The sequence below is a fragment of the Leopardus geoffroyi genome, chromosome A2, assembly GCF_018350155.1.
Source record: "Leopardus geoffroyi isolate Oge1 chromosome A2, O.geoffroyi_Oge1_pat1.0, whole genome shotgun sequence".
Taxonomy (NCBI): domain Eukaryota; kingdom Metazoa; phylum Chordata; class Mammalia; order Carnivora; family Felidae; genus Leopardus; species Leopardus geoffroyi.
In genome coordinates this window covers 136,619,509-136,758,643 of record NC_059331.1, presented here as the reverse complement: position 1 = coordinate 136,758,643, position 139,135 = coordinate 136,619,509, and the positions used below count along the sequence as shown (strand labels likewise).

The following is a 139,135-nucleotide window of genomic DNA, read 5'->3' as shown; positions in this document are numbered from 1 at the left end:
TTAAATAAAGCAAAAACAAAGAAATAACTAATGTATAAAAATGTATAAAAAAATAAAAAAATAATGTATAAAAATATAAAAATGTATAATGTATAAAAATAATAAAAAAAAATAATGTCTAAAAATAGAGGAAATTGAAGCTGTAGAGGAAGAAATGATAAATAATCCTGTGTAAATGGAAATTCTCTCCTATTTACAAGTACTTTCACTAACAAAACCTTTTTTTTTTAATTTTTGAGAAATACTGCAATAATACATATCATGAAAATTTGGGTATTACACAAAAGAAAATAAGAAAATGAATCACCCGTAGTGTCATCACCCAAACAAAATATCTGTTCATTTTTGGCATGTTTTGTAGTCTTTTAAAATCTGCTTGACTTTTTTTTTTTCCTCAAAGGGAGTTGACAGTTTTACCTTTTTCTTTTTAAAAACAATACCTACTACATAGTTTTCACTGTGTTCTGTTTCCTACCTCCAACACATCCATCACGGTGTAGCTTCAGGGTTCTTCCCTGGAAGACTCTTCCTTGAGTTGTCTGCTGGGATGCTTCCTCACCTCATATGGGACATCAATGAAGTCTTCTCTGGCTGCCTGGCCATTCTGTCACTTACAATGTTTTAGTGTCTATTCCTCTCCCCCTTGCCTTTTGGATTGCAAGATCTGTGAGACCTTGAACTTTTGGTTCATAGTAAATCCTCACCACTTGTAAAATGTCTGGTGATAGGAAATATTCAGTTGCCAAATACAGGCATACCTCATTTTATTGCACATTGCACTTTGGAAATATTTTTTTGCAACTAGAAGGTTTGTGGTAACCCTGCATCAAACAAGTCTGTCAGCACCATTTTTCCTGCAGAGTTTGCCTACTTCATGTCTCTGTGTCACATTTTGGTAATTTTCATATTTCAAACTTTTTCGTTATTATTATATTTGTTATGGTGATGCAATCAGTAATTTTTTTTTTTTCAACCTTTATTTATTTTTGGGACAGAGAGAGACAGAGCATGAACGGGGGAGGGGCAGAGAGAGAGGGAGACACAGAATCGGAAACAGGCTCCAGGCTCTGAGCCATCAGCCCAGAGCCTCACGCGGGGCTCAAACTCACGGACCGCGAGATCGTGACCTGGCTGAAGTCGGACGCTTAACCGACTACGCCACCCAGGCGCCCCAGTAATTTTTGATGTTACTATTATAACTGGCTTGTGCCACAAGCCACACCCACATCAGACAGCAAACTTAATCGATAAACATGTATTTTGACCACTCCACCAAACCTCCTGTTCCCCTTCTCTCTCCCTCTCCTCAGGCCTCCTTATTCTCAGAGACACAACAGCATTGGCATTAGAACAATTAATAACTGTATAATGGACTCTTAAGTGTTCAAGTGAAAGGAAGAGTCTCAAGTCAGTCACTTTAAATCAGAGGCAGAAATGATTATGCTTAGTGAGGAAGGCATGGTGAAAGCTGAAATAGGCCAAAAGCTAGGCCTCTTGTGCCAAATAGCTAACCAAGTTGTGAATGCAAAGGAAAAGTCCTTGAAGGAAATTGAAAGTGTTAATCAAGTTAACTTAATATGAATTAAGAAAACAAAACGGCCTTACTGCTGATGTGGGGAAAATTTTGGCGGTCTGGAGACATCACCAGACACAACGTTCCTTTAAGTCAAAGCCTAATCCAGAGAAGGCCCTATCTCTCTTCAATTCTATGAAGGCTGAGAAAGGTGAGGAAGCTGCAGAAGGTAAGTTTGAAGCCAGCAGAGGTCGCCATGAGATTTAGAGCAAGAAGCCATTGTCATAACATAAAAGTGCAAGGTGAAGCAGCAAGTGCTGATGTAGAAGCTCCAACAAGTTCTCCTGAAGATCTAGCTAATAATAATTAATAATAATTGGATGATTCATGAAGGTGGCTATACTAAAAAACAGATTTTCAATGTAGAAAGAACAGCCTTGTATTGGAAGAAGATGCCATCTAGAATGTTCATAGCTAGAGACAAGTCAATGCCTGGCTTCAAAGCTTCAAAGCCAGGCTGACTTTCTTGTTCTGGGCTAATGCTGGTGACTTTAAGAGGAAGCCATTGCTCACTTACCATTCCAAAAATTTTAGGGCCCCTAAGAAATATACTATGTCTACTCTGCCTGTGCTCTATACATGGAATAACAAAGCCAGAACATTTCTTTACCACACGGTTTACTCAAAATTATAAGCCCACTGTTGACACCTACTGCTCAGACAAAAAGATTCCATCAAGATATGACTGCTCTTTGAAAATGCACCCAGTCATCCAAGAGTTCTCATGGAAATGTGCAAGGAGAATAGTGCCTGTTTTCATGCTACCATAGAATCCATTCTGCAGCCCATGGATCAAGGAGTAATTTTGACTTCCAAGTCTTATTTTTTAAGAAATACATTTTTGTACACTTTTGTGAGGCTAGAGCTGCCATAAGTAGTGATTCATCTCATGCGTCTAAGCAAAGTAAATTGAAAACCTTCTAGAAAAGATTCGTCATTTTAGATGCCATTAGAACATTCATGATTCATAGGAAGAAGACAAAATATCAACATTAAGAGAAGTTTGGAAGAAGTTGATTCCAACCCTCATGGATGACTTGGAAGGGAAGGGTTCAAGACTTTAGTGAAGGAAGTAACTGCCGATGTGATAGAAACAGCAAGAGAACTAGAATGAGAAGTGGAGCCTGAAGATATGACTGAATTGCTGTAATCTCATGATAATTCTTTAATGGATGAGTTGTTGCTTCTTATGGATGAGCAAAGAAAGTGAGTCTTTGAAGTGAAATTTACCCCTGGTGAAGATGCTATGAAGATTGCTGAAATGACAGCAAAGGATTTAGAATATGGTGTAAACTTAGTTGATAAAGCAGCAGCATGTTTTGAAAGGATTGATTCTAATTTTAAAAGAAGTTCTATTGTGGGTAAAATGCTATGAAACGGTATCACATGCTACAGGGAAATCATTTGCAAAGTCCATCGATGTGGCAAACTTCACTGCATTATTTTAAGAAAGTGCCATTGCCATCCCAGCCTTCAGCAACCTCCACCCTAGTCAGTCAGCAGTCATCAGCACTGAGGCAAGACCCTCCACCAGCAAAAAGATTATGACTCCCTGAACGCCCAGATAATGGTTAGCATTTTTTAGTAAGAAAGTATTTTTTTTTTAATTTTTTTTTCAACGTTTATTTATTTTTGGGACAGAGAGAGACAGAGCATGAACGGGGGAGGTGCAGAGAGAGAGGGAGACACAGAATCGGAAACAGGCTCCAGGCTCCGAGCCATCAGCCCAGAGCCCGACGCGGGGCTCGAACTCACGGACCGCGAGATCGTGACCTGGCTGAAGTCGGACGCTTAACCGACTGCGCCACCCAGGCGCCCCAGAAAGTATTTTTAATTAAGGTATGTGCATTATATCTTTAGACACATGCTATTGTACACTTAATAGACTACAGTGTAGTATAAACATAACCTTGATATGAACTAGGAAACCAAAACATTCATCTTAGTTTATTACCAAGCTGAGAATAAATAGCCTAGGAACTCAACATGAAGTTGAGCATAATTCAGACCCAGTGGTGACTTTCTGTGTTAGCAGGGATTCAACAAGCCACTAAAAGCAAGGCACAAGAAGTCTCCAAGGGAACTGCACCCAGCTGAAATCAGGATCTGCAGTGATAGGTGATGTAAATCAAGTCTTGCCAGGTGGTCTAAGGAAACTGTGGAAATAAAGATAACCCAAATGAGAATAAATAGAAGCTATTCATTCAGAGATTATAGTAAGGGAGTCAGCCATCATCACTTACATTTGATGGAGACTCAAAGGAAAGTAGGAAAATGAGAAAGCTCTAATATTGAAAACAATGGAAGACTTCAAGTATGCTGTGATTGGGAGTGGTTGGCATGGGGAAGCTAGAGATTGGTTAATTAGAAATGTTGCATTTTATGTGATTAATTTGAAGAGCATATTTGGCTTTCTCTGGTTGGTGCTGAGTTGGAAGCAGAAGGAGGGAGGAGTGAAATACTGGGAAATTGGCAGTTATTGACAAGGTTTTGACCATTCTGGGATGATTACTGCAGAGTACTGTTTTCATATACAATCTGGCTATTGTCCATCTGTGTATTTACTCTTTCACATGTATTCTAATATTAATTTCTTTGCCTCCTTCTGACTTCTGAGTATTAAGTCTTGAGAAAATGTAAGTACTTAATCAGCAAGTTACTATTAAGATGTTTAAGTTATTTTTCTGCCTTCTACAATCATTACAAGAGAAAAATTTGCCAACTTCTACACTTCCTATATATATTCACTATTTCCATTGATGTTTCAGTAGCACAGTGGAAAAGATACGGTAGAATCAAAAGTCTACCTAGCCCCTCAAATGCAGAAGAATTTTCAAGGTTCTTAACTATAGCTTCAGTTCCTTCAATGTAATATAAGGATGGTACACTAACCACTTCCCAAGATCGTTCTCATGAGGCAGATCTTTTCTCCTTTATCCTATGGTTATACTACACTTTAGCATCCTTAGAATCATGGATCTTTGATATAAATTGTATTGATTGGCTAAATGATTCAGATATTCCCTTACTGTGAAGTATTACGTTTTTGTCTCCCCCCCCCCCCTTTGAGGCTGAAAAGCTTCTCTTGCTATCCATGATTTTCTTCTTTGGGATTATGTCCATTGGAGACATACTTCTACACTGAGATTACTAGTTTAAAGTATAAAAGTATGTATGCTTCATAAAATACACTACCAATATTTTCCCAAGGTCTTTCAGTGTTTTTTTAATTATTTTTTTAATATTTATTTATTTTTTGACAGAGAGAGAGTGGGGGGAGGGACAGAGAGAGAGAGAGAGAGAGGGAAACACAGAATTCGAGGCAGGCTCTGGGCTTTGAGCTATCAGCACAGAGCCCGATGCGAGGCTCAAACCCATGAAATATGAGATCATGACCTGAACCTAAATCGGATGCTTAACTGAGTCCCCCAGGCACCCCAGAAGTCTCTCAGGGTGTTAAGATCCACTGGAATCAAAAGTTGGCTGAAACAAAAGATTTGACTATACTGAAAAAAAAAAAAATGGAAGACCAGAAACCACAGTGACAGAAACCAATTTCTTCTTTGGCCATCTTGTCATATTTTATAAGAGGAGGAGGAGAGAAACACATGAAACAGATTTATATGAAGGATTTGTTTTGAATAATAAATTTTAAAATGAAAATCCTTAACACAAAAACATTTTGCATGTAATTAAGCTATTTGCAAACAGAGAGTTGATGATGTTAACAATTCTCTAAAGTTGTGTGAGGAGAAATTTCTTTAAATCTTGACAGTGCCATCTCTATGATCAAATTCATGAAACTTGGCATCAGGGATAAAGTTTAAAGGTAAGGTTTTATTGAGTGAGGCAGAGCTGGAAGAGGAGGGGAGGAGAGATGACGAAATGCCTTTTTTCTTTTCATCTGGACAGGGTACTTCCCTTTTTCCTCATAGGTTTCCCCTTGGGCACATGTGCTGTCACACTCTGAAACCATGGCAGGGACGGGGGTTGCTGCATGGGCTCCCAAATTATAATCGCCACTACCTTCCAGATGTGGGAGTGGAATCAGCTCCAGGAAGGAAGCTTCGGCCATTAGAATCAGTAAGTAGAAGAAAAACAAGTGCAAGGTGCCAGGGGAAGTTTTCTGGGTGCAAACCACAATGTCACAGGCTATTACCATTACTGTCCACAGGCTGTAGTGCCCTCCTGAACACCTCCCCAACCACTCCTCTAAGTACAACCATATCTAGCGAATGACACAGAAGGGCCAGTTCAGCACCTGCTCACTGTGTGCCTGTGGCTAGAACAAATGCACTTGCCCAGAGCTGCTGCCTTACAGTTAGGTTTAGTTTCAAAGGGTTTAGCTTTGTTCCTTTCCCTGGAAGTACGAGGTTATAAGGAACAGAGCATTGATGCTGTGGGTTGCCGCTGCAGGAACTGCTTCTGTGACTTCATGCTTCTGGGTGGGGGTTGGGGGGGGGGGATCAGGTGGCAGCAAGAAACAGGAAACTAGGAGAGCATCAGGATTCCTTTAGGCGATCCTCAACCCACTCCCCTAGACAATGAAATAGGTTGTGTTCTTCCTTGGAAAGGAAGGGCAAGTGACACATCAGGTCCTCCACCCAGAGAAGAGACTGCAGGGCCATGGGCAGGAATGGTGACGAGCCTGAGTCCCACTAACAGAGCTCAGGAAATCCACAGGGGTGCTGTGTGGGGAACATGAGGAAAGTGCCCTGTAGCCTTTTGATAGGGATCAATAGCTTCACCTACAAGTCATAAAAGAGCAGGTAATAGGGACAGTGTGACAGGAGACCAATGGGGCGTGGCCAGGAAGAAGTGGAGACATTCTGGGAAAAGACTGTGTGTCTTCCCTGACTCCAGCCCCCGGAGTAGATGGACACTATCTGCAACCCCTGTGAGGCATTGTTTAGGCATTGTTTCCCCTTCGAAGGTTTCTTAGCAGCTGGGACATAGTAGCACTTAAAACAGTAACTTCGGGGGGCACCTGGGTGGCTCAGTTGGTTGAGCGTCCGACTTCGCCTGGGGTCACGATCTCACAGTTTGTGAGTTCGAGCCCGGCGTCGGGCTCTGTGCTGACAGCTCAGAGCCTGGAGCCTGCTTCAGATTCTGTGTCTCCCTCTCTCTCTGCCCCTTCCCCGCTCATACTCTGTCTCTCCCTGTCTCTCAAAAATGAATAAACGTTAAAAATTAAAACAAAACAAAAAAACCCCAGTAACTTCAGGGGGGACCTGTGTGGCTCAGTTGGTTAAACATTGGGCTCTTGATTTTGGCTCACGTCATGATCTCAGGGTTGGTGGATCGAGCTCCACTTGGGGCTCTGCTTGTGAAGCCTTCTGGGGATTCTCTCTCCTCTCTCTCTGCCCCTCCCCCTCCTTGCATGCATATGCTCTCTCTCTCAAAAATAAATAAACATTAAAAAAATATCGTAACCTCACATAGGATCCAAGACACTGTGTGTCTGTCAGCCATTTATCAAAATTTTAACATCAACAACAGAACTAAAAACTTTTAGCTGGATCCTGATCTTTTCATAATGCATTATAGGACACATTATTGACAATTTTAAAGAGGTTTAACTAAGCTTAAATAGTAATAGAAAGTACATAAACCACCATGTCCTTTTTTAATATATACATTTTATTTATTTTTTTAATTTTTTAAAATGTTTGTTTTTGAGAGCAAAAGACAGAGCGCGAGCAGGGGACGGGCAGAGAGAGAGGGAGACACAGAATCCAAAGCAGGCTCCAGGCTCTGAGGTGTCAGCACAGAGCCTGATGTGAGGCTTGAACTCACAGACTGAGATCATGACCTGAGCAGAAGTCGGATGCTCTACTGACTAAGCCACCTGGGCACCCCTACACATTTTAAATTATCAAATATTAGCATATTATAGATAAGTCTGTCATGAGAGAAAAAAAACTCTTATAGGAACTTGTGAACTAAAAATACTTTTGATAAAATCATGTTTTTAAAATAGACTTTATATTTTAGAGCACTTTGTGGTTCACAACAAAATTGAGCAGAAGGTACATTTCTCATATGCCTCTGTCACAAATGCACTGCCTCCCACACTATCAATTTCACTCACTGAAACTGCACTGGTTACCAAGGATGAACCTACATTGACACATCATAATCACCCCAAATCCATAGGTTACATTTACTCTTGGTCTTGTATGTTCGCCGCCCATTCATTCCACACTCCCTCCAGCCCTTGACAACCTCTTTTTCCTGTCTCCATAGTTTTGCCTTTTCCAGGATGTCATTATGGCTGGAATCATACAGTATGTAGCCTTTTCACATTGGCTTCTTTCACTTAATAACATGCATTTAAGTTTCCTCTATGCCTTGTCATGACTCAGTAGTGCATTTCTTTTTTTCTTTTTATCTTTTCTTTTCTTTTTTGAGAGAGTGCGAGCGAGTGGGGGAGAGGGGGAGAGGGAGAAAGAAAGAAACTTAAAAGAAAGAATCCCTTAAAAGAAAGCCCTAATGAAGGGCTCAATCCCACGACCCTGGAATCATGACCTGAGCCAAAATCAAGAGTCAGATGCTCAACTGACTGAGCCATCAAGGAACTCCAGTGCATTTCTTTCTAGCATTAAACAATATTCTATTGTCAGGATGTACCACAGTATCCGTTCACCCCCTGAAGGAAATTTTGGTCACTCCCGAGTTTTGGCAATTATAGATAAAGCTGCTATAAATGTTCATGTGCAAGATTTTTCGTGGCCATAAATTTTCAGCTCCTTTAGGTAAATACCAAGGGGTGTGATTGCTGGATTGTCTGCTAAGAACATGTTTAGTTTTGTGAGAAACTGACAAACTGTCTTCCAAAATGGGTGTACCATTTTGTCTTCCCACTAGCAATGACTGAGAGTTTCTTTTGTTCCATATCTTCACCAGCATCTGATATTGTCAGTCTTCTAGGTTTGGGCTGTTGTGATAGGTGTGTAGATCTCTTAGTAGTTTGAATCAACATAGTTGTTTTAATCATAGGTATGTAGGTAGGTAGAGAGGTATAAACTATATGCTTTACTAAGACATCTTAGAAAAACCTTTGGAGTGGAGAGGTCCTCCATGTTCTTGAACAAAAAGACTCATTCATCTAAAATATGTAAACTTTTCTCTTATTATTTTAGTAATTTTCTATAAACCAAATCAAATATCAAGATTTTAAAAATTAGAATCATTTGTGATGCTATTCTCGTATACCATTATGATGATATTAAGAAAAGTTTTGGGAAAAGATAAAGATATTTATAAATTTCCACTAATTAAAATATTGTTTTACTGACAGAAGAATAGGTGGACAAATGAATGGAATAGAAGAGAAAGTCTAGAAACATACCCAAATATATATGAGAATCAATACTTGATCATTATGAAAATTCAAATTAGTAGGGAAAGGTTAATTCATAAGTGCTGGCCCAGATTTTTAGTACTGAACTGCACTTGGAGTCTTAGAGTACAGCTCTTTTAGTGCACACTGAAGTGCTCAGGCATTGTTTCCGAAGCATTCCCTCATGTCAGTTAGAATTTTATGTGGAGCCCAGATCATCACCCAGACTCTCTGCTAGGTTCCCTTTTGAGCCCTTTGTTGTTCTTGCCAAGAAATCAGGGCTGGGACTAGGATGAGGAAAGTGGGACACTTAGTGTGTAAATCCAAGGAGTGCTAATAGGGACCAGCTTAAGCCATCAAATTCAAAGAGTATTGCAAAAAGGGATCAGTCTCCTTTCTTTGCTCCTAGATGGTCTCCGAAGACCTATGTCTGATGTAGCTGCCTGTGTCAGATTGTGAAAATTCCTATGTCATCTTCCTCCAGAGCAGTGGGGGACCACTTACTTTCAATTCCAACTACTAAGGTCAACTACTCAAGTCCTAAGTTTGATATAGTAATGAAAACCTCCTATGTGGCTGTACCTTAGTTTTAGGAGATGCTATCATAATTTTCAAGGTTCAGCAGAATTCTCTAAATCTAGGGAACCTAAGTCTCTCAGGGAAAGTTCATTCAAACCCATCCATATATGACAATCCAAATATAAAGGTTAATGTTCATCTTCTAAAACAATTGGGGATCAACATGGAGATTGAGCATTATTCTCACTAAGATCAGTTGGTTTGGAATGTTTGTGGATAGAGTGGGAACAGTATTCTAAATCAGTCTTGACCTCTGTTAGCTGTCTCCCATTAGCATGATTAGCCACTGTTAAAATAGAGACCCTAAAATTTTTATATGCAATCACAAATGTGTTATCTAATGACTTATAATATATGTAACTTTAGTTACAAATGATGCAGTAGCTGGGAGCAAGTCATGAAATTACAAGCCACAAGGAATAAGCCACCTAATAAGTAATATTGGGATTTAAAATATTTTATGAAAACTGAAGAACTTGGAAACTGTAGCAACTATATGAAAACAGACAGTGGGGGGCGCCTGGGTGGCTCAGGTCATGATCTCATGGTCCGTGAGTTCGAGCCCCGTGTCGGGCTCTGTGCTGACAGCTCAGAGCCTGGAGCCTGCTTCGGATTCTGTGTCTCCCTCTCTCTCTCTCTGCTCCTCTGCCATTCATGCTCTATCTCTCTCTGTCTCAGAAATAAATAAACATTAAAAACAAAAAAAAAGAAAGAAAACAGACAGTGGAATTTATTTAAGGATCCAGAATAGGATAGTAACTACGTTAATGAGCAATTTCTTCTGTTGCTTCACTATCTCACAATCATTAAAGCCCCACAACAACACTTAGGGATTAGGAAAGTCAGGCAAGATTCACATCTTAGAGAAGACAGTGGAGCCTAAGAGAAAGTACTTGACCAAGAAAAAATAGTTATGTGTCCAAACTGGGAGAAGAGCTAATCTTCAGAACTTTAAAATCTTCCCATCATATCATGCAACTTCTGGTTAATTTAATGAAATGTACTGCCCTCAATTCAGGACTACTCAATGATAATTTTTTTACTGAAATGCTAATATAAAGTTAGTATAGCTCAGAAATTTGAAGTATATAGAAATTATATACCAATTTTATATAATTATTTGTAGTTATAAGCTTCTGTTCTATTATGAGTATTATGTAGTATGGTTGGTACATTATATCAGTATTAAAATAGCAATGTTATTTATGACTTCTTTCTATATAATAGTCACCATGTGATTTTCCAGAAAAAATAATAAGGGAGATCCAAATATTCTGTATCCAAACATAGCTATCTACTTAAAACTCGTGATAATGAATTTTCTCTTGGTGGTCCTGCCAAATATACAGAAAGTAGGATTATGACAGTTTTGATAATAAAAGAGCTATTTAAAAATCAGTGTGTAAGTTTTATTGTTTTCCTTTCTTAAAATTCTACAATTTTTAAAAAATGTTTATTTACTTTTGAGAGAGAGAGAGACAGACCATGAGTGGGGGAGGGGCAGATAGAGAGGGAGACACAGAATCCGAAGCAGGCTCCAGGCTCTGAGCTGTCAGCACAGAGCCCCTCTCGAGGCTCAAACCCACGAACTGTGAGATCATGACCTGAGCCGAAGTCAGACACTTAACAGACTGAGCCACCCAGGCGCCCCTTAAAATTCTACAATTTAAAACTAAGATGTTAATTGTGAGATTCTGAAATCATAGTGTAACATTTTTTTCTGAAGAGAAATGTAGTTTCAAAAGTTTACTAAGTTCATTAAATACATATGGTACCTTTGTATAAATTAGAAAATAATTGTTATTTGTTTCTATACAGTTACAAACTGGATTTGTTATAAAATGGATTTATTATTTTTACAAGTTATTTCTAATAAATTATTAAGTAATAATTATTTATAATAAATGACATGTAATAATCATTTATAAGAAATGATAGCAACTTATTCATAATAAAAGTACCTGTGTATTTAAACTGGGACTGTAAATAAACACAAAGCAATAAGAAATTTCAGGTTATATTTTTAATTTACTTTTGCAGATCAGTATGGAAGTTGGAAAAGCAATTCCTTATTGAGGATCACAAGTTCTTTTATATGTTGTTACATTAACAATCTATTAACCTTTCTCTTTAATAGGTTGAAGAGAATGAGTTGTTACCATTAGAACAAAATATTTTTCTTCCATTGGTTGGCTAATTGTCATGTTTCACTGTCTTAATCTATTCAAGTTGGTATAACAAATTACTATAGATTAGGTTGCTTAAACAACAAATATTTATTACCCACAATTCTGGAGGCTGGAAGTATGAGATTAGAGTGCTAGCATGATCTGGTTCTTGGTGAGGGCCCTCTCTGTTGACTTTCTGTGTCCTCAGATGGCTGAAAGACCATCTCTGGCTTCTTAAGAGGCACTAATCCCATTCATGAGGGTTCCCGTGACTTAATTACCTCCTAAAGGCCCCCTTCTCCAAATACCATCACACTGGAATTAGAATCTGAACATAGGACTTTTGGGGGGACATAAACATTTACTTGGTAACATTTACTAATTTTGTTAGAACAAGATATTTTATTACCATCAGCCAGATTTATTGTTGTATAATAAATATACATCCAGCCCATCTCTGGACTTAAAGTTTCAATAGAAGTACAAAAATGTGTCACAAAAACAAAAATGCTATGATGTAAGTTGTACCCTTAGATGTGGTGACTTGTGCAATGCAGATTTAATAAACTGTGTGAAGCCATCTTAGTTTGGTCTAAGTTCGTTAGACATTCTTTGAATCTGGCATTTTACTTCAGATCAGAAATACAAAAATGAAATAGATGTAGTTCTCATCTTCAAGGTACTCACGTTAGAGCAGAATTAATTTCCATGGTTCTAATCTTTTCTAAGGAAAATATTGTTTTCATCCATTCATTTATTCACTCAACAGATAATTGTTTTAGTTGTATTAGTATTTCTTCTTAGTATTGGGGAATGGAAAGTATTTTTCTTACCTCAGTATACATTAAAGATTATTTGCTTTGTGTGTTTCCATATGCTTTTGAGGGTAATATCTATATTGTCTTACTTTGATCTTTATATTTGATTTTCTAGGCAGCTAAACCATGCTATAACATACTATAATAGAAGGGTCAGCGGATGGCTTTTAAATGGTTAGAAAACAAAAACACCAAGCTAATGAAAAAGATTTTTCTTGTCCTTTGACATAGGGCTTGTCATAAGAAAATGACATCACTCTTTGGACCATCCTACTGTATGAGAGTCCAGATTCTCTAGCACTAAAAGAGAATCTCAAGTGGCCACCACTTAAAACTAGAATCACAGACTTTTCCACAACCATCTCCTTATTGGAAACAGAGTCAATACAGAATATAAATGCTGTTTCAAAGGCTCCTCATTGATCCTCTTCCCTTGAGGGACAAATCTGAAAACAGCCTGTACCACACAATATGGCTTAATTTCTACTAGTTTTTCTGTCATGAAAAGTACTTTTAAAAGATGGCACTGTTTTGGCTTACATGTTATAAACGAGAGTTCTCCCACTAGAGAGAGGGCTCCCTAATGTCACACTCTGGGAGCTTGACTGTGTTGATGTAAATTATTAATTAAATATCCGCCAGGATCCACTCTGGAAAATTGCCACCACCTGCTCAGTGGTTCATCTTGGAGTTAATAAGTATAAACTCCAAGTAGTTCAGACCTTTTCCATTTATTCTTTCAAAAGAGAAGTAGATATGTTTGCAGGGTACATAAAGTGGCTAGAATTAAATGAGTTACTGCCATCTCTCAGAGAACAGGAAGTAAATACACTTGTCTATTTTGTACTCCTCTCCTCTGGCTACTGGAAAGTTTATGCAAGAATCATTGTCTCTTACCTGTTTTCTAACATTGCATTGTATAGTCCCTCTAGACCTTATAATGGGTTCTTCATGCTAAACTGAACAGTTTCTACCTACATCTCCTCTTTGAACTAAAGAATTAGCAAAGTATGCTGTCACCTGACTGCCCCCAATGGAAGAGATCTAGAAAAATTGTGCTACTTAAATTTGTTGTTCAGTTGTAGTACCAATTCCATTCATGATGCCATTTTGTGTTGATTTGTTAGGTTTAGGTTACGATTATAACTATACCTGTATCAAATTTTGATAAATCACATTGCCCTTTGCATCTAATGATTTGTGATAGTGGGGAAGATTTTAATGTATCAACTACCTACCAATAATATACTTAATACTCATTCTGGAATATTCTCCAGGGGTGTTCCAAAGGGATACTTTGTGGAAAAGCATAAGAGTATTATATAAATAATATTATTTTCCTTTTGCTGATTCAAATTCATTTTATTTTTTAGTTATGGATGAAAGTTCTGAAGAAGACTTACTAGCAGGTAGGATTTTTGTAGATTCATTTATTACCTTTTAAATAAGGGAATGAAGAGAAATGGAACTAACATTCATTCAGTGTTTGACTCTGGGCTAGACAGGACATTATGTGCTTGATGTATGTTCTCTGTATAATAATCATAATTGCTCTGCAAAGTTGTCATGCTGTCATTTTCTTTTTATTAATTACAAAATTGTGGTTTAGGGAGCTTGATTAATTGGCCCAAGATCCCTTAGGTAATACATTCAGCCCCATAACTTAACTCCAAGCCTACCAGGCTTTCAAACAAATTCCTCTCCCCATGGGTACCTTTGCACCCATAGCAGTAAGAGACAGGATCCAGTTAAGATCCACCTCAAGGGATGCCTGGGTGACTCAGTGGGTTAAGTGTCCAATTTCAGCTCAGGTCATGATCTCGTGGTCCGTGGGTTTGAGCCCCGCGGTCAGGCTCTGTACTGACAGCTCAGAGCCTGGAGCCTGCTTTGGATTCTGTCTTTCCCTCTCTCTCTTCCTCCCCCACTCTCACTCTGTCTCTCTCAAAAATAAACATTAAAAATTAAAAAAAAAAAAAAAAAAAAGTCTACTTCAAGAAGTCAGATTTTAACTGCTTTGGTTTTATTTTCTGAGAAGCCTAATTAGGCCTAGAACGTGTTTGTTCTAATGTGTTTGATAGTTAAAGTAGTAATCAATACCTTGTTTTTGCCATAAGGGTTTGAGGGCAGATCTCAGCTGTGGCCTTAAGACTATAGATTATTTTCTCTCTGCCCCTCCCCCGTTCATGCTCTGTCTCTCTCTGTCCCAAAAATAAATAAACGTTGAAAAAAAAAAAATAAAAGACTATAGATTATTTGATTGCCTTCTCAGATTAAGATCAGCAAATGAAAAAGATACTTAGGGTGAAATCCAAAAAAAAAAAAAAAAAAAAACCAAAAAACAAACAAAAAAAACCCCAACCAGTTACAAGCTTCCAATAGTCCTCTCCCAGTGGAGTTGCAGATAGCCTCTAATTTTCCCAACAATGTCTGACGACATGTGCCAAGTGTTGCTAATCTGAGCAGCTCACCCAAGCCTTGGCGTTCAGGGTTTTTATCAGGAGTTCAGTGAACACTGTTTATAGATATATAGAGATAGATAGATACATAGACACATAGATAGATATGCAGCTCCCACCCCCTTAAGTTAAACTGAAACCAGCATGGCCCAGGACTTCAAGTATATGAAAGCTCTCTTATCAGGAAGGATATTCCAAGGACTCCGAGGTTACCTCCCCAGAAGACAGAGGGTCAGGCCAAGTCCTTTCTTTGGAGTGTGCAGGATTGGAGCTTTTCCTGCACAGATACATCAGTCTATTCCTTATTACTCAAGGAATTATTACACATCTTGCTCATTCTGGCCTTTGTGTCTACCAATGCTGAAAGCTGTCTCAACCATTATGCAAAGCCTTACTATCCCTAAGGACCCAGCACAAATCTGTTTCCATGAATTCTCCTCCGTGCTCTCCCACATCTCTGCACATGGAAGCATTTGCAAACTCTGCCATACATCGGGCACATTTACGTATTGCCCTCAAATAATCACTTTGTCATCTTTCAGTGAAGATTCTCATATAGCACATTCTCAGGAAGTAAAGTTGTATTGACAAATTGCTTGGGTTTATTATTCATTCTTTAATGTAGAATTTTATTTGCCCTAAACGGTTTATTAGAAGATAAACTTCCAATCTTTGTAAGATGGTTTTAATATACAAAATTAACTGTGCAAGTTCTTATCATTCTTAATTTCAGACTTCTAACACATTCCCATTTCCCATCTATCTTTTCATGCTAGAGAGATCTAATCTTTTTAGGACTTCTAATCATTTTGACTTTAATTGCTTTTCTCTGTACTTTCTCTACCTCCAGCATTTAAAAAAAGTGGTGATCAAAACTTATCACCTTTAAGGGAAAGATACTTTTACTTCGTTAACTTACAGCTCTGTACAGAATCTTAGTAGTATTTTTTCCATCAAAGAGCTTTATCATGAAATGCTCTTACTTTTGAGTACTTTTCCTACCTCACAATAGACAAAGTCCTTCATTCAATATTAGGATGTATGTTAGGTGTTATTAACATTGACACATTACTTTGTTCCAGGCAGTGTTCTAAGTGTTTACTATCTTAATCTTCATTTAACAACTCAAGGAGGGTTATCCCATTTTTATTAGAGCATCTAAGACATGGGAAGATTAATTTGCTACAAAAGCTAAGTCTGATTCCCTTCACTGACATACTACACTGGCCTCACCTGACTCTAATTTAAAAATCCCTAAAAATTACACCTCCTACTTATCTTCAGTGTCTCTGGTCCTTTTCTACATAATTACAGTAGAGTTTACCCAAGTCGGGCTGAGATCTCTAAATACGTTTTGAAATAAAATTTTAACTTATAAGAAAAATTAAAAACTTTTTAGCTATCATTATGTCATTAACATCATTATTTTTAAAATGTTATATAAGCCATAATGCAGTGCTTTCTGGCAACTTGTATCAGCTTACAAACTTACCCTTTGTAGAGTGCAATTTATTATAATCTATGATTTTCCTGGTATAGGACAAATTAAGTGAAACAAAAGATATATTGTGCATATTTTAAGACATCAAACAGAATGTTATTTTCGCCTGCTCCCCAATACACACATACACACGCACACGTTTGTCACACACGAATTAAGTTATGTATCCCCCAAAGATATGCCCCCCCCATACCCCTGCTCCTGAATTCTTTTCCTTTTAATATATTTCAAATGAAACAATTTGGTACCATTTTCATTATTTGGTATTTTGAAGACAGTATACAGGGAAAAGAAAACAAAAACCAAAGGTTTACAGTATAATTGAAAATTACCCTAATGAGAAAAGAGAAGCCATATCATATATTTGAAAGAACACTGGGGTAGAAATAATAGGATGGGAGTTGGATCTTAATTGTAGCAATACTTTACCTGGGCCACTTCTGGCAAGTAATACATCTAGAAGATAAAAGGATGTTTAAAAAAGAAACATGTACACAAAAGACGGAAGTAAAAGGTATAACAAAAAAATCAATACAGAAAGTGGAGGTTTAAACATTTTTAATGCTGCACCTAAGATCTGAAAGATGTCTTGCAGAATATTCTCAACTCCTCCATTCACCAAATAAAGATCGTGGGCAGCAGATGGTATTCTGTTAACTAAGGAGAGAAAATGGCTGCTGAAGTCCTCTTTTGCCTTTATTCTTACTGTTACACAACTACAGAGACTCTGCAATCTTAAAACATGAAAAAAATTAGAACCACTTAAAAAGACAGTTTCTAGTTGCTTTAAGAGTATAAGCCCTGTAAGTTACTTCCTAAGGTACTGAAGGAATTTAACAAAATAACTCATGACCTTGGACAGTAAACCTTTGAGTCAAGATGATTTGGTTGAGGTGCTAACAAGCTTCACAAGGACAAAAACTTGTTAATGTCATTCCCTGGTATATCCACAGTTTAAAGCATGGTACCTAGTGTGCCTTAATGGCTTTACAAATGTCTCTGATAAAATTCCAAAGTACTGAATATTTTTCAGTTTGTGGAAAAATAGAAAAGGAAGCACTGATCACTAGGAGGCAGCGTTGATTCACGAAGACTGAATATGCCCATGTCACATAGTTTCTCTGCTAAAAGAGAAATGAAGATCACAGCAAAGCATTTGACCAAATTTCACATAAATAGTCCCTATAAGCAAGATGGAGAAAAAAGACTAAATATCTTATAATTAAACAAATTTGTAGCTGGTTGAATGGGAACACTGTGTTGTTTAATGGATCAGTATCAACTTGAGTGGAGAGTTCTCACTTGTCAACATTGTTTTTCAGTCTTAAACATAAACAGAATTTTTACCAAATTTGACAATGACTTAAAAACTGAGAATAACAGCCCAAGGTAAAAAAACAAAACAAAATGCCAGATCAGTAAGCAAGAATATTAAAATGAATACATTTATAAACTGAGGTATATAACTACACAAGTTCAGAATGGATATCCTAGTTTATATGTGAAAAACTTATGTTTTCATTTAAACCCCATCAATCAAGTGTATATGATTGCCATAAAACAAATTTATTTATACTGTATATTTGTTAAATAATATAAACTTACTACAAATACCTTCCACTTCACCTTAAATCATCATAGTATAAATACTCCAGTCTCTTACATAGAGATATGGTAGCCAGTGGGACTCTGAAAACCGAAGGTGCAAGACCACCATTTCCAGTTTGGCCTTTGAATACCTAGAATAGGCTGTTTACTGTAAAATCCCATAAATCAAATCAAATTTTGTAAAGGGAATCTAATTTTATTTGTCACAATGCCCAAAGATCCATATTGTTACCCATGTCTTAAAGGTAAGGATTTTGAAGCATAATTAGGGACTCATCAAGGCATATAATAGGTCTTTTAATAATTCTACCACACTTTCCTTACTTAGTTATTTATTATTACTTTTTGCATCATTTCAGATCTACTGAACCGTATCAGTGAGTGGGACCTGATAATATTTAAAGCAATTCAGGTAATTTGAAAATGACCCATAACACAGCTTTGCAAATTGCCTTAGATCATCTAAATATTTCTTTCAGTCAGGCCTCAGGAATTTGATATTATACTTTCTACTCATAGGCAGTTTATAAAAATACGAAGACCTGATCAAATTCAAGCCCTGTTACTCATAAGTGTGACCTCTCATAAGGCACTTAACCCTGCTGAGCATCAAATTACCCATGTGTAAAATGGTCTCTGTTGTAAGCATTTAGCATCATGCCCAACACATGATATGCACTTAACCTACTAAATTTTGAAGGTGAAGGCCTAAATTACACTGTATGGCCGGTTAAAGATTGCTCTATAATTCTGGGTGTTACCCAAGCAGGTTGACATGCCATTGTGAAGACATTATACTTGCTCATCCACATGGTGAATCCTTTGTTTCATGTCTGAGAAACATGTTGACATGGAGAGCCTACATTTATTATTAAATACTACTTAAAAAGTTTTTATCATATCTCACATCAGGTTAAAAATTCTGAATGATTTTATAAAGGTGTTAAACAATATATTTAAGTAAAGCATATATTAATAAAGCTTATCTTTATCTCTTATTCTTCTGGTATCAAGATTTGTAATATTGAAGGTAAAACTGTCAGCATGTAAGGCCATTTGATTTAGCAAAGTACATTAGCCTAAAAGCAGTGTTTTAAACTATTGCTTTAGCTGATTTTTCAGTTAAAAAGAAACAAATTAAGTCCTTTTGCAGTTAATTGCCCTTTACAAAAAAGTTTAGTGAAATATCTTGCCAAGACAAATTTATTTGATTCATTAAGCTGGACTTAGATAGTGCCAGAATCACAGAGCACAGAGCTAATTATACGTTAAAATTTATTTGAGGCTCTTTATAAATAAGAAAAGTGATTGCAGAATAAAAGTCTCATTAAAAAACATAAACACTTGACACTGCGTAAGAATCAAGTTGCCACTCATGGTTGTGGTTCCTTTACAATGCTCATGCAAAAAAAAAAAAAAGAAAAACAAAAAATCCAAATTGAATTGGTTAAGAGCACAAAAAAAACCTACCATGTGCACCCAGAAATAAATTGCTTATACCATTTGTTTGTTTTGTCCTTAAAAAAAATTTTTTTTTAAGGTTTATTTTGAAGGAGAGATAGCGTGAGCAGGGGAGGGGCTTAGAGAGGAGACAGAGAATCTGAGGCAGGCTCCAGGCTCTGAGCTGTCAGCACAGAGCCCAACGCAGGGTTCAAAATCATGAGCCATGAGATCATGACCTGAGCCAAAGTCAGACTGAGCCACCCAGGCACCCCAAGAATTGCTTATATCATTTGGTGTGCATTTCATTTGGTTTGCTTTCCCTACTATTCACAAAAATATCCAAGTCATATTTGGGGAATGATTTTTTTTTGACATCAAGCCCTCATTACTGTGAGGGAGGATGAGGGGGACTACGATTTGTTTACTACTTTGTGTGTGGTTTGTATTATATCAAGTATGTTGACAAAGTATCTGACTTGGACTTCATTTGTACTGTTAGAATACATTTCACTTAGCAAATGAATACCTGTATTCCTTATTTGATTTTTGGAAATAGTTTACCCATTTAAAATACCATTATTTACTTAAATAGCACATTTGGTTTATAGTCCCTAATTAAATTACCTGTTTTACTCACTTTGCATTATTTTCATTTTATTAATTATAAAACTTTATACTACAAAAGCAAAATGTTTTTTTAAGTTTTATTTATTCAAGAGAGAGCGAGCTTGTGGGCACACTCGGGGGAATGGACAGAGAGAGGGAGGGAGAGAGAATCCCAAGCAGGTTCTGCGCTGTCAGAACAGTGCCTGAGGTGGGGCTTGAACTCATGAACTGTGAGATCATGATTGGAGCCGAAATCAAGAATCAGACGCTTACCTGACTGAGCCACTCAGGCACCCCTAAAAGCAAAATACGTATGATAGCCAATACTAGCTAAACTTCCTCTAATCCTGAGGCAGATCAGAACATCAACCAAGATATGCTGGGTGACGGTGCCTTGACGACCAGTAAAGAAAACTATCTCAACAGATCTCCTTATAAGTCTTGTTTCTGTGAAAGAGTGAAGATACTTTCCTCTGAAAAATGTTTTCTTTTTGCACCAAAAAACTATCATATCTGGCAAGTAGAGAGTTAAATATTAAAAGTACAAATGAAATCTACCTCTAAACTCTAAAAGGATCTATTCCAGAAGCTCTTTTCAGATTTTAAACAAATTAGCCCTCATCTTTTCTTATTGAGCTTGTATTATTTTCAGCCAAGGGTCAGCAAACTATGGCCTACAGGCCAAATCCAGCCTGCTACCTATTATTATAAATGAAGTTTACTGGAATACAGCCACAACTCTTCATTTATGTGTTACCTATGGTTGTTTTCATGACAGAACAGAATTGAGGAGTTGTGACGGAGACCATATGGCCCTCAAAGCTTAAAATATTTGCTATCTGCATTTTTACAAAAATGCCAACTGTAACACTTGCCAACCCTTAAACACTCATTTTTTAAAAAAGAAAAACTATTTTAATTTTTTGTTTGAATTACAAGAATGTAAATATTTTTCTATTTTCTACTCACCACAAAGTTACAGACTCTGGCCCTCAGGGAACTGATGAGAACTTCTGTGGACCAGTCAGAGATCTCAACGGTATTTTAACATTGTTTCTATGAATTCTTTAAAAAGTCCACAGTCAACTGGGGTGCCTGGATGGCTTAGCTAGTTGAGTGCCCAACTTCAGCTCAGGTCACGATCTCACAGTTCTTGAGTTTGAGCCCAACACTGGGCTCGCTGCTGTCAGCATGGAGCCTGCTTTGGATCCTCTGTTCCATTCTTTCTCTGTCCCTCCTGCTTGCACACTCTCTCTAAAAAATAAATGTATTTTTTTTAAAAAGTCCAGTCAACTGTACAAGGGGTTTTAGAAAACAGCCTATTTATAGATGAGGGACATTATCTACTTAATTGATTCACTCAAACAATCAACCTATTCTGTTGATTATTGCTCTGAGAAACCAGGTTTACTTCTTTTGAAAATAGGTTTATGGAACCAAGGAGTCATGGAAGTTCTTGACAATAATAGCGAGCACTGCCTCAATACAAACATAAGGTTTATTTACTCACATTTATAAACAACAAAAAACTGTTAATACTGAAAATTCTCCAATTTTTAAGATTAAAAACTAAGATGGCTTTTAAGACTATATGGAATCATTCTTTTTTCAGATAATATCAACTTTGTTAGCATTTTTCCTTTTCTTAACCAAACATATTTTTTACCCAGGCTTCTAAAATGCTAGAGAACAATGAACCACCAGGGCAGTGTGATAAACGGGGATGGTTCAGACAACATGACACATGACTTACCTTTCTGTGACTTTCTTAAAAATTGGAAACGCATGTATCTTGCACCACTGATGGTATTCGGATGCTTGATTTAACATAACACACAAATTTCTCTTTTTAACTAGTTTTCTATAAATATTAAAATATCAAAATATTTTTTCCAAAAGTTCTCACAGTACACATTAGATTTTCATACTATTTAAGAGAAAAATAAAACTAAGCTACCAAACCTGATTTAGGCAAAAAAATAAATAAATAAAAAAAATAAAAAATTTTCAAGGAAATGTAGAAATATTTTAATTTACATATCATACTACAATGAGTCAATATATGGAGTCAAAAGTCCACAATTACACATTCATAAAAATTCCATACATCATCCTCAGAATAATCAGTTTCTATACAAAGATTTACAGATGTCCAATGTATGTAGTTTTTCCTCAGTGTGCTACAGAGTTTAGAGGTTCTGCTCGAATATTCCCCAAATCAAGCGCAGAATCTGTCTCTTCATCAATTTCTCCAATGACTGCACTGTAGTTATTTAAGGAGAAAAAAAAATCAGTTAAAATAATCTCACTTGTAAGTAAAACTGAAAGGACACAGTAAAAACTACTTAAGGTGACAAGCAAATACCGTTTTCATGAAGTAGTGAATTGCAATTTAAGTCACAAAACTCAAGAAGTAATTTGAAGGCAACATTATTGTAGGAACCAATTATTAAGACAGATTGTATACAGTGTGATTGGATCATGAGTCTTCAAAGAAAAAAGGCACATATCAGATAGATATGGTACAAAACCCTAAAACTGGGGAAACTGGGTAGCTCAGTCGGGTAAACATCCGATTTAGGCTCAGGTCATGATTTCACACCTCGTGAATTCAAGCCCCACATCAGGCTCTGTGCTGACAGCTCAGAGCCTAGAGCCTGCTTTGGATTCATTGTCTCCCTCTCTCTGTCCCTCCCCCACTCATGCTTTAGCTCTCTTGCTCTCTCTCAAAAATAAACATTAAAAAAAAAAAAAATCAAAATCCCAAAACTTCCAATCCTATGATTTCAACTCAACCCAGGGACTGTGTTAGGGTTGATCACAAAATCACTACTAAATAAGCAAATAAGTGTCTATTCTTTGAGTAACTTTAATGAACTAAATCCATCAAAGTATACATAATACCCATTAATTTCTGTTTCAACATTTCTCAGTTTACTCAATTTAAATCCAAGACCAAAATGTACAGTTCTTGGGAAGCCTCAGTGGCTCAGTCAGTTAAGTGTCCAACTTCAGCTCAGGTCATAATCTCACAGTCTGTGAGTTTAAGCCTCACGTCAGGCTATGTGCTGACAGCTCAGAGCTTGGAGCCTGCTTCAGATTGTGTGTCTCCCTCTCTCTACCCTTTCCCCACTCGTGCTCTGTCTCTCTCTCTAAAAAATAAACAAACATTAAAAAAAAAAAAGACACAAAGATAAGAGCAGCAAAGGGTACTCAGGTAACTTAACACATGATTTTTTGATGTGATTGGCAAGGGTTAAAGCCAGCAAAACTTTCCTTGATTCAAGGAATCACTACCATAACATCTATAATGAAAACGTTAATACCATGCTAAGCACCAAGCCACGGCTCTCCAGCTGGATACAGTTGTTGTTATATCCAGACCACAGGACATATATGAAACATTATTCCACAAAAAAATTGGTTGTTTAAATTAGTTTGGCTTTAATAAGAGTAGCATCTATTAGTGAATACAAGTAATAGAGAATTTGCCCAATTTTGCTTTAAACTCTATATAGCCTTCAGCTCTCTGATAAATGAGAAGTACCAAACTCTGGTTAAAATAAATATTGTTTTCTCAATATAAAACAAATCAAAGATCTCAATTCCACCTTAAAAATTTTAGTATCATTTGAAATCCTTAAGGAAGACAGTGGAGTACCGGTACAGGTTTTAAAACTGGCTCTCCAGGGGCGCCTGGGTGGCGCAGTCGGTTAAGCGTCCGACTTCAGCCAGGTCACGATCTCACAGTCCGTGAGTTCGAGCCCCGTGTCAGGCTCTGAGCTGATGGCTCAGGGCCTGGAGCCTGTTTCCGATTCTGTGTCCCCCTCTCTCTCTGCCCCTCCCCCGTTCATGCTCTGTCTCTCTCTGTCCCAAAAATAAATAAACGTTGAAAAAAAAAAAAAAAATTTAAAACTGGCTCTCCAAAGGAAAAGAGGGAGGCAGACCTGCAGTGTTTACTCACATCCATAGTGCAAATACTCCCACTTGGTCAATTTCAAGCTACCACCAAGACATCAACCAGCTTGCAAAATTCCTGAAAATATAACAATCTGCCCCCATGAGCCAATCAAGCTGGCTCTAGCACACCACTGAGTCTACACCAAAGTTTAAATTTTTTTAAAAATGAAGTCCAAAAGTTTTATTTTTAATTTTTTTTTTAAATCAAAGTAGGAGAAAGCTTCTTAAAATCAATTATTAGGCAGAGATCCAATATAAAATAATCATTATTATTCTCATCAGGGAACCTGGTCCCCACCAAATACTCTGCCTTTCTCTCGTATTTTATAGCTCATTTTATAACTTCACACCTAAAAGTCACCTCTTTAGAATATTTTGTAAACTCCCCAATTTTGATTAAAGATCAAATAATTTATCCATCCAAAGGTGATTTTCTTAAGATCATTTAAATGAATAAAGTATTCCCTCATCTATATCCTATCGTCTATATTCGATATCCTATTTGTCTTCCAAAATAATGTGTAATATATCTTTTGCTGCCTTCCAACCATGTTTTAATTCTATACTCACTAGAAAATGGATTCAACAATCTTACAGCCTCTATAACTACACTAATACAATAGCTACTAGCCACATGTGACTATTAAAAGTAATTAAATGAAGTAAAATTTAAAATTCAATTCCCATCACACCAGTTTTCAAGTACTCAATGGCCACACCTGACTAGTACCTTAGGACAGTGGACAATGCAGACCTACATTTCCATCACTGACACAAGTTCTACTGCACAGCATTGCTTTATACTGTTGCAGATTTTCTTAAATTGCTACCACTAAAGTGTATTTTCAGTTAACTGACGCTACAGCATAAACATGGGGCATCTTATTGTACTAAAATATTTAAAGAAAAAAATAATGGATAAGTACTTACTCATAAATTCATCAGTTATAGAGCATGAATTATTTAAAACTGTTCACACAAGAGGTTTCAAAGGCACTTTCAAACCCTAGCCTTGGACCCTAGAAGTATATTTATATTTCTCTAAAATTAGGATTATTTTGGAAGAACATTTTAAGAAGGCTCTCTAATGAAGTATTCAGTGTAAGGCAGGGCCCTTTCTGGATCCTATCTAGGCCACTTAACCATCATAAATATGACCAATCTCAGTAGATAAAAACCTCTTCTCCATACAGCAAGGTAGTACACCTATAGCAGATTTGACCTGCCCTTAAAAAGAAGACCTACGTTACTTACACATTGTCACCTCTTACGATGTATAGCCCTAGCACCACCTGTTCTACTCCCTGTGAAGAGCTGAATACTCGTTCATGGCTTTCATCCAAAATCAAATTAATGGTCTGGTCAAAACCTTTCAGTGTTCCCTGTAAAGAAAACATTCAAAAGAAAAAGATAAATATTCTAGTTTACCTGAATATAGACATTAAATGACACAAAAATTTTAGTTCCAGGGACACTAACAGAAGTATTCATTTTAAATAGAAGTCCACTGAAAATAGAACACTTCTTTATAACCAACAGTACCCTGGGGCACAAAACTTACCTCTGGGTTTTTTAAGACAGGAAAAACCACACCACACATGTGACTAGTGTGCCGAGTTGTCCAGAGTTACAAAGAACACCCATGTACCAATAAGGAAGTAGCCTAAAAGCCCATGTAGTGTAGGAGCTAACATTAGACATAGACTATTACAAATAAAATACAAGGGAAAACTATATAAATATATAAGAAGAAGAAGCATATACATAGCAACCATAGCTGGTAACAGAACAGTATCACTTCATTCTATATACTAATAGGAGGCCTGTGCTAAACACACTGTACACAGTATCTCAAATAATTTTAATCCTTTGAGGTACATACCATAGTTTTTCCCACTTTAGAGAAGAAACACTGAGGCACACAGAGGTTAAGTCATCTCTCAAGGTTTCATGGGTAGAAAGCAGCAGAGTTAGGAGTTGAACCACAAAAAGCTACCTTCAGGGCCATGCCACTGAACTACTATATTATACTCCTATGAACGAGCAAATAGAATTTAACATTCTTCAGAGATTCAAATCAGTCCCATAAATATATACAAACTTCAACTGGTGGTGACAGCTAACGCTTAAGGAGTACTTCCTATCTGCCAGTGTTCTATGGGCTTCACATGTATTTACTTATTCTTCCCCAAACCCGGTAAGGTAAATACAAATAGGATTGTAATTAGTAGAAGCAGAACTTGAAGGAAATATTCAGAGAAAATTTTATGGAAGAATCCTGGTTTTGAATAAAGGAAGATACGGATCTAGCACAACACAGTCACTCAGATGCTTTTCCAGTTTCTGAAGAAATGCCAACTTACAGTTGTTTTGGTTGGTTAATTCTCTCAAGCTATTAAACTGTTTCATGTTTTGAAAATCAAAATATGTAAAATCAGAACAAGAGAAAACGATAACCTAGAATTTGGATGAGAAAGAAAATCTGGAGTATTTAGTACACTAATTAGTATATAGTTGTTACCACACCGAGACATAGCCTCTTGACTTCATTTTACATGTAAGCATTCTATCAAGTGAGCAGGGTCAAAAAAATACAAAATTACTAAATTTTGGTATTCAAAATGCTCTTTTAAAATAACTTTCCTCCTTTTTAAAATTTTTTTAGTGTTTGTTTATTTTTTTTTTTGAGAAAGAGAGAGTCAGAGCAAGCGGGATAGAGGCAGAGGGAGAGGGAGACAAAATCTGAAGCAGGCTCTAGGCTCTGAGCTGTCAGCAAAGAGCCCGATGCAGGGCTCAAACCCACCAGCTGCAAGATCATGATCTGAGCCGAAGTTGGAAGCTTAACCAACTGAGCCACCCAGGTGCCCCTAACTTTCCTTCTTCTATAAAATTAAAATATTTCTCAAACTTAGCTATCCCATTAACAAAAATAGGAAAAATTAAACTTGAGGTATTATTGTGTTTTTTTTAAATAAAAAAAACTATTTGCAAATATTTAATAGCAATAGATTTCTTGAAGTGTCAAGATGAGATAAAAATGTTTCAAACTGTCCTTATTGACAACATACAATGAGGTGCCTAAAAAACAAAAAGATTATTTTCTTAAGAAGGAAGCAAGGCAGGGGCGCCTGGGTGGCTCAGTGGGTTAAGCATCTTGACTCTGGATTTCGGCTCAGGTCATGATCTCACAGTTTAGTGAGTTCGAGGCGGGCATCAGGCCGTGTGCTGATGGTGGGGAGCACACGTGAGATTCTCTCTCTCTCCATCTCTGCTCCTCCCTACTCACGCTGACTCTGCCTCTCCCAAAATAAATAAATAAACTTAAAAAAATTTTTTAAAGAAGGAAACAAGGCAAATGGCCTTTTTTTTTAAGAGTCAAATTGAATTTAAATCTCAGTTTGGTTCTGCCACTTATTATCCAAGTGACTCTGGGAAAGTGACTCACTTTTTCTGAACCTGGTTCCTAACCAAGAATTCAGGGATACTTCTACAGAGCTGTATTGAAGATTTAGATGTAAAGTGCCTGGCACATGATATACATTTAAATAAATGGCTAAGTTTAACACTTTGATAAATCACTTAGGGACTCACTTGGAAAAATCACAAGGATTAAAAAGAAAACAAAGACCCAATTGCAAAATGGAAAAATAAGAGATTAAATTACATGAATTAGATACAATTAGAAAACAGAGGGGGCGCCTGGGTGGCTCAGTCAGTTGAGCATCTGACTTCAGCTCGGGTCATGATCTCACAGTCTGTGAGTTCCAGCCCCGCGTCGGGCTCTGTGCTGACAGCTCAGAGCCCGGGGCCTGTTTCAGATTCTGTGTCTCCCTCTCTCTCTGACCCTCCCCCATTCATGCTCTGTCTCTCTCTGTCTCAAAAATAAACGTTAAAAAAAAAAAATTTAAAGGAAACAGAGAAAGTTAGCAGCTTTAAAACTTTTTTTTTAACCAATGTATGAATTATAAGTGAAGAAATAATTAAGTAGCCAAAAATCATGAGATAAATTCTTCAGATCAAGAAACAGATCAAGGAGAGAATCCAAGAATTTTCTGGAATTATAAAGGGGATACTGTGATAAAAGGTCAAATAAAATGATATAAAAGACTCAATTATAATTTATCCTACAGAAAACAGAGGTCATGCAACCTACAAATATTAAAAATATATTAACAACCATACAAGCCTTAAAATGTTCATTATTCTATATATGTAGTATCTACATCATAAAGAAGTTTCTAAGAGGCATACACAAAATTTCAAAAGAAAGCCTATGATTCATGTCGGCGATGTCAGAAGACTATTCTCGAAGCTCTCCGAGGACAGAATCTGTTATTCATCTTGGTTCCTAGAAGCTTTGTATATAAATTACACCCAACGTTTATTAATGAAGAAAATATGGATCAGCAGCTATTTATGATAAAGAGGTGAATCATAACAAAACTGCAATGCAGGTGTACTGTGATGCTTAAGCATTAGAGATCAGAAGTTTGACTTAAAACTTTACAACCAAGGATGTACAACCTTGTACATCCTTACAAGGAAAGGATGAATATGCTAAACACTTACCACAATCATTCTCCCATCAGAAGTAATAACTGCAACAGTTCCTGATAACTGAATCAAGGAAAGCATTCTCAGGGAATGAAAATAAAAATTTTAGAATCTGGTAAAGAAATGGTTTTTTTAATTAGTAGGAAAAAGGTGGATGGAATTAAGATACAACTATTCAACACAACCACTACATTCACAAGATAACTTTAAGTATTTATAACTTCCTCAATTACACAATTAAAACAGGAAAAAAGAGAATCCCTTTCTGTTTGTGATCAGTTGTTTCCCATCTCAAAACAGTTGAGATGTTTGGTACTCTTTTTCACTGGGGAATGTTGCCAGTTGGACTTTGAGCAAGACATTTCCCCCATTCCTCAACCTGTTCCTTGATCTCTAAAAGGAAAATTCAATCAGTGCTAAATTAATCAACGTTGACTCTTTTCAAACGTGTTAAGACACTTTATTCTAGGACCTGGCCTCTGGAACTCAAAAAAGAAGCTATAATCAGTGTCACAAGGTGCCAGTACGCTTGCATTATTAAGGCTTTAGTATTTCACTTTTGTCCCAAATTTGTACAGGAGAGCAATGTAGTGTTTCTGTCCTGAGATTTTAAAATGGTAACACCTATATAGGGTACATTAAGACTTCACATGGGGTTTTAGAAGTTATTTGCCCTTCGTGGAGAGCAATTACAACAACGAGCGTTATTGTCATTCTATCAACAAAGAAGTTAAGTGGTAAAGGGGCAGAAACTCAATCTGCGCACCATCTTTAAAGTTTCTGGTATCTTCGAACAATGAGCAAAGCCAATGAATAAAGTAAATTCAAGGATTTACAAGACCCTTCTCCCCAAATGTGAACGTATAGGCCTCTAGGGAAGTAGCGTGGAGGAACAGATGGCTGATTACTATAGAGACAGGCGTTTCTATAGAGACAGTTAGGAATATTTCGGTTTTAGGTGAAAATTAAAAGGCGCCCTGGGCCCCCAGGACCGGCAGGCTCTAGCCCCAGGAGCGGGATTAGCGGGTCCCAGGTCCTTAAGCCCCTCACCCGCAGCCCAGGCCGCGCAGGGGCCGGACATCCCAACCGCCCGCCGGTCCCGACCCCCGATCTCTCCAGCACCAGCCCTCCTAAGTGCGAACGCGGGCTTCGCCGTGCCCCGGCTGGTAGCTGTGGCAGCCTGCCCGAGGATACGGTTGATGTAGTTCTCCAAGGCGGACGTCATGATACTCGGCCCGGCCGCTCTAAGCAACACAGCAGCAAAGCGGACAAGAGGAGCTAAAAAGGCCCGCCAGGGACCGGCAGCGGCTCCCGCCGAGTGGCGGAAGCAAATATCGCGAGAGTTACAGCCCAGCAGGTTAAGAGGATCGGAAATTTAAAGAAACCGGCCAACCACACTTGAGAGTCAAAGCGGTAGCGAGTTAGTGCGACTGCGTGGTGTGTTCCGCAGTTTTTCCGGTCGGCGATCTCTGGAACCTAGAGTGGCAAAAACGAGCAGCAGGCGGAAGAAAGGAAGGAGTTTCTTGAAGGTGGGGTAGGAGGGAGAAGGTGGGAGAGCGAGTTTTCTAGTGGAGTGAAAGGCAAGTAGTAGAAGTCACTGAGGGAGAATGTTGAGAGAAGACAGGGAAGGCGGGAGAAAACGAAATAAGATGTTTTCATCACAAGTAGAGAGTTGAATGTGTTCTTGTATGAAATGTAGGTGCAGGGAACTGGAACGATCCCTAGTTTTCTGCCACACGGGCCGAAAATTAATCTTTTAGAAGTTCAGTGGCCCAGGACAAAATTGTGCACGTTGTGACCATATAGTATACATCTCTCGAGAACACTACAGTAAAAAGCATGTTCGCGCATTCTACATTTCCCTCTAAAAGTGCTCCAACGTGAAGGCATTGTTACTAATTTATTTAAGAAACCGAATACAAAGATGTGTGAGCCTCCGAAAACCGCCTCCCTATTACCGTGCCACAAGGTCTCTGTGTCCTCAGGGTGAAATTAGTAAATATAAGGCAGATCTGCCACTGCTTGCGAAAAGACGGATTCAGGAAGAGGCTTCCACATAAGCACCGGATTGGGTTTTAGACTTGTCTCTGCTAACGAATTATGCGGTCGTCCTTGCCCAAGTAACAGCGACTTACCTGGATTTGCTTATATCCTGTCACAGGTATTTTGGGTATATCGCCATATATTACTAGAAAACGTCACTACTATTTTACTGTAACTTATAACTTGAGGTTAGAAAGGAATCTATATACAAAATACCGACGAAAGCTATTTTTACAAAATTTCTAAATGGTTTTAGTTAGGCTTGTGATTTCTTAACTGAAGTATTGTGGATTTGAAATCACTTGCAGTTTCAGCCTTTTTCTTCTGAAAAGTGAAGCATCTGTTTTCATTACAGCATACCCACACAATTACCTACAGATCACTCCCAAATGGTTAATATTTTATATACTGAAAGGTATTCTGGCCTGTTTGAAACTCCAGATAGTCAGGAATTAGGTGATGAGTGTCCCATTATTTTTAGGGGGGAAAATGAAAGTATCTTCCATACATGAAAACATGAAGGTATTGTGTGATTTGCAAACGTTAGACATTGAAATAATGAAAAACAGAATGCTGATTAGTGATAAATGAGGTATCATTAGTAAAGAATTAAAAATAATTTTGCTATATTTTTAAAATGAATAATCTGTAAGTTTTTCACCTCTTAGAGTGCTTATGTTTGAAAATGTTTATTAACATTATATAGTAACAATTAATTTTATCATAAATACATTGCAACTTTATGACCCTGTGTGGTTTCCAGTAAATTAATATGCCAGATAAATAGCAGATGTGTAGTGTTTATGTAGCATCACTTTGGTTTGAAACTTTTTTTTACACGGGTCTTAAAAATGCTGTATTTTCTGTAGTCCATAAGGGTCACAAATGCTGAGAGAAAGCCTATGGATAAAAAGTCCAGTTAGTAAGACAAAAAAAAAAAAAAAAAAAAAGAATTATATCCGGATGACCTTGGAATTATATGGAGAGAGTTCAACACCTCATGAAGGAAAATTAAGTCCCATCAGGGGAAAAGGATAAATATAAACATCTGACAACTGAAAAACCAAGGTGTACAATGAGACCTTTAATTTCGATCAAACCTCTCAAAGTGCTACTCATTTAAATGATACTCTATTACTGTTAAAAAGAGTCAACCAAAGTATGCTAGAATAGATACTCGTTTTATTCCATTAGTCCTGAATCTAAACCTTAAGGAGAAAACTACGTTTTGCTTTCATATGTAGTTCATTTAAGACTAGCTTATAGGCACGCCTGGGTGGCTTAGTCAGTTAATCGACCGACTCTTGATTTCGGCTCAGGTCATGATCTCATGGTTCATGAGCCCAAGCCATACATCAGGCTCTGCGCTGATGGTGCAGAACCTGCTTGGGATTTTCTCTCTCCTTCTCTCTCTGCTCTTCTCCCCTCCCACTCATTCTCTCTCCCTCTCTCTCTCTCTCTCTCTCTCTCAAAAATAAATAAATAAACATAAAAAAAAAAAAAAAAAAAAGGCTAACCTAAGATTTTTTATATCTCCCAGCCCAATCATGAGCCTCCCTCTTGTTAGTAATCCAGTCGCCTGTATCCAGAACAACAGATAAGATTAATCATGAACAGGACCAAAAAGAGAAAGGAGTATCCCTAGACATCTGACATCCTGGGAGTTACTTTTTGTTAGTAGAAACCAATGTGTATAAAATGGGTCTCTCTGGAAGCAGAATCAGGACATAACTCATCTCCCTTTGTATTCTGTATTCTTTTGTTAACCTGAAGAATCAGACTCATACTAGGATCTGAGGATACTAAATTTGCACTTTCCTGTGAATGGCCCATGGAAAATACTACTTTTAACCTAATGCGATATGAACTTTTATTTATTTTTATTTTTTATTGATTTACATTCCTGAGTTCCAAAAGTGTCAACTAATTAGTAATATATGTTGAATAGATCATTCTAGGATTTTCCAAGACAGAAAAGGACATAAATCATGGTCTCTCCTTACAAGTAAACTACTGAATAGGTACAGAGCTTTAATTATAAACCTGAAACAATTAGTACATGGAAAAACAATAAATATTCCAAATTTAAGGAAAGACAATTGATGTTGAAGTATTAGCTCATTTAACATTTAATATGGTTACCCTTATTTCTTTTTTTGTCTTCTAAGTTATTAAGACAGACATTTTAAACTCCCATTTGTTAAGGGATGGGGGAAAAAATCATATACAATTGACTTGTTAATTGAGAAGCAGTACAGGATCATGATTAAGAGGACTGACCCAGGAACTAGCCTGTCTAGATTTTGATACTGTGTAACCAAGTGGATTGCATAACTTTACCTCAGTTTCCCCAACTGTAAAATTGAGAAGATGTTACTTACCTCATCACATTGTTGGGGGACTAAAAGTAATTCTTATAAAACTTGGCATAAAATAAAGCACTTAATAAATATTAGTTATTATTACTCAAGGATATACATCACATAACCTTTCAGTCCCGAAGCTTGTTCTCCTACCATAGTTTGTTCACTGCCCTTTTTTCTGATTGGCCAAACTGAAGGGTTACACATTTTAAGTGCTTGAGGAAGAGGGATATGTATTGGAATCTTGGAAGGTTTTTTTTTTTTTTTTATTTTTTAATCTTTATTTATTTTTGAGAGAGAGAAAGTGGGGGAGCAACAGAGAGAGAAGGAGAGAAGGAGCTGTCAGCACAGAGCCCAATGCAGGGCTTGAACTCAAGATCTGCAAGTTCATGACCCCGAGCGAAGTTGGATGCTCAACTGACTGAGCCACCCAGGCACCCTGGAATCTTGGAAGGTTTTTTTTTTTTTAATTTTTTTTTCAACGTTTATTTATTTTTGGGACAGAGAGAGACAGAGCATGAACGGGGGAGGGGCAGAGAGAGAGGGAGACACAGAATCGGAAACAGGCTCCAGGCTCTGAGCCATCAGCCCAGAGCCCGACGCGGGGCTTGAACTCACGGACCGCGAGATCGTGACCTGGCTGAAGTCGGATGCTTAACCGACTGCGCCACCCAGGCGCCCCAGGAATCTTGGAAGGTTTTATGAACAGCATAAGACTTAAACTGGGGCTTGAAGAAAAGTACAAATACACTTTAGGAAAATTAATCTGACATTATTTATTTAGTGGTGGTAGGAACTAAGGATAAGAAGGCTAACAAGAATCCAGGTGTGAATATCTGATTTATAGCAGAAGGAATAGGAAAGCAGAATAAAGATCATTCAGAAATAATGGTTAAGAAAGACATTGGGGCAGACAGCATATCGTGGGCTGCACTGTGACAGTGGTTGGTGAAGTGAAAGGATGGCAAGTGTAAGGAGACCCAGGAAAACACAGGACTGCTAGGTAATAAAGTGGATGGTCCAGTCTGTAAAACTGTGTACATGTAACACTTGTTGCTTACCAGCTAGTGGTGAGGCTACAGAACGTACTGGTCACTCTGAAAATGGCAGTCACTTCACCTTAAAGGTCCAGTGGCGAATCAGTGTATCTCAGGAGGTTCACTATTTGCCTTCATGAAGGATAATATACGTTAATAAAATACTTATGTATGCTTTTATGCATTCTTTACATTATTTTTATTTTGGAAACCCAAATAGTAATAGAAACATTTTAGTTACAGTGTGCTATAATTATATTCCTATAAACACTACATTTTAAATTATAATTATATATATATACATATATATATGTATATATAATAGTTATTATATTCCTGTAAATACTACCTTTTAAAAAATAGCTCACTGGGGGCACCTGGGTGGCTCAGTCAGTTAAGCGTCCAGCTTCTGCTCAGGTCATGATCTCATGATTTGTGAATTCCAGCCCTGCACTGTGCTGTGCTGACAGCTCAGAGCCTGGAGCCTGCTTGGGATTCTGTGTCTCTCCCCCCACTCCTGCCCCTCTCCCAATCGCATGCTGTCTCTTACAAAAGTAAATAAACATGAAAAAAAAATAGTTCTCAATGTAACGGAGCTTAAGGAAAACATAGATCTGGGAAGGACCACTCAAAACTTGACCTGATGAGTAATAGTTCCCTGACTGCTCTCACTGAAATCACCTGGGGATCTTTGAAAACTGATGCCCGGGAACCACCCCCAGACATTCTGAATTAAATGGAATAAAGGGAGAGTCTGGGCATCCAGCCTCTCCCAAAAGCTCCCCAGGTGACTGCAACATGAAGCAAAGTTTGGGAACTACTGAACTGCAGCATTAACAGGGACAATTCCTAACAAATAAAAGCCATCGTTACTTATTTACCTTTTAAAAGAGTTGAAGTTAGCTTGAAAAATGAGTTTGTGGAAGAGTTGATACTGCTGAGTGATTGAAACACGAGCAGGCAATAGTTATCATCAGAGGTTGCAGGTAGAGAAGCAGTTGCAAACTTTGCACAAAATGTAGCAATGCCAGAGATGGCTAGCTCTGATTCATGTCCTCTGTGGCTTTTGCACAAAGATCTAAGAGAACTGCAAACTAAGCACTATCAAAATGGAAAACAGGGTTGAGCTAAGCCAAAGGAAGAATGGGATGCCACACAATGAAAGATGTCATTTGGGTACTGTCTTCCTCCAGGCCTGGCATGATCATGGTGGAGTCAGCTGCGTACTTTGCATTCAGCTGTTGTTTCTTGGTAGCACAAGACATAAAGTGCTAGGAAAAATTAAGTATGAACCAACCCGCCTTCTGTGTCATTCTAACATTTCCCCCCTATTTAATAATCACATGAGCTGATTTGCATTATACAAAACAGCGCTATAGCACAACAGACTGTTACTATTCCACTGAGAATATGGGCTTTAAATGTGGTTAATCTGCCCCTATTCTCCCCTCCTGTGGTTCATCCTCCCTTTTAGTAGCAGGTAGCTTTTTGGGTAGGAAGGTCTACAGCCTCTGACTCTGTCCTAAGAGGATGTTTGAATTTGTACAGTGTGGGGTGACTTTATTTAAATAGCAAGTAAAGAGTAGGACTAATCTAAATGGAACATGCATGCCTGAGCCATTTAATATCTTTTTTTTTTTTTGTATAAATTGCCATCTATGTGTTATCACCATCACAAAGCAAGTTAAGAAACATTATTTTAAGTTGAATGCATCCACTTGCATTTTTACTTTTGCTAATATTTAAAGCTTAGTGTCCTTAGTGGCTTGGATTGCAGTATAGGTAAAATTATATTTTCCTTTTCACTGGGATTTGGCATGACAAAATTGAAAAATCATATTGAAGGCAGACATTACTTTGACTTAGGTGTCTATAATCTTTCACCTGAACTCATTCCTGAATGGCATAATCCACACTGAAGGAATAGATTGATATAGATTTGTTGTGACATTATATTGCAAGAAAGAGCAAATTTAGAGGCTCCTGGCTGGCTCAGTCTATAGAGCATGCCACTCTTGATCTTGGGGTTGTGAGTTTGAGCTACATGTTGGGTGAACAGATTACTTAAAAAAATCTTAAAAAGAGAGATCAAATTTGATGTATTGGTATCCTTGGGGGAAAATACTGAAGTTAGGCTATGAGGGAAGAATAATACGAGAAAGTACAGAAGATAAATGGAGTGGTAGAGGGAAGTATTTGGATTATATTGACAAAAACTAAGCATGAGTAACCTTCAGTTACTTTTGGGAAGCAAATGCTGAAATTACGTTAAAATATGTATTGGGTAGTTAAGCCACACTTAACTGGGTGGCTCAGTTAAGTGTCCAACTTTGGTTTCAGCTCAGGTCATGATCTCATGTTTTGGGAGTTTGAGCTCTGCACTGACAGTGTGGGGCCTGCCTGGGATGCTCTCTCTCCCTCTCTCTCTGCACTTCCCATGCTCGTGTTCTCTCTCACTTGTTCTCTTTCTCAAAAATAAATATTTTTAAAAAGTATGTATTGGGTAGAGGGGTGCCTGGGTTGTTCAGTTGATTAAGCATCCATCTTTGGCTCAGGGCATGATCTTGTGGTTTGTTGGTTCAAGCCCTGCGTCAGGCTCTGTGCAGACAGCTCAGAGCCTGGAGCCTACTTCAGATTCTGTGTCTCCCTCTCTCTCTCTGCCCTCCCCCATTTGCATTCTCTCTCTCTCTCTCTCTCTCTCTCTTTCAAAAATAAATAAACATTAAAAATTTGTTTTAAAAAATATGTATTGCCGGGGCGCCTTGGTAGTTCCATTGGTTAAGCATCCGACTTCAGGTCATGATTGATTTGTGAGTTCAAACCCCGTGTCAGGCTCTGTGCTGACAGTGCAGGCCTGGAACCTGCTTTGGATTCTCTATCTCCCTCTCTCTCTGCCCCTCTCCCACTCAGGCTTTGTCTCTCTCTCTCAAAAATAAATAAACAGTAAAAAAATTTAATACAAAAAATACGTATTGTGTAAAAAAATGAAAAAAGAAATCAATGCTTTCTTACTGTTTTTGAAAAGTTCTCATTATTTTTATATCTAAGCTATATTACTCTCCCACCACCCTCCCCCCACCTTTTTTTCAGAGCATGGATCTAGATTTTTAGAGCTGGAAAGAAATTTAGTAATTTCCAAGTCCATGGTTCTCATCTTATGGATAAGGAAATTGTCCCAAAGAAGCTCAGTGACTCTCTCGGGTTACATAGCAAGGCTTACAGAGCGCTTTCTAGATTCTAGACCAGTAACTTGACAATAATTAGTAATAAGTTGTTTTACTCGCAAGACAAGATTTGAGTCTGTACGTATAAATGATCAGCATATATCCATAAATATGTCATTGTCTGCCTTTGTATGTAGACTTTTTTAAAAATCAGAAGGAACAGATATCCAAGAGTACTCAAAGGCAGTCTGACATTTTTGAGATATCAATACCACTGGGAAGGCTAGGAAAAACAAATAGGATGTTGTGTTAGGCAGAAAAAAACCCCACTCTACCCCAAAGATGTCCACCTCCTAATTTCTGGAACATGTGATAATGTTACCTTGTATGACAAAAGAGTCTTTTCAGATGTGAGTAAGGTTAAGGACCTTGAGATGAGGAGAATATCCTGGATTATCCAGGTGGGCCCACTCTAATCACTTGAGTCCTTAAAAGTGGAAGATGGAGGGAAGGGAGTGGATCTGAGAGATGTATGCAAGGACTGGTTCCACTGCTCATGGTTTTGAAGTTGGAGAAAGGGGGCCATGAACCACGGAATATGGTCATCTTTAGCTGGGCACAGCCCTTAGTTTACAACCAACAGGAAAATAGGGACCTTGGTCCCACAAAGGCAAGAAACTGAAATCTGCCAGCAGGCCTAGTGGGAAGGAAATGGATTCTCCCTCAGAGCCTCCAGCAGGGAACACATTCTGCCAACACCTTGATTCAGTCCAGTCAGACATCTCCATACCAGACTTCTGACCTATAGGTCTGTGAGATGATAGTTCTGTTGTTTAAGTCACTAAGTTTGTGATAATTGTTATATCAGCAATAGAAACTAAGGGAGATATGCAGTGTCTTAGTTTATTATCTTCCTGGATTTTGACTAAACAAAGTTATTAGGAAAAATCAGCTGTACTACACCTTAGAGATTTAGAGCATATTTGATTTTGGAGCACTTATAAACAACTTAGGTACTGTTGTTCATGGCCATCTTTCTCTGTCGTACGAAGTCCTTTTAAATTCTAAACTTCTCCCCAGAATTTCCTCCATAGTGGAATTAAGTAAAACATGGGTTTCTTCAACCCAAATTACTATTTACTCATGTGCGTATTTCTGATTCATCATACTGTCATTATCATAAGGTGGAGGGCGAGGAGTGGTACATACTCAACCTTTACTTCTCGATCAGGCAGTCACAGTCTTCTCAGCTTTCCATCTCTCCTGTGAACATGTTCCATGGTTTTAGTTTCTTTGGGTTTTGTCTTGCCCAAAGTCATTTTGTTAGTAAATCACAGAGCCAGTTTTGGAACCTAGGCAGTCAAGCTCCACTGTACTACACTGCAGTTTTAATGTTGTCTAAAGGAAATGCCCAATAGAATGAAGAAATAGGATATAAACAAAAGGTCATTTAAGGTTAATGGCCCAGATGTGGGCACTTGTGACTCTTCCTTCAAATTTCTGGTTAGGACACTTAAAAAAAATTATTCAACAGTAAGTTCCTCTGCTGCATTAATTATATATATTTTTCTATATTCATCTGTTTCTATTCAATTCATCTGTGTTATTACTATTAAACTTTTCTAACAGTGGCTGGCAAACTATAGCTCTCAGACCAAATATTTTTGTTAATGAAGTTTTATGGAACAGCCACACCTACTGATTTATATGTCTGTGGCTGTTCTTCAGGGACAATGGCAAAGTTGAGTGGTTGTGAAAGAGACCATATAGCCCACAGAGCCCTAAAATATTTGCTGTCTGTCTCTTTTGCAGAAAGTTTGCAGATCTCTGTTCTCTAATGTCAACAAATGAGATTTTTAAAGTTTTTATGTCAATATTACCAAATTGTCCTTTTACAAAATTCGCACACTTCCCAGCAGGAATATGAGATGATTCATCATCCTACCCAGTCTTAGGTATCACCATGATGCCCATTTTGACCAACTTTAAGATATGGTTCCTCCATTTTTTCTGAATTTAATAATTTGTACCATGAATAACAAGAAACAAACAAAACTCAGGTTAGACTTCAGAGGTATGTGTGCATTTTTTCTTCCATTTCTCCCTTCCTTCCTATTGTTAGAGTTTCAGGCCAGAATTGTAAAACATTTTCCAAGTCATTACCCCGTGTGATGACAAAGCATGTAATGGGATTTTTCATGCATAAGAAATAGAAAATAATAGAAAATAAAGAATGACCTTTATTTTTATTTTAACATATGTATTAGAAACTGAATTAAAAACCACACACACATCATAATACAGTGGATTAAAGGAAATTATCAGCAGAGAGTTTTTTTTTTTTTTTTTTTGGAAACAAAAAGTGGTAATTCAAATTAAACACAACTCTGCATTAGGGATATTAATCTTTGTGATTTTGTTTTGTTTTGTTTTGTTTTTTCGCTATTCAACATCAGAAGGTGTTAGATAGAGCTCAGTATATCAGGTACTTTTTTTTTTTCCTGGTCTTTGATTCAACAAGAGAGCCTGAGTCTCTGCTTATAACCACCTCACACTTTGAATTGGGACCTACAGAGAATGCACTCTTGAGATCACATCAGTTGCAGCAGGAGCAAGTTCATAAAGGAGCTATACCATTGATGCTACTGGTAGCATCAGCTTCCGTCTGTAATGTTTGGCAGTGGTGTCAGGATTCTAACTGACCCAGCTTTGCTGTGTCCTTAGGACATGCTGCAAGGCTATGGAATTTCCGACTCTTTCTCCAGCCTGTCTCACAATTATGTTGCTACTGAATATCCTTTAATAACCCTTTGCTGCTTAAACCAGCTTATGTTCATTTCTGGTTTCAAGCTGACAAGAATTCTGACTGTTGAAATGTTCTGGAAGTGTAGTGTTAGCAGTGAGCTACCGAGACCTTCAAACATTCTTTTGCTTATTTCTACCTTTCTTTTAAGGTTATTTACTTATTTATTTATTTTACTAATCTTTACACCCAACATGGGGCTCGAACCCATGACCCCAAGATTAAGAGTCACATACTCCACCAACTGAGCCAGCCAGGTGCCCCTTTTCTACATTTTTTTAAACTAAAAAAATTTAAAACCTGTTTATAGGAGCTTACTTTAAAACTCTAAATTTTTGTATCATAAGTTTATTAATTACAAACAATGTTATTTCTGCCACATGGTATTTTGTGTTTATGCTTTAAATATATTTTCTTATAAACTTTTTAAGTTTATTTTGAGAGAGACAGAGAGGGTGGGGGAGGGGCAGAGAGAGAATCCTAAGCAGGCTCCATACTGTCAGCACAGAGCCTGATGTGGGGCTTGAACCCACAAAACGTGAGATCATGACCTGAGCCAAAACCAAGAATCGGTCGCTCAACCAACTGAGCCACCCAGTGCCCCTAAATATATTTTCATTAAAACCTTGGTGCTGCAGGTTTGACTTGTAAGTTTACAGCAAAGCCCATTACCAGACCCATCAGCTGACTTTCTTTTCAATTTAAATAAATATGTTACCATGAATTCTGTGAGAACTGAACATCCCTGCAGTATGGATATGTTGTGGATCTAAAGTCCTGGTCACTCCACCTGGGCCAATTTTATGTCCTTCTAGCTCAATTTCTGGATACATAGGTATATAATAATCATTTTCCAGTTCTCTCAAAACTATTTCAGTGTGCTCCAGTCACTTTCAGTTGTTGATATGTGCATTTCTGTGTTTGAGGGCTTTTTCTGGAACCCTGTCTGTATGGTGGTAGGTTGGAAATGCTAAGAACTTAGCAACCCCAGGAACCAGTCTTCAGTCCATGACTGACAAAGTGGGTTTCTAATACCTCAGCCCCTTCACCAAGTTGGGATAATTCAGTTGGTATATCTCCTGTCATTCAATACAGTAGCCGGATTAACAGCGCACCTTTCATTGGCTGCCTTCCTTTCCTTGTAATGCTTTTCTATCCCCTTATTGGGGATAGAAGTAGTTTATTCCCTAAATAAACTACTTGCACTTGAATTCATGCCTCAGGGTCTGCATTTGGGAGAACCCAAACTGAAATCATGAATACTTCTTCCTTTCAAAGGGGTCTATATCTTCCTTGAGCTTGAGAATAGCTGTAGCCTAACCATAGTGCTTGTCATCATCTGATTCCACCTGATCGTCTTTTAGATGATGCAAAGGACAGGATGGTCTTCTATGCAGGCATCTTTAAATATCCCTAGGTAAACAATCACTACTGTCGTCAAAGTTGGTCTGAAGTGGGAAGTTTACTCAAAAATGAAATATCTGTGTATGGTACCTTAACTCGGTAGCTGCATTGAAACCTCAGGCTCAGTGCTGTATTAAGAAATGAGTGCAGATGGGGTGCCTGGGTGGCTCATTCGGTTAAGCGTCCAACTTAAGTTCAGGTCATGCTCTTGTGGTTCACAAGTTCAAGTCCCATGTTGGGCTCTGTGCTGACAGCTTGGAGCCTGGAGCCTGCTTCATATTCTGTGTCTCCCTCTCTCTCTGCCCCTCCCCCACTCGTGGTATGTGTGTCTCTGTCTCTCTCAAAACGTTAAAAACATTAAAAAACATAAAAACATTAAAAATTAAAAAAGAAATAAGTGCAGTAATTACTCAATTATCTGACAATGGCTTAGGAAAAATTTATGGTATTAGACTCTTGACTCTTGATGAAGGGATATCCTTCATCAAGCCTGAAATGGAAAAAGAAAAAAAAAAAAAAAGAGGCAGAGAGTGAGTCCACAGTTCAGAGCTGCTCTCTCGCTCATTCCTTCTTTGGGGAGAGTGATATTCCCAAAGCCTGGATATGCCGCCTGATTGCCAGTGACTAGTCTCTGTCCTAATCTCATGTATACCTTTTACTTCTTTTGCTTACTGGTTCAAAGGCAAACCAAAGTGAAAGTACTATTGAAGAGAGCCCAGGTGGCCAGTCGGTTGAGCATCCAACTCTTGATTTTGGCTCAGGTCATGGTCACAGGGTCAGAAGATTGAGTCCCTTGTCAGGCTCCATGCTGAGCAAGGAGCCTGCTTAAGATTCTCTCTCTCTCTGCCCCTTTCTCTCTCTCTCTCTCTCTCTCTCTCATAAATAAAAAAATAAAATAAAAATAAGATAGTAAAAAAACAAAAACAGTGAAAGCACCATTAAGTGAATCCGAGTGGCCATTCTGACCCATCCCCAAACTCTGGCCAGCGTGCAGTCTGGCCATAGGTAGAGTGCTACCAGTAAGCCTGGGTATCTCCCAAACATTGGGCTCTTCAGGTAAACATTTGACAAATCTAAGCTCACCTTCCTCTTCAACACCACAGTGAACAGTTATGACATTGAGAAGCCTGAGCCAAACTTGCAGTTTGGTGATTTAGGTGGTAGAGATGAAGGTTTGAGCCACCTGTGCCTCTTTCCTGAAATAACTGGGTGTGAGATGTTGAGTTTGCAAAAGGCTTCTCAGGTTTTTGTTGGGATGGTGACAGTGATGAGACTGGCCTTGTTATATTCCCCCTCTGAGTCCTGGGATCTCTTTACAGACCTTTCCGTTTAGAAGAATGTCTTAGGATAGAGTCTCCACAAGCACAACTTGAAGGAAGGATTTATTTATATGTCAATGGTTTACTAAGGAAGTGTTCCTAAGAGGAATCCGTAAGGAAGCGAGGAAAGCAGGAGAAGAAGCAGACCCAAGCACAGGTACATTTGCAGGCTAGTTCTCACCAAAGATGGTTTGAGTCTGGCTCACTGGAAAATGTTGATGTGTGAGTTGGCACTGTGCAGTTTTATCCTCATCCGAGGCAAGGGACCTGGGCTTCTCCAACTCCCTGTCTGGTCCTTAGGAAGGGCTGCCTTGAGTGGGGGCAGCAGACTTATAGCTCACTGTAAGTGAAGGCAAAACCCAACTAGCCTAAGGGTAGGCAGTATTCTGGAAAAGAGTACAGGTCCTGACCTCTGGAATAAATGGTTTTGAAGCCAGGAGAGAGGTGCCCAAGTAAGTATAAAAGCAATCCAGGTCAAATCCCTAAAGCTCCCACAGAAGAGCAAGGGAACTTTATTCATAGGACTCCTTATTAAGTCACATTTCATTGGTCAAAATGTGATGCATGTGCCTCCCTGAACCAATCAGTGTGGTTAGGTGCAGGATACTCTGCTGAACTTAACCAACCTGGGGATGGGATATATGCTCAAACCACATGGCTGCTTTGTACTGGGATGGGTGAGTTCTGTGATAGAAAATGTTTGGACAAAAGGAGAAATGAATCCTGAGGAAGCAGCCAACAAATATCCACTTTTCCCTAAGAGCTATTTGAAGCTAATGCAACAAAGCTCCAAAGCTCTAAGCAGCTCATAAATTCAGTTATATCAAGTTGAATCATATTCCCTATATATAATACCTATAGTATCTAAAATGTTACTAAACATTTTTTTTCCTTTTGCATTTGCTTGAAGTTTTTAATATAACCATGAACCTAAGTTTGTAAATAAAGATTTAAACATAAGCATTTGCAATTGCTGTCCCTTTAGTGAGAAGTCCTAAAAATCTGATGGCTCAGAATACATTTGTTTTTTCTAGGGACCCCTGGCCACAAAATTTCTGGACAGAAAGCATAACATAGGGCTTCTGCTAACTCAGGACAGAGACGTTTTTCTGAGGCTTTTCTTTCTGTGTTGTCTGCACATAATCAGCTCCCCTATACATTTTCAAATAGCCTCTGAAGATATACAGGTTGTATCTTTCCCATAATTCCTTATTCTTTAGTTTTCCTTAATAATTACTTTCAAACATTTCCATGCTTACGGTGATACACACATTGAGAATGAGCTGTGCAAAATAAACATTTTGTTGTAGGTCCAAAAGAACTAGACTTTTTTATGTCTGAGAAAATATTTCAAAACTTACCACCTACACAGCAATAAATCATTTAATGATAACCCTTTAAGTGTACCATTAGAACTCGTCTAGAATTTCATGAAAGACCTGCCAGGTTATTTCCATGGCAATTGGTCTAATTTTAGAGATATTATCCTAAGGAGCATTCCATGTTGTTAAAAAAAAAAAAAAATCAAATGAGTAAGTTTGAAGATCTGATTGGCATTATTCGATGATTCCTGAATCAGGCGCATCCCATCTAGCGAACAGAAGAGAGCTCTGAGTTGTATGAAATGGTTAAGTTTTTACAGGCAGGAGGGTAGGACCAGAAAGGCAAAAGAATGGATTATTTCAGGTGGTTACCTTCCCTTAGGGTCTCATCAGGGAGATTACTTCACTAGTGCTGACCAGGAAATTCCAGACCATTAAAATTCCACTTCTGGAAGAGGCTGTAACTATAGGTAGGTTACATATTAAGTTGTGGGGCGTAGCAAGTTGGGCTTGTTGTTTCACTTTGGGCTTGTTGTTTCTTTTTAACAATGTAAACAATTCATATTTACTACAATTTTTTGAAAACAAAATTTTTTTTTTTTTAATGTTGAGCTAGCATTCATATCAGGGTCTGCTGAATGAGAGCAGTGCTGATGTTATGCGTGGGCTATATTAGACCTTACATAAGGTACAAAACTATGTCATATTTTAACAGCTGTGACAGTAAGTGGGGGTATATATAGATGTACTAGTGAAGCAAATTATTGAAGAATATTATTTTTTATTCTTTTATTACTGGTTACTTTTACTTATGTTGAGTAAAGCTTGGGTTGCTAATTAGTGGTAGTAATATAAAATATCTTTTACAAATAAATTTAGGTAACAACATGAGTTTATTTGAAAAAAAATAAAATAATGAAGTTATTTATATGTCTTTAGATGTTATCATATATATATTATATATATACATTTATATATAATATATATATATTATATATATATAATATATATATATAGGTATGTTCTCACCTGTAATAACAATCATTGAAGGTGGTATAAGTATGACTGAAATTTAAGGAATGTGGACTTTGCCCTTCAGTATATGCTAATGGCCTTGTAAATGCAAATGAAAGGTTATCTTCTATATGGAGGTGATCCTAGACTCCTCAGAGAACTCTGAAAGTTTAAACAATAACAAGTGTAGTGCATTCAGTGCAAAGAAGAGCAGAATCAGTTTATAGATATGTATCTGCTCCTCGGCAGAAAGGTATCAACATCGTAAGGAATGGATAAGCACCTTAGAAGCAGGATGTTTAGAAGTAAAGGTACAGGAAAAGGAAATTTGCCAGAGCTGACTTCACCTAGAGAAAGAATGTTCTATGAGGCTGATGTAAGAAGCCACTTGACAAGGATATTGCTATTGTCACATGGAAGCTAGATTTCATGACCCATTCCAGTAATCTAAGTCCTTGTTCAGGCTGATATATCTAGACTGCTTAGCAGTTACACTGCTTATAAGTAAGGGAAGTGGCTCAAACAGCGTTCTATGATGAGCTTTGTTAGTATGGATCAGCTTCTTGAGAAGCTAATTATATTCCCATTGATGAGATTAAGTTTCTAAATCTGAAAGGTTCAAGGCCAACCTTGAACAGGACTGGGTGATTGCATGAACATGCGCCCTCACTTTGTGAGGATCTGGGTGAGCTCCACATCTGGAAAATCCCTACATCTCAAGGCTTACCTGTTTTTAACTTTTTCACTTCTGCTCTTGATGTTATTTGTCATTCGAACCAAGTTCTTAATGTTATTTTATACCATATTAACATATGAGATAATTTGCAGATATTCTCTTAAGGAAAAAAGATTTATTTCTGTTTCTCATTTTTGAAAATGTAAGGACTCAATGTTTTGCAAAAAATGTTGAGTTATTTGAGTATCCACCTGCCTGAAATTGAAGCATCAGACACATTAAATATTTCTCATTCAAACTGCCGTATATCTTTCTCTTTCTTCATTGCCAACTCTTTTGAATGAGCCATTTGCTCTCACTGCCTCCACTTGTTTAGTGCCAAGTTTCCTCTCTCCACCCCCCACCATCTGGTTCCCACCTCCATTATTCTGCTGAAACTCTGCAAGATTTCTGACTGATAGAGCTGCTTAATCCTCATGTCACTTGACTTCTCTGCAGAGTTGGATGGTCTGTTTTATTTTATGCTTTGAAACATACCTCCTTTCCTTTCTGATGTCCAAGACCTACTGTCTCCTCTTAATTTTCCCCCTGACAGCGTATACTCCTTTTCTTCTTTTGGTGTGTTTCACTGTAAGCTTTTTTTGAAAAAGAAATAATACCTGGCAAATGAAGCTCATCTTTTTCCTATTCTCCTCCTCCACTCTATTCTCCTATTCTGAAGTTGTATTATCATTAATATGCTTTCCTACATTAGTGTGTCCACATACAGTATGTGTTAACTTTATGTTTTAAACTTTCACATACACAGAATCATAGCATCCTTTGTAGCTTGCTTTCACTGAACATTATTTGAGATTTACCTGCTTTGATATATCTAGATCAGTTAATTCACTTTAATTTCTCTGTGATCTTTTGTGTATGAATTAATGACAGTTTTAACGACCCTTTAAACACAGACTTTTAAAATTAAGACTTTATTGTTCAGGGCAGTTTTAGGTTCACAGCAAAATTGAGGGGAATGTGCAGAGATTTCCCATATACCCTTTATTCCTACACTTCCATAACCTCCCTCCTATCAACATCCCCCCCAGAGTGTACATTTGTTACAATTGATAAACCAACACTGACACATCGTAATCAACCAAATCCCATAGTTTACATTACTATTCACTTTTGGTGTTGTATGTTCTGTGAGTTTAGACAGTTGTATATTGACATGTATCTACCGTACAGTATCATGTAGAATAGTTTCACTGCCCTAAAAATACTCTGTGTTCTGTCTATTCATCCCTTCCTCCCCGACCAACCCCTGTCAACCCAGTACTGACCTTTTCATTGTCTCCATAGTTTTGTCTTTGCCAGAATGTTATATAGTTGGAATCATACAGAATGTAGCCTTTTCAGATTGGCTTCTTTCACTTAGTAATATACATCTAAGGTTCCTCCATGTCTTTGTTGGTTTAATATCTCATTCTGATTTAGTGCTGAATAATACTCCCATTTCTGGAGTGTGCTAGAATTTGTTTATCCATTCACCTACTGAAGGACATCTAGCTTCCAACTTTTGACAGTTAAAAATAAAGCTGCTGCTGGGGTGCCTGGGTGGCTCAGTCGGTTGGGCGTCCGACTTCGGCTCAGGTCATGATCTCGTGGTCCGTGAGTTTGAGTCCCGCATCGGGCTCTGGGCTGACAGCTCAGAGCCTAGAGCCTGTTTCGGATTCTGTGTCTCCCTCTCTCTCTGACCCTCCCCTGCTCATGCTCTGTCTTTCTCTGTCTCAAAAATAAATAAATGTTAAAAAAAAAATAAAAAAAAAATAAAGCTGCTGTAAATATCTGTGTGCAAATTTTTGTGTGGACATAAGTTTTCAACTGCTGAATTCAAACTTCTAAGAGACTTGGTATTGTTTTACATATTTTTAAGTGATTTCATCTATTCCCATTGTACCAGCTACCAGTTATAGACCAATGACTTCCATGACTCCATGAGCCTCAGAGATCATTTTGGGGATAATTTCAGCAAGCTCCATGTGTATATTTCTTGTAGGTATTCAACTTGTCCAAAAATGACCATTGTTACTATTCCTGAAAGCTTTTACTTCTCTCATCCTTTTTCTCCTACCACAGTTGAGAAAACCAGTACTCTCCCAGTCACCAAAAATAGAAAACGTGCAGTCATTTTTTAAACCTATTTCTGTCATGTTTTTTCTCATTGTTTATCTAATCCTGACTCTTTACACAATATGTCTCCTTTTTTTTTTTTCTTTTCTGTATCTACCTCCATTGGCTTAGACCAAGCCTTTATTACTCTTACTGCACTAATACAATTTCCTTCCAAATATTTCCCATGCATCTAATTTCCCCCATTCTTATTTATCCTTCATCATGCTGCCAGAGTTATCTTTCTAAAAAGAAGCTGGTATATTTTTCTGGAAAGGGATAGTAAATATTTTAGTCATTGTGGGTTATATGGTCTCTGTGTCAACTATTAATCCTACCATTGTAGCATACTAGTCACAAATAGGAATACATAAATGACTACTCCAATAAAACTTACAGAAGCAGTCAATAAGCTAGATTTGGCCCAGGGCTGTAGTCTGCTGACCTCTATCCTACAACATAACTTGGATCATGCATCTCCCCACCAAAACCTTTCCATTTCCTACAGAACATAATATTCACTATCCTTCTGAATCTGGCATTACTAACTTAACCACTTATGATCAGTTGCCTCAAACTCTGAAGTTTCCAGCTATATTCTGATATGTTCCTTGGTATCCTGATCTCATGGCAATGGGAAAAATGGTTCGGAGGCAGTAGGCCTGGGGATTTGGTTATGGGAGGATGAGAATGCTTCTGTCTGACAGTTCTGTATTCTCAATAAATTATGGGCAAGGATACCTGCTAAGAGATAAAGGTGGAAGAGGGAGAGTAGAAGATAAATGAAAGAGAATCCAGATCAATATGACCATCCTGGGGAACAGAAAAATAAAATTATTAGAGAAATCTAGCAAGATTTCTGGGTCATAGTCAAGATTCAAACTGTAGCCTGAGATTACGAATTTAAAGTGAAACTAGTTACATGATTATGTAATCTGTGGTCACTAACATTTCTGTGCAAACAAGGAGAAAGTCTGAAGCCACAAGAGTTCATACATGGATTAGGGTTTTGTAGGGTGAGCTCAGTTGACGGAAAGAAGGAACTAAGAGTTGGAAGTATTTACAAAGGGTCATTATGTTGATAATGGAATCTGTGCTAAACCAGATGGGAAGTGATGACAGGAGGGGGCTGATGGATAATAAAAAAGGGGGGATGAGAGGATCAGACGTCCCCACATCATTGAAGAACTGTGTAATTGTATGGAAGTACTTGTGCCCACTGAATACATAGGAAGCTGCCCTAGGAAAGTTCAGTGTTTGGATAAGAACGTTTTGAAAAGGTTTGTATTTTTTAAGAGATGTAAAGATCCAGGGTATGACTGCATAAAGTGAGTGACTGAAGTGGAAAAGAAAAATGTCAGTGGAATATAGAAATCAGGAACCTGAGAAGTTGGAGCTTTTTGATGGGTCCCCCCCACTTATGTATTGAAATCACCAAATATAAGGAAAGGAAACCAAAATTGGAACATTGCCAGGAACCAAAGGCTGGTGAAAAATGAGGTGTGACTAGGAGATTGAGAAGAGTGTAAGAAGGTATAGGAAACAGTGATACATCCAAATGACAGCATTAAAAGAACAGTGATTCTTGCAGGAGGAAAAGGGTGACATCATTTGGAAGTAGCAAGGGGGAGGAAGAAATACACCTGCCTCAATCAACTCCATATAGTCAGCTTCTGGCCCTGATGTTTGCTCAGGACCTAGGTGGGTTTCAAGTAAGGCAAGGAGGTGAAGGGAACACATATTTGAAGAAAAGGAACGGCTGCTTCAGATTGGGGTCGAAGGAGACACTGGAAGAATTTGTTTGGTAAGAGAGGGAAGTGGAGAGGATATACAGCTTGTGGGTTAAGAATTTTTGAGAAAGAATAACTTAGGCTGAGACTCCTGCTAATTAGTGAAGCATGATGGCATTAGTCCTGAGAGGTTCACCTTGTAATACTCTTGATAGTGTGTTGGCTCAGGACTAGTGGTTATTCTCAGTAACTGAAAGTTCTAGATTCATCTGCTACAATTAGCTCACTTAGCTTGGGCAAGGCTCTAAACCATTCAAAACCGCAGTTTTCCCTCTATGCAGTGAGGAGTTGGTCTAAATAATCTCTTGAACTTCAGGTATTTAATTAATTTATTTGGGTCGGGGGAGACGGGAGAGGGAACACGCAAGGGAGGGAGAGAGAGAGAGAGAGAGAGAGAGAGAGAGGGAAAATCCCAAGCAAGCAGGCTCCATGCTCTGTGTGTGTGTTTGTTTTGTTTGTTTTTTTTTTTTTTTGCATTTATTTATTTTTGAGAGACAGAGAGAGACAGTGTGAGCAGGGGAGGGGCAGAGAGAGAGGGAGACACAGAATCAGAAGCAGGCTGCAGGCTCCGAGCTGTCAGCACAGAGCTGGACCTGGGGCTCGAACCCATGAACCGTGAAGTCATGACCTGAGCCAAAGTCAAACGCTTAACCGACTGAGCCACTCAGGTGCCCCAACCATGCTCTGTGTTTAGACACCAGGTTAAATCTCAGGACCCTGAGATCATATCCCGAGCCAAAATCAAGAGTCGAATGCTTGACTGACTGAGCTACCCAGGTGTCCCAAACTTAAGGCATTTTAAATATCTGAAAGCAAAGAAATCGGGTCATGGCACTCATGAGTTTGCAATATTAGAAATAAATATTTATTCTGCAAATCAGTGATGTATCAAGAGTGAATATTAGGAAGAAAGAAATACCGGAGAGTTTATACATCGGCTACATTTGGCTTCACAGTAAGTTAATGATTTCAACAAACTAGAGATAAGTGACAGAACAGTTCAGAATGTATATTCTAGAGCTATTTGGTAATGCCTTCCTGCTAAAGCAAATACACTTTGTTAACTCATAAATATGAAATAGTGATAGATTTATGATATCTCAAATGCTAGGTAGTAATTAAAGTTGGAACTGAATCGCCAGCCCTTATCTCATCCTCTTCCCATTTTTATTCCCCTCCTTATTCAATTTGTGTTATTAGTTGATCATATTATTGTTATAATAGCATGATGCATGAATGAGACAGTTGAATCATAATTGGTGAAGGCAATGAGTTAGGAGGTTTATTCAATCAAGAATGAAAATGCTTCTTCACAAGTTTTTAATTTTTAGACTAATTTCCTACTAACCTACTTAGTGGAATTGTTGGATCAATTCAGTCAACCCTGTAACCATGCTAATAAGCCTACTGGTTAAACACTGTATTTCAGTCCATATTGGAGAACAGCTTTGGATCCAATTAGATGACGGATCTTATCAGGTGAGGACTTTGTCCTGCTGTCTTGATATTTAGCTGAGTTTGGTGTCCTCGTATGTGTTTTGTTGAATGGCTTAGACTCTTCAAAGAGAGAGGTCTCTAAGAGAAAAACCAGCAAAGTTTGAGCTTGGTTGGGAAAGGACATTGCATAAAATCAAAGGCAGGTAATATGGACATTACATATTCCTTATTTGCAAATAAAAATGATATATATTTGAGCTATAAATCTTATAATGTGAATTAATTTCAAATAGAGGCAAAATGTTAAGAACTGGAATATTTCACTAGTTTAAAAGTGTATATGTATAAAATTGGTATAGAAGTTTCTTATAATATTGAATGTAATTTAAATGTTTGTATTTGAGAAATAGGGCCTATTTGCTTATTTCATACTAGGTATTGCACCTACAGTTTGGGTAATTGGCCACTAGATGGCAGAACTGTGCTGTGCAAGTAGGTCAGAAGACATAAAGGGGCATTCTGAAAATAAAATAAAAAATAAAATTAAAATAAAATAAAATAAAATAAAGGGGGATTCTGTAGGCTTAGATAATTTAAAGAGCCAGCACATGGAATTCCTTGAAATACAGTTTAAATGCACAAGTTAAGCAAATACTGGTAGGATTTTTGTAAATGAATATTATATGATCTAGGTCATCAAAGAGTTGATAGTTCAAGATAGGTGTGAGGTTTTTATGTTTTTTAAAGCACTGTAATAGAATGTGATAAATACCATTACAGATTTTTTTATGTCAGAGTGTAATGGGAACATGGGCACTGTTAGAATTAATTCTACTTGTAATGGTGATGTTGAGACAAGGAGTTCTTGGAAAAGTATAGAGAATGTAAAAGTCAGAGAGGAGCATGTCTTCTAAAAAACAAAACAAAAAACATAATCTAAAACAAAAAGTATAAAAATAACTTATCTTTTATGGATAAAGTGGCAAAATAAAATTTAAAATAAGATGAAAAAACCCAAAAAACTAATTCCTATGTAATCTTTACTTCTGATCCAGTGATCACAACCAGGGACAATTTGCCTCCCATAGCAGATTTAGCAGTGTTTGTAGATATTGTTGATTGTCACAACTGCGGAGGGGGTGCTACTGGAATCAAGTGTATAAAGGTCAGGGATGCTGCTGAGCAGCCTACTCTGCACAGGACAGGCTCCACAAGAAAAATACTACCTGGCCCAAAACATTAACAGTGCCAAGGTATTGTAAATATAGGTAAATAAATCCAGAGGTTTAAAATTGGACAGTAGAACACAGGTGAAATTCAGTATTTAGGAACAAGTTCAGTTTGGAACATGAAAACGAGAATTTTTATTTCAAGAACAAGAGCAGATGAGATCTGGTGTTTGGCATGGGGGAGGCTGGAAACAGCACCTTGGATTAAAGATATTTGGGCAAGACTTCTCAACCACAGTTGGAGCTAGGACAACACAGGCTTGATTTTGCCCTGGCAAATAAGGGCCAGGGGGTGGAGTGGCCAGAGTCAGCTCCGTGGAACATGCACAACAGGGTTCAGATCTAGGCTTTGGCATTTATTAGCTGGGTGACTCATCTAACTTCTAAGGTTCCATTCCTTTAAAAGGGGGAAACTTATTGAAAGGATTAGAAATGTATGTTAAGTACCTACATACATTTAAGTAGGCATAAAGGTGCTGCATAAATGGTATTTAACATTATTGAGATATCGTACCAGTTCTCTCTCATTCCACAGTTGTCTTCGCCCCTTCTGGAAAATTACTCAGGATACAACTATATTTCATAACTTCGAAAATAGAAAAACATATGAATTGTGGGATGGGAAGAAGAAAAGTAAATGACAAAACACGAAACTTTTGCAAGACATCATTGGGAGAAGTACTGAAAGCTGAGTCAGAATCACCAAGCTCTCTGAACAGTATTGTTATCTGTTAGGAAAGAAATAGCTAATATTTCCATGAGGAGGAGAGGGGGTTCAGGGATGGGGGGTGGAGGGAGATGAGGCTGTGATTAGCCAAACACAGCCTGGCTAAATCCAACTGTGCTGTTCCTGCACCTACACATCTGAGTGGAATGAAGCCCACAACAGTGCTGACTGCTGTCACTTGCTGTCACTACCACTGTTCCTAAAGTAGGTGACATTGCCCTGCAGCGATGCCGATACCATATATCCCCAATCCATACTCTTCCTTGTTGATTACTTCATACTTTCTGCACCTCTCCTCAAACCTCCAAGGCCTTCTCCACCGAAATCACTCTTAGCTGATGACCCTGGTTCCTATTTCACTGGCAAAATGGAAACCTTCATAGGAGAACTTTCATGAACTCTCACACCTCATCTACTTACCTCCTGCATCTGTGTGCATTCACTCTGCCTTCCTTTTCTGTTACTAAGCATGCACTTAAATTGTCTGTATTCTTAAATAAGGTCAGTTTCTCACTGTTGTACTATATTCCATCCCTTTTCACCACTAAAGGCATGATTCCAGCAATTCTGACCCATTCTTTTGGATCATAATTATTCCCTCTCTTTTGGGTTGTTACATCACCATACTAACTGCTGTTATATCTCCCATTAATTTTTTTTTTTTTTGCTATGCCAACTTCATTTTGCTTATATATAAAAAAAAAACTTTGGAATTCTCTATATTGACTGCTGACTTTCTCTGCTTCCATTTACTCTTGAACTCAATCCATTAGGCTTTTATCACTGCTTCACAAAAACTGTTTTTCACCAGGACAATTTGTGTTGCTAAATTTGATAATGAGCTCTCACACCTCATCTCCCCTGAACTATTAGCATTTGATATGGTCAGTTATATTTTCCTCCTTAAAACATTTTCTTGGTTTTCTAGCTATCACACCTTGCTGGCTTTCTTTCTGCTTTGCTTGTTGCTTCTCAGTCTCTTGTTTTCCTTCTACATGCTCTCTTTCCCAACTTCTATATCTCGGAATGCCCTGTAGTTAGTCTTGAGACCTCTCCCCTGTCTATCTATGTTCAGTCTCTTCATAATTTTATTCAGTGTCATAGCTTTAAATACCATATGCTGATGACTCCCATATTTATATCTCTGGCTTGAACCTCTATCCTGAATTCAGGCTTATTGCTCAGACTTCTTCCTCAGCGTCTTGAGTTGCAGGTTTAATATCCATCTCAAAGTTAATGTGTCTAACACTGAACTCTATATACAAACTCCCAAACGTCCTCATCTCAGTTAATAGAAATGTAATTCTTCATTTGCTGAGGCCAAAACTTTGGAGTAATGCCTAACACCTTTCTCTTTTATTAAAAACATCTCACATCTGAAGTGTCAGCAGATTCCATTGTCTGACTCTGTTTTCACTTATACCTCAAATCTGTCCAATCGGTCCATTTCTCCCTGTACCCTCACCCTCCCTGCCCCCCATACTGTTACCGTTCTGGTACAAGTCTTTCTTCTCTCACCTGGTATTGCAGTACAGTGATCGGTTGCTTTTCCTGAGTATTCTTTGGTCCTCTTTTCCCAATCTGTTTTTAATACAGAAGCCGGAATCATACTCTTAAGATGTAGTCAGATCATATCACCCCTCTGCTAAAATTCTCCACTCACTTCCAAAAGATTCTGTGTGATCTAGTCCCCTATTAACTTACACCTTTACTATTATTCCCTTGCTCACCCAGCGGTAGCCACAATGGCCTCATCACTGTTTCTTGAATGCTTCAGTAACAGCCTTGCCTCAAGTTTTGTATACTTGCTGTTCTTTCTGCTTTTCTTTTAGATTCCCTTGTGGTTCCCTCTTTTCCTAAGGGACTAAGGGACTTTACTCAAATGCCGTCTTCTCAATGAGGTCATCTTTGGTTACTTAATCTAAAATTTGACACCTGTTTGTAAACATTTTCTCTATTCTTCTTTTCTGCTTTAATTTTTCTCAACTTTTAACACTCTCTAGATACTATATATTTACATTCTATGAATTTATTCTGCTCATTGTCACTCTCCCCTCTCCAAGGGGACAGGGTTTCTTATCTATTTTGTTCATTACTATAATAGTGCCTAGAATAGGGCCTGCCACATGGTAAGTACTCAATAAATATTTGTTCAGTGAATTCCAAATGACTGTTGAGTGAACACCAAATGACTCTGATAACCCTATAACATCCACACTGGGGAGGAAGGTTAGAGTAGGCATGAAAAATTTTCACACAATAATATTCAACGATGTAATTTGGCAAAAAATATCAAAAACATTTCCTCTCAGAATCACTAAAGTTACTCAGAATCCTTCAGAGCCATAACTGATGACATTTCTTCCCAGCATGGTATTGTCCAACGGCATTGGGACAGCATCAGTCATCTGAAGGCTTGACTGGGAGCTCAGCCAGACCTCTCAGTCAGATCTCAGTTCTTTTTTTTTTTTTTTAATTTTATTTTTTATTCTTTAAAATTTACATCCAAATTAGTTAACATATAGTGAGACAATGATTTCAGTAGTAGATTCCTCAGATCTCAGTTCTTTTCACATGGTCCTCTACATTGAGCTTTAAGTTACTGTGACCAGATTCCAAGAGCAAGCATTCTGAGAAGTAAGAAGCAGAAGCTGTGGGGTCAGTTGAAGGCTAGACCCAGAATAGGCACAGAATAAGTTCTGTTTCATCCTATTAGAGCCGTCATAAGCCCAGCCCAGAGACTGTGGAAGGGGGACTGCACAAGATTCATTAACTATCTACCACATTTGGGTACTTTCACTAGACACCTCTGAAACACTGAATCTCATTCCTTGTGCCCACCTTTGATTTTAGCTGAAGCTGAAGTGTGTACTTCTGTGCAAGCTCAGGCTGCCTTTGCACTTCTCACTTCAAGTGAGAGGCAGATTTTTCAGCTTTCTGACCCAAATCTTTCTGTTATACCAGGGAGCCTGAAAATACAGGTGAGTTAACTTCTAGGATAAGCTTATATCAACAGGAGATGGAAGCTCCAGCTTCTTGTCCCTTGGGAAGCATAATGTATGCATCAGGACACTCAGGTGAATTGAGCCCCTTTTGTCCACAGTGGGAATTTGGTTATGGACACTTATATTGGATTTTTCAGTTTTTTTGTTTAATGTTTATTTACTTTTGAGAGAGACAGAGTGGGATTGGGGGTGGGAGGCACAAAGAGAGGAGGAGACAGAGGATCCAAGCAGGCTCTGCGCTGTCCGCATAGAACCTGATGTGGGGCTTGAATTCAAACTGCAAGATCATGACGTGAGCCAAAGTTGGATGCTCAACCAACTGAGCCACCCAGATGCCTGGATTTTTCTATTTTTTGAACTCACTTTCCCTGGGTCCTTTGTCCTATGTCCTAGGATCACCACCCAAATAAACTACCTGACTCTTTTTTGGGAAAACACACTTGGGTATTTTAAGTAATAATGAGAAAAATCCTTGCATCTTTCATTTAAAGAACAAAATTAGGACTTCTGAAAATGGTTGAACTTGTGACTATAAATTCCAGTCTTTCCATTTCTGTAAAAGGGTTTATAGTCTGAGGGCTGGAGATGTGTTTCAGTGTGTAAAGCTAATTGAGGTGATAGGGAAGAGGTTTAGTCCTTTGTCAAATGGAGGACCAATTGGAGAGGATGACTCATTCGGTCTTGGCTGTTCCTGCAAAGAAGTTGGATGTCTCCAGATTTAGAAATAATGCATGTAAATGTGCATGCAACTTTCCTTTTTTTAATATAGATTAAGCCTTATTGGAAGGATAATTCTGTCTCCTTAGGAAAGGTGACAACTGCAAAATTTTCCTGTTTTAGGAAAAGAAAATATTCAGTACAAAGCCTTTAAATGTGGTTCATAAGCTAAGATCTGGCACCTTCATTCAGTAAATAATTCAGTTGAAATGAAAGAAGCTTTTATGCAAACTTTGGAAGAGTCTTAATATGTATATGTTGTATATGTATGTATTTACTAGTTGAATTTATATTTGAAGATGTATATTTGAAGTAATGTACTTAAATTATACTACTTTCACAATTTATTTCTCATCTTCAGAAAAATGATTTACAACTGGCTTTCAATGATACATAAATATGACCAGGTAGGAAGTATTAGAATTAAAACAGAAGAAAGAGTAACAAGGTGGGGCACAAAGCAGATACGCATTCAAATATATGTGCTTCTGTGCCGGCCTTTGTCATGTCTGCTCCGCTTGAGATGAATATAGAAGAATACCTGTGGAAGGCTGACTTTCTCTCCAAAATATAACTTGGATCTGTTCTAGCATACAGTTGAACATAAGATGGAATCCAAAAGTGTAGCATGGCAACTATTAATTTAGCTTGAAAATACTTTAAAACAGCTATAATCAGATACTTGCTTCAGGTGAAAAAACACAAAAACAGAATTCTTAACCACCACCACCACCACCGCCCCCCACCAGCACCTATAGAATACCTGACTTTGAGGAGAGCTATTTCCTCCCACATCCTCCAAGATGTTCTGTTTGTTCAATGTTCACCAAAATAACTGAGATCACTCCTTGTATTGGCTTGTTGTTTATAAATTAGTTAAAAGTTCTGGGACACCCTCCAAAAGCAACTATTTTCACATTTAAAAAGTTAGTCTGTAACTCTTTTCTGACAATAATGAGTTTGCAGAACCTGTTGTTTGTGCAGGCTACTCACGATTTGAGATAATAATATAACTGCATCATTAGCTTATAAAACATTGTTCATCTTTGTGTTCTCTACGGGACTGTGTCCAACTCATCTGAAAGCAGCATCTGATCATTAAGAATCAAGTTATAAAGAGCGGTGGGGGGTAATAACTTTGCTTTACCCTTGTGGAAAATTTCGGCTCTTGTATCAGATATCTATTTTTGATAAATTTAAGGATTATTGTAGGCTGCCTTCTAGTTGAATAACTTTAATTCATTTTATTGTTACATGATTTAATTATTAAATATTAATTATTAATATTATTAATTATTTATTATTAATTATCTGGGCAACCCAGGATGACATTCACAAACCAATAGGACTTTCCAAAATCTCAGTTTATCTAGGTTGAACCCACAATTTCCCTTTGATGCCAACCCAAGAATGTTGATATTGGTTCTTTTTTGTTTTTTCCTTTTGTCTTCTCAGCGCTGCTGCTAACTCCCAAATCATTCCAACTTTAGAACTTTGCTTTTTCTCCAGGCTATGCTATTGTATTAACAGTCTTTAGCTAAATCACTTAACCTTCCCATGTCTCAGATTCCTCAGCTGAAAACACTTACCTCATGGGTTGTGATTAAATGAGTTAATACATACAAACTGTAGGGGATGAAAATATTATTTTTTTTCTTCTAACCCCCGTAGGTTCTCTGGCTGGGGCCCTGTAAATTGGCTGACAAAAAGACAGATTAAGTTGAAAACATTCGCATGTACATTTGCATGTACATTGCATATCTGAGAGCACTCGGCAATGAGGCACTCAAACGAGCGGTTAGAATTTGGGGTCTATATACCTAACTTAGAAGGGGAGGGGATGGCAAAGGGCACTTGGGGAAGAGCAAATGGCTTTTTGGAAGGGTAAATGGATCCTTGGAGGGCTATATGGAAGATATGATGGTTTGTGACAGTGTGTGTCTGGGTGTGGTGCTGACTTCTTGTCTCCCAGAAGCTATTAGAGTGGATCCCGGGAGAGGATTTGTGGCACTTGAGTTCTTTTGGGAGGCCCTGCTTTTAGGCAGATAAGGGATTTTCAAGAACTCAAATGCTTTCCTCTCAAAATAATCCTGTCAAAGTGGCATATTTGGGGATGGCATATTCTTATCCCCTTCAATATGTAAGACCATGTAATGCTCTTAGAACATTCCTGACAAATAGCAAACACTCTCTGAATGCACGTTGCTGTTACTGTGGTGCTCGCTGACTTGATTCTGTTGGAGCATTCGTAAGTGAAGGTTTGAGCTGAGCTGTACTCGAACCAGAGTCTGTGCCCACCCAGTTAAAGGTGAGGGGGATCTAATCCCTCATTTCTGCCTCCTTCAAGATTCTGACCCAGTTAAGAACAGACATAAGACAGTAGTGCTGACGGTCAGTTGGTTAAGCATCTGACTTCAGGTCATGACCTTGCAGTTTGTGAGTTTGAGCCCTGTGTCAGGCTCTGTGCCAAAAGCAGGGAGCCTAGAGCCTGCTCCAGATTCTGTTTCCGCTTCTCTCTCTGCCTCTCTCCTGTTTGTGCTCTGTCTCTCAAAAATAAATAAACATTAAAAAAAAGAAGAAGGCCATAGTGCTGGATGGCGCAGGGACAGTGTGGATAGAAGCAGACCTCCGAGCCTCTGGGGCTGTCTGTAGCAGGGGTTGGGGCATTCGAGACAGCATGGCCTGCCACAAGCCAAGAACTGTGCAAGGTCTGGGCGCCTGAGAGTGTAGATGTTTGCTTCACATTTTAAAAATTAAAGCCTGTTGCCACCATAGAAGCTGGGCTTTTTCTATCCTGCCAACAACTATAGTTCTCTCCTTTGGCTAAGGAAAAATTGGGTGTGAACTGATTTGACTTCCGTGTTACGCTGATACTACTTCCCTATTTACTGTGTGTGAGCTAAATCACACTGCTGAAATATATGTGGCAGAACTGTCCTATGAAGTTGTGACTCATGTTTGCTTTTTCATTTTAAGGTTCCATCTGAATGTCAGTTACTCTGGCTGGTGCAGGGCAAGTGGAAGCAGGCCTCTGGGACCTCGAGTGGGATCCTGCAGGCCTGCCAACCACGGGCAGGTGTGGGCACACACAGATGATCAGCTCCACTAGGGATTCATGGAATTAGTTAAAACACATACATACAGAGCAAAAAAACCATGTGTTGAGAATTTTCACTCTGCTGGGTTTTTTGTTATTGTTGTTCATACATCTTTGATATCCTCTGTGGCATCCTCTGGCTGTGCTGAGCTACCGGCCTGGAGCTGATGCACCATACAAAACCATGTAAAGTTCCCAGCATATAGCAAACATTCAATGAATATCACCTGCTCAATAGAGAAATGCAGCCTACCAGGTACTGGTTTCTCCCAGGTCTATCCACTCGTTCAGTCATGCCTCTTTGCAGAAGAAGTTGCTAGTAATTGAGATTTGCTAAGAATGGAAGATTTTTTCCCTTGGCATTTCTGAGAAGGCAGAAATGTTTGTCTAAGTCTCCAACACTTTGCTTAGAGAAAGGAAATGTTGATGGAAGTTCCTACATTTTGAGCCAAGGCAGAAACACACAGTGCAGATAATGAAGTTTCTATTTATAGCATGGATTCATGTAGATTTCTCCACTGGAAGAACACAGGCAGTTGGACTACAGATCCCACATGTGTCCAAATATATTTTGTGTGACTTAGCTGGTCCCAAGGCCTCCCGGTTCGTCAAATACAAGCAGATGGTCCTGGCAGGGGTGACACCATAGCCTGTTTGCTGAACGCTTCCTCTGGAACCTTATTTTGGGGGAGGGAATGTGCACACTCAGTAGGGTGTCCGTGATCGTGTGTCTGGTTTGTCTAGACTGTCCCGTGTTCTGTTGTACTAGCATCCCAAGTGATGTAGCATTTGTCACTTTCAAAACTGTTCCAGTTTAGGTGATAAATTATATGCTTACTTCAACATGAAGACACATCAGCTTGCCAAGAAACAAGTTCTAAAATCACATAAAAAGATTTCTTTCCTAATGCTTTAGACAATTTTGCAATGGAAGCCATAAAACTGATACAGATCAAGATGATGGATCTATCTGTAGCTTCATAAGAAATGAATAGAGAATTAGGGGCTTAGTTGGTTAAGTGTCCAACTCTTGGTTTCTGCTCAGGTCATGATCTCACGGTTCATGAGTTCGAGCCCCGCATCTGACCCCTCCCTGGCAGCAGGGAGCCTACTTGGGATCCTCTCTATCTCCTTCTGTCCCTTCCCTGCTCACTAGCTCTCTGAAAATAAATAAATAAACTTAAAAAAAAAAAAAAAAGTAATGGTTAGAGAATTAAAAGACCCAAAGGGCCAAATATAGAAAAATTAATGAACAATGCGGAATTCTAACAGGCAATTAACATTAAAAGCCCCCAACCAGCCAAAATGCAGGAGAGGATTCTTGGAGGATGCAGACTGTGCTCCAGGACTCCCACCACTCATTGGTCGTGCTGTGGAGCTCATGGCTCATGGGTTGCTAGAGTGCCATTTCCTGTAGAGCAGTACACTCTACCTCCAGCCAGCTGAGCCCATCTGAGTCAAGAATGGTGGATGAGTCTGCGAAATTTCTGACTGACCATTAATCCCCACTGGATTAGGGGTTGGTGGTAAAATGGCTGGAGTCAGGCAGTGGGTTAGATCTATCGGGAGACAGCTAAGTCCCCTCCCACTTTCTGAAACTTTGCAGTGTGTTAAAGATGGCAGGATATGAGAGGCAGGAAGAAGACAGATTATTTAGTATTGGGGAAGAATCCTTTCAATGGGAAAATCTTTCAGTGCAAGACATAAAGCAGTCAGGCGATTTGGGGCAAAGAGGGCAATTGTCATTATCAGAGTTATCAGTGGCTTAGATCCAAATTTGATAAAATACCCTTTGAGGGACTCTAGTTTTCATAGGATAGCATCCTGTACCCTCTATGAACAAGGAAAAAAGCCTGGAAAAGCCCAGCCCAGCCATAACGCTTTACTTTAAGAATTTGGAGGACTGAAGGGGTTGGGGACAAGGTAATAATCATAGATGGGAGACAAAGATCATGATCAGAAAGTTTGAAAAAAGATACAAAGTATGTAAATATATAATGAATATTAATGTTATATATTGTTAGACACACAGAAAATAAAATTATACAAACATGTATGGGATTGTGTACATGCACTACAGGGAAACCATTATCCTGGGGGAAAGAGGAGAGGACAGAGATGAGCTATGGCAGGACTTTGCCCTTATTCTCCCCAAATTATATTGGAAGTGAATATTTTGAAAGCAGTGACAAGACTCTGACTTCCAGGTCCCAGGACCCCGGTGGGGCCTCTGAGAGCTCCATTACTCTTGGCTTCTCAGAAGGATCTTGGGTGTAAGGTTGGCTCACCTTGCTCTTCCCTCCTGGAATTGCCAAGATGTGCCTAAAACCCAATTATTGTATATTTTAGAAATCATGGATTCTGACTTATATATTTTCTCTTAAGGAGAATGGTGTGGGGTGTGTGTGTGTGTGTGTGTGTGTGTGTGTGTGTGTGTGTGTGTGTGTATTTAGTGTAATATTTTAATAAGTCACCTTGTTGGTCAATTAATGACCCATATACAGGGGAGGGAGGATGGTAATGGCCTTGGGAAAAGTTTATATTGAGCAGGGAGTAGAATGTGTTGGGGAAAATCCAATAAAGCATGTGGGCACATAGTGAAAGTGGGTTAGGATGCATGGGAAGGGTTTTTATTAGTTATAATAAGGACTCTATCCCTATTCACACTTTTCCAGATCAGTGGTTCTCAGAATGTGATCCCCAACTCACAGCATCAGCATCACCCAGGCCCTACCCCAGACCCAATGAATCAAAACCTTAGGGGCTGGTGCCATCAATCTGTGTTTTATAAGCCCTCTCGGTGATTCTAAGACACATTGAAGTTTGGTAGCCACTTCTCTAGACTCACTTCTTGTTTCCTGTAATGAAGACATGTCATTAAAAATCATTACCACCATTCAATTCAACCAAAAAGAAGAAATGGGAGAACAAAGAGGGTCATCCAAACTCAAGTGAAAGACAGGCTTAAACTAGTCCTTGAAGTGTACAATTATAGAATGCTGACAGTTGAAAAAATTAAGCATAATGATTTAAATTTATAGAGAAACCTAAAAGTAAGAAAAAGAACTAAGATAATGCTAAAATTAAAATACAATAAAATAAACTGAAGGTTAAAAATAGAATAAGGGGAAAATAAGTAAAACTTTCTATAAAAATAACATCTGCCCCATATATCCTTCATATCATATCAGACACTATTCTAAGAAAGGTGACTCTTCTAACTCATTTAATTCTCTCAATAATATCGTGAGACAGGACCGTTACTATTTCCATTTTATAGCAAGGAAAGGAAGGCACAGAAAGAGTAGGTACTTTGCCCAGAGTCACACAGCTTGGTAGGTAAAGTGAAGAGCAGAAATCCAGCTAGGAGAGCAATGAAGAACATACCTATTAAGAGAGCCTAGATTAGAAATAAAAATAAAGCCTATGAGTTTAAAATGAAAGGTCAAGAAGTAGGAGAAGGTGGGAAACAGAAGAAGCAAAGACAAACAAGGTCTTTGATGGAGTGTGGAGGTGAGTGCTTTCCCAGCATCAGGGCATCAAGGCAGAGGGCTCTTCTGTGAAGAAGCCGGTGGAGAGCCTGGCCCACCTTCATCGCTTCCCTTTCATTTTACCCCCTCTCAGGACCTCTTCCCTCTCCACCGAAGCTAGAAGCAGATCTTCTCAGACCAACAGATATCCCTACAGTACAAATACCATATCTGTTACAGGGCCAGGACCTCATTTGGTTCTTTTTTAGTAAAAGTAGAAAACCTTTGGTATGTCCTGGTTAATTGGGAGTTAATTTGCTGTATATCAGTTGAAAATTTTGTTTTGTCTGAATCTAGGATATGATGGCTTCAGTATTTCTGAAGACACAGAATTTCCACTAATCATTCAGCAGAGGTAAGAACCCTAAGCTCATTGAAATAACTGCTACTATTATCTGGGTTTAAGGACAATTTAAATGGCTTTTTTTTTAATTATTTTTGAGAGACAGAGTGTGAGTGGGGGAGAGGCAGAGAGAGAGGGGGACACAGAATCCGAAGCAGGCTCTAGGCTCTGAGCTGGCAGCACAGAGCCCGCCACAGGGCTCGAACCCACGAACCGGGAGATCATGACCTGAGCAGAAGTCGTCTGAGCCATCCAGGCATTCCTAAATGGCTTTTTGTATTTTAAGTTTTGTTACCTGTTTTTCCCCCTTCTCCTTTCTTACTCTGATTCTTCAATGAAGAGGACCTATTATGAAATTCCAAGAACAAGGACAGAATATCAGGGCAGCTCACATCCCAGCAATCCACCAGTCTTGGAGAGACTGAATGAGGAGGCATCCAGATGTGTCCTGGGTGCAGACCTAAGATGACCTGCCTAAAGCTATAGCTAATAAGAAGTAGTTGCTTGAAAGCTGGTGGGAAGTTTCATTGTTTGCTCTCCTCTCTAGGAGACCAAAGAGAGGTGAAGTCTTTCCTGAGCACAGATGATCGAAGCTGGGTGAAACACTCAGTCAAATTAGAGGTAAAACTGCAGTTGGGAGCAGCCATATCTTTGGAGTGTAAAACTGGTACTTGTACTACTTTTGAAAAAAAAAATGTTTAGCATTAGTATTCCCTTCTAAGGCAGAAAAAAAGAAATGTTGAGAATCATAAAACTGAAAGGGAAAGATAAATTGCGCAATATTAATATGATTCAGAGTGTATACATTTTAGTTAATGAGTAACACTTTGATTAGATAATATCTATATAGAGTATAAAGAATTTAAAACTACCAACAAATACACTGTTGAGATGAATTTTTCCTCTCGCTCCTATTCTCTGGTCCTCTGGGTTTTTCCACTCAGGAGGCAACCAAATATATATTACTAAATTTTGTTCAAAGATTTTTTTTTTACGATTTTTTAAAATACTTTTTAAATACTTTTTTTAAATGTATGTATGTATGTGTGTATGTGTGTAATCTCTACACTCAACATGAGGCTCAAACTCACCACCCCAAGATCAAGGGTTGCATGCTCTTCCAACTGAGCCAGCCAGGTGCCCCTAGTTCAATGATATTTAAATGTTTTGAGTTGTTGATCGATTATTTTATATTTAATTTTATATTGGGAAAGGGGCTACATTATGGATAGCCTTATGACAAATTTCCTGGGCATTAGCCTATACTTGGCAAATGCCAACAAACAACCTTTCCTCTGCATTAGCACAGGAGGACCAGTGTTTCCTCTGAAATAGAATTTTCTAGATCTTGGGATAGACATATGGGTAGAATCTGGAATGTCTTTTGCTATTACATACAGCTTGTCAAAGGGATTTTTAATAAAATACATTGGAAGTTGCCATAGGATCACCTTTTTTTTTTTTTTTCTTTCTTTCTGGATATGTGTGCTGTTGTGTCTGCAGTTACCAGTGTTGGTTCACCGGGACCTGGATACTCTGAAACTAATTCCTGGACAATTAGGCTTAAGGGTAACAATGTTAGATGTAAGATCCCCAAGCTGACCCTAAGCTTTGTGGTTCCTTTTGGGGCATTTGTGTTAGACTATTCTAATGGTTTGCCAAGAAAAAGACTATAATAGTTATCTCTTGTTGTGTAACTATTTATCCTAAATGTGATGGTTTAAAACAATAACACTCATTATGGTACAGTTACTGTGAGTAAAGGAATCCAGGGGCCTCTGGTTCAGGGTCTTTCACAGGTTTGCAGTTAAGGGGTTGGCTGGGGCTGCAGTCCTCTCCAGGTGTTTCTGTGGGAAGATGTGCTTCCACACTCATTCATGTGGCTGTTGGTTGGACACCTCAGTTCTCAGCCACATGAGACACTTCATAGTGTAGCTCACAGCATGGCAGCCAATTCCCTAAGAACAAGCAAGCAGGAGAACCAGAAGGGGTCCTCAACACAGAGTTTATAATATTTTAGAATTCAGTCTTGGAAATTAAATTACATGCCATCCCCTCTATTCTGTTCTGTTTGGTTCTATTTCTTGAAGACAAATCAATAAATCCAACCCATACTCAAAGGGAGGGGACGACATAAGAGCAGATTAGCAGTATACTGGGATCTTTGGAAGCTATAACAGAGGGCGCCCACCACAAAGACACTATACTATAATTGCCTGCTCATTTAAAACCTGTTTCCTTCTTTGTTCCTTTCTTTAACCTGTATATTCTATAAAAACAAGGGCTGTGTCTCTTTTGTTTACTATCCTAGCAAATGTGTACTCATATATAGTCAATAAATATTTGTTTAATGAACAGGTTAAAGGATAAATTTTAAAAGTAGTTGTGGTCATAATTCTTGTACAAGTTAGTATCTGTCAAATTTTTGTTTAACTCATTAATTAATGAGAAATGAGAGCTCATATATTTATTATCAGGTAAGGAATGCTGAGACGATTTTTACAAATGGATGCAAACTGGCAAAACTGGTCAGTATTCACAGGACAATAATCAATGGCACTCCACTGGACAAAATTTGTGTTCCTATGGACAGAAATTATTCTCATTACTAATAGTTTTCTACAATTAACTTGTATCTTTACTGTGTTGTAAAATAATATAGTCAAAGGCAAAGGCAGAAAAAACCTGTATTAGTGAACGAGATGGTGTGTTCACTAAGTTTCAAAATCTGCCAGAATTGTTTCGTACAAACCAGTGGTACAAGACAGAGAAAATGGCACCCGAAAGAAAGGCCAGGCAAGAAGATAATCTTAGCTCTTTTCTCTTCAAATTCATGTAAGCAGTTATCACACTTAACTGGGGACTTAATGTTCCTTGATTGTTAAGGAATAGGATTTCATAAACACATTAGAGAGTATAAACATAGAGAGTAAAACCAAACCATTTCAATGCTTCAGGGATTGAAGGGGTCGTATAGTAGATTCCAAGGTCTGTGAGATCCAGGGTTCTGTTTGTCCACAATTGCCAAACGTAGGTGGATCAGCTACATAAAAATCTTCTTGGTGGGGGAGTGTGTGTATCAGGGTGCAATGTCTTTGTCAAAAATTTTACTCATGGGCTCTATCCTAGACATACTGAATCTACATGTATTACAATGAAGCCTGAATAATCTTATTTAAAGGTACTCCTCAGATCATTCTATGTGACCGATTTTATTATGCACTGGTATAGATTACTTCTCATTGAAGGCATTCATGGTTCTGTGGCTATGACCAAAATGCATCTTAAGAATTTTGGGAGCCTTTGAATCTACCATAGAGATGTTATAGATGCCTTTCCCTTTGAGTTTCTCCAGGTGAATATGGGAATAAAGATCCTTAGAAAACATTATGCTATCAATTTAGCTGTAAAATCACTACAGGAAAAAAAAAAGAAATGAAAAAGAAAACAACAAGAGGTGCAACTACAAGTCTCTGCCTATATCCTCAAACCATAGACCATGGTATACACTTAACTAATTTTCATAGCCTCAGTAAAAAGCCTTTTGTTGATAGTATCAATCCATGGAAATTTCAATAGATATTTGCAGAATGTCCTCCTAGGTTCTACTGGAATAAGAGAAAGACAATTATTTACATTTTTTTCTACCATGCAGATTTTGCTGAATCATTTCAGTACACTTGAAAAGCTACAACTATTTGAAATTCAAATGAACATTTACCATCTGTGGTATTCATTAACATTATAATGGCATGATTTCAGACATTTCCATTGATGAATATTAGTTTTCTCGAGCTTTATACCCACTAGTTTTAATTTTGTAGTCCATAAAATGTAACAGGTAATCTGATGTAGAATATATGGTATGAATCACAGACTTTAGAAATGATCAATTCCAATATCCTTATCAGAAATGGGAACAGTTATGGGCTGAATTGTGTCCCTGCAAATTAATATATTGAAGTCCTAACTCAGACACGATCTTTAAAGAGGTAATTAATTTAAAATGAGGTCATTAGTGGAGGGCCTGAGTGGCTCCTTTGGTTGAGCAGCTGACTTTGGCTCAGGTCATGTTCTTTTGGTTCGTGAGTTCGAGTCTGGCATCGAGCTCACTCTCCCTGCCCCTGCCCTGTTTATGTTCTCTCTCTCAAAAAATAAACATTAAAAAAATAAGGTTAATAGGGTAATTCCATATGAAATGTGTCCTTCTAGGAGGCAGTTTGGACATAGGCATTGTCCTGTGCATTTGGGCTGCTATAAGAAAAGTATCATAGACTGGGTGCTTATAAACAACAGAATTTATTTCTCACAGTTCTGGAGGCTGGGAACTCCAAGATCAGGGTGCCAACAGATTTGGTGTCTGGTGAGGACCAGCTTTCTGGTTCATAAACAGCCTGTCTTTTGGCCCTGTCCTCAATGGTGGAAGGGGCAAAGGCTCTCTGGGGTCTCTTTTATAAGGGCACTAACCCCATTCATGAAGGCAACACCATCATCACCTAATCACCTCCCCAGGGCCCCTCCTTCTAAATCATCACATTGAGGATTAGGATTTCAACATATGAATTTTGGGGGTGCACATTCAGTCTATAACAGGCATATATGGAGGGAAGATGATGTGAAGACACAGGGAGAACACAGCCATCTGCAAGTGAAGGAGAACGGACTCAGAGGTGACTACCTCTGCAGACACCTCGATGTGGGACTTGTATCTCCCAGAACTGTGAGAAAATAAGTTGCTGTTGCTTAAGCCACTTTGTTATGGCAACCCTAGCAAACTAACACAGGAACTAAATTGCCCAAAATTGAAGAACAATAGTTGTATGCCTGAGACTAAAGTATCCAAGACTTCTGCCTCTCAGTTTGGTATATTTTCCTTTATGGCATGATGCTATTAATACACAAAAAATTAATTCTTAAAAAGCTTTAGTTATGCAAAATTATAGGACCATAGCAGAGTAGTTTGAAGATTGTTCTTGTTCTTCATTCACCTTGAACATTAGATGCTCTTAACAAATGTTGGATGGGGACACCTGTGTGGCTCAGTGGGTTATGCGTCTGACTCTTGGTTTTGGCTCAGGTCATGATCCCAGGGTTGTGGAATCGAGCCCTGTGTCGGTCTTCATGTTGAGTGTGGAGTCTGCTTAAAAATCCTTTCTCTCTCCCCCTCTGCCCCCTCTCCCCCTCCCTCACTCTCCTTAAAATAAAAAATAAAAATAAACAACAAATTTTGGATATCTGTGTGGGGTTGAGCATTAAATGTAAAACATTTATGCTCTGAAATCCAAAGACTAAGGATTGTACCATTTCAAATATATGGGGTCTATTAAAAACTAAAAACTTTGACACTTGTTATTATAATAATGTCATCTTTGGCATCCCCTGTGCTTGCCTGTTTCTCCGCTTACTTTCTTATGTACTATGTATAGTGTCTGCAAGCCCATGACTGAATCCAGCTTTTATAGTAGGGTGACAAATAGCTTTTTAGCCTGCAGTTGTAGCTGAAACCTTAAAATTTGGTGCTCAATGATTTAAGTAAAAGGTTTAAGATTCTTTGACAGAGTGAGAGGGTTTTTTTTGACTACATTAGAATTTTGTTCTCTCCGTACTTCATCTGTAATTTGTCTACCAACCTAAAGTAAATAACCTGAAATAATTATTGAATTCAGTTTTGTAAAGTCATTAAGATCGTTCAGGATCACAAATAATAAGCAATTGGAGGATGTGTATTGTTAAAGTAGAACCACAAGTCCTGCCACACATGTGTTAGGTAGAGTTGCCAGATAAAACACAGGATGCCCAGCGCAATATTTGGGACATGCCTGTACTAAAAAACTATTCATTATTTTACTGAAATTAGAATTTAACTGAGTTTCCTATATTTTATTTGCTAGATCTGACAACCCTAATTTTATATGATTTAATGGTAGATTGAATACCAACATTTCTCCATGTGATGAAAGACCCCAGAACTTTCTTTTCCTAATGTGTGCAGAAAAGATTGTGTTAAGCACATCTGATGCTTACTTTTTCAGAACAGAGATTCATTTATTGGAGAAGCAATGATCTATATAAGAAATAGATTGTCAATTAACAATACCTTATAAAACCTACCAAACTAACCTTTTTATGAAGGAAGAGCAAGTTATCGCTTATTGCATTAAGGAACATCATCATATTGACAGTGTGCTTCAGAAGTGTCTCAGGAAGGGGAAGTCAAAGGCAGGTATTTGTTGGAGTTGAAGAGTCTTGTTTAAGACAGGTCTTTCAATGTGGCAGGAGGGCTGTTGGGATTGGGCAAGGTTTATGAAATAATAGTTTAGGATTGATGGACCCAGCAACACAGATTTTGAAGTTAGCCTTGAAGAATAAACAATCTTTGATGAGACTGATGAATGATCTATTACTCAGATGAGGGCAAGTTTAATGGCTGATTACTTGGATAAATGGATTTTCAGAAAGTTCTTATAGCAAATAATAAACAACAAATAGTAAAAGCAACAATAACAGTAGCGAAACAAATAATTCTAACGTATTTACAGCTTCATCTTCTAAAGCAAGAATTTTGTGGAATGGGTGAGTCATGTAAACACAGACTATTCTGTGGTAAAATTATTGTAGTGTAGTCGGCTGCATAGTCATGGCTCATTGGTTCTCTAAGTGTGGTCCAAGGACCACTGGGATCCTGAGATCCTTTTAGGAGGTCAACAGAGTTGTCTCTTTTCCAGCTACATGTCTGTGTGAGGCCAGATTTTCTGGATAAATTTTAGCCAAGATGATATATTGCAAGGATTGAATCAGATGAGAAATCTTTCTTCTATTAAATCAGACATTAGAGATTTACAAAAATGTTAATACTGCTGTTTTCATTGCCTTTTTTGGTTGTGATTATCAAGAACTATAAAGGGTCTAAGGTTTTACTCTACTTGAAAGCTAACAAATTAGCTTACCACAGTTTAATGGAGGCTGCCAGGAGACAAGAGACTCCTGTGTCAGAATCAAAAGATTTTATTATTCTCAGCAAAACCAGTAGCCAGAGTGTCGGTATGTTTACATCAGTTTCTCCCAGTGAGTACCAGTTCCTCAGGGTCAGCACAGACAGGCCTAGATGGATGCCTGTACACACAGTGGGTTGCAGACAGGAGAGAGAGGCTGAGTTTGGGGAACCTGCCGTTCATAGCTGGCAGTCAGCAAGCCTGCTTTTTGTCCTGGAGGGAGACCCTAGTTTACCCCACAAGGCTACTTGCTGCCCATTAAACCATGAGAAAACGTAAATAATGAGCTGTCAGAGCATTGGCTTCTTGATATACATAACAAGTTGTCTTGGAGCATGAGACATCTGTGGACGCATGTCACTCAACAGTTATTTTTCATAAAAATATTTGTCAACATATATTGCTATTTTTTAACAAACTTGTATATAAACTTGTCTCCATTTTAATTTGTAATTAGTAAATATCAATAGTTATAACCCTTTTAAAATGTGCTCTTTGGCATCCTTAATAATTTTTTAAGACTATGGAGATGTCCTGAGACCAAAAGCTTGAAAACTACTATTGCAGATAGTTTGACTTCTCACTATTATAGTCCCTCTATTCTTTTACCCTAGTCCTAGAGACAATTTATTTATTGCTGTCAAGGAATGCCGATGGGTTTATACAGTGCATGCTCTGGAACAAGCTCTTTTTTTCATTTATTTACTTTTGAGAGAGAGCAAGATCACGCATGCGTGAGTAGGGGAGGGGCAGAGGAGAGGGAGAGAGAGAATCCTAAGCAGGCTGTACTCTATCACACAGAGCTGGACATGGGGCTTGAACCCATGAACCATGAGATCATGACCTGGGCCAAAATCAAGAGTCGGACGCCCAACTGACTGAGCCACCCAGGCGCCCCTGGAATAAACTCTTTTAAGTGTTCCCTTGGTACCTCACCACTGCTGGTCCCCACTGCGCTGTCTGTCCCAGAGAAGGCTAGAAGAAGTAGGTGGCTTCTGGACCCAGATGGCTCTGAGAGAGTGGAGACATTCCGTCGAAGGCCCTGCTGGCTGAATTTGCTGAGGGGCTTTTGGCTTTTTAATCCTTTGCTACTTGATGTCAGGATGGCAAGAGTCAGGCCTAAAATCATCAGACTGACATATGCCATTAGTTAAATTTTCACTTCTTTTATTAGAAATCCTCTGAATAATTTGTTTGTTTTTTTCATTTGGGATTTCTTTGTTCTTCATGTTTATTCAGGAAATCTTCCTTTCTTTTAGGTTTGTCTGACAGGAGTCTTTGGACTTTCTTTGTTATGTATATTTATACAATATATATTTACATGTGTGGGATATATATCGCAGGACTCCTTGGCCATATTTGCATTTTGACAGCATGGGGCCTCTAAGTTGTCTTTGTTTCCTTTCTTATTTGCATTTTATCCAGACAAGACCTCCAAATTCTTATTACAAAATAGCCACTTAATGATTCCTTAGCACTGTCTAGAATATGGTCACATTGAAATGCCTCATAATTCTGAATAGTAGGCGACACCAATACAGGATGTCTACTTTCTAACTTAACACGTGTCTGTAATATTTCTTTAGTAATGAGCAGATGCTATTTTTTTAAACAAAAAATTACACTTAATTAGAAAAATGGAAAATAGATTTTTCAATATAATAATTATTTGGCAGCCTTAGAATTTGAATGCTTCCGCTCAAATTCAAATGGAATACAAGCCATCAGACTGAAAGTTCCTTAAATTCAGGAGTTATGTCTTATTCACCTTTCTATCCTGAATAACTAAAAAAGAGTCTGAGCATACCAGAGGTGCTCATTAAGTGTTTACAGTATTAATGAGATGAATAATAACAGAAATTTATTAAGTGCTAATTTCATGAAGTCATAAAACATCCTTATGGAGTTATCTTCTTACTAGATCATTTGAACGTCACTATTCAGACTTTGAAATTACTGAACAAAATTTCTCAATAGACTCCCACCATATGTCTAGTCTATTCATTTGAACTCCCTAAAACTCCTTTTTTTTGTAGAATTGTCAAATAATGGCTATTCCATGTGATTTATCCTAAATAGACCTAGGTCAATGTTATTTTTTTGTTATATATAATCTAATACAGGTAATATAGGACAAAGAAAACAGGTAGCTGATCCGTCAATTGAGACAACCTCATTGTGCTTCTGTATTGCTGTAAAGGGGTTGGATTTGGGGTGGAGATAAGGTACTATGATATGTTAGAGACCTATGAGGTGTTTTGTTTATATTTTGTTTCTGAACCACTCCTGTTAATCATGGACTGAAGGGAAGAGAGTGTGAATTTGGATCAGAGGTCAGAAACAAATACAGAATGCTGTAGAATTATATAGTCCTCTCCAAAAACTGAAGCAAATGGATGCACAATATTTCATATTGTGCTTGGGATTTTAAAATATATTATTTAACCCTATTTATTTTTTTTAATGTTCTTTTAGTTTTCAGAGAGGGAGAGAGTGTGAGCGGGGGAGGGGCAGAAAGACACACACACACACACACACACACACACACACACACACACACACACAGAATTTGAAGCAGGCTCCAGGCTCTGAGCTGTCAGCACAGAGCCCGACACAGGGCTCGAACTCACCAACCGCGAGATCATGACCCGAGCCAAAGTCGGACTCTCAACCGACTGAGCCACCCAGGCACCCCCATTTAACCCTATTTATAATGAGAGATGTCATCCAAGAAAAGGAAGCACTGAATCATTGATAACCATTTTGGCCAGTGACCACTTTGGTGCTGCTGGGTAACCTCTTTGTTCCACTGAAATCTTCTTTCTGGGAATAATATATTTTGTGGCTGACAACCTTTTGATTCCTAGAAATGTTCAATCCTCATCATCTCTCATCCCCAAATAAACAAACGTAGGAATATTTTCTAGGTTAAAGCAAACATCGGATACAAGTCGTGCAAGTTTCTGGGTGGCTTGAGGCAGCAGATATGCGTACAACAGTGTATTCCAAACTTTTTTCACTGCAAACCTCACTCGGAAATTTATTGAGCATCATCACACACACACACACACACACACACACACACACACACTCCTGAAACAGAAGTTTTGGAAAGTATTATTTATCTTTGATATTTAGAATTCACACTAATGTTTTTATTTTTTAATTTATATTATCAAAGCATTGCCACAACCCACTAAATTGGCTTCCTGATACACCAAGAGAGTCCCGCCTTTAATTGGGAAACAGGAAATAATTCATATGTAAGCATGTAAAATCTTTATTTCAATAAGGGCTGAGTAAAAAATATAAACAAGTACAATTGTCCTAGGAATGAAAACCTAGTAGAAGACAAAGCCTCAGCAATATTTTGGGAACAATTGAGGGAAATCGGGAGTGCCTGAGGGTGGAATTTTATTGCTGATTAATCTAGGTTGTTTCAGAAGTAAATGCCTTCTATAACTTCTATTTACCAGGTTTCAAATCTACACATGAAACATTATTTTGATTCTTTTTAAAACGTATCATTTATCTTTTTTTGATACCTTGTTTTTGCTAACAGTGTTTTTAAATAATCATATTTTTTTCCAGGAATGTAAATCTCATGGTTATCAAGAGATATAAAGCAATCTTTTGCCAACCTTGTCTATACATATCCCTATCTATCTAATCTATCTACATCTATCTATCTGGCATATTAAGTGATTGTAAATCTAAAAGGAAAACAGGAGAAGGGGACTAGAAATGCTGGATGGAGACAGTTGCAATTAAAATTTTTTTTTAATGTTTATTTATTTTTGAGAGAAACAGAGACAGAGTATGAGCGGGGCAGGGGCAGAGAGAAAGGGAGACAGAATTTGGAGCAGGCTCCAGGCTCTGAGCAAGCTGTCAGCACAGAGCCTGACGTGGAGCTCAAACTCACAAACCACGAGATCATGACCTGAGCCGAAGTTGGACGCTTAACCAACTGAGCCACCCAGGCACCCTGAGACAATTGCGATTTTAAATAAGATCATCAGGGAGGGTCTCAGTGAGAAGGTGACATTTGTGTTAAGATCAAAGGTTTGGAGAGCAAGACACATTAATTAAGAAAAAACTCTTCAGACGAAGGGAACTGAAACGGCAAGGAACCTGGTGCTGGAGCTTGTCTAGTGTGTTGGAGAAGCAGCAAGGAGGCCACTGGGGTGAGGCAGAGTGAAGAGTGAGTGAAGGAGTGAATGGTAGAAGATGACATCAGAGCAGTCACCTCAGGACAATGGTATAGGACACTGTGAGCCACAGTAATGATTTGGCTGTTACTTGGGGGCAAAACATGAAGCTAATGAAGGGTTGGAAACAGAAGAATGATAAAATTTATTTTACATTGGATAGGATCTGTGGCTCCTATATGTGGGGCGAGGGGCAGTGTGGGAGCAGGGAGACCATTTATAGTAAGCTGTGCAAAAGATGTTGGCTTGGCTAGTGGGGTAGCAGTGGAGTGGGAAGAGGTGGTAGGACTACAGATTATTTTGATGATACAGTTGGCAGCATTTGCCTACAGATGGGACATGGGCATGGGAAAGAAAGGAGTCAAGAATGACCCTGAGGATTTTGGCCTGAGTTACTGGAAGAACCCGTGTTGACCGATTGAATAATGATGAACACCTCAATGGAAAAATAGGCCACAGTGTAATTGAACTTAAAAAGTGATTTTTAAAGCAGTATATTTTGTTTAGCAAACCTTTTATCAAAGATAAGTGCACAAATCAGAAGTGTATAGCTAGATGCATTTTCACAAAGTGAACAAAACATATCCATGTAACCAGAACCTAGATCAAGAAAGAGAATCATTACCTGCACTCAAGGAAATCCCCTGCCTGAAGTAATTATTTTTAAAAATAACTCTGTATTTGACTTGGTTAGGCCTTTTCTGCATAGCAGATGATGCTGAGCAGCAGACCACAGAGTAGGGGATATCTTCAGAAGTCAGAAGAGGAAGAGTTAAGAAACCTACCTGCAACAGTGTGACAGGAATTAGTCATCCACTTGATCTCATAAAATTCATACTGAAAAGTTCTTTCCCAATAATACAATGTGAGACAGACAGAAGGCAAAAATAGATACATTTTCTACATAGATGTCAAAATTAGAAAGTTCACTAAAAAGTTAGGAAAAAAAAAAGGAGCCCTGAGTTGACAAAAAAGAAACTTTAAAAAACTGAAGTTGAATATATACTAAGGTCCAATGATCTGTACTTTTAATATAAAATATTCATTATCTGGAAAGCTTGGTGAAGGCAATGATGAAAGTAAGAGGATTTACATGCTGAGTCTGAAAACAGGACTTAGAAACTATGTTATAGTTTTTCTCAGAAGTTACATATGAAAAATGCATGATCCAAAATGGGTGTGTGAGGGGCTGGAGGTGGAAAGAGAGAAATAAATGAAATTAAGTTTCTAGATAACTGTATTAGCTCCCCCGCCCCCGCAGTACTTTGGAAATAAAAATCTTAGGAAGAGAAGAGTCCTTGATTTTGGAAATAATACAGAAAATTGCTTCATTCTGATTGGAAAAACGCTGTGTAAAGACTTTATGCTGACAACACAGGAATGAATTTATGCAAATATATTTTTTCTTCTTGGGCAACATGGAAGGAAAAAGAAACATTTTATAACTCTAAGAAATGACTGGAATTTCTCAAAAGCCAATTAAGGCCCTTTCAGTGATTAGCAGAAAGCAGCAGAGCAAGCCTGTGAATTACAGCCACAGAAAGACTCAATATGTCTTGATCCCTATTCTGCCCAGAAAGACACTCTACTAGTTGTTAATATACCTAAACATTCTTTATGTTATCTTGTTTTTTAAATGTTTATTTATTTTTGAGATAGAGACAGAGTGTGAGCAGGGGAGGGGCAGAGAGAGAGGGAGACACAGAATCCAAAGGAGGCTCCAGACTCTGAGCTGTCAGCACAGAACCCGATGAGGGGCTTGAAGTCACAAACTGTGAGGTCATGACCTGAGGTGAAGTCAGACACTTAACCAACTGAGCCACCCAGGCACCCCTATGTTATCTTTCTTAATTTTACCGGCTGCATTTCATTATTTTGAGTCTGAGGTCATGTCTTTTAAGGTCAGTTAACAGGCTTGACAATTTAATTCCTAAAACCAGAAAACAGAGACATCAGATATATCATACCTTGATAAATTATATGGATATTTTATCACTAAAAGGCCAGCTTAAAGATACTCCTGTGCTTAGAATCCTCTGGAAGGAATTCTTCAAGTTATATTTCCATCTAAATAAATGGTAATCATCAGGCTTTTGTGAATTACCCAAATGAGACTCATTATGTAAAATGCTTTATATTCAGAAAATCTTTCAATGGTTCTTTCAGTTTATTTTACCTATTTATTCTAAGTGATAGCTGTGGCCACACATTTATGTATCATCTTATTGAAAAAACACAATTGTCTCAGATATTTTAGCTATCTTCTAGTGATGTCTGTAAATCTTTCGTGTTGTGCTCAAGGGGCTATCCATTCTTCCTTTTTAGCAATATTCTAATCATCTTCACAAGTACTTATAAGATTCATCTTCTTTCCAATGCTAGACTGAGTGGCCTCCATGTTGTTAATGGCAAGAGCATTATCCATTTTGTTTACTGCTATATTTTGGTCAGTAACCATACAAAGTCGGGCATAAGTTTGGTAGTTAATATTTGTTGAAAGAATAAATGAATGAATATCAAACTTGTGGAGACCCCCGTGCACTGGAGAGAAACCAACCATGATAATACCCTGAAGTTTGTCTTTATTTCTCTTACCTCTTCTGGCATCAACACCATCCACCCACAGCATTCTGTCGGGGAGCCTATCAGATGACTGGGAAACATGGAGGTTTAAATCACCCAAGCTGTGTTTGCCATGTGTACTTAGGCCAAGCTTGGCCATACACCTGGCTCCACCTCAAACAGCCATGTGTTATTGCAGATACATAATGATGTGAGTGGGATTGTGTGTGAACGTGCTCTTGAAATTTGTGAAATAAGAAATATTTCAGCGCAACCACATTCACTCATCCTTCAGTTCAGATCCCTGTCTCTGAAAATGCTATTTTGTAGTCACATAATTTCTACCAAAAATGAAATAAGTGAAAGGCACTGACAGTACCCTGCCTTCCCTGAAACCATCTCTATAAATTGTCCCATATTATGTTGAAGAAAGAAAAAGCCAAAATGCTATGATGAATATTTCTAAGGCTGTTTTGATTCCTCCTGTATCTCCTATCCCAATTATTCGGCAAAAAAGGAAAGAATGTCAATATTTGTTAAGTGTTCCCAGGTGACAGACATCTTATGGGTAGTATCTAATTTTAACTTTGCAACAGGGCTAGCATGTAGGTACTACTTATCTAATTTGCACAGACTACTGGAAATGAAGCAAACTGCCCAAGGGCAGGTAGCTAATGAATATCGAAATCTGCCTGCTGTATCCCCAACATCTCAGTGCAGTAAGTGCATGCTGGAATTCACACTCTAATAGAGATCTCAGATTGCTTTAACCATCTTTTTTTCCCTCACCTGGATTTTCATGTACTGTGCTGCTGTCAGATTTTTTTTTTTTTTTTTTTTTTTTGAGAGCAGATAGTACGGAGACTCCATTAAGGAAACTTCTCAAAAAAGTAATTAATAATATGTAACTAAAAACTGTACAGGTGTTTAATGTCTATTTTGCATTTTTGGTTTCACAGCTTATTTAGTTCTAAAAGGCAGACTTATTGAAATAAACTTTTCAGTGTGTAGAAAGGTTCTCAAGTAAAAGGTCCCTTGCACTTAAAAATATTTTTGTTGGAGCAGCATGGAAAGGTACCACAGAAGCCTATTTGAACAAATTGCGTGAGTCATCAACTCTGTACAGGCATAGTCTGAAAGATTTGTGAATTCAGGTATACATTTTAGAAGGAGACTTAACGTTTCAGGGTTCCACCCCAGTTTGGAGGCATATTTTAAATAAACATTTATCATACACTACCCTTTTCTAACTGACTGTAGTTTCTTAAAATGTTGAAACAACAAACTAATCTTTGCACAGGACATATATATAATCTTTCCCAGGAGTTATTTGGGCTGGGGATTAGATATAATTTCACTGTCTATTACTATCAATTTAGGGTAAAAAAAAAAACACAAAAAATGTTATGTAATATGACATTTGCTTCTAAATTTTACCTGGAGGGGGCAGTAAGGAGGAAAACGGTAACATTTCGGTAGATAGGAACATTTTATTAAAAATCAGTTCTAACAGAGATGGATCATAAATGAGAAAAAATACATGTGTGGATGTGTGTTTAATCTATACCCTAAACTGCAACAGTTTATAAATCTTTACAAATCTAGATATATACATACATATACAGATATATGTATTTATTCACATATACATATAAAATTGATGAGTTTTTATTTGGTTTGTTTTCGGAAAATAATAGTCCACAAAAAGCACTGAAAGTGAGCTACAGCTGTCTTACCTATTCGAAGGATGTTTTAACCTCTATGTCACCAGACATTTACAGTTAAATATATTTTGATTCAATGTTTTCTTCTCCACAAGCACAATAAAGAAAGAATATTTTTTATTCCAATAATTTAAATGTGTTGTTAAAAATAACTCATCTTGGGGGTGCCTGCATGGCTCAGTGGGTGAAGCATCCAACTCTTGATCTTGGCTCAGGTCGTCTCACAGTTTGTGAGTTTGAGCCCTGCATTGGGCTGTGCATTCACAGTGCAGAGACTGCTTGGGATTCTCTCTCTCTCAAAATAAATAAATAAACATTTTTTTAAAAAAGAGCACATTTATCTTGGTGAGCACCGAGTGATGTATGGACTCATTGAAACATTATTTTGTACTCCTGAAATTAATATAACATTGTATGTTAATTACACTTCAATAAATTTTTTTATTTTAAAAAATTCATGTCACTTTTCCACCTTGCAGTATTTTTGACTCATTATAAAGACAGTATATATTTGTTTATTTCAGTTACAATCTTGTATTTTGTCACAATTGTGCACAAATTGCATTCCTTTCTACTCAGATCCACTAAGTCTAAGTGTTTAGAATGAACTTCGTGCATTGCATGAATTTATCTTATATAGAGATTTATTTTAAATGTATTGAGTTTGGAAATTTCAGGGCATTCATAGTTTTTTGTTTTTTTTTTTTTTTTCTTTCTGGAAAAGCTAAAGTAAAGAAAATCATTTTTTATTGAACACCTATTATGTGCTGTCCCAGGGAACTTGATTATAGAGTCGTAGCATTGTTCACATTCCAGTAGTTGGTGCTAGTATTACCAGCTCCTACTAAAACCACAAGAACTTGCTTTATCTTATTCATTTCAGTGGATCTTGGATTGCAAAGACTAGACTTCCAAGTAGATGCTAGCTATTTTGTTAATGTCATATTTGAGAATCGTGGATTTTAGAGCAGTATTGAAATAACTATCCATGGCTTGAATTTTCTTTGTACAGTTTTATTAAGTATTATTGGGCAGAGGTTTATATTCCTTGGCACAAGGGCTAACTCAGTACCTCCTGAGGTAGTCATCCCACCTATGAACTACTATGGCTCTAAGAAAATTCCTTCTAATATACAGCAGGAATCTTCTCCTTGTAAAATCCATCCACCAGTTCTCAATTAACTCCCTGGGGTTATGCAGAAGCAATCCAGTAATTATTTACTGAGCATATTAGTTTCCTAGGTAGGGTTGCTGTAACAAAGTACCACAAACTGGATTGGTTATAACAACAGATATTTGTTCTCTTCTATTTCTGGAGGCTAGAAGTCCCAAATCAAAGTGTTGGAAGGGCTACCCTCTCTGAACACTCTAGGAGAAAATCTGTTCTATGTCCTTCTCTTAGCTTCTGGTGTTGCCAGCAACTTTTGGCATTTCTTAGCTTATAGATGCATCACTTCCGTATTTGCCTCCGTCATTGTAGAGTATTTCTCTGTGAATCTGTGCCTGCGTCTCCTTTTCTTATAAGGACACCACTCCTATTGGACTAGGGCTCATCCTGATACCACCCTAACAGTTAACATCTACAAAGACCCTGTTTCTACATAATATGACTATTTCAGTGATACCGTGGGTTAGGACTTCACCATATCTTTTAGGGGGCATAATTCAACTCATAACACAGAGCATCTACTCTGTCTCAGGGTTTGAATTAGTAACTGAAGAACATAAAGAGGAAGAAAAAGATAAAGTAAAAAGATGAAATAACTACACTCTGAAGGAGCTCAGCCTCATCAGAAAAAGGCCCATGAAGAATTAGTACATGCTTAGGGGCATCTGGCTGGCTCAGTTGGAGGGGCATAGATTCTTGATCTCAGGGTCATGTGTTTGAACCCCATGTTGGGTGTGGAGATTACTGAAATAATAAATAAACTTAAAAAATAAAAAAATTCGTACATGTTTAAAGTGAGCGAGAACAAAAATGCTGAGAATGGAAGCAGCAGCCCACTCTGATTAGGCAGGTAGAACAAGGCTTCACGGAGGAGGTCACTTCATGTTTTCTTCCCACTGATTTTCTGCTTGATTATAAAATTCATATTCAGTATAGATCATTGGAAAATATGGAAAGCATAAAACAAATAAAAATGTTACATTAAATGTTCACTCAAGGATAACAATAGTTACTACTTTAGTGAACATTTTTCAGTATTTATGCATGTATAAAAACTTTCATAGGAAAATGAAATTGCTACAATACTTGCTATAATGTTCTATAAACAATTTATTCTGTTTAATGCGATTTCAAATATTTTTTCACTTCACAAGATACCCTATTTTTTTAGTTCTATAATAGTTGATTTTCAAGTATTACAACTTACTTAAACTGTGTTTACAGAACCATAAATATATTTTTAAATTTCTTAAACTAATGATGTGGTTTTCTAAACACATAAGAAAAATTTCCCTTGCCCTCCAGAAAAGTATCTTTAATTTACATTCTCACCAGCAGAGAACCTACTTCTACATCTTGTCACCAACATTGTATATTTTATTTTATTTTTTAACGTTTATTTATTTTTGAGACAGAGAGAGACAGAGCATGAACAGGGGAGGGGCAGAGAGAGAGGGAGACACAGAATCTGAAACGGGCTCCAGGCTCTGAGCTGTCAGCACAGAGCCTGACGCGGGGTTTGAACTCACGGATTGTGAGATCATGACCTGAGTCGAAGTCGGACACTTAACCGACTGAGCCACCCAGGCGCCCCTGTATATTTTAAAACTCGGCCACTTGATGGGTGAAAATGTATATGTTGATTTAATTTTCATGTCTTTGGTTTATAGTGAGGAAAAATTTTATGTATATATATATATATATTTTTTTTTCTGTTTTGCTTTTGTGAATTTTCCTAAAGATAAGCTACATGCAGGTAAATGCTGTATCTCTCATTTTATTACTAGATTCTAGTTGCCAGTGCAGTAGTGAATACAGTAAATATTTATTGAATGCATTCATGCATTACTTAATTTTTCCCCATGTTTTTATCATTGTATTTATATTTTGCTTACTGAGTAGTTAGTGCTTTGTATATTTTAAATATATTTAACTTCCCACTTATATCAAGACTATTTTCCCCACATTGTTTGCCACTTAATTTTTTTTTAATTAAAATTGTTTCCATTTTTGTGTAGCAAATCAAGTAACATTTTCCTCATGCATTGTGTCTTTGGTGCTTGCTAAATAAGGCTTTTTGCATGCGAATATTATGTAACTAACTATTCATCAGTAGTTATAAGAAGCAGTTCAGGAAGTAATGGTCAAGCTCTATTTTCTCTGAAACTTTTAATCATTGTTGTTGCAACATTGTTGTGGAATTATTTTCAAAGTGTTTTGAAATCCCAATTTTTATTATATTAAAATGATAATGGAGGAGCTCCTGGGTGGCTGAGTAGGTTAAACATCAGCTCTTGATTTTGACTCAGGTCATGGTTTCACAGTTTGTGGGTTCAAGCCCTGTATCGGGCTATATACTATCAGCCCAGAGCCTACGTGGATCCTCTCTCTCTCTCTCTCTCTCTCTCTCTCTCTCTCTCCCTCCCTTCCTCCCTCCCTCCCCTCTCTCCTCTCTCTCTGCCTTGCCCCATTCACTCAGCACACACACATGCTCTCTCTCTCAAAAATAAACATTTTTTAAAAAGATGATGGAAAATTATAAAAACTGTAGTAATTCTAGAGCCAAGAATTACTGTTAAACATTTGATATGTGTTATCTTAAAAAGTCAACTCTATTATCCTATTACCATCTCTGCTTTACAGCTGAGGAAATTGAGGCTAAGAGAAGTTAGTAAAACTTATATTTGAGTTTGTTTCTGAAACAGTGCTTTCTGATTATTGTTACGTCAAAACATACTGCTTTTATTATTTTAGCTTTATCATCTGCACATCAGGTAAAATAATGGACCAGCCTTCTAAATAGAGGTTTCTAAGAAAACCAAAGCAGGAGGCATCAAAATTCCAGACTTTTGCCTCTACTACAAAGTTACAAAGTTGTAATCATCATGATAGTATGGTATTTGCACAGAAGTAGACACATAGACAAATGGAGTAGAATAGAGAACCCAGCATTGGACCCACAAATGTATGGCCAACTAATCTTTGACAAAGCAGGAAAGAGTATCCAATGGAAAAAAGACAGACTCTTTAGTAAATGGTGCTGGGAGAACTGGACAGAAAACATACAGAAGAATGAAACTGGACCACTTTCTTAAATTTTTTTTTTTTAATGTTTATTCATTTCTGAACAACAGAGAAAGAGCACAAGCAGGGGTGGGATGGAGAGAGAGGGGGACACAGAATCTGAAGCAGGCTCCAGGCTCTGAGCTGTCAGCGCGGAGCCCAATGCAGGGCTCGAACTCATGAACCTCAAGATCATGACCTGATCAGACGCTTAACCAACTGAGCCACCCAGGCGCCCCGAAACTAGACCACTTTCTTACACCATACACAGAAATAAACTCAAAATGGATGAAAGACCTAAATGTAAGACAGGAAACCATCAAAACCCTAGAGGAGAAAACAGGTAACAACCTCTTTGATCTCAGCCGCAGAAATTTCTTGCTTGATATATCTCCAAAGGCAAGGGAATTAAAACGCAAAAATGAACTACTGGGACTTCACCAAGATAAAAAGCTTCTGCACTGCAAAGGAAACAATCAACAAAACTAAAAGGCAACCAATGGAACATGAAAAGATATTTGCAAATGACATATCAGATAAAGGGTTAGTATCCAAAATCTATAAAGAACTTACCAAACTCAACACCCTAAAAACAAATAATCCAGCGAAGAAATGGGCAGAAGACATGAATAGACACTTTTCCAAAGAAGACATCCAGATGTTCAACAGGCACATGAAAAGATGCTGAACTTCACTCATCATCAGGGAAATACAAATCAAAACCACACTCAGATACCACCTCACACTAGTCAGGGTGGCTAAGATTAACAACTCAGGAAACAACAGATGCTGGCATGGATGTGGAGAAATGGGAACCCTCTTGCACTGGTAGTGGGAATGCAAGCTGGTGCAGCTGCTGTGGAAAACAGCGTGGAAGTTCCTCAAAAAATTAAAAATAGAACTACCCTATGACCCAGCAATAGCACTACTAATAATTTATCCAAAGGATACAGGTGTGCTGATTCATAGGGGCACATGTACCCCAATGCTTAGAGAAGCACTTTTAACAATAGCCAAATTGTGGAAAGAGCCTAAATGTCCATCAACTGATGAATGGGTAAAGAAGATGTAGTTTATGTATACAATGGAATACTACTTGGCAATGAGAAAGAATGAAATCCTGCCATTTGCAGTAACATGGATGGAACTGCAGGGTATTATGCTAAGTGAAATAAGTCAGTCAGAGAAAGACAGATATCATATGTTTTCACTCATATTTGGAACTTGAGAAATTTAACAGAAGACCATGGGGGAAGGGAAGAGGAAAAAAATAGTTACAAACAGAGAGGGAGGGAGGCAAACCATAAGAGACTCTTAAATACAGAGAACAAACAGGGTTGATGGGGGCATGGGGGAGAGGGCAAAGGGGGTCACGGGCATTGAGGAAGGCACTTTTTGGGATGAGCACTGAGTGTTGTATGTAAGCGATGAATCATAGGTATCTACCCCCAAAACCAAGAGCACACTGTACACATTGTATGTTAGACAATTTGACAATAAATTATATTTTAAAAAATAACAATATAAATGAATGAATGAATGAATGAATGAATGAATGAATAAATAAATAAAGGTTTCTGCTTTGTGTATTCTCCATATACAGTTAAGCCTCGTCTTCATTACTGATGTTTTTGCTCAGTACTGTCTTTCTAGTTGGAATAGTAGCTTAAGAACTCTGAGGATACAATCAAACCTATTTTTGAGTATTGTTAGGACCTCAACAAAGGAGATCCTTGGAGGTCTGTTCCCATGAGAAACATCTTATATCTCCTCTACTTACTACTTGTGATACCAGCTACCTTAAAGGAGGAAAGTGGCAAGTTGTTTTTGGTGTCTTCTCTACCCAGACCTACCTGCCCTATATCTAATAGACATCAAGATCTTCTAGCTTGTATAAGGTATTTCTGTTTTTGTATTCTTGGGCCATTTCAATGAGGATGTGGGCATAGAATAGGATTAGAGGTTTTCTAGAAATCCATCATGATCTTTAAAGGATGAGTAAATGTCTGTTTAGGCAGAAAAGAGGAGTAAGACATTCTAAATAAGAAAATTATTCATAGAAAATGTAGAAGTAAGAAAGAAGCTGCCTGGAGCTGGTGTGATTGCAATTAGAAAGACATAAAGTAGGAAAGGTAGTTTGGAATCCGATTGTGCAGGATTTGGTATGCCAACTGAGATACATGGGTTTTGTTCTTTTTTTTTTTTTTTTATTTTTTTTTCAATGTTTATTTATTTTTGGGACAGAGAGAGACAGAGCATGAATGGGGGAGGGGCAGAGAGAGAGGGAGACACAGAATCGGAAACAGGCTCCAGGCTCTGAGCCATCAGCCCAGAGCCCGACGCGGGGCTCGAACTCCCGGACCACGAGATCGTGACCTGGCTGAAGTCGGACGCTTAACCGACTGCGCCACCCAGGCGCCCCCATGGGTTTTGTTCTTTAAGGAACCATAAGAATATTCTCTCCACAAATGACAATCCTTCCAACACATATTCCCTTGAGATTGTCTTCTGCAAACTAATATGTCCACTTTCTTTTCTCACATAGCATAGTTCAATTTTATTTTTTGATAGTTCTCCTATGAACATACTTCAATTTATCTGTGGCAGTTACTAAATGGACTTTATTCAGTTTCCTTTTGCATCTTTAAAATTCTGCTTTCATGTATATAATATCTTGAAAACACAGGCTTTATCATTTTCTCTTTTTTATACTCTCCTACCACCACACACACAATACCTCCAAACACACACAAAATACTGGAATCACTTTATTAACTCAGTATACAAATTTTGGTGAATAAAGTGATTAATTGCTAGTATCAACAATCAATTGTATTTGGTAGTAATGCTGCAAACCTCTCTCTCTCTCTCTCTCTCTCTCTCCAACAGTGTATCAGCATGTCTCTTTTTCATTTCGTCTCTGAAAGGAAGTGATGCCCAAAGATCAAAATTAGGAGACATCCAAGCTCTCAATCGGGGACCTGTTAATTAGATACAAGTTCTAAAATCTTCCCAATATTTTATCCAAATGCAAGAGAATAATTTATTTGGAAACTTTTAATATCTATGGTTTCCTTAAAGCTGGTTTTAGAATAGAGCTGAACCATTGCCATACTTCCATTAAACCAAAAATAGGTGGGGGGGGGGAAGGAGAGTAAATGTTTCCTACTTGTTATATCCCTTAAATTGTCTCTAGCCATGCAGAGTATCTTTAATGGCATTATTGTTAGCTTGGAATGCTGTGTAAGAACCTTTGCAGATGTACCAACTTAAATAGGAAAAAACAACAACAACAACAACAACAACAACAATGGTTAACCGTGACATTAAAAAAAAAAGGTGGGATAATAGCATACACACCCTGAATAGTTTAAGCAAATTTCCTGAAAGTTATCCAGTGGAAATTTGGAACACTGTCTAGTTGTCTAAGTCTGAGGTAAAATGTACTATATTGGACACTGTTAAAGTGATCTTGAACTGAAATACATGATCAAGAAGAATTTGAATTAAAGAAAAAAAAAGAGTCCTGTTATGACAAAGTAGTGGGGAAAAACATACTATGGGAATATTTAAGTATTCCATACAAAATATGGCTCCTGGATGTTTGATATCATCTGTGACTATAAGGGTTAGTATGTTAGTATATGCGGGTGGGGATGTGTCTTTTGGTAAACACCTCAGTGTGCTGTGCTATCGTGTTCAGTGGGCAGCATCGATTCTGATACTGAATTTCTTAGATAAACAAATGATTATTTCAGAAGCAATAATAAGAAACTCAACAAAATATACCTAAACTTGATGAAATCTAAATTTTAACAAGAAAACAAGAACATAGATGTTTGTGATTATAATTGGATACTAAAATGAAAATATTTAATGAAAGCCTTAGCTTTACTTGAGGCCTTACAAGTGTGTGCAAACTACTCCTGTGTTTTAAAATGAGGTATGAGAGTACTATACATATGGGACTTGCAAAGGAGATGGTCAAAAGCCAGGTTTGTGTAGGTCTTCACCCACGTTGAAAGCATAAAAGGGCAGGCATGGAGATCAGAAGAGTGTTTATTATGGGAAGAGCTGTCAGAAAACTGAGTGCTCTACCCTCTGCCTGCCTCTTTATTATGCTCAGGAAAATAGGCATCAAAATAACCACTCAGAAAGCTTGGCACATGTCCCTTGCTACTTGGAAGGCATAGTGGACAGTGTCTCAGGCCAAACAAATTAAAGGGTAGGAAGCTGGCTGTGGTTGGCTGGCTGCCTTGATGGTGGAACTGAGAGAAACCAACACATTGGGGCAGCCTGTTCTTTTCTTCCCGAATTTCTTAGCGGCAAAGAATGTGTGATGGTTTCTCACAGACTACATGAGGGAAAAGAGAGACAGAGCAGAGCAGGTGGGTAGCTCGATTTTTTCTCCAACAATATTCTTTCAGAGGAGAGAAGCTGAAGGTGAATCCTGGATGTCCAGGGACTGAGGTATGCTGTCAACCAGAAGCAGTACTTTGCTCTACACCACAGGACTTTGGAGAAGCGTTCCCCAGCAATAGGCTTCTCTCCAAAGAACCTTGAAAAGCATTCCAAAAACAGAACTAGAGCTTTAAACACCTGCCAAGCCTGGAGAATGTCATCTCCAGTTCTTTATGACAGTGTATGATGAATAAAATCTTCCCTGCTACCTCATCTTCCCAAACCCACCAGCTCCACCTTGGGAGAAGTCAGAAGCCATGGATTTGCAAGCTGGAGGAAGAGAGGTAGAAGCATAAAACAAACAGAAATAAGGCTGATATTCCTTTGAGCAGGTTTGATCTAGGGAGCAGAAGATTTGGTATAGTATAGCTGGAAGTTTTTACAAATCCACGGGACTGGTCATTTTATTATTAGAACTGTGATTTAGGGGGCTAATGTTACCAGAGGTTACTCTGAAGGTAACCAAAAAAGGCAATGGTGCCTGCCCTAAAGTTCATCTTTTAAAGCGAGGGAAGAACCAAGCCTGCAGAATGGGTTTGGATGGACAGCTATTTCCTGGTTGCGCATTTGATTTGTTCTTGTTACTGAACAATGTGATTAGTTGTTTACCTCTCCCCAAAGCCTTCTAGGTTCCAGACTGAGGCCATTTGGCTCCCATTGTTAACTTCATCGTAGCCCCAAAATAAAAGGGCCCCTTCATCCCAACATACCTCAGTAGTTCTGGATCCATTTACCTCATTGCTCACCCCTCTAGCCTTATACTTTGAGCCTTGTTTTAATAGCCATCATTTTGTATCCTTCCTTGGGACCAAGCTTCCATCTTCTCTTCCAACTCTGAGTTCAGTTTTTGATTTGCGCCTGACATCCTCCAGCTGTTCCTCCTGTGGCCTGAGCTCCAGTCCCCTGTTTGGAGTACCACCACACATTGACAGTCCACCTGCCAGCCAGCCCTCCTTGTTTCCAGACACTTAGGCTGTGCAAAGTTTACCTACTGGGCTATCCTACTCACTCGTTCACAGAGCTCCCAGAAGCAGAATTCCTACCCAGACTTTTCCCTGCCTCTGGCTCTTTGTTTCATGTCATTGCTAAAACAGACTCCTTTTGCCTATGTTGAGCCTCCTGATACTCTTTCCTTACTACTGAGAAAAACCTCAGTTACTGTCCCATGCCAATGGGCCTACCTCATTTCCTGTCCCAAGAACTCCTTACAGATCAGGCCTAAGCCCTTTCAGTCTTCTAGACTTTGGTTAAGACCATGGAGAGCATATTCCTCAGTTTAAAAATGTTTATTTAATTGTCTAGTCTGGGTGTTTTAGAGTAACAAAGAAACATATCCCTGAGTACCCTCATGTGAGGAAGACCCATTTATGCAATGCTTAAACTGATGAAAAGAAAGTTTAATGTATTTTTAAAAATCCACTTCTTTATTAATTGCTCTTACACTTTTGTATTCCTTTTTCACCCAACCCTCCTGAATGACAGTTCTAGCAGGGAAGATGCCTTTTGGAATCCCAAGTCAATTTACCAGGCCACCAGGATAGTAAGCCTCTTCCAAAGCCATGAGCACATCAGGCAGCAATGCCACCTTGTAGAACAGGTATATCAAGATATCTAGGTTTTATTGTGTACTTTCATTTGTGGAAACCCGTATTCATGATTTATAACCTACACCAGCTTGATCAGCAGGAAAAGCAATATAGCTGTAACGCTGAGGATGTTGTCAAGGATGTAGGCTTGGATTTATGCATTTATATAAAGCAAACTCCCTTTCTTTCTTTGTCCCCTCTTTGTGATCCACCCAGATTCCCATGCAGTACCACCTTTGTGGCAGTTTCATGGTGAAGTCTACCCTTGCATCATATCCCACACCCGTCGCTATGATGTCTTTTTAATAAAAAGTGCTAGAACAATATTAATTTTTTAAAATATTTTTATCCTTTTTTAATTGCTATAATTTCATTTAATTCTTACAGTTTACACTCAAATTTAAAGTGGGCACAGGGACCAAATAGTGCCATTTTATAAGGGTATGAGTGACACCAAAAAGTTAAGAAATTTGACCAAACTTAGTTGGTAAATTGGGTAAGCCCCTGTTCTCCCAACTCCCAGCCCAGCATTCTTTCCATTATGCCAGCCCTTATCCTTATGACTTCTATTCTAGTCTTTTAATTGAGGTATAATTGACATACTATATATGTTTCAAGTGTACAACATGACAATTCCATATTTGTGTATATCGATAACTACCATCAGTCTGGTTAGTATTCTTCACCAAACATAGTTAAAAAACATTTTTTTTCTTGTGATGAGAACTTTTAGGAATTAGAACAATATTAATTCTAAAGATTAGGTTTGGTTGCAAGTGATAGGAAAGCAAAACAAAACAAAAAATAATGGTTTAAACAAGACAGAATTGGATAATTTCTTTGCTATCCTCAATACCTGGCTTTTCAAGATGACTACTCAAGTTCCAGTCATGAGGTCCACAGTCCAGCTAACAATACATTTTTCCCCTTTAAGTACATTTCCTAGAAATCATACAGGACACTTTTGCTAAATTCCATTGGCCAGAATTTAATGACGTGACCCTAGTTAGTTTCAAGGGAGGCTAGAAAGTATAAGCTTTATTATATGTGGTCACAAGCTTTGATAAATTTGTAGGTTCTATTACTGAGGAAGAAAAGGAGAGAGGATATTGAGGTGATAGCTAGCAATGCCTACCACAGCTTTGCATTTTATTGGCAGAGGTCTGTTTTCTTTAGATTATCTTTTTTTTTTTTGTATCTACTTATTTCTGGAATGCTGTGAGATTTTTAGGTCTCTTATTTTGTACCTGTGAACTGAGTACCATAAATGTCACTAATGGTAAAATTATTTTTAAATTTTATCTTTGCCCTAATTAATCTTTAATGTGACATCTTGCTTGGGTTTTAATTAAGAAGGTCCTGCATAAACCTTTTCTTTGACTTGTTTATCATACAAATCATGGTATTGAATACTCAGATATATTGATTAATAAAATAAAGTATATTATGCCACCAGTTAGACTAGTCCCTCCTTGTTACTCATTTGGACTCTTAATAATAATCAGTCTCAAACTCTTCCTCTTTTTTTTAAATTATTTTTTTAATGTTATTTATTTTTGAGAGAAAGAGACAGAGCACAAGCCGGGGAGGGGCAGAGAGAGAGGGAGACAGAATCCAAAGCAGGCTCCAGGCTCTGAGCTGACAGAGCCGGACACAGGGCTCAAACCCATGAACTGCAAGATCGTGACCTGTGCTGAAGTCGGGCGCTTAACCGACTGAGCCACCCAGGCACCCCACAAACTCTTCCTCCTAAATCTGTTGAAAATTTCACTGCTGAAATAATTTCCCTGGAGTATAGCTATGATAATGTCACTTCCCCATGTAAACACCTTAATAAATCCCCATTTCCTATAGAATAAATCCAAAGTTTTTAGCCTAGAATTTACCACTTCCCCCAATATTATACAAACCGTAATCTTTAGGTTTGTCTTTCATTATATCCTTTGTAACATTCATCCTTAGTGGAAATAATCCCTATATCCCCATAAATGCCTGACACTTTTGCTCCTCTCTAACTTTGATTCTGAAGTTTTGAATTAAGTACCTCCCCATACCTCCCCTGCACCTTTTCTCCCCTACATCTCTTCTTCTATATATTTTATCATTCTTCAAGGACGTATGAAATGCCACCTCTCCATGAAGTCCTGGCCCTGATATATTTTTTTAACATTACTACAGGTCAAATTTTAAGGAATTTATGCATCTCTTATCTCATCATACATCTTATTAAATAAATTTTATTTAATTTGACTCTTTTTTAGTTTATTTATTTTTTGAGAAAGAGGTAGAGCAGGGGAGGGGCAGAGAGAGAGGGAGAGGAAGAATCCCAAGCAGGCTTCACACTGTTAGCACAGAGCCCGATGTCTGGCTTGAACTCAGAAACCGTGAGATCATGACCTGAGCTGAAATCAAGAGTCAGAGACTTAACTGAGTGAGCCACCCAGGTGCCCCCAAATAAATTTTATTTAATTTTAATTCACCCCATAAGACTTTGAAGATAAGGTATGTACAATAAGTGTTTATTGAATGAATGAATAACATAATGTTTGACTTTATGAGTCAGGGCTCCTTGGAAATAACCTCATGAGAGATGAAGCAAACTTGGGCTCTAATATTTTACATCTAGTTTAATCTAGTACCAGTTAATAGTAAGTGAATGGCATTACTCCTTGGGGCCAAATGAACAATTCATAAGCTAACTCAGTTTCAGTGTAACATTTTTTTTGCAAGAAAAACAATAGCAACAAAAACACATTACAAACCCCACATATTTTGTTCTCCTAAGTGGTGGTGTATTTTTATTAATCATACCATTCCTTCAGGATGATAGTTTAAACTTATAGGCAAATATTTTCTCAACAGTTTTTAAAACAGCAAAAAGTGGGTACCATAAATTTGGAGCAATTTGATTAACCTTAAATTTGGGCAGCACTCAGAACAGATGATTGAACTGGTAATGTATGAGTATTTATAATAGAATGTGGTGTCCATCAGAAGCCATAAAATACAAATTACAACAAATTAGATTTGCTTCCTTCTTTTGACAGGTTTATCATAATGGAAAATCAGGAAGCATTATGTACCAAGGATATCTTGTTTTCTTTTTTTAGTTATTGAATAGTGTTCTTTATGTAATATAGAAATTATACTCTAATAGCAGTAAGAGAAACAAACATTAACCCCATCTGGTCATCTAATGATCGTCTCTCTTTATTCTTCCAAAATCCCTCCAGTTCTTTAATTCATTTATTCACCAAACATTTGTTGAACATCTTCTTTGTATTTCATATAGAATATTTGAATTTTTAATAGTTCATTTGACTTTCCAGATATCCATGTGGAGAAGAGGGTGAAATATAAATTTAGGGATAATATGATATGCCAGATCAATTCCCAATCTATCAAATCATACCTAAAGAATGTGGATTACTGATTTGGTATCAACCTAAAAGGATGCTAAAATTTCTATTTTCGGGCCTATTCGTAGTCAATATATTCATAATGGTCTTTACTATTGAAAGAAGTAATGCTTATCAAATGTGCAGATGTGCAGTTAAGACAGAATTGGTGGTGGTATCACAGATGATAAAAACTAGAATTTAATTCTGCTCCCATTTTCATGTCATAAGCCCCAGGATTTGTGTCTACATCATTGATAGTAATGATATTGATGGAAGTTAATGCTTTGAAAAGAGAGCTGTTATGTATCAGCCATGGTGCTAAATTTTACCAATTATATTTAATCCTCACCAAAAATTTTAGAATGAGACAGTCGTTTTATAGATGAAGAAACAAAGGTTCAAATTGGTTGGGTAACAAGGCCCCCAGCTCAGTGAGGATTAAAATCAGGATTCCAAGCTTGATCTTCTGACCATAGAGCCTGTCTTGCTTTTATTTCAAATTCTTTGTATTTACGTATAACTAGGAAGTTCTTTTTTTCAGTATTTGCCCCATCCTCAACTCATTCTGAAGGATTTCTGCCATGTCTACACTATATTTACAGACCTGTAAAATTAGAAACAAAGGATAGATTCACCACAGAACTTTCTGTGAGACACACAGATCACTTTAGTTACCTCTCCCTCCTTTCTCTTTCCAGGAATGCTTTTGTAATCTTATTCCTACTTTTTCCTACTCTCCTCAGTCCATCATGGGAGATAATAGGGTTAGGCTAGTTTTTGATTATTTACTTTTTTAAAAATACTTAATTTGTTAAAGCAGTTTTGGATTCGCAGCAAAATTGAGTAGGCGGTACAGATATTTCCCATATGTCTTCTATCCCCACAAATGCCTAGCTTCTCGTAATCAACATCCTGCACCAGAATGCATGTACATTTGTAACAGTTGATGAACCTACACTAACATATCATAATCACCCAAAGTCCATAGTTTACAATGGACTTCAGTCTTTGTGTCATATAATCGGTGGGTTTGTACAAAGGTATAAATGACATGTATCCATGACATTTATCCATCATTATGGTACCATACGGAGTGTATGTTTACCTCCTGAAAAATCCTGTCTGTTCACCCCCCAACCCTAAATTCTTTGCAACAACTGATCTTTTTACTGTTTCCATATTTCACCTTTTCCAGAATGTCAGATAGTTGGAATCATACAGTATGTAGCCTTTTCAGATTGGCTTCTTTTACCTAGTAATATGCATTTAAAGTTCCTCTGTATCTTTTTGGTTTGATGGCTCATTTTTTTTTTTGTGTGCTGAAATGATATTCATTGTCTGGATGTACTGCAGTTTATCCATTCATCTACTGAAGGACATCTTGGTTGCTTCCAACTTTTGGTAATTATAAATAAAGCTGCTATAAACTTTGTGGGCAGGTTATTGTGTATACATGTTTTCAGTTCATTTGGGTACATACCAAATTGGATTGTATGGTAAGGACATGCTTAGTTTTGTAAGAAAGCACCAAACAGTCTTCCAAAGTGGCTGTCCCATTTTGCATTTCCACCAGCAATGAATGAGACTTAATGTTGTTTCACATCCTCACCAGCATTTCATATTGTCAGTATTCAGGAATACGTGAGTAGTGGGACTATTTACTCTTTCAAAGACTGATGACCTTATTGCCGATGCCTGGTACCTAATTCCTTGGCTATTATAAATTCTAAAATGGCTTGGTTCCAAGCCATTTTAGCCACAATCAGTGTCTCTTCACCAACCCCCTGCAGTTTTCACAACCAAGTTTAGACTAGCGGTTTTCTTTATCACTTTCTCTAAAGTCTGAAAAAATGATACTGGCTAGAAGATAAGGTAAATATTTACGATGCACTGATTTTTAGCAGAATATAGCTTTAGAAAATGTCTGGACAATTTAGATTTCCCATTATGTGTATCGTTTGTTTCTGGGAAAGCCTTGTGATTTGCCTTTGGCAGCACTGCCACACCTTTTACCTGACTGAACAGCCCACAACTATAGAACCATGACATTTTCATTCATTTTATCCTCATCAAACTGTGGTCCCTACACCTTTATCTTTAGAAGACATCCAAAGTTTGTTCCAACATCAAGATTCTATCATTTTTGATTAATTGTAGATACTCTATATGTCGAGTAGGATGTCCTGAATGCGTAATGTTGACATTTATTTATTTGTAATTTTTTCTCAAATAAGAATAGTCATTTTTAATTGTATAATTATGGTGGAACAGAGAAGAGGTAATTGCATCTTAGCTTGTTAAATATTTTAAACAGAGCATGAATATCTATTAATAGCAGCTACTCATGTAAATATTTAATTGAATTTTCCTAAATGAATTCCGCAGAGAATCACAAAGCAGCTGCTACTACATTAATTGAGATAAGAGTCAGATTCATAATGCCAGAAAGGAACTCAAGATTTAACCCCAACCTTCCTTGACTAAACACAAAGTCTTAGTTCTGTATCATTTCTCTAGTTCTTAGAGCTAGAAAGTTCAGGTTAGATGTTACTATTGATCAGATCCTTTTTCTATGCAATTCAGATAGCTCTAATTCAACCAATACAAGGAACAAAATCTCTGGAAAACTCAGAATTATTTTTGATATTTGAAAAATGATGTCTTGGCATCACGTGAGTCCATAGACATACACAGAACTAGTTTCCAAAGCAACTGTAACAAAGTTGCCCTTATAAATTCAACTATGTGAATTATTTATTTCTCAGAGATTTTTCAGTAAGGGTAATAAAAACAAGTACACAGTAGCTATCCCATGTTTAAAGCAGCTGCCACTTAGGAGGAAAATCTTGTTGTATTTAGAAAATATGATATTTTGAACTGCTACAATTGTGCATTATTTGTCCCATTTACCTTCTCCTAATGGTATGGAAAAAAAATGTATAAGAGGAGAAATGAATGTTGAGCTTTTTATGTCATACGTAGGTTAAGTAGGCACATTTTTCTCAACAGCGATGAAAAGCTAATGGATAATATCTAAGTCCCATTCTACCAGCAAGACTCTAGCTATTTGAGTAGAGAGGTATCCCTCCCTCTATGAAATGAGGTCATTTTTCTATTCTTTCTGCTGATGAGTGAGCAGTGGTTCAGTAGGTAATAGATAGGAGAGAGAGAGAGGTGATTCCACCAGCTGGAGTCAAAAAGACCCAAATTTCATATGCATTTAAGCAATCTTTGATAGCCATCCACTATCACTGAGGGATGAGATTTTTCTGTCATCCTTCCGTAAGGAAGTTTTCTTCATACCTGCACTTTAAAACTGTTTTCTCCATATGCAAAGGTGAATGGTAGTGTTGAGTATTTAGCATGTCCTATATTAGCACTCCTGAGGCATAGCTTCAGAATGTTACTCTTACAGGTTTACAGCATGGAGGTTATTTAGCTCAGTTTTCTGACATGGATATACAGCATGATGCCATGTTTTCCTAGGTTGCTAGGGCTCTCCCTCAGCTTGTATTTTATGGCTTCTGTTGGACACCACATTCTATTCTAAGTACTCACAAGTTGTCAGCTCAATTATCTGTTCTGAATGCTGCCCAAATTTCATATTAATCAAATTGGTCCAAACTTACAATATCCACTTTTTTCTTTTTTGACTGCTGAGGCAAGAAAAGCATTCATGGATACATAGCATAGCTGCTCATTAACATCTCCTATATATTGTCCTTAAGAATGTAGTTGAATTAAGCAAAACCAAAACTATCTGTTTTGGACCCATTTATTGGAAACATGGGCAAATTATTAGAAGTGATTCCAGTATTTTGTAACTGTTCTTTTAAAATTACATTAGGGGCGCCTGGGTGGCGCAGTCGGTTAAGCGTCCGACTTCAGCCAGGTCACGATCTCGCGGTCCGTGAGTTCGAGCCCCGTGTCAGGCTCTGGGCTGATGGCTCAGAGCCTGGAGCCTATTTCCGATTCTGTGTCTCCCTCTCTCTCTGCCCCTCCCCCGTTCATGCTCTGTCTCTCTCTGTCCCAAAAATAAATAAACGTTGAAAAAAAAATTAAAAAAATAAATAAATAAAATTACATTAAAATTTTTTTTTAATTTTTTTTCAACGTTTATTTATTTATTTATTTATTTATTTTGGGACAGAGAGAGACAGAGCATGAACGGGGGGAGGGGCAGAGAGAGAGGGAGACACAGAATCGGAAACAGGCTCCAGGCTCTGAGCCACCAGCCCAGAGCCTGACGCGGGGCTCGAACTCACGGACCGCGAGATCGTGTGAAACACTTGGCTTTATTCATTTATGGAGATTTGAACTACTTTTTTTTCCCCCTCAGGTGACGCTCAGTTTATAATTAATTTTCTAAAGTGTATTTATTGGCATTTAGCAATTACCTAATCAGTTCATGACCGTTGGGGTATCAGTTTCCCTAATATGATGAGAAATAATTGCTCTTAAAATAGAGTCCACTGATAGCCACATTCCACTGAAATTATATGATTTTGACAATTAAAATGCAGTAAATGGGCTGCCATTTTATTACTGGACTATCAGTGCAAAAATTAAGAACTTCCTGACTTTCAATAGCTTATAGGTTCTTGTTCTCCTCAAGTTTGGGGACTGAGTAGGTGCCAAAGGCACGCTTCACCCGCTAAATATTTTTGAGTTGGGAGAGAATAGGGAGTCATGTAATGGCAAATAATATCCATAGTTGTTATGAATATGGCAATATGAGGTACCCAGATGTAAATAAGGCCTTGTTTATTTGTTTTTATTTTCACTTATTTTATGTTTTAAAATTTTATTGAATAATAATTGCATACAATATTGTATTTCAGATGTACAACACAGTTATTCAATATTTATATATGTTACAAAATGGTCACCACAATAAGTCTAGGAAAGTTCTGTTTATTCACTTGAGCTACAGATTTCTTCATTTTTCTGTCCACACCCACGTGGGTGTATTTATAGTTAACTCATTCATACATTTGAAGAGTCTTGATGTATATCAGATTGCGGTAGACACAGGCAGTGGTGAGACCCAGTTGCCCTAAGATTTGCAATGAAGTAAAAATGTTAAGCTCCACAAATGTGTAGGAAGTGGAAAAAAGAGGTAAGCAGAAAGGTTTAACTTAGGAAGAAACATTTGAGCTGGTGAAGAAGAAAGAGAGAAGAGTATTCCAGCCCAGTGGTAAAACCAAGTGATATACACAAAGATGATGTGGTCGGGAGCACACCGTATGTATGAATGGTTGGTAAGTTTGGGGACACAAGGAGAGAGAGAGGGGAAGAAGATGAAGTTGGAGGGGTAGTCTGTAGAAGAGGACTCGGCGAGCTAGGAATGGTGTTTGGATTTCTCATTTGGGCCCTAGGGAGAACCTGAATTTTTTAACACTGAGGATTAACATGATTAAATTTATTCCTTTGAACAAAAGTAGACTGCAAAGAGGAGAAAATGGATGAAAAGGGACCAATAATCAGGCTACTTATTTTTGTTTCTTATTTGATGCAATGTACAGACTCAGTGAATGTTTAAGGAAAGAATAAATTTCCACTCGTAAATTTAAACGGTCGATGTGGAACTGAGAAGTGAGATGAAGGTATATACAGGTGGCCTGGAGTATCATTTGGGTGAGGTGCCCAGGAAAAGGAAGAAAACATAGGGTAGGGCTCCAGAAAACACCAATATTTAGGGGTAGGTAAAAGACAAGAAACGAGCAAATGTCTAGTGGAATGGGAAAAAGCATGGAGAGTGTAGTGTCCATGATCCTGGTGGAAGTAAATTTGAAGAAGGATAGAAAAAATGAGCAAAATAAAATGGTGTGCAAGATGAATGTTGGTTTTCCTTTGAAGGCCATTGCTGGCCATCATGACAGCAGCCTCAGAGTGACAGCAAGGAGGAACCAACCTATGGTGAAGAGGATAGGAATACATGGTGAGGGTAGTCATGGAGGAAGGAAAAGGATGGGATTGTAGCTGAAGTGGAAGATAGTGCTAAGCTTTTTTTTAGTACAGGTGGAGCTGAACTTGTTTATAAACTACAGACAATAAAGAATTGAAGAAGAAAGGGAGAGGCGGGGAGGATACTGATGGATGAAATTCTGAAGAAGTCCCCAAGCAGTGGGATACCACTGTATTGGCTGAAAGATGTTTTTATGAGAAGAACCTTAGAGCTTAAAAAGTATTTAAAATGGAAGACGCGTAGGGTTTGAGTTGGTAATTTATTCATACATCTGCCACAAAGAAATTAATCTAATTGAATCCCTAATCCTGTTAGGAAGGGGTAAAACCCTCCGTTTGAAAAATAACTTTTCTTATTAACTATTCACAGAGTCATAGATTTTTTTTTTTTTTTTTTTAATCTGAAAGGGAATTAGAAGATCCCCTAAAATTCCTATCGGGTCAGTAGAGTTGCTGAAAATGGAGGAAAATCATGACTTCGTGGCTTCTTTTTCTGGATCCTGCTTCTAGTGGTTGGAGCGGTTAATGGAGGGAGAGAAGTTCTCCTTTCTGCTTTCTGCTGAGGCTCCCGTCGCTGCAGGGAGGTCCAGATGGTAGGTGGGAGGGAATGGGCACTAAGATCAGTCTGGATTCTGCTGGTGTGTGCACTGAGGATTTATGTTCACTGTTTTGGATTGGTGGTTGATCTGTGATGAGAGTGAAGCAAGAAGCCTTTAGACCTCATAGCAGATAATCAAAAGCATTTTAATTTTTTTTTTTTCAACGTTTATTTACTTTTGGGACAGAGAGAGACAGAGCATGAACGGGGGAGGGGCAGAGAGAGAGGGAGACACAGAATCGGAAACAGGCTCCAGGCTCTGAGCCGTCAGCCCAGAGCCCGACGCGGGGCTCGAACTCACAGACCGCGAGATCATGACCTGGCTGAAGTCGGACGCTTAACCGACTGCGCCACCCAGGCGCCCCCAAAAGCATTTTAAAAGTTTAACTGGAATAAGAAAATATGAAGTTATAAAACCTATAATATAGAAGCTTTCATCTATAATATAGATGCCAATACAAAGTGATGACACCCTAGCAACACTGCTTGCCCAATGGAAGCTGTATTTAATGGGAATGTCATAAATGCTCAATATTTCTAAAATACATATTAGAGAGTAATAAAAAATTAATTTAAATGTTACTTTATTAAAAAATGGATTTGCATTAAAAATGTGTAGTTTTTCTGTGGTTGAGTCTACTTTCTTGGTTGGTCTTTTTTTTTTTCTTTGTTCGTTTTGTTTCTTAAATTTCACTTCTGTGGGGAGATGGGTAAAATAGGTGATGGAGATTACGGAGGGCAGTTGTTGTGATGAGCCCTGGGTGATGTCTGGAATTGCTGAATTGCTTTGTACACCTGAAACTAATTTAACACTGTATTTTAACTGTACTGGAGTTAAAATAAAAATTAAAAAAAAAGTAGAACAAAAAAATGTACTTTTTGTAATATAACTTTCAACTCTGAAAAATAATTGGTGTTTGAAATATTTCATGAACTACTTTTTAATTTGAGAAGGAAATAATTTTATTTTCTTTATTATAAGAATAATTCATACTCTAAAATATTAAAATATATGAACACAAAAAGAAGAAAGTTTAAAATTTTTTTTTTCAACGTTTATTTATTTTTTGGGGGACAGAGAGAGACAGAGCATGAACGGGGGAGGGGCAGAGAGAGAGGGAGACACAGAATCAGAAACAGGCTCCAGGCTCTGAGCCATCAGCCCAGAGCCTGACGCGGGGCTCGAACTCACGGACCGCGAGATCGTGACCTGGCTGAAGTCGGACGCTTAACCGACTGCGCCACCCAGGCGCCCCAAGAAGAAAGTTTTAAAAAATCATATAAAATACCACCACCTAGAGATAAATATTGTTCATATTTAGGAAAATATCTCCTCGGATATAGCCCTATAAAAGCACCAATACACATACTCTTGTCAATTTTACTAAATAATTCTTTACTTTTTGATTGATGTTATAAAACATTTCAGAATTTAATTTCCAGGGCTTGGAGACTCTGGCTTCTAAACATCTTTTGTGTTTTGGCCTTTACTGCAACAAGGATAAACATACATTTGGCCTGTAAAGATATTTTTTTTTAATTTTTTTCAACATTTTATTTATTTTTGAGAGTCAGAGCATGAGTGGGGAGGGGCAGAGAGAGGGAGACACAGAACCCAAAGCAGGCTGCTGGCTTTGAGTCGTCAGCACAGAGCCCAATGCGGGGCTCAAACTCAGAAACCCTGAGATCATGACCTGAGCCGAAGTCGGACACTTAACCAACTGAGCCACCCAGGCATCCCAAGATATTTTGTTTGTTCACTTTAGTAGGCAGTTTTCAATTAGGAAACCAGTTCAGAAGTTCTTTTGTGTCTGTAAGTGATTTTTCACTGTTCTTTTCATATAAATCTTTATGATGCCTTTCTTTTCCTACTAGCTGTGGTTTTCCTCCATAAAATGAGGCAAAAGCACAGTACTTGATGATGGTATTTTTTTTTCCATGCATGGACTTACAAATTACTAAGAGAATATTTTATTCCATTAGGCTGAGAAGTCTTAGTAACAACTTGAAGACATGCTGTGAGGAAACTTAACAGAAGACCTTGGGGGAGGGGAAGGGGAAAAAAAAAGTTACAGAGAGGGAAGGAGGCAAACCTTGAGAGACTCTTAAAAACTGAGAATAAACTGAAGGTTGATGGGGGAGTGGGAGGGAGGGGGAAGTGGGTGATGGTCTTTGAGGAGGGCACCTGTTGGGATGAGCACTGGATGTTGTATGGAAACCAATTTGACAATAAATTTCATGTTAAAAAAAAAAGAATGAATCTTTTTTTCATTTCAAGAAAGGGAATCTTTTTTGTTTTCTTTTTTCATAAGAAGAGAATGTAGGAGAAAAGGTCATGACCATGTCAACTGCAATTTATTCTCTGACAAAAGGAGGAATCCAAAGAAGGCATATGACAAAGGTGGGACAGTGCTCCTAAATTCCTAGAGGGAGCTCAAAGCATCCTGTTTGCTGCAGTGTTTCAAAGAGAGCTAACCTGTTTTGGTGGGAGAGTTTAAAGGGGGAAAGGAAAATAACAGAGAGCACAGGGAAAAATAAATAGAGTCAGAAAGAGAAAATCGAAGCAGGTGGTGGATGTGGGTGAGCCAGTACCTCCAATGCCCACGAACCCTTGTTCCTTTCTCCACCCAGAGCGGCCAAGCACCGAGCTCTGGTTTCTGCCCTTGCAGACAGTTGCTCCTTCGCCTGGGCCCGCATGATTTATTCCATTTGTTCTTGTGTTTATGCTGTTTGGATTTGCTGACCAGTCTTGGATTCCTATGTTTCTTTTGGCCTTTCTTCTGCCTACGTAGGAAAGCAAGATTAAAGCTCTTACCAGTGAGTATCTGGATAAAAGACACCTGAAGGAGAAGAGACATCCTGAATGGCCAGGGGAGCATCATGTGTCCATCTCTTTTCCTTTCAGAACAAGTCTCCCGACATCTCCCTCAAACCAAATGAGCCCCAGGCAGTGACTCTGACCCCTCCTAGAAAACAAGGTAGCAATCTTGGTTGCAAACCTAGAGTATAACTTCTGTCACTAGTTTTAGCATTTGGTATCACATGTTCTGTCAATATTTACCCATCTGTATTTTTCTTACTGATGATTAAAAGAGACTGTTGAAAGGTTTTTTTGAGTAGTCAGTCCTTCTTTATACTATAGTTTCAGTTAAATGGCACCTTTGAAGTGATTTTTCTATGTGGATTCCAACAAAATTAAGACAACAAATAAAGTACTTCCTTTTCATTTTTTGATAGATGGGGGGAAAAAAGATATTTTTGCTTTTCCATAGAAAGTAAAATAGAAATTTAACCCCTTGAGCCTTTTGCAGAATAACTAAATTATGTTCTAAGCTTTACCGCAGGTGTCATAGTCTCTAAGGATACATGGAATATAATCTTTATTCTGGGGTGGATTATTTCTTAATTTAAGGAATGATTAAACCTGCTTTATAGTCTACAACCTTTGCCATTCTCCTCCTTTTCTATAATCCCCCCCACAATAATTTTGTTTCTAAATGTTACGAGGTAGTATTTTGCTTAAAAAGTGACTGAAAGTACATAAGACAGTATTAGCTATTGTTTATTCTAGTCACAGGGAACATTGTTATGTTATTCTTTATGCTTTTCTAAAAATTTCAAGTATTTCAAAAGAATTTTTACTGAAATCCTTTTTATTTTGACATAATTTCCAATTTACCAAAATAATGCAAGAATAGTACAAAGAATTCCTACATTCCTTTGTTCATATTCTCAAAAATTAACATTTTATCACACTCCCTTTACAATTCAGTCTTTCTACGTGTACACGCTGTTTGTTTTCTTCCTGAACCATTTGAGAGTAACTTGCACATATGATATCCTTTTACCCTTAAATACTTCAAGGACATTTCTTACCTAACAGTACAATTTTCAGTATCAGAAAATTGATGTATTAGCATTGTATTGATACAACACTAGTTGCTAATCAATAGACTGTATTCAAGTTTTCTCCATCTGTCTCAATAATGTCCTTTGTAGGGAAAGGACTCAAGTATGATACCTGAATGCGTTTAGTGGTCAGGTCTCCTCAGTCTGCTTTAATCTGGAAGCCTTTTTGTCTGTCCTTACCTGTCATGACCTGGACATTTTTGATAAGTATAGCTCAGCTGTTTTTGTTCAATGATCTTAAACTTAGGTTCTCAAATTTTTTGTTTTAAGATTTTAGGGGAAACATCCTTCCTGTTTCTCAGACTAAAAACTGCATCTAATATTGCATTCATTTCCCCTCCACAGACCTAATTCTCCTCTATATCCTATATCTGTAAAAAGGGGTCATCATTTTACCAGCTTTTTAATCCAGAAACCTAAGCATTGCCCTCCTCCTTCTCATTCAGCTTCCCTGACAGAAGTGCTATAAAGAGATTTTTGTAGTTCTGCTCTCTTGTCCCCTCACCACTACCCCTGAGTTCCAGCCCTCCTGTCTTCTCACTTCCAGTAGCCTCCAGCTGGTCTCTACTGTGTCCACCTTTCCACATCTTCCCCTCCCCATGATTAGTCCTTCCTCCCTAACACTCCCAAAGCAATTCTTTACATCTAAACCAGGAATCAGTGGTTGAGCATCCAACTCTTGATTTCGGCTCAGGTCATGATCTCACAGTTGGTAAGTTAGAGTGCTGAGTCAGGCTCTGCACTGACAGCAGGGAGCCTGCTTGAGATTCTCTCTCTCTCTCTCTCTCTCTCTCTCTCTCTTGCCCCTTCCCTTCTCTCTCTCTCTCTCTCTCTCACTCTTCGCTTTCTCCAAATAAATAAAATTTTAAAGAAACATAAATTTTTCAGTGTTTCCCTATTAGTAAAGATACTTAAAGGATTACACAGAGTTTGTGGGAGAAATTACAAATGCCTTTTTAGTGCACCAGAGCCTGCCTCTCTGTCTTTAATGCCCAGCTCTCCCTCTGTACCTCCCAAGCTGCAGTCATATTGAACTACTTGGAAACTCCCAAACAACTGTGCTGGTTTATGCCTTAGAGCCTTCACATATATCACTCCCTTAGCCTTAAATATGTTCCTCCCTCCCCAACTACACATTCTTTTTTTTTTTTTAATTTTTTAAATGTTTATTTATTTTCTGAGAGAGAGAGAGAAAGACGGAGAGTGCAAGCTGGGGAGGGGCAGAGAGCGAGGGAGACAGAATCCGAAGCAGGATCCAGACTCTGAGCTGTCAGCACAAAGCCCAATGCAGGGTTCAGACTCATGAACCGTGAGATCACGACCTGAGCCAAAGTCGGACGCTTAACCAACTGAGCCACGCAGGCACCCCCCCCTTTTTTTTAAATTTTTTTTCCCCACGCATTCTTTTTTACTCAACTGATTGCTATTCTTCCATTAAGACTCAGCTGAAGTAGCACCTCTTCTGACAAGACTTTCCTACCCTCATCCCCCACCTCCAACAATGAGATTCTGTTCTTTTTACTATGAACTCTGAAAAGGAAAAACCTTTGCACCAATCCTAACAGCCAGAGAACACTTGCTGGTAAACTAAGCCATTCCTGAACCAAACTAACAGTCCAGAAGACAGAACTCAATGCGCCACCCTAAAGAGCAAAAAGGGCTCTTTTAGTTTATTCTCCCTGTTCGGTCCTGCCATAGTTAGCTTCGTCTCTGACTACTCCAAGGTGTTTACTTGTGTGACTAGTTGAGTGAAGTTTCTTATGATGTTGTTACTACACTTACAAACAGAGGCTTTTCCTCCCGGGAATAGATTCCTGGCTGTCTTTTAAAAATTACATCAGTGCTAATATATATGTAAATCACAGAAGTTGGCATTGTAAGGATAGTGAGTGGTAGCAGTGTTACTGCAGCAAAGGTTAATTCGACAGGAAAAGAGTTCCATGTGGTTATTATTGTCAGTATGTTCTGTAAAGTATGATAGTTGGTACATCTGGTTTATGGGCCTCTGACTAGGCTTTCTCTGCTCCAGGTCATTTTGTGCCTAGCAGGATGCATGGAACTCAACCAATATTTGTGAAATAAATAGTAGCTTTGTCAACCCTAGATATAATCAGGCCTATAAATACATGGAGAAACTATTATTCAAGTTATCTGCTTCGAAGAAAAGTCTTAGCATTTAGCACTGTAGGTGTTAAAACTAATTTTGATTTGCTTCCACCCAGGTCTCTGAGACTGTGGTCAGAGCCTTGCCCTGAATCATGCTGTAGCTCATATTTTCTATAAACTGACTCCAGCCTGTGTTTAGTTTCTAATTTCCACTCCTGTAAACTAGAGTTTTTTCAAATCTGCCTTCACATGAAAATCATCTGAAATGCTTTGAAAAATAATGAAGGCTGGGACCCACCTCCAGAGGTTCATATTTAACTCTCCCAACACTGGAATGTTTGAAATTGGGCATTTGAATGTAAAGTATCAGGTGAAAATCCTTGCTGGCAAAGAATGTATTTTATTTCTGTCTAGTGTCTGAACAAATTTTCTTTTCAATTTCACTTTTGTATATGTTTTATTTATTGTTTTCAGAATTTGCATGGGGCTACCATGCTAGTTATGAGTTGCATAATCTTTATATGACTATAAATGTTACTATATTTCGCATGTCGTTTCTTCAGAGAATAGCAGCGTAAAGACACTGGAAGGATTTAGTCATTTGAATTCCCACATAGGATTCCTGGGAAAACATCAATATAACTGATGACACTGAAATTATCAATGCATAAATAAAGACTCGTCCTAAACTGCTACATTGTTTTGAGTGATGAAATGAAAGCTACTAATGGCATTTTCTGTTAGTTCCAGGAAAAGTGAAACAGCTAGGAACTCTAGTAGCTGACTGGATAGAAAGTCTTCAACTGATGAATGATTGCTGAGTCGTCTGCTTCTTTAAGTGGCAACATGTCCAATCTTTCATGAAAAAATATGGCTTTCATTGATACAACAATAAATTAAAACCATTAAGCATTATTCTCAGCCATCATCTTGCATAGCAATTGCAAGCAAAGATAATTAAGTAACTGGCTGTTGCACTAATGTAAGGTTTAGGTGTCAATTTAAAACTTGAAATAAAAAAAATACTCTTTTTATTAAATGTTGTTTTTCCACATTATGGTTGCTATTTGGCTTCTAAAATGATAGTCTAGGGGCACCTGGGTGGCTCATTTGGTTAAGCATCTGACTCCTTGATTTTGGCTTAGGTCATGATCTCACTGTCCTGGGATTGAGCCCCAGGATGGTGGTCCATGCTGAGCATGGAGCCTGCTTAGGATTCTCTCTCCCTCTCCCTCTGCCCCTGCCCCTTTCCTGCTTGCATGTTTTCTCTCTCTCTCTGCCTCTCTCTCTCTCCCAAAATAAAATAAAATAAAATAAAATAAAGGTCTAAATTCAGTCCATTTTGGTTGGGCATATAAAAAAAAGAAAGGCTAAATAAATTGAATTATGGTTATCTAGATTTAAAAAAAATTCTATTATAATTAAGATACAGTGTTATATTAGTTTTGGGTGTACAATATATTTATTCAACTTTTCTAAACATTACTTTGTGCTCATCACAGTAAGTGTACACCCCCACCACCTGTTACACCCATTCCCCCCACCCACTTCCCCTATAGCAACCACCAATTTGTTCTCTGAGAGTCTGTCTCTTTTTACCTTTGTTTGTTTTATTTCTTAAATTCCACATATGAACAAAATGATGGTGTTTGTCTTTCTCTGACTGATATTTCACTTACCATTATACCTTCTAGGTGTTGTTGCAAATGGCAAGATGATTTTTTAAAAAATTTTTTTTTCAACGTTTTATTTTATTTTTGGGACAGAGAGAGACAGAGCATGAACGGGGGAGGGGCAGAGAGAGAGGGAGACACAGAATCGGAAACAGGCTCCAGGCTCTGAGCCATCAGCCCAGAGCCCGACGCGGGGCTCGAACTCACGGACCGCGAGATCGTGACCTGGCTGAAGTCAGACGCTCAACCGACTGCGCCACCCAGGCGCCCCCCCATAGATGATTTTTAAAAGTTCTAGAAATTCAACCCCGCTGATTATAAAATCTCACGATGTTAAGCCCCTCTGGTGTTCAAAGCCAAATGTTGTGGGGATTTGTCTTCCCAATACAGGTCCCCTGTGCCTGGGGTGCCTATGTATCTACTCTTCTCCCTTCTCTGTGCTTGTGGTGGCCCTCCCTCTCCTGAACAATCTTGAGGTCAGCTTGATTCCAACCACTTGTCCATTCTTCCTGTGGTTTTTGATGTGGCCTCTTCTCTATGTTGAGCTGTGGAAAGTCTGTTCTGCCAGTTTCCAGGTCGTTCTCTGGGTTATTTACATTGATGTGGGTATTATCTAGGTGTATCTGTAGGACGAGGTGAGTTTGGGAACCTCCTCCTCCACCATCTTCCCCCTAGCAATCTAGATTTTTAAAACTTTGACACCAGATTAATATATTAAAAAGTCAAATTAGGGTTATGAAGACGTTTTTAAAGTGACTCAAGCCCTGTACTTTGCAGGGAGAAGAGTGGGCGAGAGTGCTCAGAATAGTATAATGGACCAAATTCAAGTCCCTTGTTCTAAAACATTAATTAAAAAAAACCATTTTGGATATCAACTAACTCTTACAGAATATTATCAACATTTAAGTGTAAATGAGTTAGAAACATGTGCATTCTGTTTTCCTTAAAATGCAATTTTTAAAAGGCTGGTAAAAGTACAGAAGAGAACAAAGGAGCAGCCGGTCTCCAAGTGCCACCTGTACCCACACAAGAGCTGGCCCTGATTCTGCTTCTCAGATGGGCCCGAGCTTCTTGGCTAATGTTCTAGTGGAAGGACTGTTCCTATATATTCATCTCCAGCAAAAAGGTAAAGTACTAATCAGCTTGATCAGTGGTTGTAATACATGCACTATAGTGGTCCTCACTTAGCCATGGTTTTGGTTTTGTTTTCTGAGGTTTCAGTTACCCAAAGTCAGCCTCAGTCTTCTGAGATTAGTAGCAGTAGCCTAACACTATGGCACAGTGCCCAAGTCATTTACCTCATTTCCTCTTATCACGTGGGCATTTTGTCACATCCCATCATGACAAGAAGGGTGAGTACAGCATAGCAATATATTTTGAGAGAGGGTGACCACATTCATATAACTTTTATTACAGTTTATTATAATTGTTCTATTTTACTATTGGTTGTTGTTCATCCCTTGCTGTGTCTAATTTATAAATTAAACTTTATCATAACTGTGGATGTAATGGAAGAAACATAGTATATATAGGTTCAGTACTATCTTTGCCTTCAGGCATCCACTGGAGGCCTTAGAAGTGTCCCCATGGATGGGGGGGGGGTACTATATTTACAGAAAACAACGTGAATGTCTTAAATGTGTCCTGTCTCACATTGGAACATAATGACCAAAACACAGTAAAAGAGCTGCCTCAGAAGTTATATAACCCATTTGACAATATGCTTGCTCGTCACCTAGTTATCTTGTGGGAACTTCCTTGCCAATAATCTTTCCTCCTTGGCTCTGACTTTATGGTTGAGAGGTATCAGACAATTCAGTACTAGGACTTCAATTTTTTTGATCAATATTCATTTCTGAGAAGACTTGCTATTTCTGTGGCTCTGCTTTTTTTAAGTAATCGAATTCGCTTTTTTTAAGTAATCGAATATCCCCTTTGCAATAATCTATAAAATGCATAATGCCTCCTGGGCATATGTGATTTTTCTTTTAAGAGTAGCATAGTTGCACTTAGGTGTCTCTGCGCTGCTTCTGTTGTCTGGCTGAGCAAGAGATTGTCATGACTCCTACCGAGAGTTTCTGCTGGCGAGTGCCACACTTTTTCTTCTTCCATAATCAGAGAGCATCTGATTGTTTAAAACCAGAGGTAATACAAGTTAATGGGTCTGGAGAGCGCCATGGGATGTCTTGGAGGGCTCCTCTGAAGTGTTGGGTTTGCATAAGGATTAAATATTGAGACATGGCTTGAATACTGATTTAGGAGATTTGGAAGAGAAATTGGAAAGAAAAAAAAAAGTCAGTTTCCATCAGCCAGTATGTTCATTCATGCTGTATCAGCATGAGAGAAGAGTGAAGGCTGTCAGCTCCATTAAATGGTCTCATTTGCTTGAGAGAAGTGGGTATAGTTGTGACAACTCAAATGAAGGTGATTTTGTTGAAATTGTTACACAGTTGTAGGCAAAGCAGACTTGCTGCCATTCAAAGCAAAGGACACTGGGCAAACCACTGCAGTGGAGGTGGGTTCAAATGCTCACAAAAGAGGAGATACTCCATTTTCTACCTCTAGCATCTATAAAATGGGACAGGTTGCATTTTGATCAAGAGTTTGAAAAATCTGCTTATTTCAAAATAGGGTGTTATTTTGGGCATCTGAGGAGAAAGGTTTAAACCTAAGATTTTGTAGCAAATTTTACATGTGTTGGCCAAGTAGAAAAGGACTCGTGCTAGGTATATCCTTAGCCATTCACATTCGTCACCATAAAATATAGCCTCACTAGCACAGATGGAAGAATGGCTCAGCTTTTCACAAAACTTTTAGGAGATACTGTGTGTGTGTGTGTGTGTGTGTGTGTGTGTGTGTGTGTGTATTTAATGTTTATTTATTTATTTTTGAGAGAGAAAGAGAGAGAGAGATGTGGGATGATGGGGGAAAGTGCATGAGCATGGGTGGGAGGGGTGAAGGCGGGGGGGGGGGGGTGTGTGTAATGGGGACGGCGGGGGTGGGGGGGAGGAGCAGAGAGAGAGGAAGACAAGAGAATACCAAGCAGGCTTCACAGTGTCAGCGCAGAGCCCAATGTGGGGCTCAGACTCAGGAACCTGAAATCATGACCTGGGCCCAAATCAAGAGTTCGATGCTCAACCAACTGAGCCACCCAGGTGCCCGGATACTGTGTGCTTTGTATGGAGTATTTTAGGATCTTAATCTGTTCAGATGAGAAGCAATGGATACTATTGTATCATAAACACTTAAAAAAAAATAGATGATCACCACCTAAAGGATTGCCAGTTTTTTTACCACTCTGATTTTAAAAAAGGAAGAAATAGAACTGTTTCATAAAAAAGGGTGCAGTATTTATCTTAGCCATTTTAAATATTGACGACAATATGTTTTTCAAATACTCTAACCACCTCCAGATGAAGCACCCTGCAACATTGTGAATTTAGGGATGATATAAATTTGGTCACAGTGTGATCAGTGATTGGCCAGCCTCGCATTTCATTTACCTAGCAAATTGTTACCCCCACAATCCATGCATCTGGAGTTTGATCTAGTGTATGATGGATTTTTACTTTGTGGTGAAAACTGTTTCAAAACCAATCAGTAACTCTTAGGACCCTACATATTCTTCATGTTCCTTCAAGTATACTTGGAAAGGAAGAAAGTATTATAGGCAGTGTCAGATTTAGAGACATTATGATTCAGAAGGAAGAATGGTAATGAGAGTTCTGAGACTGAACTCAACTTTCTCTGATGACGTTGCTTCCTTTCATAGATGGGCAGAAGGGATGAAAAGGACTAGCAATATTGGGGGTGGGTATGAAAACCTTATTTTTCTAATGAAAGATAAATTTATTCTTGAAAATTTGTCTCTTCCACATTAACTCATCTTGTTGGAGATGATGGTCAGTTTTACATAATTCCCTCCCCTTCCTGCTTTGCTTCTAACCAGATGGTGTGTAGGTACCAGAATACTTGTGAAACCTTGTGACCTCAGAGGGATAGTTGTCTAATCCACATGCTGACCTGGGATGGTCCCTGATGGCTCTGGGTGCTTCATTCCCTGTGGTCATTATGATATTCTAAAGCAATGGGTTCCATCTGTATTTGGGTCAAGTCAGCAGCTGTTACTATTGATGTTTGTGGTCCCTGTCATAGCCTCTGGAAGTGACATCTACATGCCTCATCCCCACCTGGAGAACCCACAAGTCCATGTACTCTCTCAACAGTTTTAGCCCCTGGTGGGGGTGGTGATGGGGGTGGAGGGGAGGGTTCTGGACCTTTCCTTGGCTTGCATAAATCCTAGAGAACCAGGAGCAAATGCTCCCTTGAGATTCCCTACTGACATAAACACAGATAATTGCTGTCTCACCCCATGTCAATCAATGCAGATCACTTTGGTGCCAGTTGGGAAGAGAAATGTAAGTCCTCTTTGCTCTCAGATCTCTCCACCTTTCCTTTCCTCCAACCTCCACCCCAGCTCCCAGTCAGGATTTCCACCTTGGAAGAGGGGAAGGGCCAAAACACTATCAGAGGCACCACACTCACCTCATTTGTGTCTCCTTTCCTCATTCTCTGGTGCAACTAGACATTGTCTCTAAAAAGATCATAATGTACATCCTTTCTCCCCTATAGCTTGTAGTAAATCTCTATGCTTTATGATTCTAGACCTTTAAGAGGAAGCTTTAGGAATTTAGAAAATCCTTTTGTTTCTCCAGTGCAAGGCTATTGTTACAGGAAGCCTATGCTTCCATGATTTTTGTACCTAACTTTTAACAGTTTATTTTGAGACCTAAAGATGAATACTTTCTTCTTTGCTCTTGGCTAGTTCTGCTTATTCTCTGAAGTAATCGTGGCTTCATTCTTGTTGGGTAAAGTGTTAGACAATAACAGTTATCAGAAGTAAAGATTATGTGAGATAATATTTCAAAATATCCTATTATGAAATTATTAACAACTTGCAATTATTCCCAAGTATAATTATATTCTTCTTCAGGGACAAGCATGATAGACAAGTTATAAGAAGTGAAGTAGGGGTGGCTGGGTGGCTCAGTCAGTTAAGCATCTGACTTTGACTCAGGTCATGATCTCATGGTTCGTGAATTCGATTCCTGCATCGGACTCTGCTGTCAGCACAGAGCCCACTTCAGATCATCTGTCCTCCACTTTCTCGGCCTCTCCCTTGCACATGTTGTTTCTCTCAAAAATAAATAATGAAAACATTTTTAAAAAGAAATTAGTATTCAGTGATAGAGTGAAATCATGCTATGAAACAAGTTTGAACAACATAGACTTTCTGCATTTTAATTCATATGGGCCTAGGTGAAGAGAGGGACCAGGAAATAGGTTGGATTAATGTATAGCAGGCATCACATAACAAGTTATGATGTTAAATTTATATGTTGGCCAGGTTAGTTTACTAACATTACCCCTACTCTCTCAAGACCTTCTCTTGGATGCAAACATCTGTATTTGGTGACAGACAGCTGAGAGCAGTAGGATTGAGTTATTCACTAGGAATAACTCTGATTAATCAGCTTTAAGTAAGGACTAACTTCCAGGCAACCATCTATGCCATCACTAGAACCTGGAAGTTCCCATTTATATTCAATGTCAAGGGTGAAAAGCAAAATTTACTTTGAAACAGAAAAACCTATTTTAGTTTCTCCCTTACTTTCAAAGGGTAAGCACTTGTAAGTAGCAACTTCACTTGTTTCCAAAAGATTAAGAATATACGTATCTTGTCTATGTTCTCTGATTTCTTCACAGGGGAAGATTGTACCTTTATAATAAGATAGAGAGTCTTTAAGAGGAGTGGCCATGCAATACACATATTGTGTATCCCTGAGAATGCCTAACAAATATTGGGTATGTTCTAAATAAATTGGTATATTATACTCAGTTAGTTGATTGATGTTCCATAACTTCATGGTAGATACAGAGAAATTGTTTAAATCATTTTGCATGATATATAGAATTTAGGATTTCCCTTGAACTTTGCAAATGAGTGGGCATTACATTTAGAGAGAAAAGGAGGTTACAGTCAGTGGTAAGGCTACTGAGAGTGAATACAATGCATTATGAGAGCATGAACACATCCATAATAGAAGGAGAAGCCAAATGTTGGAATGCTCAAAAGCAAGCAACAGAAGTAGTGATGTGACATGATGGAAGCAGGTTAGGTCTATATTTTCCATTTTCCACCTACGTGGAAGATAAATTGGGACCTAACAGTACAAAAGAAACAAGATGCTTTCTGGCTTTAGGTACCAGCTCCCTTTAGATTAGAATTACTGAATTCTAATTTTTTTTTTTCTGCTGGTGTTCTCTCCAATTCCCTGTGATGGACTCTAACAATGGCTGCATGTATTCTGCATTGTTGCCATGACATCGCCTGTCATTTCTGATGTAGATAATGTGGCTTAGTACCAAAGTCATAGTCATGTCTCCTGATTTTGTTATGCCTCTGATATCCATTACACTGAACTCCTCCCATTTCCTTTGCTACTCCCATCATATATTACACTCTGTTATTTGCTCCATGAAGCAGCAAGCTATTTCTTATCAGGGCTTTGCCAAAAATTATTATCACAGCCTATTACCCCCTTGGTTCCGACCATAAGTTATAGAGGGAGAGGAGGAAGCTAAAAAACAATCTGGATTTATATACACATAAACTGTTGTATTAGTTATCTATTGCTACATAATAAAGTATCCCAAAACTTAACAGCTTAAAACAGTATGCATTTATTATTTCATGGTTTCTGTCAGTTAAAAATTGAGGCTTAGCTGGGTCCTTTGGCCCAGAGTTCCTCATTAAGGTGCAATAAAGGTGTCAGCAAGGGCTGTGGTCTCATCTCAAGACTCAACTGGGGGAGGATCCATTTCCAGGCTCACTCACGTAGCTATTGGCAGGACTCCAATCTCTTGCCGAGGCACTAGTTCCTTGTCACATTTGCCTGTCATAGGGCAGTTCACAGCATGACAGCTGGCTTCTCTCAGAGCACCTGAGGGGAGAGAGTGAGTGAGAGCCAGCAAGATGAGTCAAAGTTTTTTTGTAAATAAATCTCTGAAGTGCCATCTCATTGTTTTACCATTTTAGTAATATTCTATTTGTTAGAAGCAAGTCAGCTGGTCTAGCCCACATTCAAGGGGAGAGAATTACACAAGAGCATGAATACCACAGAGGAAAGATCATTGGGGCCATGTTAGAAGCTGCCTACCACAACTGTGGAGAATTTCCCTACTTTTCTGGTGACCATACCCTTTTAAAATCTTGAGTTCCTTATGCAACTACCAGGCAAACTCAGACAAATATGAATTTGGATAGGCTCTCACTCTCAGACTCCTGTTTTGCAGTCTCTTCAGAAAAGGAATCTGGCAGCAATATACAAGATGGATTAAGGGAGGCTTAATGTGGGCTGGGGAAGTAAACCAAGAGACTATCATAATAGTACCGATGAAAAGTAGTAAAAAGTCCAAACCAGGATGGTGGTAGGGAGCATAAAAGGGAGATGCAAAAGAGACAAAAAAAAAAAAAAAAAAAAATGAAGAATCAAAAATACTTGCTTCCAAACTGAATACAGAAAATGGAAAGAAAGGAACAATGATGACTTAGATTCTCAGGTGGCTCCAGGCTTCTGCTGGCGTTTATGAAAAATGGGAAAATTTGGAAAGAAGTGCAGGTTTCGGGGAAAATGGTCAAATTTGATAGGCTAAATTTGAGGGGTTTTTGTTTTTGTTTTGACTCGACTAAGTGGCTTTATTGGGGAAAGCCAGGATTACAACGGACTTAAGAGTTGGCATTGAGGCCCTTCTTCTTGCAAAAGTGGGCACAACACTGACAAAGCAGCAGTTGTACTGCATCTGCCACTTGGCTCCGCCTGTCTGTCTTCTTTTTCTCCTGTTTCACCACCTTGGGAGTCTGCCCTCTTACTTTCCCAGGAGGGGCCAGTGAACCATGGACTTTACCTCCAAGCATACGCCTAGCTACTTCCAGGGTGCTCAGAGCCTCCTCTCCACACTGACTTAGGGTAGCCTCATCCTCTAGCACTGTACCTGCTGGGAGTACAACTTGATCTTCTGGAGCAATGCCCTCCAGCAAGACTACATGAGCCTAGATCTGGGCGACCATGTCCTGGCTGGTCACTTGAAGGGTGTGTAGCTCCTGGGCACGGACAGAGAGCTGCATGTCCGTGACCAAACTGCCACCACCACAGCTGCTACTACGAAGATGGAGTCAAGAAAGAGGTTTGATTTATGAAGAACAGATATAACTTGCCTAGTTTTAGGTCCGTTGGTCTCAGGTACACAAAGACTTAGAAGAGTCCCATGACTTTATAGACACATAACATCTAGACAGCAGGGGAGAGTGACTGAAGCCAAGGACAGAAGTCAGGACAGAAGTTGTAGATTTATTTGCCATCAATATGGAAACTTTGACAGAAGATAGAGTCAGAGGAAGGCTCCAAGTAGGAAGGTAGAAGACAGAAGGGCCTTCCAATAATACTCTACATTTGAAATCTTCCCTGGGAGCTAGGTAGCCTCTGCACTATGGTGGGGTGGAGCTGTGTGCCAGAATGCTTCTCTGTCCAGTCAGACGCTTGCCTAATGAGTGGATTCTGCCTTGACATCAATACCACCAGCGCTGTGATCCCCGCACCTGCCACAGGGAAACAAAAGAAGATGAAGAGGAGTAGACATGCTTTATCTGAAAGAAAAACTATAGTCTGTTCTCCATAGAAAGCTTGAAGTCTTTGCAACAAAAGGAAATAAGAGAATAACCCTTAAAATTAAAAAAACAAACAAACCCAAACAACAAAATGAAGCCAAACAACCAAATAAACAGTCAAGAAACTCCAAAAGTTGTTGTTGTTGTTGTTTTCAAAACTCCTCAAAATTATCAAACAAAAACGGTTATTTAAAGAAGTCTGGGGAGGACACCTGGGTACTAAGTGTTGCTTAACTCCTCCCCTTTTATCCTTTCTCCTCCCCATTTACCCTCCTATCATTATTTTCTCTCCTGTCTCCTCATTCTCCCTATTTTGTCCTCTCTCCCCTGCAGAATGCTCCCACCCTCCAGTCTCTAATTCTAATTTTTTTTAAGTTAAAAAACATGGAAGTTTATTGTAGGACACTTGGACAGTATGGGTAAATGGAATGGAAATGCTGGCAGTCGTTTTGAGAATCATCTATGATGTGAATTCTAAAGTTGCTACAAGCAGGATTTTATTCACCATGATGCTTTCTTTTGTTTCCTCTTTTCATTTTCTTTATTTTCAGTTTCAGTTTCAAGAATGGATTTCTCCATGTCTCAGGGATTTTAAATCTTGAAGAGATGATCTTACCTCATGACAGCCAGTCCAGTGTTTTTGCCACCTGACCAAACCACTTCCAGAAGGACCTTGATAACCAGCTTGGTGGTCAGATTGTCCATTTCAATGACTTTGTCGGTATAGAGTTTCTCCAGAAGTTCACACAATGACTTGGCACCCTGGCCTGTGACATCATTGGCCTTCCAGGTATGATATGTTCCTGTGGGGCCAGGCTCCCAAGGGGCAGGAGTGCGAGGGTGAGGATAGGTTGGGTTATGGAGGGAGGGTGGGGTGGGAAAGAGGCAGCCTCAGAAGCAGGAGCTTAAGCTCAGACTCCATGAGCCTAGGAGGCCCATAGGGAGAGGACTCCTGACTCCTGGCAGCAGGCGTGGAGAAAATTTATTGGTTTTCTCTTTTCTCTCAACTCATCTATAGCAGAGTCCAACAAAAGGCAAACAAAATGTTTTCTCAACAAATATAAATAAAAACAATAATAGAATTTCCATACTGTAGGATGCTATAAAAGAGGAACACTTCATTTCCAGTGTCTCTTAAAAATGAGGACTGTTAGTGTAAGAAATATTCTTTGGAATGCTTTTCTTTTTTTAAATTTAAGTTTATAGAATATGGAAATGACCAAGAGTATTAACATAAAACTTGATTATGGATATTTTGTAGGAAATAATTCAAAATGTCAAAAGAATTTTTAGCATGGAGTTTTTAGCATAGCAAAAATGTGTTACAGAAATGTGTAAAAATGAATCCGTGGATCTATAAATCGTGGTGTACACATACAATGAAATCTTATGCAGCTACTAAAAACACTTCTTTCCAAGTTTTCAATGATATATGGAGGTACCTAAGTAGGAAAAAAAAAACCAGTATATCTTAAAAGCAAGGTAAAAAATTGTGATCAATCTGCATGTATTGATATGGAGCCATTTTCAAGACAGATGACATAGCAAGTAGGATTTTTCATTGTCACAAGCTTTGTTTTACAAAAATACAGTTGACCCTTGAACAGCATAGCCTTGACCCCCACATGGGTCCATTTATGCACATTTTGTCCAAAAACACAGTCCAGTAAATGCATTTTCTTTCTTATGATTTTCTTAATAACATTTTCTTTTCTTTAGCTTATTTTGTTGTCAAAATACAGTGTATAATACATATAATATACAAAAATATGTGTTAATTGACTGTATGTTATCTTTAAGGCTTCTGGTGAACAGTGGGCTATTAAGTAAAGTTTTGGGCAAGTCAAAAGTTATATGCCCCTAACCCCGGGAATATGCAGGGGTTATACATACATATATATATATATATATATATATATATATATATACACATACATATATATATATATATTTGTAGGACACTTGTAGGGCATATATATATATAAATATATATAAATATATATATTTACTTGTCCTTAATGGCTGTAATATCTGACTCTTATTCCCCATCATCCCTGATAGAAGAAGAAATAATTTAGTCATTTCTAAGTAGACTCTGTCAAAGGCAGTGATTTCTCAGTCAAGCAAATCGAGATGTTGGATGCTGGAATTCTACCATAGTGTTGACCCTGCAACACCAGATGCCTTCACTACTGTGCTTGCCACAAGGCACATGCGCATTACTTTATTTTTTAATTTTTTTAAATACTTATTTATTTTTGAGAGAGAGAGCAAGAGAGGCAGAGAGAGGCAGAATGAGAGAGAGAGAATCCCAAGCAGGCTCTACGTTGTCAGCATGGAGCCAGCTGTGGGGTTCAATCTCATAATCACGAGATCATGACCTCAGCCAAAATCAAGAGCCGGATGCTCAACTGACTGAGCCACCCAGGTATCCCTGTGCATTACTTTATATAGTCAGCTCTGTGTCCAAACCTCACTGTGGGTTCAACTGATTGTCAGATAAGTTACATGCTTCTCATGGTTTCAAGGCAATGTTAGAAATGTCATTTGTTGTTTTGTTTTACTTCGCAGCTTCTCTGATATATAATGGAACTTATATAGGGTTGAAACAATTTGATAATGGAACCATAAGTGGCTACAGCATCATCCCTGTTAGGATGACCAGATTGGTCTTCACTTTGAGGTTACTAACAGTGTACCAGCCCCATGGTACCTAATAAGTGATTTTAACAATGCAATTTAATTATTCAACTTGATTATTCAATTTGATTGAAAACGAATGACTTTAGTGGTTAAGTTTCCCTTCCCAATTATGCCAGATTTACCCCTGTGGAATTGAAAATATCTCTCAGAATGATAACATTTGTCAAATGAGACAGTGTATTCATTTAGCAATCACTCAGAGTATCCACCGAGCACCGTGTGCAAGATAATCAAGTAGAAATCGATTGTGTCTTATATTTGCACAGTACTTAGATTTTGTAGAGCATGCCTACATGTCTTTTCTTACTTGATCCTAAAAATAGGTTTGTGAGGTGAACTGGGAAGAGATCCCCATTTCATAGATGAAGAAACAGGGGATCAGAGTTGAACCATTTGCCCTAAATCAAACCAGTAGTATATGGTGATGTTGGGACCAGGACTTAGCTGAGGATATATTGGGTACTGTTTCTAGTATTTCACATTGTCACATTTTCTATTGACTCCATAAAGAGGCTTTTGTAGGGAGGCTGGAGAAAACCTGAGGAATGGGAAGGAGACATGTCTCAAATGGTGAGGATGAGGGAGGGCATCTTTTAGGAGAGGCTAATAGAGCTGAGGGCCCATTCTTTTGCTAACTTCCCAACATTGGCCAGGGCCAGCCCTCCATGAGTGGGTACATTTACAGCTCAGATTCTGTACCTTCTTCTGTCCCCCCATGCCACCTTTTGTGTGTCCCTGGCCAAAAAATACCCTGACCATTAGAAAAAAGTTACAGGTTATGAGATCCCACAAGATCCCGCTTGTCAAGGAACACTATAAACATCTGTGGTGCAACAGCCTTGGAAAGGGAGCTTTCCTTCATTTTCAGAAGAACTCTGTGAACCTCTCTACCTCTGATCTGTAAACACAGCATTCTCTTTAGGGCCAGAGACTTCTTTGGTGTGTGCTGAAAGGACAACAAAGACTGGAAAAACAAGCCCACTGATTCTGAGAAAAACCACAGTCTAAAAGTCACAGCCTCTCTGCTAATATTTTGTATTCTTAATGTTTGTCATGGTACTTGGGAATAATTCACTAAGGTGCCATTAGATTTACATAAAGACAGTAGGCTTTCTGCAATCACAGGTGAGGAGCGGGTGGGAGGTAAGAGGTGATGAGAGCAAGGCTGTCCATGTAACACAGCGGAAGCCTCTAGTTTTCTATAGCAGCTCAACACCCAGTGTCAGCAAAGGAAAAGAACAAAGGGATGAAGACAAAAAACACCATGTCTTTTGCAGGAGAAAAGAGTGAAGGTGGAAATTCTGCTAAATAATTTTAACTACATGAGGCTACCTGTTTAGCGAATCATCAGGTTCTTCCCATGTGTGTCTCTCAGGAAAATGTTTTCACATTGGTGTTTGCTAAACTAAGCACATTGTGATTGTTAAGCTAAAGTTGTGGGTTTAGTTAGTTACTTGTTTGTGTATTCATTTATACTTGGTTTTGTCTTAAAAATGCTTTGAGGTGACAGTGTCCAATAGCTCATTGTGATTTGTGCATTGATCATATTTAGTCAGTTATTAAAAGCACAAGTGATCATTTCAAAGGGTACCTGTATGAATCAAAGAGTACAAATTTATTACCATAACTAGGAAAACATGCCAGAATTTTTTTTTTTTTATCATTAAACTAACAATAGGTCTGCAGCCATTTCAGCGATAGATGATGGTAGGACAATTTTAGATAAAAGTGATCAGCAGCATATATGCCCCAAAGGATCATGAAGGCCCATTGAGGCTAACAAACTCAACTGCCATGCCCCTGGTAGACCCAGAAGTGCATTCCTGTGATCCTCAGTTTCAGAGAAGTTTGGCCCAAACCAATGCTTCTTTTATCAGATAAACTGTAGCATAGAAGTGCTGAGATGTGTCACTAGAGACTGAACAAGATGTTTACACAATTACTGATTATTTCATTCCATCTCATTTTAATCTCAAACCAATTTGGGTTCTCTCCAAGGTTCAAGAACAAAACATTTATTATGGCAGAGTTGCAAAATGGCTAAAAGTGAAATCTCTGTGTTTAGAGAGATGGGTTTGAGGACTACTGCAACCACTTTCTAGCTAGTTCTGTAGCCAGTGCTATGGGTTTGGACAAGTCCCTTAAACTGTCAGTGCCTTAGTTTCCATATTTGAAAATGGGGTAATAATAACACCTACCTCATCATCTTGTTGTATCAAATGAAATAACACTTGTAAAATGCTTAGGCACAATGTGAAAGTTTGTTGATGTTGGCTACTTAGGCCTTTCAGATGCGAAGATATCTTAGTCCATTTGGACTGCTATAACAAAAGGCCATCAACTGAGTGGATTATAAACAACAGAAATTTATTTCTCACAGTTCTGGAGGCTGAGAACTCTTAAGATCACAGTGCCAGCAGATTCGATGTCTGGTGAGAAACTGCTTCCTGATTCATAGGCACTGTGTCCTCACACAGCAGAGGAGTGAGGAATTCTATGAGGTCCCTTTAAAAGGTCACTTATAGGGGTGCCTGGGGGCTCAGTCAGTTGAGTAACTGACTTTGGCTCAGGTCATGATCTCATCATGGTTTGTGAGTTTGAGCTCCACGTCGGGCTCTGTGCTGACAGCTCAGAACCTGGAGCCTGCTTCAGATTCTGTGTCTCCCTCTCTCTCTGCCTCTCCCCGACTCGTACTCTGTCTCAGAAATAAATAAACATTAAAAAAATTAAAAAAAATAAAATAAAAGGTCACTTACGCATTTATGAGGCTTCCATGATCATGACCTAATCACCTCCCAGAGGTCTTACCTCCAAATACTATCACATTAGGGATTAGGATTTAACATATGAACTAGGGGGAGGGAGGGAGATACAAATATTTAGTCTATAGCACAAGATGATTAAATAATCTGCCCTGAAGGAGCTTGTATTAGTCTGGGCTCTCCAGAGAAACGGAACCAATAGCATATGGAGATAAAGATTCTTTTTTTTTTTTTTTACCATCAGACATTTTTTAAAAGCTAAGACACTTTTTCCAGTCTGGGATAAATATCTTTAGTTTCGGTAGCATACATTAAGTGGCACTAATTACAGTGGCAGTAATTATAAGGTGACTAACATGAAACCACAGTATAACTTTGCAACCGCCACATAGACTTGGCCTTCCTGTCTGAGCACATTTTTTTTAAAAACTGGATACTCGCACCAAAACTATGCCAATGAAATCTGTTAAGGAGTAAAACTCCTCTAAGTGGTGACTCACTAGAGTACCTAGATATAAATATAGATTCAGATTTACTGTAAGAAACTGGTATAGATAGAAAGAGATTTACTCTAGATATAGAGAGATTTACTATAAAAAAAAAATCTGAGAAGGAAGCTGAGAAGTTTAAGACCTACAGTCATCAGCAAGCTGGAGACCCAGGAGATACAATGGCATAAGTTCCGATCTGAAGCTGAGGCAAAAGGTAAGAAGACCAAAGGCCCAGCTCGGAGTCAGTCAGGTAGAGAGAAGGGATTCTTTCTTATTCAGCCCTTTATTCTACTCAGGCCTTCAATGAATTGGATTAGGCCCACCTTCCCTGGGGAGGGTGATCTGCTTTACTTTGTCTACAGATTCAAATGTTGATCTCATCCAGAAACACCCTCACGGACATACCCAGGAATAATGTTTAACCCAATATCTGGATATTCTATGGCCCACTCATGTTGACACATAAAATTAACCATTAGAGTTTGCAGTGAGGTACAAAAGACGGATATATAAGTAAGTATTACAAAGAAATAAAGGAAGTGTAGAATTAGAAGAATATACAAAGAGCTGTGAGAGTCCTGACAAGGGAGATTCCCATGAACCTGGGGTGGCTGGGGAAGGTTTCCAGATGTTTGGGTGCTTGGCCTGAGGTTTGCAGTGTGGGGAGGAGTTTTCCACGTGTCTAGGAAAATGGAAGGGGCACAGGACTCTGGGCCATTTCTCACCTACTTAGTCGCTAACACACTAGTCCAAGCAACTTCCATTTCCCCTACACTCTCCTGCTAGCCTTCTACCTGGACTCCTTGCCTTTGCTCTTTGTACCTCGACCATTAATTATCCACACAACAGCCTACGGAGAGGCCTTAAATCCATCAGTCAACTCATGGTACATCCTGCTGTTAATGATCTAGTAATTTTCTATAATACTTGGTAGAAAATTCAAAGCCCTAACACTACAATGCCCCATACGATATGACTCCCCATCACGTCTCCCACCTAATTTCCTGTGACTTCCCTTCTCTGTTTTGGTTTCAGATACAGAGACCTTCCGTGAGTCTGACAACCTGCTTTCACTTCAGGGTATTTGTTTCTACCCAGAACACTTTTCCTACAAATAGTCATATGGCACTCTCTCTTACTGCATTCAGGTTTTCGTCCAGAGTCAGCATTCTTCAATGGCACAACATCCCTGTTGTCAGTTTATCCTGCTTTCTATAGTTTGTATAGTCAGTTTTGTTGTTGTTTTGCACATATCTGGAAACCTTCCTGGACGAGGTGATGCTTGAGTTGTATGTTGAAGGATGAGATAGCAGGTAAGAAAGAGGGAGAAGAGAATCCCAGGCCAAAGGAATAGCATGTGCAAAGGCTCAGCATCGAGAAATAGAATGCCACCTTGGAGAAATGCAGGTGGTTCCATTGGGGTAAAAAGTGCAGCATGGGTGAATGAGAGAAAGGAGCTAGAGGAAGACAGGGCCATCTGTTGACATACTAACAGTGGTGCCTGTAGGCCCACTGCATCTGCCAACACCCCATCCTTCCTCCTTCATTCAGAGGGGCTGGTCTCAGATTTCATGTCTTAGAGCAGTGTTTCTCAACCTTTTTTTCATATTGTCACTCCACCCAAGTAGTCTATTTAAACATTTTTTTTCTGACACCACTCCCTATGAAACTTTAATACCACAGGTACGCTGTGTATGTGTTTATCTACTGTATATGCTTATCTGCACTTTTTATATAAAAATAGGATTTTCTCCTCCTGAAAGCCAGTTTTCACCTCTATTGAGAATGTGTTTTATAATTTTCACTGATGGCATGATTTTGTCTCTGTCTTGTCTCCTCTGTCTCTGTTTCCTTCAGACATACAGTTTCCAGGGAGCATCTAAATACAATAGGATATCACAGATGTGACAATCTTTGAGCCACTGTAGCATAGTAGTAACTAAACTTACATAAAACTGGAGTGATTTTTCTTTTTTTTTTTTTTTTTAATTTTTTTTTTTCAACGTTTATTTATTTTTGGGACAGAGAGAGACAGAGTATGAACAGGGGAGGGGCAGAGAGAGAGGGAGACACAGAATCGGAAACAGGCTCCAGGCTCTGAGCCATCAGCCCAGAGCCTGACGCGGGGCTCAAACTCACGGACTGCGAGATCGTGACCTGGCTGAAGTCGGACGCTTAACCGACTGCGCCACCCAGGCGCCCCTGGAGTGATTTTTCTTTAATACCCTGTTAATTCTGCCCTGTCCCTCATATCTGGACCACCTTATTCTACGTCAATGCTTCTTAGTGGCATTTGAGACTCTGAAACGTTCCAAGGAATGTCACATATCAGATCCTTAGAGTTCTGCCTTCAGTGATAACTGATTTATTCAGATGCTATTTATCCTCAAAGTCACTCCTCTGTCTCCCCACCCCGACCAGGCAAGCGAGCTGAAAACACCTGCAAAGGGCACAGGAGGAAAGCAAAAAGGCCTCTGAGTAACCAGCCTGAATTCTACACTGCAGCAAAGCTTGTGTATTTTTTTTTAAAAAATCAGTTTTTCCAGCTGTTGAATGTAAGTATTGAATCACTAAGTTGTACACTGAAACTAATATTATACTGTATGGTAACTAACTGGAATTTAAATAAAAATGAAAAAGAAAAAAAGGAATAGAACTAAATAAAAGGAAAGATATGCCATGTTTATTTAAAAAATCAGCTTTTGGGGGCACCTGGGTGGCTCAGTCAGCTAAGCATCCCACTTCAGCTCAGGTCATGATCTCGTGGTTCATGAGTTTGAGCCCCACATCGGGCTCTGTGCTGACAGCTCAGAGCCTGGAGCCTGCTTTGGATTCTGTGTCTCCCTCTCTTTCTGCCTCTCCCCTATTTGTGCTCTGTCTCTGTCTCTGTCTCTCTGTCTTAAAAATAAATAACATTAAAATTTTTTTCAAAATCTGCTTTTTTATACAATATCTATTTACATTTAATATACACAATTCTATTAAGATTTGTAAACTCATTTCCAAACTCATGATTGATTTGGGGTAGCAAAATAGAAAAGGGAGAAAAGGGCTGATGATAACAAGTAAAATACAGAAAAGCAGTGCTAATCACGTTTAATAATACGAAAACATGTCAGTCTAGGCCCAGTTAGTACCGGGGCAAGTGGACCCAGGTATGTCACCAGGATTTTACTGGTTATAATGTTGTTCCTAAATGATCATATGACCTTTTGTTTAGGAAAACAGAATATGAATCTTATTTTCCAAAGCTTCCAACTAAGAATAAAGTTCTTTGCTTAAAATAATAAAGCTTCCTCTAACTGGAAAATTTAGCTATCCATAAGGACTTATCTCCATGAGGATCCTGGGCAGTGTCTGGTTTTAATAATTGCAGGAGCTGTCACATGGAAATAAATGCAGGGTGTTCAAAGGTTCCATGAGAGAAAATACAGACTTTGCTCATTTGGAGTAATGATATATGGTATGAGTGAATCTGAAATGAAAAAATTAAAAGGTTATTGTTTTACATGTCCAAAATTTAAAAAATATAATTCCATATCACAAGTAGCTTCAACACTGGTCAGCACATGCTGTGATAAAAGCTTAGCTAATTCCCTTGATGGTGATAATGGAAACTAAATGTGTACAGAGACTTACTTACATCAATATATGTAAACGAGTTACTCAATGATTGAGCAGTGTTGCATAGCTAGCAGAATTGTGTTCAGGTTAATGTTGCCTGCAGAGATAATGAGCCATTAGGATAAATTCTTCACTTCCCCCTAATCTAATACCTGAGCTTCATTGAGAGAAAAATAAAGCAATATCTCAGTTGCAGTAGCAGTAGCAGTATGATGACCCGCGAAAAGGACTTTGGGATCAAGAATCAAACAAGATCGGGGTGCCTGGTGGCTCAGTCAGTTAAACATCTGACGTTGGCTTAGGTCATGATCTCATGGCTTGTGGGTTAGAGCCCCGTGTCAGGCTCTGTGCTGACAGCTCAGAGCCTGGAGTCTGCTTTAGATGCTGTGTCTCCCTCTCTGTCTGCCCCTCCCCTGCTCTCTCTCTTTCTCTCTCTCTCTCTCTCTCTCTCAAAAATAAATCAACATTGGGGCGCCTGGGTGGCGCAGTCGGTTAAGCGTCCGACTTCAGCCAGGTCACGATCTCGCGGTCCATGAGTTCGAGCCCCGCGTCGGGCTCTGGGCTGATGGCTCAGAGCCTGGAGCCTGTTTCCGATTCTGTGTCTCCCTCTCTCTCTGTGCCCCTCCCCCGTTCATGCTCTGTCTCTCTCTGTCCCAAAAATAAATAAACGTTGAAAAAAAAAATTTAAAAAAAAAAAACAAAAATAAATCAACATTAAAAATAAGAAGAATCAAGCGAGATCAATTTGTTGAATATGGCTGGGTGATGTGGATGGGGGTGGGGTACAGACACATTCTGGCCCACAGGTGATCGATTATAACTCTTCCACCTGTATTATCAATAGAAAGATGACAATCAATTTAGTCACAAAGGTGGGCACTTTTCTTTCTTTTTCTTTTCTAACCAGTCACCCAGGTGGTTTCAGTGAACTTTTCTCAGAACTGGCTGAGTCAGGTTTATGAAATTGATTAAATTAGCTGCTCAAAAAGAAACAGACTGAGAGATTTAAAAATAAAATTGACCAAAAGCAAAGCTTAAAAAAAATCTTTCTTAATATAAGGTAGTATGGTAAAAACCCATCAGCATCAAAGTCTCAAGGGAGAGTAATTGTGGGTGAAGAAAAGGGACCAGATCCAAAGGGAAAAGGCATGTGGCACCATTGGTTCTTTTTGCCTGCTGTCGCTCTCTTCTAGCCTGTGCAGCCAGTTGAGGGGTCCTCTGGCCTGCTTTCTAGACACCGGGCTCAGGAGGCTCTGAGGAGCTCCTTTATTTGGAGGAGATTCAAAGAAACTTTAAGGAGAAAGTGGCTGGTGATTTAACATAAAACCTTGACAAGGAGAAGGACTGGGTTATATGCCACAGATGAGTTGTATTAATAAGAGGGAAACTCCCATTAATTAAACAATTTGCCCTGTTTCCTTTATTTCTATTTAACTATGACAACTTTAAAAATAAAAGCCTAGACTTAAAACATTTTTAAATTTTAGAGAGTCACTCTTGTGTAAACAATCCTTGAATTCCAAGCAGTGAATTTTATAAGGTAATTTCAAGGACTAACATTTTGAAAATGCAGAATTAGAGGCCATTATGTTCACCTTTCTTAAAACTCTCTTCTCCCTGGGATAAAGAAATTGTGGTTTATATACACAATGGAATACTACTTGGCAATGAGAAAGAATGAAATATGGCCTTTTGTAGCAACATGGATGGAACTGGAGAGTGTTATGCGGAGTGAAATAAGTCATGTAGAGAAAGAGAGATACCATATGTTTTCACTTTTATGTGGATCCTGAGAAACTTGACAGAAGACCATGGAGGAGGGGAAGGGAATAAAAAAAAAAAGTTAGAGAGGGAGGGAGCCAAACCATAAGAGGCTCTTAAAAACTGAATAAACTGAGTGTTGATGGGGGGTGGGAGGGAGGGGAAAGTGGATGATGGGCATTGAGGAGGGCACCTGTTGGGATGAGCACTGGGTGTTGTATGGAAACCAATTTGACAATAAATTTCATATTAAAAAGACAAAAAACAAAAAAAAAGTCTCTTCTCCCTGATCTACACAGTTTCTGGTTCTTTCCTACCTGCCTGACCACTCCTGTTAGCTATGTCTACTTTTTCCTTGTCAGAACCCACATCAGTGCATTCCCCATGGTTTTAGTCTTGGCACCTCTTTGCCTTCTCCCTCTAAATACTCTGTCTTCGGAGTTTGGTTTACTTCATGAATTCAACTACTACCCATATTCTATAAGAATGCTATATGAAAAGAAAAGAAAAAAAGTTTTCCAAAGAATAGTCCTTACACTAACAGCGCATAGTTATAAGAGAAACTGGAAATGAAATAGCCCTCTTTATGGTATTCTATGATATGAAAATTCTACAGTAGTCTTATTTATATTTTCCCAGAAATCATTTTACTTACCCTTGTTTGACTCTGCTGTGACTGAGTTCAGAGAGAATAAAGAACTCTCTCCATCATGATGGATGACCTGCCAACCTGAGTAAACAAGTTACTCTCAGAGATGTACTATAGCACAACAACATGGCATTGACATTTTGGTCTTAATTTAAGTGAAAATGTGATTTTTAAAACTCAGAATTCATCAAATTTTTTTCATCATTGAAATTAAAGATTTAACGCACTTAAAGTGCTAAAATTGACACAACTTTTACAGAACATGTAAAAATATAAATGTATAAAAATAGTAGAAGCTCAGTGGATAACCTAGAGGTGGGTGGGGCTAGACTCTTCCAATCTGCTTACACAGATGGCCAAGATAGTCATTTGGTGCCTGGGTCTTTGGTAATTCATGGGATGGGATTCTCCTAGATCTTCCCACCTTCTATTCCCTGTGTGATTTCTGTCAAAACTGGACCAGTTTATCTTTCAAGTACCAGGGGCTCTGAATGTGAGCTGAGGAGGGCAAGAATGCCACCTAGCCGGCTGCAGGGATCAGGTTGGAATTCCTGTTCCCATCAGGATCCCAGGGACTCTGAGCTGGGACTTCAGCTCTGGCTCTTGGATCTGCCTCTCACCCACCCCACCCTCCAAGCAGGATCTAACTTGCCTTCATCCACACCCCCAGCAATGGGAGATACTATAGGAATTAGACTGGAGGAGGCAGGCCGGAGGAGGGAAGACAGAAGGGCAAGGGGATGAGAAAGCTAGGGAGGGAGAGCAGAGGAGAAAGGAGAGGAGTTGGAAACACGCTGCTTCCAGATATCTTTTTCAGATTTCAGATGAGCCTGCCTCTTGTTTGATAACTTTGAGGACTTTTTTTTGTTAACAGCCTTTGGGTTTTTTGTCTGATTGGTTTGTTAGTTTGGATTTTTGTGTGTTTGTTGGTTTGTTTTGTTTGATTTTTTTTTTTTTTTAATTTTAAGAGTTGTTTTATTTTATTTTGTTGCCAGGACTTCAGGAAGCGTTCCCAAGGCCCCATCTGATGCAAAGTCCTCCCCTGTGCTTCACCACTGCTTGTCTTTACCCTGATCCCAGCACAATGGCTCTGCTTGTTGTCTGGTTTGCCACGTCTGTTGTTAATTTAAACCACCAGGAGGTCAGGGACGGCTCTATTTTGTTTGAATGGCATGCGTTCACCGGAAAATAATCTTCTCTCCAATGTAGAATCCTGAGCATGAGAATTCTCAAGACACACTAGGTCAAGAGTGAGAGGAAAGTACAAAATATATGTTCACTGTCTTATATGGCGTTTCTTCTTGTGAACATATGGGTATAATCGTGGCTCAATAAAAGATGTGCTCCAATTATCTCTCTTTGGTCCTCCCTTTGAAATACTCCCTAATTGGTAACACATTTGCTTAGCCACTCTACTAGGTAGTTACTACTTAAAAACTGGAGAATTTTTAAGAGTTTAGCAGAACATCTGGGAGCTGTGAAAACTGATTTTGGCTGAACTTCTCTTTGTTTTTTTCCAGTGTTTGGTTTTTTTTTTTTTTTTTTCTATACAATTACACTTGCATCCAACTTCTGTCAAACCTGATTGTTCGGGAATTTTACCCGTAGTACTCTTATTCCTCACAGAACCCTAGAAACCTGAGCATTGATCTTTCCTCCTTGTCTCCAGCCCATATCTGAGTCTGGCATTTATTATTTTCTTCAGCTGTAACATTTTAATCCATTCATAACTTTGCTTATATCTCTGACTTGGAGATCTTGGGCCACCTTGTAATTTATTCTTTTATGCACTCGTTCATTCACGTGTTCAACAAATATTTACTGAGTTGCCTTGGCACACCACTAGAGATAAAAGATGAATCAATGGTTCCTGCCCTCAAAAACTTTACTATGGGGAAATAGTCAAACAATCCATTAAAATACAACAACATAAATGCTATTTATTCATTCAGGTAGTCTCTGGGTTCCTACTCTGTCCCAGGACTGTGCAAGGCAGATGTTACAAATAGATTGCCATATAGGAGGAATACCTAATGGGGGAAGGGGAAGTCTACCAGAAGAGATGATCCCAAGTTTGGTCCCAAATGATGAAGAGGCTCTAACCAGGGAAGTTGGAGGCAGAGAAACAGGGAGGGATTATTATGTTCACAGCAGAGGGAGCAGCATCTAAAAAGTTTTAGAAGGAAGAAAGATGTGCCAAGGGCATTGCAAGCTCTTGGCTATGGCCAGGAACTGTGTCATAGTAGCATTTATCAAATATATGCTGAATGAAAGAGTAGAGAGAAATAATGCTGTAGAAGCAAGGAGGGATGAAGTTTTTTTAATGTTTATTTATAAATTTATTTTGAGAGAGGGAGAGAGAGAATCGCAAGCAGGCTTTACACTTAACACAGAGCCCAATATGGGGCTTGATCTTATGACTGTGAAATTAAGAGTTTGATGCTCAACCTAGAGCCACCCACGTGCCCCTTAAGAAGCCTTTTAAGTTATACGAAGGAGTTTGGACTTCACCTTGACAATTATGGGAGACCATTGAAAAGAATGTTAGGATGATGGGGCTGAGAGTAGGGGTACAGAATAGATATGATCAGACCTGTATTTTAAATTTCTCACTTTGGTCTTATCATCAAGATTGACACAGGCAAGAGTGAGGGCAGGGAGCCCAGGAATGAAGCTGTTGCTATAATATAGATCTTAGTAACCCCAGAATGTGGTCCTGGACCAACAGCATCGTCTACATAACCCAGGAGCTTGTTATAAGTGCAGAATCTTGGGGCACACCAAGATTGAGTCAGAGACTGCATTTCATTATAATAAGTTCACTCAGTGATTCCAATACGTATTAAAGTTTGAGATGCACTTATCTAAACTTAATTATGTTAGTGGTAGCAGGGTTAAGAAGAATGGGAAGATTTGAGAGGTATTTCACTGGAACAACCAACCAGATTTGGTGAGCTAATGGATGAGAGGGAAGGATAATAAACAGATGTAGTATCTCTAAGTGAAGAAAAAGGGTTGGAGAGAGAGCTGATACTGCTCTCTTGGGCCTGTACTTTAAAAAAATTGATTTGAAATCTATTCATAGAAGTAATAAAATTGTTATATAGCTAATCTCTGCTCTGAAAACCACAGCCAGGGGAACGCTTAGAATTATAACATAGAAAATATTATGGAATCAAAGATATCTGCTCAGTAGGGTAGCACTTTTTTGATTACATTATACCTCAAAACTTCTCTCTTTATGGCAACATATCAGAGACTGAAATAACACTCTTAGTTTAGGTTAGCATGTGTCTAGCAGACCAGAAAGGGACAAAGGAAAGGAGCTTGCTCAAAAGAGAGAAACAGAGAGACAGAGACAGAAAGACCGAAGAATTTTTCAAGTCACAGCTCCAGCCTGTTGTAGAGCCTGTTGGAGAAAAGTGAACTTCTTTATACATAAAGATCACAAAAATTCTAAACCTAAGTAAATTTGCCTTGAAAATTTAAGGGAATTGATAAAATACCTAATGATTTTGAATGCTAACTATGTACCAATCACTGCCTATTCACTGTTAGTATTTAATGTCACTTGTTTTTGACAACCCTGTAAGGTAAGTGTCTCCCTCCTCTTCTTTCAGTTAAGGAGATTGAGTATCATCAATGTGAAAGTGTTTGCTGGAGGCAGATCAGCCAGCTGCAACTTCCACCCAGGATTTCAACCCTGTATGTCCAAGCTTTTCCTACCATTCTGTGCTGTCTTTTAAAATAGACAACTCTTGGGGCGCCTGGGTGGCGCAGTCGGTTAAGCGTCCGACTTCAGCCAGGTCACGATCTCACGGTCCGTGAGTTCGAGCCCCGCGTCGGGCTCTGGGCTGATGGCTCATGATGGCTCAGAGCCCGGAGCCTGTTTCCGATTCTGTGTCTCCCTCTCTCTCTCTCTGCCCCTCCCCCGTTCATGCTTTGTCTCTCTCTGTCCCAAAAATAAATAAACGTTAAAATAGACAACTCTTTACATCTGACAATCCTTTAAAGGAACCAACATCCAGCACATGTGACATGGGACATAAAACACCTTGCATGGAATACATAACCAGTTCAAGAAGAGGAGAGCATACAGACCAGACAAGGTCAGAAACATTCCCCTTAGCCACACAGCTAAGAATCCATCAGTTCCCTAAAGTGAAGATTAGAAAGGTTAACACCAGACCCATAATGCATATTGTTTGTATTTATATTACATTCATATATATTATTGTATTTTATTAGTTACATTCCACATGTTGCTACATTCATTCTTGTACATTCAGTTCTCAACATTTTGTTGTCTTTGTATTGTCGATGGAATATAAGGTCTTTAATTTCATTAAGCAAGGTGAAGATAAATGACAATTAGGGCCAGGAATTTGGAACCAAGCAAAAGCAGAAACATGCCTTAGGAAGGCTATTTCTTGTCTGTGCTGGAAGTTACCAATTTTGAATACATTTTAAGACAAGTCATTGCGGAAGATACAAAAATCAATAAACTAGGAGTTCTGCCATCAAGTACCTAGCAATCTAGGGTGGGAGACACAGCAAGTTTAGTAATAAAAATAGTGAAAGAATATGTTAAGTACCATATGTGACCATATAGAGATAAAATGAGAGAAGTGAGTTTCCATTATTATGGCTGTGTACCAAGTTATCCTGAGACTTAGTGTTGTTAAATACCCATTTATTCTATGGTTTGGGAAATAAGACAGGGAATATCAGGGATAAATTGTCTCTACTTCATGATGTCTGGGACCTCAGTTGGATGACTTGAAGCTTAGGGGTTGGAATCATCCGAAGGTTCATTTGTTTGCATGTCTGGCAGTTGATGCTGCCTAGACCCAAAAAGCTGGTCTGCTGGGATAGTTGAGCTTCTCAGGCATCTCACTCTGACTTTCTGTGGTCCCTCTCCCTGGCCTATCTTGGGCTGCATGTTGAAAGAGAGCAGCAGGTGACTGTATGGCTTTTTCTAACCCAGTCTTACTTAAAAGTCACTTCTACCACATTGTTTGTTGGAATCAATTCACTAGGGCTAGCCTGTATTTAAAGGGAAAGGAATTATACTCTACCTTTTGTGGGAAAAGAGTCCAACAATTTGTGGGCATGTTCTAAAAACACCACACTGGAAGGGCACCTAGGTGTCTCAGTCGGTTGAGTGTCCGACTTTGATCTCACAGTTTGAGTTTGAGCCCCGCATTGGGCTTGCTGCTGTCAGCACAGAGCCCACTTGAGCTCTTCTGCTCCCCTCTCTCTCTGTCCCTTACCCACTTGCACTCTCAAAAATAAATAAATGTTAAAAACACCACACTGGAGAATCAGGGAACACTTTGTGGAATTACTACGATTGGAGCTGGGTATTGAAAGATGAATGTAATTTGAATAAGCAAAGGTAATATAAGTTGAAGTAAACACAGGGATCTTTATCTGCAGGTAAACCATGCAAGAACATAACAGACTGATAAAGCTAGTGCATTGAGAGTACAAGAAATAAGCCTGAAACATAAATGGGGCCCAAGGTGTGGCAGGAGTTCAGCACCAAGCTAAGGAGAATGGATTTGATTCAGCTGGCAATGCAAAGTTATTATAGTTGTGGTTCTCAGCCTGAGCCACCATTGGAATCATCTGGGGAGCCTTAAAAATACCAATGCCTGGATCCCACCCCCTAAGATTCTAATTTAGTTGTTCTAGAATACAGCCTAAGCTTCAGGACTTTTGAAAGCTTCCCAGGTGATTCTTTTGTTAGCCAACGTTGTAAACTAATACACTAAAGGCGTTTGAAGAGACGAGATATTATCAGAAATCAGTTTGCATGCTCTCTCTGGGAACCAGTGAGTAGTTTACAGCAGGTCAGTTTTTATTTGTTTCTTTGTGTTTTACTGAGCCAGACTCCTGGAGACCGTTGTGGCTATTTGGGGTGCCATGGAGGCCAGTAATTCTGACTTCATTAAAATCTGGGCTACTCCTTTTTATCATTTAATATTATAGTTTTAATGTAATCTTTAAGGGAAAAAAACCTACTGCTGTGTTACCTCTCTCCAGAAGCCAGGATTTCTGAGGAGCTGCCACTCAGGCACTGAGATCCTGGTAGATCTGCCTTAGCTTTGAAAATGAAGTTCTTATTCAGTAATCTTTTTTTTTATTTTTTTATTTTATTTTTGAGAGAGAGAGACAGCGTGTGAGTGGGGGAGTGGGGGAGGGGTAGAGAGATGGGGAGACAGAATCTGAAGTAGGCTCCAGGCTCTGAGCTCTCAGTGCAGAGCCTGACGTGGGGCTTGAACTCACATACTGCGAGATCATGACCTGAGCCGAAGGGACGCCCAACCAACTGAGCCACCCAGACACCCCTATTTTTTTTTAATGTTTATTTATTTTTGAGAGAGAGCACACAGGGGAGGGACAGAGGGAGACACAGGATCTGAAGCAGGCTCTGCGCTGTTAGTGCAGAACCCAGTGCGGGAGTCGAACACATGAAATGCAAGATCATGACCTGGGTGGAACTCAAGAGTCAGAGAGGCTTAATCGACTGAGCCACCCAGGCGTCCCTTACTCAGTAATCTTTATACCATCCCTTGTATCTGCTCATGCCAGGGAAATGGTGAAGGTTGCCAGGTTTTAGAACTTGTAATCTCCTCAGGCATTTTTTAAAAGGCCATCAGGGGGCGCCTGGGTGTCTCAGTTGGTTAAGCCTCTGACGATTCTGATTCAGGTCATGATCTCACAGTTTGATTTGTGGGTTCGAACCCCACGTTGGGCCTGGCACAGAGCCTGATTGGGATTCTCTCTCTCTCTCTCTCTCTCTCTCTCTCTCTCTCTCTGAAAATAAATAAATAAACTTCCAAAGAAGAATAAAAGGCCATTAGAATCCCCTCCTTTCTGTACCTACCTTCCCATCTAGCCCTGCATTCTAAGAATAAATGGTAGGTGTTTGTACTAAGTACCCATGGCAGAGGTAACTACTGTCATAAAATTAGTATATTCCCAGCAGAATGTCAATTGGAAATTTGATAAACGGAAACTTTGGATATTGAATTCTCAAACTATCAGTGTCACCTTGGGTCATCCTAATAGTCTATATCTTAGTGATTCCAAGGAATTATTTCATACCTTGTATATGATATATCCATTTGTGCTGAATGTACATTCAACTAAATCATTGTATTTATTATTCAGGGGAGATCTTACTATCCCCATATCACAGATGACAAAATGAGATTTAGAGGAATTGTGACTTGTGCAAGGTCATAGAGCTAGTAGGTAGCAGAATAAAATTGAGTACAGCTATTCTGATTTCAAAGTTAGTGTTTTTCACACTATACACAATTTATGCCTTGAGGGGGTTAGAGCATAGTTTCTTCCCATTGTATCAGTCTCAGAAATTTAGGACACTTAAACATTCCTGCTTCCTTGAATATATATTTTTATGTTAAACCCTTTTTAAAAAGCTCATACACATTTTCAGCATGTGTACCTTGTGAAGTAATGAGATATGTACATTTACTGTGTGCTTTGCAAATCCCCTTTTATTTGACTTATATTTATCTCTTAAATGTCACAAGATGCCTCATATTTTATTATATACTGAATTTTTTATCGAGTTGGGGGGATTCCATCCATTTTGTTAGTTTTATTCTAAATGCTCTTCAGCCTCTAACTTTTAGACTGATCTTTTTCAAATCTGCAACTACACCTTTGCTTACACCATCCCATTGTTCTAAATTATCATACCAGGTCTCCTAATGGTTCATTTTACAAAATACTTTTTAAAACCTATTATGTGCCAAGAACTTTGGGGGAACAATGATGAGTAAGATTGCAAGCCTTTTCCAAATTGACTCTCTTCTTCTGGAGGTACGACAAGAAGTGCATGAAGCAATTCAGGCAAGGCTATAACATTTTGTATACAAGGGATTGATAACATTTTATGTCCACTATTTATCCTTACTATACCCATATCTTGGCCTTGTTGGTTGTCAACTTGTATGATTACAATCAATAGCCTTCAATTCACTTTGAATAATTTTTCTCATAAGACATTAATCAATCAAACTGACCTTGCAAATCATAATTTATAAACCTTACAACTTTAAGTTTTATTAGTTACTTCATTAATATTCTTAACATTTTTTCCATATCAAAACTATTTTGTTTCTTTACCTTTATATATCTCATTGGAATTTATCTCCATCTGCATAGAATTCAATTATCTACAACATGACTTTTATCTTTAGGCTTACAAATGGCACTGTGCTCCCATTCCCTCATCATTACCATTTATAAAATATTTAATAAGACAGCTCTTGACACCAATATTATTCGTGTGTCAGTTTTGCTGAGTTGAGCATTCAGATTTTCTCTGAAGGGAGAAATATTCTTTGGAGAGATAGACCTGAAGAAAAAAAGTTTTTTTAAATGCTACAATTAAGCCGGAAAGTAAAATAAAGTTTGCAGAAGTCATCTACCAACTAAAAATAACCATTACAATAAGCATTGATTTCCTGATTATCAGGATGAATCTCAATGACTATCATATCAATCATGTTTTTGTGTAATCTACTATTGCATTTTGCATGCTGGAATCTTCCTATATTCTATTGGTTAGAGATCCTAATAGTGATAATTGTAGAATCAGTTGACAAGAAAAACAAGAACCTTAAATAAAGTATCAAAAAATTTATTAGTGTCTTTGATATTCAAGGAAATACTCCTTGATGTCCATTTCTGATCACCAAAAGTATAATTCATTTCACAGGTTGAATTAGAATTCATAGGGGGTGCCATGCACCTCCATTCTAGTCTCAGATCCCTAAGTCACATCAAGGGACCTCAGACTCAGAGAGTACCACTTTTCAAAGATTCTGATCTTGGTGCTCTTTTTTTTTATCTGGCCCCAATATCATGGCTTGTTCATTCTTCCAGAATCTCCTACTCTCTCAACTTCTCTTTTAACCCAGAGGCCATCTCACAGTCACCTGCCCATTGACTTCCTCCTGGTTTCTATGGCCAATCTTCACCCGCCAGGTTCTCTCCACCAGCCTGGTGTGCCAGATAGCCAGGAGATCAGGTTCTGACTTCCAGTCTGGAGTTCTAGTCCTGATTTTGCCCATAATTACTATGCACACTTATTCCCTCATGAATATATCACTGTCTCTTCATTGTAAAGAGGGATATACAAATAGTTGCTACACTTTCTTTACTTCTAAATGTTCTACTTTTCTGATCAGGTACAGAGTAGCATGGGCAAAAGAAATGTATATTCTATTAATTTTCCTTTCATCTTTTTTACTTTCTTAGCCCCTTTCAAGAAAACTTTTAAGGTAGTCCTATGGCTGAATTAATTCTCTCTTCCAACTTTCCCCAACATTCATCTGATTGGATGTACTGACAAATGAAAAAATAGTTGCAGAGGTTAAATATAGCATGCTAGGAAACTGCTCCTTTACACTGGTTAACTATGTAGATGTGAGAGACAATGCCTTGCATGAGGAAATATGGAATTTTTCAGTGAATCTAAATTCAAATTGCATTTAAAAATTGCATTTAAAAATATATATTCCATGAAATTGGGGAATCACCATTGGTGAAGGGTTATGACACCCTGATTCACCTAAACTAGCCAGTTCATTTCCCAGTTGTGCCGTAAACATTTCTAATTCTTTGACCACTGAAATGCCTTCTCCCCTCTTTTTCTTACTTGTTTAAAGTTCTGCTTCAGCTTCAAGATTTTGCCTGAATTCTGATTTTTTTATGTAGGGAGATTTTTTTTCAGCTCCCCAAACCCATAATAACCTCTTGCTGCTTTAGAATTGCTAGAGCATGATTATCTGCTCCACTTACTTTGTACTGACCTTATGCTGCCATTTGTTTTTATTTATCTCTTGATGACTATATCCTATCTTTCCAACCAAATCTTAAACCTATTGTAAAGGACCATGTCGTGGCTCTTTGTGTCCTCAGCATCTGGCTCCATGCCCAGCACACAATCATCACCCAATAAAAGCTTATTAGTGGTAATGGCACATAATTCCTTGAGAATCACTTAAATATTATTGACTGCATATTACTTGAGAGATGTATTGTCTGGCTCTTATTTGGCAAGAACATCAGATCTTCATTCATAAGGAAACTAGCCTTGCAGCCCTGAACACCAGCTAATGGATGGCCAGAAATGGAGTTTATTGAACATTTGCTGTGGACATGACAAGTGTTTAGTAACTGTCAAAATGGTTGCCTTAATTCTTTCAGGCTTCTATAATAAAATACCACAGACTGGATGGCTTATAAACCACAGAAATTTATTTCTTACAGTTTTGGAGGCTGGAAATCCAAGATCAGAATGCCAGCATGGTCAGATGAGAGCCCCCTTTCAGGTTTCTGACTGATGACCTTTTGCTGGGTCTTCACATGGCAGGAGAGTCTAGGGATCTTTGTGGGGTCTCTTTTATAACGCATTAACTGTCTTTATGAGGGCTGTAACCCTATGACCTACTACTCACCTCCCAGAGGCACTACCGTCCTAATACCATCAACTTTGGGGATTAAGATTTCAATATATAAATTGGGAGCGGAGGGACAAAAATATTCAGACCATAGCAATGGTCGATACAAATGAGCCAGTAGATATCACAGAACTTTAATGTGGTTTTAGTCCTGGAGGCATTAAATGTCATTAACAGCCCTAACTGTATATCTTAATCTTACTTATCTTACTGTTAGTAAAAGGTATATATAAAATAATCATAGCTTATGCTTATAGAATATTTTATGCATATTTACTTAATATTTACTACAACCCTTTGAAATAGATAATATTCCCATTTTATAGAAGCCATATTTTTCATAAGGAAATAGGACACAGAAAGGTTAAGTAACTTCCTCAAGATTGCACAGCTAATAAGAGAGAGAGGTGGGATTTGAATGTAGGTAGCCTGACTCCAGAATCCAAAACTATTATGCCATGAAATAAGTGGGCTTCTTATATTCTATAACGACTGGGTAGATATGAAGCTGTAGAATTTATTTTAATTAAAGAAATTTGTGTATCAGGTGGCTTTTCCCAATGGGAATAAAGACCACAGGAGAACTGAAAAGCCCCTGTGAGGAAATGCATTTTACCAGCTCAAGGTCAGCCTGTATACGCCATTCCTGTTCCGTCTTTAAGTTATTTTCCACTAGTGTGTAAGTGGAAGCCGGAAGCTGGAGCCCTGG

General features: G+C 38.4%; 1 protein-coding gene, 1 long non-coding RNA gene and 1 pseudogene across 4 annotated transcripts; 1 reads left to right on the top strand and 2 right to left on the bottom strand.

The window, feature by feature from the left end:
- Positions 1-22,098: 22,098 nt before the first annotated feature.
- Positions 22,099-29,980, bottom strand: LSM8 (LSM8 homolog, U6 small nuclear RNA associated; the record flags this gene model as incomplete). The annotated part of the gene is made up of 4 exons (XM_045495416.1): positions 22,099-22,357; positions 25,309-25,436; positions 28,624-28,664; positions 29,803-29,980. Coding segments are annotated over 4 exons (438 nt in total), but the record flags the coding sequence as incomplete, so codon positions are not given.
- Positions 29,981-37,178: 7,198 nt separating this feature from the next.
- On the top strand, positions 37,179-129,273 carry LOC123606756. 3 transcript variants are annotated; one of them, XR_006716487.1, is made up of 7 exons: positions 37,179-42,898; positions 63,740-63,797; positions 64,126-64,406; positions 116,483-116,721; positions 122,923-122,967; positions 124,309-124,442; positions 128,917-129,273. It is a non-coding gene; the product is annotated as an uncharacterized LOC123606756 (long non-coding RNA). The 3 variants fall into 3 exon arrangements; XR_006716488.1 differs by lacking the exons at positions 37,179-42,898; positions 63,740-63,797; positions 64,126-64,406 and adding exons at positions 101,801-102,332; positions 102,421-102,493; positions 112,970-113,068; XR_006716486.1 differs by lacking the exons at positions 37,179-42,898; positions 63,740-63,797; positions 64,126-64,406 and adding exons at positions 101,801-102,493; positions 112,970-113,068.
- On the bottom strand, positions 114,948-115,391 carry LOC123606754 (annotated as a pseudogene).
- Positions 129,274-139,135: the final 9,862 nt, after the last annotated feature.